This window comes from Panthera pardus, unplaced genomic scaffold (genome assembly GCF_024362965.1).
Source record: "Panthera pardus isolate Hobbes unplaced genomic scaffold, ASM2436296v1 HiC_scaffold_16, whole genome shotgun sequence".
In the NCBI taxonomy this organism is placed as follows: domain Eukaryota; kingdom Metazoa; phylum Chordata; class Mammalia; order Carnivora; family Felidae; genus Panthera; species Panthera pardus.
In genome coordinates this window covers 58199205-58315303 of record NW_026526721.1, presented here as the reverse complement: position 1 = coordinate 58315303, position 116099 = coordinate 58199205, and the positions used below count along the sequence as shown (strand labels likewise).

Genomic DNA, 116099 nt, shown 5'->3' with positions numbered 1-116099 from the left:
GGCAAGACTGGTGAGAGTTTAGGGGCTTAGGTGGTTCAGTTGGTTGAGCGTCTTGACTTCAGCTTGGGTCATGATGTCACAGTTTGGTTCGTAAATTCAAGCCCAGCATCGGGCTCATTTCTGTCAGTGCAGAGCCCACTTCAGATCCTCTGTGCCCCCATCCATCCCTCTCCTGCTCAGTCTCTCTCTCTCTCACTCTTTAAATACATAAATAAATACATAAATAAACATTTAAAAAAAAAGAGTGGTGAGAGTTTAAATTGGCACCATCATCTTGGCAGTTATCTGCCACAGTTGTATCTTGCATGCCCTTTGACTTGGGTGTATATATCTAGGAGTTAATATATATTAGATATATACACCCAAGGTGTATATACCTAGGTATATACACCCAAGAGAAATAAATTATTATGCCCACCAAAAGACATAAGCAAAAATGTGATAGAAGCCTTATTTGTGCTAGCCAAAACTCAAAACAATTTAAATGGTATCAATTCTAAAAAAGATAAGTAAATTATAGTACTCTTCATAAGATTAGATACCATGCAGCACTAAAACAGAAAGAAGAAAACTATGTCATGGATGAATCTCACAAAATAATAATGAATGGAGGCAATCAGGGGCAAAAGAATACATATTATGTTTATAGAAAATGTAAGAATAGGCAAAATATTAAAGGGTAATACAAATCCAATAAAGGTAATTCTGGGAAAGGGATACTGACTGGGAAGAAGTACAGGAAATATTCTAGGTTGTTGAAAATACTCTGCATCTTTCTATGGGCTGTAGTTTCACGGGTTGATATATACGTGAAAATTAAAAGTTGTGAAACTAATATACGTTCATGTGTGTGTATGTGTACCTGCTAAAACTTAAACAAAAAAAATATTTTAAAGATTTTCTTCCATTTCACTTTTTAATACATTCTAATGGCCATCCATTGTACATCCGTGGAATCCAGAATCATTGATCTCTTGAGATTTTTTTTTTAACTACATTCCTCAGCTTCCTGGTCTATCCTTATCCCCATTGTATTTACTATTTAGCTTCCTCAAGAAAAAGACAATCTTCTACCTGTCTATCAAGACCAATATTATTCCACTGCCCACTACAGTAAACTATGGAGAGTGTCCCAAACACATCATAGTATTTCACAAAAGTCCAAGTATATGTAACCTTAGTTTATCTATCAAAATCTGCTAAGACATTACCTTGTTTGTGCCAACCTCTAATTCTAAACAACAAAACAAAACAAAAAAAGTTCATTATTTCCTTGCATGAATAATTGCTGGTCTGCAAACTGGGGAGCATCCAGAGTGAACTCTGAAACGGGCCCCTGTATTTGGAGAGCAAGGAGAGACTGAAAATAGAGGCAGCCAGTCCAGATTCGTAGGCAGCAGGTTTAATAAGCAGACAACTTACTTACAAGGCTTTCTTAGGCAGTTGCAAGATACATAGATCTCTGTACCCACCTGCCAGAGTCCTAAAAGTTTACACAGAGGGCTCACCTGGGTTCTGTCACACATACTGTTCAGGTAGTCTTAACACACATTACTCTCTTCAAGCTGCATCCTTACAAATGCCTCCTACTGTGGGAACAGCGGGCAGAATGTATATTCCAAGGACAGGGGAGGGAGTGAGGAACCTGGGTCCAGCTTAAGGGTCAACCAGTGGCCATATCCTCTCAAAGACCTCCTTCAACAATGATTAACATAACTGCTTTTATGTTATACATACTGACAGGAGAAAAAGAACAAACGTTGGGCTTTGCTGCAGCTCCAGGTCTCCAGGCAGGAGTCCTGAGCCTGAGGCATACAGATTACAATACTCCTACAGGTCCCTCAAGGACTTCTTTAAAGCTACAGCTTTGCTCTTGTTAGTGTTACTTCCCTCTAAGAACCATAAACACTGCCCCCCCCCAAGATATATATTAGCAATCAACTTTCAAACATATGACCCACTAATACACATTTGATAAGTCTCATGACTAATGTTTTACTAGACAACAATAAAAGCAACCTTATCTTAACTACAGCTAGCCCTCCAAGCTCCCAGAGACCTTGCTTTTAACGTGCACAAATTCCTTAGAGACTTGTGCCATCTCTAACCCCCACTAACTAGAAAAGTACATAATCAGTCACTCCTCCAACCTCAGTGCAGCTCTTTCTGCCCACGGGTCCTGTCCCCAGGCTATAATAAAAGCAGCTTTTGCACCAAAAAGTGTCAAGAATTCTTTCTTGACCACTCATTAGTGGCCCCACATCACATTCTACACTATTGATAACTGTCTAGATCACTTATCTCTGTATTCTTGAAGGCTCCCATGTATATACAAATAATGCAGATAAGGTGATTTTTATTTTGCCAGAGACCCACATTTCTTCACTAAACTCATCCATTCAACCAGTTCCTGCCTGTCTTAATAAGGCTCAAATTCTGTCTCCTTTGGAGAACCTTCACTGACTATCTCAGTCAAAAGTGATCATGACTTTGCTTCTACTGAATGATTATAGTACACAGGCTAGGCCACTCTTGTGGCATTTACTAATGCACCAAAATAACTCTGAAGGGACATGTGTTAAACAAACACAATTCATCAAGAATTAGAAGTAAACAGGTTTTAATACTGTCAAGGAAGAAGAATTCTCTCTGCCCTCCAAGGCCCTTCTAGCTGGAAAAAAATCAAATTGACATGAGACAGATTAAGGAGAAAATCAAACCTAATTTCATATGTATAAGGAATCCACGCAGACGTAGACATTCAAAGACAGGCAAAATGAGATATCCTGTCATCTTGAACTAAGGAGAGGGGGGTAGTGGGACTTCACAGTGTAGGAATGCCGGCACCTGGGTAGTTCAGTCGGTTAAGTAGCCTGGCTTTGGCCTAGGTCATGATCTCAGGGCTTGTGAGTTCGAGCCCCTTCCCGCCCCCTCATCGGTCTCTATGCTGACAGCTCAGAGCCTGGATCCTGCTTCAGATTATGTATCTCCCTCTCTAATCCAGCAATCTGCCTCCTCTTACTTCAAAATCTCTACCACCCTGTTTTATCCAAGAAACCCACTTCTTCCAGAATTCTAGGAAAGCAGTGTCCATCGGCTCTTTGCCAGAAATCCATTGTTCCAAAACATTACATTAATATAGCAATAAAATCCTTGGGGTTCCTTTTCACCTTTATTTATCTATTTATTATCATTTTAAAATAATCTTGACCTTAAAACTTCAAAGTTTGCCTTGGTAGTGCAGGGGAAATGGTGCCGAGGAGCATCAGCTAGTGCGGGTCATCAGCCAATCAGGTCAGGAGCTATGACCTTGAAGCCAATGGGTGCAGACCAGGGGCGGGGCTTGGAACAAGTTAACTGCCAGCAAGGTTGCGGTTGATTGTGGCTGTTCTGGAGTGAACGGATTATAGCTTGTCTCCACTTCTCATTTATCCCTCCGGAATACTCTTCCTGAGGCTCGGCACGGTGAGCTTCCCCTAATTTCCCTTTCAGGAAGCTGCCCTTTCCCTCTAGCGTTTCCGCCTCAGCCTTACCTTAGGGGAGGAGCCAATGCTCCCGCGGTATTCCAGCTACCGGTTTCGGCCAGCCATTCCCTCCTCAAGTTTCCACCTTTCCCGTTTTCCCGCGGCAGCGAAATCAAGGCCAACAAGCCTCTCAGTTGGAATGTTTGCCCCTTGGCCCCTGCCCATATCATCCTCCATTGCCCATCACTCCTCCCGTATCATCCCTCCAGACTATTTACCTGGCTTGTGCTCGTTCCCTTTGCCTTGCTGCGGCACTGAGCAGAAAGCACCCTGATGCCATCCGCGGTCGCTCTCCTCAGGTGCGTGGAGCTGAGCTGAGAGGGAGGAAGGACTCCCTGGGAGTGGAGAGGCATTAGGAGGGCGACAGAACGCGCCCCCCCCCCGCCCCCCCAGAGTCCGTGAGTAAGAGGGCTGCCGTGTGGTGTGGCAGGACAGTTTACTGGAGCCAACCCCAGCGGTGCATCGCCTCTGTCGTGAACCATGGGGCCGGAGCTTGGCAGGTGTGAAGATAACTGGGTGAACCATGGGGCCGGAGCTTGGCAGGTGTGAAGATAACTGGGTAACTGGGATGCCACAGTGCCCTCTTCAGGATGCTCTTGTCAGCCGAGTCCTGGAAAGGGCGACTGAGAAGGAAGAAAGACTTGCCATTTTCAGGGGGGGGGGGGGGGGGGCGGGTTGTGTCTGACTAGTCTGACTTACACTTTTCCATGACAAAGGGAATCTCTTAAGGCTGACTGTTGAGGACAAAGCTACAGGCCAGTTTTGAGAGAGCCATCCTTAAGGACCTCCACACACAAAGGTTTTTGTCGAATCCGTTGAAAAATTAATGTAGGAGACCTAGCTGGTAATTTCAAGACAAACCAGTATTTCTTCCGTGATGAGACCCGGACTTATAAACTTCTCCAAAGCTGTCAAAAGTCGGTTTCATTAAGCTGAAGAAGAGTTTTAATTACATGCAAAATCTGTCTAGTCTCACTGCTACTTCTTTACCGGTGTCTTTTAAAATATTAAAAACTACAGGCATATTAACATTTACATGTTAACATAAAATGAGATCTCCCCTTCGGTGAGAGGTTTGTTAGGAAAATTTGGAGTGTAGGTTGAAAAAGCCCAACTGAGTATTCGCCACATATTTACAGGCAGATAGTGAAATTATGTTGAGCTCGATCCCTGAATTTCAAGGATAATTAAGATTTGGAGTAATTTTATTCTTTCCTGAAAGGAATTGATTAAGGTTAAATGTGTAAGCGCTTACTAAAGTTTTCAAATAAACAATTTTAAAAATGAGAAAAATGCTTATGGGAACATGTATCCCTACTTTTAGTTTGAAAAATAGACTTCTTAACTGTTTTAAATTCTGCAAGCATGTAAGAATGTTTATGTTGCGAAAAATACTTTTCCTTTTTTGGTGAAGTTTGTTTGCTCCAAGATGTTTGGTTCTGGAGTACCAGTGGGCAAGTTAGTGGGTGACATTGATAACATTTCCTAAATAGTTTGATGTTAACTAAGAGCAACTATGATCCATCTATCACAGTGTTGTTCCCTAATGGCACAGACTTCTAGGACAGTGCTTCTGAATAATGGCCACTCATCAGAACCACTGGAAAGATTTTAAAGTTGCTAATACCTAGGCAAGACCTCATACCGATTAGATTAACCTCTGGGGGTGCCACCCATGCATCTGTATTTTTTTTTTTTTTTAGAGAATTTATTCTTAAGTAATCTCTACACCCAATGTGGGACTCAAATTTATAACCCTGAGATCGAAAGTCTCATGCCTTACCAACTGAGCCAGCCGGGGACCCCTGCATCTGTATTTATAAAACTGTCTAAGTGATTCCAATGTGGAGCCAAGGTTAAGAATCTTTGTCTTAGAGGAACGGCTAACCTTGCTCTGCTCTAGCACTTATATGGTTATCAATATCCCCTGGTCTAAACTTCAGCTCTTGGCATGTTAACGTAATGTTAGGGAATTTAGAAATTCTTTGAAGAAAAACAAAAAATAGACAAATAAACAAAAAAGAAGTCCCTGACATCAGGGAACTAGTCTGATTTCAAAGCTAAGTGTCACTCAGTGTCACTACAAGCTGGCCTGTTGCTTTTACCCAGTCCATATTATTTGCCTGTTGGAGGCAAACAATCTCACAGAACATTAACATGATATGAGGTCATTCGAAACCATAATAAAGTGAAGCAAAAAGTCACTGGGCAACCCATAGAATACCAAACATCCCCTCTCTTGGCTAAAATGAGTGCTGCTTCTTTACTTGTGACCGCTTTATCCTCATTCTATTCTGCCCTCCCCATAGAGAAGATTACTTAAGATACCCAGTCACGGAATTATCCTTGCTTTCTGACCCAATCAACACCAAATCTATATAACACCCAATCCATAGTAAACTCTCACTTGCCTCCAGAATTACTCAACCACAGCCTAGATCCACAGTAATTTTAACATCCTTTTATTGAAACACCCCACATTTCCCCAGGCTGAATGTTATCCCAATTTGTCAATAATGAACCCAATTTGTCAATCCCACATGTGTTTCTGGTGGTCTTTGCCTGAAGGGCATTGATATTCTTTCTCACAAAACCCGACTCAAGAATATTAAAAAGAGAAGGGAGAGGAGGGGTCTAGATGGTGGAATAGCATGGAAATTCTCTGCTTTTTTCATCCCTGAAATCCAGCTAGATCAGCACCACGCCATTTTTCACACCTAGAAAATTGATCTGAGGACTAACACAACAATCTGCATAACTTGAGTCATAGAACTTGGCTGGTACGTGGTGCAGAGAGGTGAACTGTAGGAGAGAGAAGCCATGGAGGGTATGGAGTTGTTTTTTTTTTTTTTTTTGCAGAGAGAAGACAGATACAGCGGGGAGAATACAGGAAAAGCACTATCCCAAAAGCATCTGCAGAGAAAGACAAAGGGTGGAAACACCCACAAGAAACTGAACAAGAAAGGGAGAAAGGAGAAGGGAGAGGGTTTCAATACCATTAGGACTCTAGAAACAGGGGAGCACAGAGTCAGAAACTCTGTAGTTTAATATGTAGTGGTGCTGTGATGGGAAAGGTGAATCCCCAAAAGCAGACAGCAAGGTCCAAGGGGTCCAAGAGCCACACAGGGAGAGAGAGTTCCCCTGCCAGGAGGACATTTGGTAGAAGCCGTGCAGCCTCCCCACAGGCAAAGAAGATCCCAGCAGAACCTGGATTACAGCCACATTTGCAGTGTTGGAACAAGGACGCTAGGGTGCAGTGAAGCCTGGCACCAGATGTGTGTTATGATTTACCATAGTCCTAGAACTGTTACTGCTACACAATTGCGAAAATTTTTTCTAGGGCAGGCTGGAACCCGGCCACAGTCTCTGAGTCTCTGCAGCAGTAAAGTCGCATGAGCATTTGGGGGGCAGGCCAGCATCCAGCCATTGCTCGGTGAGACCCTCCCCTGGAGGTCAGAGTGGGTTCAAGCCACCGGGCTGTCATATGTGAGATATAACATAAAGTGAGATAAAATTTGGGAGGGAGGTGCCACTTGGCAGGCTGATGTCTTGGTCATGAACAGTGTAGAAGCAGGGAGTGGACAGAAACTGGGGACAAAGGAGGGATGCTTGATTGCTGGTTGGCAAAAGCACAGAGTTCTGATGCTGCAGACTGGGAAGCTGGGTGATGCCATTTTCACCTGTCCTGCACATACACATATACATGTACACATGCCATACTGATCCACCCCAATAAGCTAAGCAGCACCACCTAGTGAAGAAGGGAGCTGTTACACCAAGCCCCATCCAACTGAGCCAACCCAGCCCCAGAGGATGACCACAAGTCTCTCCCCCTGGTTAGTGTATGGATTATAAAGTGCTTCATAGTTTGACTTCTAGGGGAAACTGGATGTAATTTCATCTGGAACTCATTCTGTTCGCTGGTCCAACTATTCATTTTTTTTCTTATTTTTGGATACAGAAACATAATGGCAATAAGTTCATATCTGTCAGTACTCTGTCTAAATATCAATGGACTAAATTCTCCAATCAAAAGACACAGAGTAACAGAATGGATAAGAAAACAAGGTCCATCTATATGCTATTTACAGGAGACCCATTTTAGACTGAAAGACACCTTCAGATTGAAAGTTAGGGGATGGAGAACCATCTGTCATGTTAATGGTTGCCAAAAGAAAGCCTGAGTTGCCATACTATGTCAGACAATCTATATTTTAAAATAAGGACTATGACAAGAGATGATGAAGGACATTATAGCATAATTAAGGAGCCTATCCACAAAGATCTAACAATTTTAAACACTTATGCCCCCAACATGGGGAACCCAAGTATATAAATCAATAATCACAAACATAAACTCATTAATAATAATATCATAATAGTAGGTGATTTCAACACCCCACTTATATCAATGGACAGACGATCTAAACAGAAAATCAACAAGGAAACAATGGCTTTGAATGACTCACTGGACCAGATGGAATTAACAGATATATTCAGAACATTTCATCCTAAAGCAGCGGAATATACATTCTTCTCCAGTGCACATGGAATTTTCTCTAGAATAGCTCACATACTGGGTCACAAATCAGCCCTCAACAAGTACAAAAAAATCAAGATCATACCATGCATATTTTCATACCACAACACTATGAAATTCTAAATCAATCATAAGGAAAAAAGTTGGAAAGACAACAAATACGTGGAAACTAAAGAACATCCTACTAAAGAATCAATGGGTTAACCAAGAAGTTAAAGAGGAAATTAAGAAGTACATGGAAGCCAATGAAAATGATAACACCACAGCCCAAAAACTCTGGGATCCAGAAAAGGGGGTCATAAGAGGGAAATATATAGCAATCCAAGCCTTCCTACAGAAGGAAGAGAGGTCTCAGATACACAACCTAATCTTAAACTTTACAGGCTGAAAAAGAAAGGAAAATAAAATGCAAAACCAACAGAAGACAGGAAATAATAAAGATTAGAGCAGAAATCAATGCTATTGAAATGAAAAAAACAGTAAAACAGATCAATGAAACTAAGAGCTGGTTCTTTGAAAGAATTAATAAAATTGATAATCCCCTAGCCAGTTTGATCAAAAAGAAAAAGGAAAAGGACCCAAATAATTAGAATCAAGAATGAAAAAGCAGAGATCACAATCAACCCTGAAGAAATACAAACAATAATAAGAGAATATTATGAGCAATTATATGCCAATAAAAAGGGCAATCTGGAGGAAATGGACAAATTCCTAGAAACATATAAACTACCAAAACTGAAACAGAAAATTTGAACAGGCCCATAACCAGTAAAGAAATTGGATCAGTAATCAAAAGTCTCCCAAGAAACAAAAGTCTAGGGCCAGATGACTTTCCAGGGGAATTCTATGAAACATTTAAAGAAGACTTAACACCTATTCTTTTGAAGCTGTTCCAAAAATAGAAGTGGAAGGAAAACATCTAAACTCATTCTACAAGGTTAGCATTACCTTGATTCCAAAACCAGACAAAGACCCCACTAAAAAGGAGAACTACAGACCAGTTTTCCTGATAAACGTGGATGCAAAAATTCTCAAAAAGAATGGAAGCAGAAAAGACCTCGAATAGCCAAAGCAATCCTGAAACAGAAAACCAAAGCTAGAGGCATCACAATCCCGGACTTCAAGCTATATTACAAAGCTGTAATCATGAAGACAGTATGGTACTGGCACAAAAACAGACACTCAGACCAATGGAACAGAATAGAGAACCCAGAAATGGACCCACAAACATATGGCCAACCAATCTTTGACAAAGCAGGAAAGAATATCCAATGGAATAAAGACAGTCTCTTCAGCAAGTGGTGCTGGGAAAACTGGACATGCAGAAGAATGAACTTGGACTACTTTCTTACGCCATACACAAAAATAAATTGAAAATGGATGAAAGACCTACATGTGAGTCAGGAAGCCATCAAAATCCTAGAGGAGAAAGCAGGGAAAAACCTCTTCGACCTTGGCCACAGCAACTTCTTACTCAACACGTCTCCAAAGGCAAGGGCAATAAAAGCAAAAATGAACTATTGGGACCTCATCAAGATAAAAAGCTTCTGCACAGTGAAGGAAACAGTCAGCCAAACTAAAGGCAACCATCAGAATGGGAGAAGATATTTGCAAATGACGTATCAGATAAAGGGTTAGTATCCAAAATCTATAAAGACCTTATCAAACTCAACACTCAAAAAACAAATAATCCAAAGAAGCAATGGGCAAAAGACATGAATAGACACTTTTCCAAAGAAGATATCCAGATGGATAACAGACTCGTGAAAAAATGCTCAACATCACTCATCATCAGGGAAATACAAATCAAAACCATGAGAAACCACCTCACCCAAGTCAGAATGGCTAACATTAACAACTCAGGCAAAAACAGATGTTGGTGAGGATGCAGAGAAAGGGGAAGAGTCTTGCACTGCTGGTGAGAATGCAAACTAGTGCAGCTACTCTGGAAAACAGTATGGAGATTCCTCAAAAGGTTAAAAGTAGAACTACCCTATGACCCAGCAATTATACTACTAGGTATTTATCCAAAGGATACCAAAATGCTGATTCAAAGAGACACATACACCAATGTTTATAGCAGCACTATCAACAATAGCCAAATTACAGAAAGAGCCCAAATGTCCATCGACAGATGAATAGATAAAGAAGATGTGGTATATATACAATGGAGTGCCACTTGGCAATCAAAAAGAATAAATCTTGCCATTTGCAACAACATGGATGGAACTGGAGGATGTTATTCTAAGCAAAATTAGAGAAAGACAAATATCATAGACTTCACTCATATGTAAAATTTAAGATACAAAACAGATGGACATAAAAGAAGAGAAGCAAAAATAATATAAAAAAAGGAAGGGGACAAAACATAAGAGACTTTTAAATATAGAGAACAAACTTAGGGTTGCTGGAGAGGTTCTGGGTGGGGGGATGGCTAAATGGGCAAGGGGCATGAAGGAAGATACTTGTTGGGATGAACACTGGGTGTTATACGTAGGGGATGAATCACTGGATTCTACACCTGAAATCATTATTGCACTATATGCTAACTAACTTGGTGTAAATTTATATATATATATATAATATGCACACACTTTGATAATAAAAAATGAAAAGGAAAAAGAACTTTAAATGAAAGAAAAGAATATTAAAAAGAAACTGGCTTTGAGAAAAAAAGTTGAGAAATGTTGCCTTTGAATTGGGTGAATCACAGTTGTTGCTAACCTTCACCACACATTAAAATGGAAGAACCCAGGCTGCAATTTAGACTGACTTAAATAGAAGTCTCTGAGGAGAGTATCCAAGCCCCGGTATCATTATAACTCTGCAGGTGATGTCAAATAAAAATAATAAATACGGAGAGTAGTTACACAGACTAGGGACCTATATGGATTGGAAAACTGAGGCCAACAGCGTTGAAGTAAGCTGCCAAGTCTTTCACCCTGCCACCTGCAGCCCATCAGGCCTTTGCTTGCGGGCGGTCTGACTACAGCCAGCACTTTTACATTGGTGCTAATATGATATAACCTTTGAAAATGATGTTTACAAGGCTCTTTGATGCTAGTGATACAATACCAAGTGGAAAACAGCATAATAAATAAGAATGAACCCAACTGTGTAAATAAAACATACAAGAATCACTAGATCGCATGACTGTGGTTGATTTTTTCCTGATTTCTGAAATGTTTGTTTCCATATTTATTTCAAAAGCATTCATGATAAGCATGTATTCATTTATTTAGTTCCCCCCCAATATTGTTTTTAGAATCACAAAAGGGGATATAATAAAAATCAGAAAAGGGCATATAATAAACATAACATAAAAATAAGAAAAGGGCAATTCTATTACAAGATAGAATTGGAAGAATTCCCTGCATGAACTTTAAGATGCCCACCTAAAACTTTCCTTAGCATGGGAAGCAGATGAGATTAGCAGACCTGTAGCTATTATCTATTTCTTCAAAACAACACACATTTCAAGACACATCATGGCCCTTATGGGTCCTCTTCCATGAAGTAACAATGAGATAGAACATGTAACAACTTACCTGTTTTAAATCCTTTTGGTTTCAACATTTTTCTTATGTACTTGTTGCTATATAAATATATGAAAGCAAGAGAAACCTGGCTTATCACTCCCAAATGAGATAAAAGAAGGCTATAATGGAATATTATATGGTCTATTAATTTCTGTCTTGCTAGAACAACAAAAGAGATCAGTATTATCTTTTTAAAAGTTATTTTTTTAATGTTTATTTATTTTTGAGACTGAGGGAGACAGATTGTGAGTGGGGGAGGGGCAGAGAGAGAGGGAGACAGAATCTGAAGCAAGCTCCAGGCTCTGAGCTGTCAGCACAGAGCCCGATGCGAGGCTCTAGCCCGGGAACCGTGAGATAATGACCTGAGCCGAAGTTGTACTCTTAACCGACTGAGCTACACAGGCGCCCCTAAAAGTTATTTATTTAAACTCAAGTTAGTTAACATACAGTGTAGTGGAGACTCTGGATCTAGAGTTCTTTCTTGTTTAGCAAGAAAGCGGGACACAGGAATAAAATGCGAGAGATTGCTAATGTCCTTAAGAAGACAAGAGCCCTGGTTAAAGGTCCTTGCTCCGTTTTTATTAGGATCAGAAGGCTTACAAACATGGTGATGGACATATGATATACTCCGATTCAAAAGACCCCCCGAAAACAAACCACCAGAGTCCAGAGTCAAAGCCAAGCGTCAAGGGTCGTTTATTGCAGGTTCGAACCTGGTCCTCCGCGCACTCGTTGCCGGTGACGCTAAGAGGCCCCGAGCGAGGATCTTACAGCTTCTTTTATAGACAGGCACAAACAAGTTAGGGATTTTTTGCAGTTACAGGGCTGTTATTGGTTGACATTTAAATTTGAACACTCAGCAGAACTTGATTGGTTCCCGCCTTTAGGTCAGACCACAACTGGGCACACCCTGGCTGGTTCTGGGAACGGTCGGCGGGGGGGGGGGGGGGGGGGGGGGGGGGGGGTCTTTGCAGTTGTGAGTACACCTGGTAATTTTTCTCTTAGTCTCTCACATACACAAAGAGACAACGAATCTGTGAACATTAACTCATGGATGTGAGGAAAAGGGGGGGTTGAAGATATTCGGTGTTAGGGGTTTGGGTCAATATAAAACAAAATCCTGGCGCAGGGCAGATGGTTGTTAACAGATGTGAGGTGCCATATCTGTTTATCTTAGCCAGACTAGGGGATAAGACAGATAGAGCATGTAACCTCAAGGTCAACAAGGCACCATTCTTTTGTTAATTAGCTCCTCTCTGGGCAACTTCACCCTGCAGCGGCCTATAGCCCTATTTACCTGTTTATGTAATCTGGTCCTTCCTTCCGGTGAAAGCAGCTTTCTGCTATAATACTAAATTGGGGGGCGATTTCCACCCTGAATACCTAATCTTGTTTACCTCATATACCTTTGTTCTATATTGGATATATTGGGGCCTTTGCCCCACCCTTTCTATACCTATTTACCTAATCTTGTTTACCCAAACTTGGGTGTGAGCATCCTGTGGCTTTGTAATTCTTTATGCCTTGTTAACCCATCAGTGTAGGCCCAGGGAATTCCTAAACTTATTCCCCACAGTGTAGTATTGGGTTCAAGAGTAGAATCCAGTGATACATCCTTTATATATAACACACAGTGCTCATCCCAACACGTGCCCTCAATGCCCATCTCCCAGTTAGCTCATCCCCCTGCCAACCTCCCATCTAGCAAACCTCAGCTTCTCGGTATTTAAGAATCTCTTATGGTTTGCCTCCCTCTCTGTTTTTATCTTAGTTTTCCTTCCCTTCCCCCATATTCATCTCATTTGTTTCTTAAATTCCACATATGAGTGAAGTCATATGATATTTGTCTTTCTCTGACTGACTTATTTCACTTAGCATAACACCCTCTGGTTCCATCCACATAGTTGCAAATGGCAAGATTTCATTCCCTTTGATTGCCAAGTAATATTCCATTGCACATATATACCACATCTTCTTTATCCATTCATCCATCGATGGACATTTGGGCTCTTTCCATACTTTGGCTATGGTTGATAGTGCTGCTATAAACATGGGGGTGCATGTGTCTTTTCGAAATAGCATACCTGTATCCCTTGGATAAATACCTAGTAGTGCAATTGCTGGGTTGTAGGGTAGATCTATTTTTAACTTTTTGAGGAAACTTCATACTGTTTTCCATAGTGGCTGCACCAGTTTGCATTCCCACCAACAGTGCAAAAGGATTCCTCTTTCTCCACATCCTTGCCAACATCTTTGTTTCCTGTGTTGTTAATTTTATCGATTCAGACTGGTGTGAGGTGGTATCTTGTGGTTTTGATTTGTATTTCCCTGATGATGAGTGATGTTGAACATGTTTTCATCTGTACGTTAGCCATTTGGATGTCTTCTTTTGAAAAATGTCTATTCATGTCTTCTACACATTTCACTTGATTTTTATTTTTGGGTGTTGAGCTTGATAAGTTCTTTATAGATTTTGGGTACTAACCCTTTATCTGATATGTCATTTGCAAATATCTTCTCCCATTCTGATGGTTGCCTTTTAGTTTTGCTGACTGTTTCCTTCACTGTGCAGAAGCTTTTTATCTTGATGAGGTCCCAATAGTTTATTTTTGCTTTTATTTCCTTTGCCTCCAGAGTCATGTCTAGTAAAAAGTTGCTGCAGCTAAGGTCAAAGAGGTTGCTGCCTGTTTTCTTCTGTAGAATTTTGATTGTGTTTTGTCTCACATTTAGATCTTTCATCTATTTTGAATTTATTTTTGTGTATGGTGTATGAAAGTGGTCCCAGTTCATTTTTCTGCATGTCACTGTCCAGTTTTCCCAACGCAATTTGCTAAAGAGACTATCTTTTTTCCATTGGATACTGTATCCTGCTTTGTCAAAGAGTAGTTGGCTATATAATTGTGGGTCTATCTCTGCACTCTCGGTTCTGTTGCATTGATCTGAGTGTCTGTTTTTGTGCCAGTATCATACTGTCTTGATGATTACAGCTTTGTAAAAGAGCTTGAAGTCTGGAATTGTGATGCCTCTAGCTTTGGTTTTCTTTTTCAAGATTGCTTTGCCTATTTGGGGTCTTTCCTGCTTCCATACAAATTTTAGAATTGTTTGCTCTAGCTCTGTAAAGAATGCTGGTGTTATTTTGATAGGAATTGTATTGAATATGTAGATTGCTTTGGATAGTATCGATATTTTAACAATATTTGTTCTTCCAATCCATGAGCATGGAATGTTTTTCCATCTGTGTGTGTGTCCTCTTCAATTTCTTTCATGCATGTTCTATAGTTTTCAGTGTACAGATATTTTACCTCTTTGGTTAGGTTTATTCCTTGATATCTTACAGTTTTTGGTGTAATTGTAAATGAGATTGATTCCTTGATTTCTCTTTCTGATTCTTCATTGTTGGTGTATAGAAATGCAATTGGTTTCTGTACATTGATTTTATATCCTGTGATTTTTCCAAATTCACGTATCAGTTGTAGCCATTTTTTGATGGAGTCTTTTGGGTTTTCCAAGTATAGTATCATGTCATCTGTGAAGAGTGAAAGTTTGACTTCTCCATTGCTAATTTGGATGTTTTATTTCTTTTTGTCTGATCACTGAGGCTAGGACTTCTAGTACTATGTTGAACAACAGTGGTGAGAGTGAACATCCCTGTCGTGCTCCTGACCTTAGTAGGAAAGCTCTCAGGTTTTCCTCATTGAGGATGAGATTAGCTGTGGGTATTTCATACATGGCCTTTATGATGTTGAGGTATGTTCCTTCTATCCCTACTTTCTTTAAGGTTTTTATAAAGAAAGGATGCTGTATTTTGTCAAATGCTCCTTTCTTTTATTAATGTGGTGTATCATGTTCATTGGTTTGTATATACTGAACAAGCCCTGCAGCCCAGGAATAAATCCCACTTGATCATGGTGAATAATTATTTTAGTGTACTATTGAATTCGATTTGCTAGTATCTTGTTGAGAATTTTTGCATCCAGGTTCATCAGGGATATTGACCTGTAATTCTTCTTTTTAGTGGGGTCTCTGTCTGGTTTTGAAATCTAGGTATTGCTGGCTTCATAAAACGTGTTTGGAAGCTTTCCTTACATTTCTACCTTTTGGAACAGTTTGAGAAGAATAGGTATTAATTCTTCTTTAAGTGTCTGGTAGAATTCCCCCATGGAAACCATCTGGCCCAGGACTCTTATTTGTTGGGAGATTTTTTGATAACTGATTCAATTTCTTTGTTGGTTATGGGTCTGTTCAAATTTTGTATTTTTTCCTGTTTCAGTTTTGGTAGTGTGTGAGTTGCTAGGAATTTGTCCATTTCTTGCAGATTATCCAGTTTGTTGGCATATAATTTTTCATAGTACAGTAAAACCTTGAATTGCAAGTAACTTGTTCTGTGAGTGTTCCACAAGATGAGCACATATTTCTAATAAATTTGAACTTGTTAAAAAAGCAATGTCTTGCAATATGAATAGTATGTGATGCTGAACATCACATGATCACAGCTGAACCAATGTTTCTTTTCTCTCTTTCTCTGCGGGATTGTGGATCGTCTCCTATGCTCAGAGGCTTGGTATCAGGCCGTGGTGTTTGGCAGCAGTCAGTGTTTTTTCAGAATATTGGAAGGTGCCACAACTGGCACTGGTGTATTTTTTGTTACTTCAAAGCCCCTATGGACAGTCCTTTGCTTTTCCGTACAAGTTAAGCTTAGGAATGCTTTGCCTCATTTTAGGTCAGGTTGCCCGCAGATATATACCTTTTTGTCTGCTGCCTTATTGCCAACTACATTAAATACAGTATATGACAAGAATTTGTTAATACTGTACTGTAGTCAACATTTGTGCAAGCATATACAATGGCCCCCATGTAGAAAAATGTTGACAAGAAAGGCAGTAAGAAGAAGGAGATGATTACAGTGGAAGTTAAGGAGGGAATTGTTGAGAAGTATGAATGAGGTATGCAAGTGGCCATGATTGCAAGATTTTATAAGAAGTCTACGTCTGCATCTTGCCTACAGAGGAGAAGGAGAAAAAGGCAGAGGAATCCCCTCACTTCAAATGAGATTAGGAAGATGTATAAAATATGGGAAACAGTGCAAAATTTTGGAGAAAAGCATCACCCAAATAAGGCTGTAGCAGTGTGAGCAATGAATCTGTTTAACAACAATGCAGTATCACATTTCCACGAAATTGTTAAAAGAAGGCAAAAGCAAGTGTTATTGGATAGGTTTCTTGTTAAAGTTGCACAAAAAGAAAAAGATTCCGTTGAGCCAATAGATAGCAGTGATTCCTTTAGTGATAGTGAAAGTCGTCCTACACACCATCCCTCCTCTCTCTTGTCTCTCACACCAGCCACGAAGGTTTTCAAAGGTAAGTGCAGGTTAATTTATTTGTCTTTCTATTTTTATTTTTTTATTATTTTGTATTACAGTATTTTAACCATTTTTATATGAATGTTTTTGGATTGTGGAATGAAATCTGAGTTTCCATAATTTATTATGGGGAAATTCGCTTTGATATACAAGTGCTTTGGATTACAAACATGTTTCCAGAATGAATTCTGCTCACAAACCAAGGTTTTAAAATATTCTGTTATAATTGTATTTCTGTGGTGTTGGTTGTGATTTCTCCTCTTTCATTCGTGATTTTATCTATTTGAGTCCTATCTCTTTTTTTTTTTTTTTTTTTTGAGAAGTCTGGCTAGGGGGTTATCAATTTTGTTTATTCTTTCAAGAAACAGTTCTTAGTTTCATTGATCTGTTCTACTGGTTTTTTTAATTATTATTCTATATCGTTTATTTCTGCTCTAATCTTTATTATTTCCCTTCTGCTGGTTTTGGGCTTTATTTGCTGTTCATTTTCTAGCTCCTTTAGGTATAAGATTAGGTTGTGTATTTGGGACCTTTCTATCTTTCTTGCTCTTGAGATAGGCCTGAATTGCAATGTATTTTCCTCTCAGGACTGCTTTTTCTGCCTCCCAAAGGGTTCAGACTGTCGTGTTTTCATTTTCATTTGCTTCCATGTATTTTTTAATTTCTTCTACAGTTTCCTGGTTAACCTATTCATTCTTTAGTAGGATGTTCTTTAATCTCCATGTATTGGACGGTTTTCCACATTTTTTCTCCTGGTTCATTTCAAGTTTCATAGCATTGTGATCTGAAAACATACATGGTATGATCGTGATTTTTTTGTACTTGTTTGGGGATGATTTGTGAACCGGTATGTGATCTATTCCGGAGAATGTTCCACGTGTACTCGAGAAGAATGTGTATTCCACTGCTTTAGGATGAAATGTTCTGAATAGATATGTTAAGTCCATCTGGTCCAGTGTGTCATTCAAAGCCATTGTTTCCTTGTTGACTTTCTGCTTACATGATCTTTCCATTGCTGTAAGTGGAGCATTTAAATCTCCTACCAGAGGCACCTGGTGGCTCAGTCAGTTGTGTCCAATTCGTGGTTTCAGCTCAGGTCATGATCTCACAGTTTATGACTTTGAGCCCAGTGTTGGGCTCCGAGCTGACAGTGCAGAGCCTGCTTGAGATTCTCTCTGTCTCCCTCTCTCCCTGCCCCTGCTTGTGCTCTCTCTCTCTCTCTCAAAATAAATCAATAAACTTTTTTAAAAAGTAAAATAAAGTCTCTTACTATTATGGTATTATTATCACTGAGTTTCTTTATGTTTGTTATTAATTAATTGATTCATATATTTGGGTTCTTCAAGTTAGGGCCATAAATATTTACAATTGTTAGATCTTTTTAATGGATAGGCTCTCTAATTATGACATAATGCCCTTCCTCATCTCTTATTAAAGTCTTTCTTTTAAAATCTAGTTTGTCTGATATGCATATGGCTACTCCAGCTTTCTTTTGACCTCCATGAGCATGATAGTTTGCCCTCCATCCCCTCATTTTCAACCTACAGTTGTCTTTAGGTCTAAAATGAGTCTCTTGTAGACAGAACATAAATAGATCTTGTTTTTTTATCCACTCTGATACCCTATGTCTTTTGATTGGAGCATTTAATTCATTTACATTCAGAGTGGTTATTGAACAATATGAATTTATTGCCATTGTGTTACCTGTAGAGTTGATGTTTCTGGTGATGTTATCTGATCCTTTGTAGTTTTTGTTGCCTTGGTCTTTGTTTTTTGGGTTTTTTTTTTTTCTTTACACTCAGAGTCTCCCAGAAAATTTCTTATTTTAGTGGTTTAGCGGTCATGAACTCCTCCAGTTTTTGTTTGTCTGGGAAACTCTGTATTTCTCCTTCTATTCTGAATGACTGCATTGCTAGATAAAGAATTTTTGGCTGCATATTTTTCCCATTCAACACATTGAAAATTTCCTGCCACTCCTCTCTGGTCTGCCAAGTTTCAGTGGGCAGGTTTGCTGCTAACCTTATGTGTCTACCCTTGTAAGGTTAAGAACCTTTTGTCCCTAGCAGCTTTCAGAATTCTCTTTATCTTTGTATTTTGCAAGTTTCACTATGATATGTTATGGTATTGAGCTGTTTTTGTTGGTTTTGGGGAGAGTTCTCTGTGCTTCTTGGACTTGTATGTCTGTTTCCTTCCCCAGATTAGGGAAGTTCTCAGCTATAATTGGTTCAAATAAACCTTCTGCTCCTTTTTCTTGTTCTTCTTCTTCTGGGACTCCTATGATACAGATACTGTTTTATTTCATGGAATCACTTAGTTCTCTGATATAATAATTTCCTTTCCCTCTTTTTTTTCAGCTTAATATTTTCCATAATTTTACCTTCTTTTTTACCTATTCTCTCCTCTGCTTTTTCAATCCTTGTTGCCCCATATCCAGTTTGTTTTGCATCTCAGTAATAGTATTTTTTATTTCATCTTGATGAGTTTGTAAGTCTTTGATCTCTGCAATAAGTGTTTCTCTGGTGTCTTCTATGCTTTTTTCAAGTCCAGCTAGTAGTCTTATGACTGTTGTTCTAAATTATTTTCAGATAAATTGCTTATATCTGTTTTGGTCAAGTCCCTGTCTGTGATTTCTTCTTGACCTTTCTTTCTTTTTTATTTTTACTTTTTGCAGAGAGAGAGAGAGACAGAGAGAGAGAGTGAACACTAGTGGGGGAGGAGCAGAGAGAGAGGGAGACAGATAATCCCAAGCAGGCTCTATGCTGTCATCAGGGTAGATCCCAATGCAGGGCTCCAAGTCATAAACCATGAGATCATGACCTGAACCAAAATCAAGAGTCAGACACCCACTTGCTGAGTCACACAGGCACCCCACTTCTTGACCTTTCTTTTGGGGAGAATTCTTCTGTCTTATCATTTTGGCTAAGTTTCTGTCTTTTCCATGTTTTAAAAGCTCATTGTGTCCTACACCTGAGAATACTGCTATATTAAAAAGGGCTGATACGCTGTCCAAGGCCTGACACTTCAGGAAGTGTTTCTGGTGTATGCTGTGTGCATTGTGCTATTGTGTTTTGGCTGTTTTTTCCCTCTTGTCAGTCCTCTGCAGAACTCCTCCTTGCTTGAAATAGTTCTGTGTTTGGACCTTTAATTAGGTGTGCTTTGATTTGTTTGTTGAAGTAACCCTGGAAAAAGGGGGGGGGGAGGGGAACCTGATCCAAAAAAAAAGAGTAAAGAAAAGGAAACAAAAACCAAACAGAGAATAAAAAGACTATAAGGCTGTTTCCAAAGAAAAAGAAAGGAGGGAAAAAATAAGAAAATAAAAAAATAAGGAAAAAGAAAAGAAAAAAAAAAGCCTGATCCAAAAAAGAGAAAAGGAAATGAAACAAAACAAAACCAAACAAACAGAAAGGAACTATGAGCCTGATTCCAAAAGAAAAAAGAAGAAGAAAGAAACAAAGAAAAAAAGCCTGTAGGTGTCATTTTGATGCCCTGGATTTCCAGTGCACTTAGTGCATTGGGGATGTTGGCTGTGCTGGTCTTCTGGAGGAGAGGTCCACTGCTTTGGCTTAGAGTCGGTCTTGCCCCAGTAAATAAGCAGTTGCCAGGAACGTAGGGTAGGGTTTGGTGTGAGCGGTCCTGCCTCCACTGGACACTGCTGTTGCTCTCTGAAGTCCCATTGTGTTGGTGTTGGGGGAGGAATGCTGCCACCCCAATCTCTCAGCCCCAGACCAGGAAGCTCACACACCCACCGTTCAGGCAGCTTCACAGAATAATGAGGACAGTCAACTCGCCCTGCACCACAGCTCTCCTGAGTTTTATCTTTGGTGCGTGGCTGGGATTCAAAACCCAAGGTCCTAAAGGACCTTGTACCACGTGGATCTGCTCCTCTCCTCCAGAGTAGAGCCTCTCCACACTAAGTGAAGTCCTCTGTCCCTGAGAAACAGTCCCACGCCTGCAGTGTATGGCATCTATGGTGTAGCACCACTAAAAGCAGCAAAGGCTATATTTCCTCTGGGTGCACCTCTGTCCCCCAGCGATGAAAGGCCTTTTGCTGGCACCTGCAGGGCCTTTTGTCCTTAGGGGGCAATAAATCCTCTTCCAAAAGTATTCCCAGTGTGCCCCATAGATCACTGCACCACAGTATGCGCCCCGGGGCCAGCTCCCTCCTCCCCAGGAGTGAGAGCCACAGCTCCAGTCCGGAGAAAGTTGCACAACTCCAAAATCTTAAAGTTTGAGCTCCAAACATTGTTTGCAAAAAAAACCAAAAAACAAAAAACAAACAAAAACAAAAACTGGGTCAGTACTTCTCACTCCCCCAGTCCATGGTCCAGAGAGGTTTTCATTCTGTATGAACTCAGTGCAGCACTTTCTTAACACCTCTCTCTTTCTCTCCCTTTTGTCTTTCCATAGAAAGGGTTTCATCCCCTCCAAGGCACCATCGTTTTTCTCTCCCCCAATTCACTTTCATGCACCTCACACCTGCCAAGCTGTCTCCCTCTCAACTGTGGACATCCTTCTGTCACTCTGCAGTTCTATTTCCTTGGTTTTCAAAGTGATCTGATCTTAATACAGCTGTGTTTGAGAAAAAAGGAAAGCCTGGGGTCCCCCCTACTTCTCTGCCATCTTAAGTTCTCCAGAGATCAGAATATTCTGACCCCATCCCACTTCCCACTTTGGAATAGCTGCCAGGACATGCTTCCAGAGGCTCAGATAAGTTGAAGATAAACCCCTCAGTTGTCCATCCCCAGAACTAAGTAACCTGCACCATTTGGTAGTCCCATTGACTGATTAGATGAAAACCGCTTTTAGTCAGTTGGGTAGATTGAGGGTGAATAACAGCTGAATAATGCTTTGCATTTGGAGTGAACACAGGATGACACTGGCTAGTCTCTATCACTTGGAGTTGTACCTTTTCTATCATCTTTAAAATGAAAGCATCATAGAAAGGGAAAGCTTTCTTAAATTTGGTGGACCCTAAGATATCACTAGAAATAATTAAGGAGAAATCTGAGCTTCTTTCTTCTTCTTCTTCCTCTTTTTTTTTTCCTAAGAAAAACCAAGAAGGCCAATTGTACAATCCTATGATCCTGTGAAGACTTTGCCAAGTCATAAGAGCTGAAATCAGATGGTTTGTGAGAAACAACAAAATGGATTTGAATTCCAGTGTGTCTAATATCACTTTTCTTCCCAAAACGGTTTCCAGCACATGGGTGGGTTTTCTCAGAATTACATTTATGACTAGTTCTGAAGATCTCCCTGAAATCATTCTAATACTGTCTTTGATCTGCACAGTTGGAGGTAGGTGTAACTATTTCTTTGAGTTTGTTCTATGGATATATCTTGTAAATGTCGCCATATAGAATTGAGGACAGTAGCAGTAATAGAATATTAGAATTTTGTTCCTAAATTTATACTTTTAACCCAAGATTACCAACCAAATGAATCCAATGATAATCTGTCCCTAAGAAGAGACATGCAGAGTCTGATTCATTGTCTTCATCCTCTTTGGGTTCAAAGTATTCATGTCTTTTTACTTGGTAGGTCATGGTTAGATTTAAATGATTGAAAGAATTGAAGCAGATAATCAAAAACTCAAGGGTTGGTGTATTTTTCTTATCTGCTTTATCATAAACTATTCACATATTAAAGCTAGTCGTGTACTGCTTTGTTCACTTGAACAAAGAATTTTTGGGTCTTCTGAATGTGTCAGTTACTTTTTAAGCACTTGGTAGGGTGTCCCATAGGTTTTGTTCAAATGATAAATTATGTCTAGCCCTTATGAGAAGAAAAGAACACTATAGAAATCAAAAGATTTCTTTTTTTTTTTTGCATTCTTTGATTAGAAATTATATTACAAAAAAGTGGAAAAAAGAAAACATTAAACTGAAGGAAATGCGATGATATTGCTTATTGTACTTTGATAGAAATTCATTATAGGCTGCCTAATGCATAGTAGATAACCAGTAATAGGAAGCTAGTTTTTCTCATTGGGCAAATTATTATACCTGGTTCCTCATTGTTATTTTGAAAATCATCTAGGAGATTTCATTAAACTTTAATTATTTATTAACCTCTTGCTGCAGGATTGCTGAAGAAACTAATATCTGATTTATAACATGTAAAAAAATTGCTATAAGTATTTAGTAATAACCCAAGAGCCAGTGATTGCTAGCAATATTTACTAAAGATTCTAAGGAAATGAGATATTTCATACAAGAGGTAAATACAGAATCCAGCAGATTAGCAATTACACTGATTCAGTGTGCTTAAGTATAAGAGAGGGTTTTAATTACTGGAATTAAATAAGTAAAAAGTGGAACAGTATTTCATTGTCCTCAGCATTAAGAAAGTATATCAAATTAAAGTTCTGTAAGTGTCATATTTCATTGCCTTTCAGTAAAAATGTATTTTTCTGCAGCATTTTTGAACCTGCACTTAAAAGACTTTCCAATTCCTCTCCCTGTGATACTATTTTTAATTGGATGCAGTTTTGAAATATTAAGTTTTACATCTGACAAGGTGTGTATAATAAATATTTTGTGTTATGCCTCAGATTCATACAAACTCAAAGATGGAATTTTAAGGAAATTTGTAAAAAATACTTGCCAATTCACTGTTCTGCCAGTTGATAGATGCTTGTGATATAGATACTATCAGATCAGATATGTGAAAAAAGGAACCAGGCATGGAAGAGCTGAGATCCAGCTAAACACGGTCAAAACAGAGCCACTGTCTGGAAGGGGGTGGGCAGCTCAGAGAATGAGTACACATACAGCTACTGAGCGTGTGAGCAGCTAATGAGAGTTTAAGCAGAATTCAAAAGTTTAGACAAGAATTGGTACATAAGATAGAAGCACAGAGAGGGGGTGCCTGGGTGGCTCAGTTGGTTAAATGTCCAACTTTGACTCAGGTCATAAATCTTGTGGCTTGTGGGTTCAAGCTCTGTGTTGGGCTCTGTGCTGACAGCTCAGAGCCTGGAGCCTGCTTTGGATTCTGTCTCCCTCTCTCTCTGCCCCTCCCCTGCTCATGCCCTGTCTCTGTCTCTGTCTCTCTCTCTCTCAAAAATAAATAAAAACATTAAAATTTTTTTTTAAAAAGAAGAAGAAGAGGAAGAAGGAGAAAAAGAAGAAGTCCAGAGAGATTAAGCTGCTAGTACAGGTCTCTTGTAGCAAGATAATTCTGACATTGAACCAATCTATTGCTTCAGTTAGGAATATTTTACAAGATTTCTATTACAATAGAGGCTAGTCTTTAAGTGTGTATGGCTTACAAGATTTCAAGAAACAGATGTTGGACCACTTACCTGAAGTTGGAAGTAAGGAGGAAGGCAAACTGTAGATATAGTCATGGCAGCTGCAGTGTTACAAAAAGTTGAGAACAACTGGAATCAGGTAGAGGAGAGAGACTATCTTACAATAAGGGACGTAGAATGCATTATTGACACATTAAATAGTTCTCTAGCCTCGGGGTTGGCAGCAAACTTTTTCTATAGAAGACCATCTAGTAAATATTTTAGATTATACAGGCCATATGAGCTCTGTCACAATTACTCAACTCTGCCATTATAATTCAAAAGCAACCGTAGACAATATGTAAGAAGTGGCATGGCTGTGTTCCAGTAAGACTTGACAAAAACAGGCATTGAGTCGGATTTGGCCCAGGGCCATAATTTTCCATCATCTGCTCTAGTCAATCAGAACATGAATGAGAACAAACAAACAGGAGATGTGATATTAACAAACATTATGGAAAACATGTATTCGTATAAGAGCCAGAAGTATTCTTACTTCATTTGTTATGAGCACATTATTGCTATGAACATGTTCTGTAACCGTATGATTTTGACTTATATGCAATATTAAGTGCTTCTATAAACTTTTATATTTGTCAGTAACCTTTTAGAAGAAGAGAACATAAGTCAAGAACTGTGAAGGGCCTAAGATTTTACTCTGCCTGCAAGTAATAAGTTAGCCTGTCACAGTTTCATGGTCCTGGCAAAAGACAAGGGACTTCTGGGCCTGAGACAAAGGACTTTAGTACTGATAGTAATAGCAGAAACCAGACTATTAGCATCTTCTTGTGCCTGTTCCATGAGCCCCGGGAGCCGCAGGGAGAAGCCAAGAGGGTCCAGTGAAACCCACATACACAATGGATTGCATTATAAGAGAAGAAACCTTAGTTTAAAGAACTTGAATATTTTGTGATGGGCAGTAAGCTCATCCTACCTCTTGCCCTAGAGAGAGACACTATCTTTATTGCTCTGTACAGTACAGTAAACCAATTCTTTTCTCTAGAAGGAGACACTTGGCTCTCTCTTCCAAAGCTGTTAGCCATACATATATTTTTGAAAGATAGTCTGGAAGAAAAGCAATCAATGCCTCCACTCATAAGATATGGGGAAACACGAGAGACCCAGGCAGAATCATCTCCCAAAGGCAAAGATACCACCTCACACAGCAAGTAATCAGTGTTTCCTTAGTAAACAAATGTTGAGTGGATGCCCATAAGAGGATTTATCAACTAAATATTTTATGACAAACACCATTAATTAATCATTTCATTAACAGCATAACTTCTGAGTTTTTATTCCTACTATTCTTCCATGCACATTTTCCATATAAGCCATGGTTAATTATTTGTAGTTTCTGAAATGCGATATGATTGTTTATTCATTTGTACACATCGTGCATGATAATCCATCTACCTGAAACCTGTCTTCCTCTTGTATGCCTGAAAATCTCCTACACATTCTTTTGTACCCATATCAATGTACTTTCTATAGCTGCTATTTAAAAAATAAAATGGGCATGGAGATGTGCATTAACGTTCCTCTGTTACTGGTAATAATCTGATGGAAAATTATGAAAATGCAGTAGAGTTAAAACTTTAGCACCTATTACATTGTGATATATCTTTTTCTCTTTTGCTAGAGAGAGGGGTGTCTGGCATGTGTTGTATGCTAATAGGAGGATGGATAAGTGAGAAATGATGTATTTTTATATTATTAGGTGCAAAGATACACAGATGCCATACAATGGATGAGTCCAAAATTATTTTTTAATATATTTACACCAATAATTATCTTTAACGTTGCATTCGACATGGATGTTTACATGCTCCAAAAGTTATTTTGGCAGGTAAGAAGTAATCTTTTCTAATAATATCATTCACTCATGAACTACTATATGTTATCTATGCTCCGAATTTTTAAAATTTTGCTCTAAACTATAAAACAAAGAAGACAAAGAAAAAGTACGAAGTGTGGGAGAAGTAAATTTAGCTTTATATTTTAGTGAATAAACCATATCTTAGCGACTGACCAGCATATTGAGGGCTCAGGAAAAAAAAAATTACAGAGGAAAAAAAAGTAATTCTGAGAATCTGATTTGCAGGGCTTAATGCCAGTTATAATTTTAACTCTGAGATGCTATTAGAGAGCTATTATGAAAACATTTGGTCCAGTTTTTTAATTATTTTTGATAAAAGTCTTTTTTAAATTACCCACCTTCTAAAACTTCCCTTACTCACATGAACAAAAACAGAGAATACTCATAGAAACAGCTATAACTTTAAATCACAAACCATTATGTTATCCTAATCATGTGATATTTGAACCCCATCAAGGAAAGAGCTTGAAGAAAAAATACTCCAAATCTTAAGCAGGGTATACATTTCTTCCAAAGTAATTAAAACAGCTTTGTAAATATAAGGCCATTACCTAAATTACATTAGAAGCAAAACTATTAAAATTAGCTATACTTTCTATACATATACATATATATTCCTTTTTTTTCTTTAATATTGGTAGTAAGAGCATTTTTCCACATCGTTACAAAATTTTTATAATTTTTAAAAATTTTTTAGTTGAGATACAATTGACATAAAACATTATATTAGTTTCAGGTATACAACATAATGATTTGATACTTGTTGTATTTTGAAATGATCACCGGGGTGCCTGGGTGGCTCAGTCAGTTAAGCGTCTGACTTCGGCTTAGGTCATGATCTCACGGTTCTTGAGTTCAAGCCCCACATCGGGCTCTGTGCTGACAGCTCAGAGCCTGGAGCCTGCTTCAGATTCTGTGTCTCCCTCTCTCTCTGGCCCTTCCCCTCTTGAGCTCTGTCTCTCTCTCTGTCTCTCAAAAATAAATAAACATTAAAAAAAAATTTGAAATGATCACCAAAATAAATCTAGTTAACATCCATCACCACAGTATTATAAAAATTTTTTATCATAATTTTAAGGTCTACTCTCTTAACAACTTTTAAATATACAGTACAGTATTATTCACTACAGTCACCATGCTGTACATTGAATCCCATGACTTATTTATTTTACAATTGGAAGATTGTACCTTTTGACCCCCTTCATCCCTTTTCCCAACCTCCTGAGTCCTCACTTCTGGCTATTGACAATCTGTTCTTTGTATCAATGAGCTCAGGGTTTTTTGTTGTTGTTGTTGTTGTTTTAAGATTCCACATATAAGTTAGGTCATATGACATTTGTCTTTTTCTATCTGACTTATCTCATGTAGCATAATGCCTTCAAGTTTCATCTATGCTGTCCCAAATAGCAAGATTTCCTTCTATTTTATGGTTAAGTAATATTCCATTGCATATATAATACATTTTCTTTATCCACTCATCTATAGATAGACACTTAGGTTGCTTCCATGTCTTATTATTGTAAATAAGTATTGTAAATAGTGTAAATTCACATTATTGTAAATGTTACAATGAACACAGAGGTGCAGTTCTGAATTCTTATAGGTAGCTTCAGGCACAGTCACATTTTTCCAAGACCATCTGGCAATGAAATCTTACTACATAGCTGCCACTGATAGAATAAAAGAAAGTAGAAGGCAATGGTGGGAAGGCAGAAGGCCAGGTTCCAGTTCTAGAATAATAGAATTTTTCTTCCCATCTTTTCTATAGTCCTCTGCCAATTCTCTACATTCTTTCTATTTTATTTTCTCCTCCTTTTCCTCTTTTGTAACTTCTTTGTAAACTTGTTCTTTTTCTCTCTGTTAATAGGCTAGGTTTCAGTTTTATGCATAGTTAAATGTGTATATATAAGTGTGAGTATATATGGTGTGTATGCATATACCTTTACACATACATATTTATATTCAATGACCTTATCAAGAAATTTAAAAGTTCCCTTTTAATTATATGCTATTTCTTACAAGTGCTGTGTCATAGGTCCTAAGAATCTCATTGCAATATTTGCCTCTTATTTCCAGACTTGCAAGCACATATTTATTAAAGAAGATAATTTAAAATTTCCCTTTGATGGATTCAGTGTGATTCTGTATCTCTAATAATCCTGATAATCTGCTTTTCAAAATAGGATAAAAAGGAAATCTGATTTTTCTATACATAAAATTTCTTTGCAGATACTTTTAATTACAATTCCTGGCTTTTTAATGAATTATACATTAATTCTTTGGTATCTGGCATCTGTGAATAAATTACTTTTGAAAACCACTCCATGGTTATTATTTGCAACTATCCTCATGAGTTCAGATCCCATGCTGACTGCAGCTGCTATAAGAGACCTTGGTAGGTATATGTTTTCCTCTTTTTCTACATTTAAAATATCATATTCTGCATTTAATGTGTCTAGTGTTAAGATCTTTTGCTCACTGTAGCTTCTCACTATATGAAATGAGGTTCTGGGCATTGGGAATTAAGCATAGAGATTCAGGTTGCTGATGCTTAGAACAAAATGAAATGTTAGTGATGGGCTTACCTAGTATATATATTTTTAAAATCTTTCATCTTTCATCCCCTTGTGGAATAAGACAAGGGATTATTTGGAATCCTTGACTTTATACATGCTTCTACCTTAAACCAAAAGTTCTGAGGGTGAACAATTTGCATATACATTGTGATGACATTTCTATTGTCAAATACTGCTTTTCCTTTGAAAATACTGTAATTAGGATAATGCCATCTGTAAAAAAACAAAAAACAAAAAAATTTGGAGTCATCACCATTAAGACCAAAAAATGCAGAAAGTCAAAAACAGTAAAGTCACTAATCTTACAGTGTTTTCAGAGTGTACTATTTTAGGAGAAATAAATCTATATTTAAAATTAAGTACCAAGTCAGGGTGCCTGGGTGGCTCAGCCGGTTAATCCGCCGACTGAGGCCTCAGTCATGATCTCACTGTTCCCAAGTTCCAGCCCCATGTCAGGCTCTGTGCTGATAGCTCAGAGCCTGGAACCCTGTATCTCAGACTCTATCTACCTTTTTGCCTGTCCCCCACTCACGCTCTGTCTCTCTCTCTCAAAAATAAATAAACATTAAAATTTTTTTAAATAAATAAAGTACCAAGTTGATGTAACACACACACACACATACACACTTCTCATTTTATGACCATTATAGGGGGAGAAGCTACTGGAGGGAAGTAGAAATAGAATAGAGGAGACACATCAATCTACCTAAATGAATAAAGGAAAGCCAATTCTTAAATCAAAGAGATTAAGATTGTGAGGTAAGAGTTTTGGTGCTTGGGTGGCTTAGTCGGTTAAGCGTCAGACTTCAGCTCAGGTCATAATCTCAAAGTTGGCCAGGCTCTGTGCTGACAGTTCAGAGCCTGGAGCCTGCCTCGGATTCTGTGTCTCCCTCTTTTTCTCCCCCTCCCCCACTCATGCTCTGTTTCTGTCTCTCTCTCAAGAATAAATAACATTAAACAAAATGGTTTAATTAAAAAAGAAAAACAGAAAGGAGAGGAGGCCCCAGCGTCTATCCCCCAGCCCTGCCTCTATGGGACTCTGTCAGTGCCCGCCCCTTTTCCACTCACAGGACTTAGTGAAGTTTTGTGCTACCTGACAGCATTACATACTTCTTTCAACTTTATAATCTTATAATCTGGTTAGTAATCCAGTGATTGCCTGGCCTGTCATTGTTGAATGTAAATTATTGGGTTATCTTCCAAAGTTATGCTCATACGTTTTGGCCATCTTGCCGTGACTTTTGGAATATTGTTTTTCTCCTCACTTTGTAGTTTTTAAAAAAATAAAAATAAAGTACTTTTCTCTTGGCAACATTTTTGCCTGAGTTGACAAAGCAAGATTTTTATATTTGTTTTCTTTTACTCCCACACACCTACAAAATCTGCCTATGCTTATGAGTGCATGAGTACCTTCACACCGTCTTGAGCTTTCGATGGTCTGTTGACTCTTATGCCCCCATGTCAGTTGTGTATTTTCACATATTTACAATTTGTTATAGTTCTATTTTCCAAGTTGGAATAATTACATAACAGTACCAGTTAGTTTTTTCTCAGTAAAGAACAACTCTGAGTTTCAACAACTGAGTAAGAAAAAACACAGTGGCTTCAAACAACAGTTATTTATTATTTTTTGTGAGTCTGGCAGTTGTGATGATACGGCCTGGGCTCACTAATGAATCTACAGTCAGATGGAAGATCATCCAGGGGCTAAGTGATCAAGGATGGACCCTTGGAGAAATCCACCTTTCTTCCACATATTTTCACAATCTTCCAGTAGCACAGCCAGGGGACATTATAGTGGTGGTGGCAGAGGTACCCGAGATAGGAAGCAAAAATCCTTCCCAAGCCTCTGCTTGCATCAAGTCTCATAACAGAACAGACTGGATCTCTTAGAGGAGAGAAACTGTAGTTTTACAGAAAAGGGCATGGATGCATAACGAGGTGAAGAATTAGACCATCAGTGCACTTCCCCTCCACAAGAACACACTGCCTTGACTTGACTTGTCTTGCAACAACATACTTAGTGTGTTAGGTTGTGATCATAGAATGGTTGGGTCATGAAATAACATTTCCTTCCTACAGACATCTAGAAAGTCATTAAAGATGCTCAAAGTTACAGTTTTGCCGCTACAGGCATATTTAATAGAGAAAAATGATCATTGATCGCTAAACTTAGAGTATCACCACAAGTGGAGGGAAATTAGGATGGGAGTACATAATATGAGGGTGCTTTCCATTTCATAGAGCTTAATCTCTAAAACCTTTGACAGGAATGTATGGAAAAATCAGAGAATTTCTAATCATAGTGAGATTATCTTGACAATTGCATGAATACTTTGCTTAGGCACCATATTATAAAGCTTGGCTTATGAATTTCCTTTATCCCTCTGTCATTGTTCCCTATCTTGCCTTAAATATATAATGTGTATTTATATTGACTAAATCACCAAATTAAAAAAATAATGAACTTCATGTTTTCATCTGGGCTTTAAAACAAGCAATAACAGCTCTAGCTTATTATCTTAGTTAAATAAACCATACTCAACCACAATAAATTTGATTCCTAATTATGGAAGTCTAGACTTAACTTAAAGTTGATATATAATTAAATTTCCTTGAAGGGAGTTTTCAAATATGACTAAAGTCTATTTAAGTATATGGGAAAAGTATGTGATATAAATCGATAGATAAGAATATACTTCTACTTGCTAATAAAAGTTTAATCTTTAATATTGATGATTTTCTTTAGTGAAACAAAATATTTTCTTTTCCATAGGTCTTTCTAGAAGCCTCACCAATTTAATTAATGGAGAAAGTCTGATGACCTCTATAATGTCTTTGATTATGTTTAATAGTATTGATGATATTAATGGCAACCTACAAAAGGGGAACAATTCATTAGGTAAGGACCTATTTTTTTCCCTAAATTTCTTAAAATTAGAATCTTGTATTTTCTAAAAGCTGACATGGATATTGTAATCTTTTACCATAATTTATGCTTGTACAAATATAATCGTGAGCATTAGTATAATGATTTACCCTTTACAAGCACTACCACATATTTCTTATTTAATATTTGTTGTGGTTTTATTGTGAGACTCGGTTGAGACTTTTCATGAGGACGCTTATAGGGGAAGCTTTCTACAGACCTAGGCTGAGTCCAAATGCTCAACAACAAGAACATGAGAGATGTTGTTTTCTATGAGTTGAAGATGAACTTGGAAGACAAGCTAGGCAGTGCACCTGCTGGTGGTGAGAGGGATGCAGCCGTTGCCCTTGGCTTCACTGGGCAACATGGAAAGCTGTCAGCTTAAAGAGCAAGTGTGAGTGACATGGCCATCTTCAGGGCCTGAGAACAGGGCTTTAAGCAGAGAGATTGCAAGGCCTTCATGAGTTCATTTACCACATTCAGAAAACCCTGAACCTAAGTATCGTTGATTACTCTATCATATGTCTGTGTATTTTATATATATAATGAATGATACATGCACACTATGATGAATGATTATAAAATATATAGATGTGTAATTATCACTCAGGACAAGAAATATAGTGTCACCAGCAATCCCAGAACCATCTTATATGCCCCTCCCTGATCAAAACCCCATACCCTCTTCCTGCAACAGTGGTTCTCAGAGGATAGTCACTACCTTGGGCAGGGCGGCAGGAGAGGGTGTCCACAGGACACTTTAAGGATGTCTATGAAGTCAAATATTTTCAAAGTAATATTAAGAAGTTATTTACTTTTTTTAGTGTGCTGCTATTTGCACCGATTTTGGAAAAGTGATGATTAGAGTCTCCTGGAGAAAATTCTTGACGTATACTATTCCACTCACTGGATGTCTTTTGTGCCCTAAGGCCTTCTGTGGCATTATCTCATTTCACCCTTCTATCGTCCTGAAAAAAGATCATTTAAGGGGTGCTTCCAGACTACATTCTAGTGCATCAAAGGGGTCTTTAAGATGACAAATAATACGTTATATTGGAGCCAGATCCTTCTACTACCCCCTTTCCCCAGCAATTAAGTATATCTCAAATTACTTTTCTAATCACTCAGGAAGAGGAAGTTTTAGCTATATGTAGTGGCTTTCATGGTCCCTGGAAACTACCTCACTGTTGGGCAGCCAATGTTCCTGTTTACCTCTCTTCTGACCCATCTTTGCCTTACATCTTCATAATCAATGCCTAAAACTAAGAATTAAAGATTATTTTTTTCTGAATAACACACATTCTAGGGATCATCACCCCTCTCATGTCTTCCTCAAGGGAGCTCGTCCACATGGTGGACAGTTACCCTACTTGGGCATCAGGAGAACCCACCTTTAGCCTTGCTCTATATCCAGTTAGCTTACCCAGGCCATGGCAACTTGGAACATCTGTGGTGAACCTGGAAACCCAATTTAGCACAGGAAGGTACATCTTCTTTAAGTGCTTCATATGTTCCATCTGTGGTATGTGAGAAAGTCTAACTACCATAGACATTCAACCTCTTCCAAAATCCAGACCACACAAGCAAGTGATATAATATGTCACTCAGAGAGTTTTTACCATAAGACCTCCTGCAGATAGGGCTTTCCTGAAGAAGACCAGGGTGAGCAACACAGAGAGGTCTATGTTCAGAAACATCTTAAAAACTCAAGGACCACTCTTGGGGGAAACTGAAAAATGCAGAGAGGTATCATCATACATGCTGGTTGGAAGGATCCATGCCCAGGCCCAAACTTGGTCCAATATTCTACTAAGCTCCATTTAAGATAGTAAATATTGACCACAGAATGTCAGAGAACCTTATCAGAGTTGACATCTACAGTGTAATCGAGAGAATATTTTTTATATTCACTGGCAAGTCAAAAGAATATAGGGGGGTACTGATATGGAAATTCATTCATTAACCCATTCATTCATTCATTAATACAACAATTATTTATTGATATGTACTATGTGACAGTTCCTATTCTAGGCCTTAGTGCTTCAACCATGAACATAATAGTCCCTGCTTTCACAGAGTTTGCTTCATAATTTTGATAATAATTAATGGAATAGAATTTTGTGTTTAGGTTTCAGAGGAGTAAAAACTATAAGTAGTCACTCTACAATAATAAAAACTCTGCTGAAGGAGGAACAGAACAGTGAACTTATTCCCTCAGCCCTTAGGAGTTTCTCTGAATTTTTAACAGCGTTGAAAGAAAAATTTCCTTTAAGAAAAAAGATGTATGACAAGATTTGCTGATATTTCATTTATACCAATTGACAAAATAGTGAATCAATAATTTTTGGATAACTCAGATAATAATTATTATCTTTAAAAACTCATGCAATTATTTAAACACTGTTGCTCTGTCTTTTGAAGTTAGCGCATATTTCATAAAGAGAAAAATTAAGAAGAGTTACTGTACTTAGAGGTCTGTCTTTTCCAATTTGCATAGGAGTTTAAAAAATTTGTAAGAAATATTGGATTTGCTTTGAGGTTTTTCCCAGTCTAATAATTACATTCAGTAAACATTTTCCTGATTAGAAACTATTTTCCTTTCTTAAAAAAGAAACTGGGGTGGAGGGGCGCCTGGGTGGCTCAGTCAGTTAAGCGTCCAACTTCGGCTCAGGTCACAATCTCCCGGTCCGTGAGTTCGAGCCCCGCGTCGGGCTCTGTGCTGACCGCTCAGAGCCTGGAGCCTGTTTCAGATTCTGTGTTTCCCTCTCTCTCTGACCCTCCCCTGTTCATGCTCTGTCTCTCTCTGTCTCAAAAATAAATAAACGTTAAAAAAATTTAAAAAAATAAAAAGAAAGAAACTGGGGTGCTTGGGTGGCTCAGTCAGTTAGTCATCTGACTTCGGCTCAGGTCATGATCCCACAGGTAGGTTCCTGAGTTCAAGCCATGCTTCAGGCTCTGTGCTGACAGCTCAGAGCCTAGAGCCTGCTTCAGATTCTGTGTCTCCATCTCTCTCTTCCCCTCCCCCACTCACACTCTGTCTGTCTCTCTTTCTCTCTCTCAGAAATAAACATTAAAAAGAGAAGAAGAAAGCAACTTTCTTCTTTTTTGTTTATTTATTTTATTTTGAGAGAGAGTGCAAGCATGTACCTGCATGCCTGTGGGTACAAGTGGGGGAGGGGCAGAGAGAGAGGGAAACAAATAATCCCAAGCAGGATCCAAGCTGTCAGCACAGAACCTGACATGGGGCTCGAACTCTTGAACAATGAGATCATGGCCTGAGCCCAAATCAAAAGTCGGACACTTAACTGACCGAATCACCCAGGCACCTCAAAAAAGAAAGCAACCTTCAAATTGGGTCTTCTAACTCCCATTCCCTGCATCCTTCTGAAACCAGAGTCGACCTCCATTCTTTGTTTCAGTTGTAGGAGGTACTAGACTCCCCAGATTGCCATTACGGGTAACCCCATGCCTTGAACAGGTATGACCTAGAAGGCCATTCCTGAAACTCCCCTTCCATGTTCATACTATCCCTACAGATGCTACATCTTTCCACTTAGCAGACCTAGAAACATGGGCACAGGACTAGGTAAGAAGGAATCTAAATTGTCTCAGCACTCTGAGCAGTGTGCTCTCCCATAGTGGACGTTTATAAATGGGACTCATAAAAGATTTTTTTCTCTTTCATTTTGCCACCTCAGAACACAGTTCAAGATTTACTTATTCTCAAATTTAGTCTCGCTTTTTGTTGTGGTTGCTCTATTTTCTGTTGGCCATTCTTTGTTTTCATTTCGTTCTTGCTCTCCACCTATTCTGTTGCAGTTGACCCTTCTGCTTTCCTGACCCCAGGACCTGCTTTTATCTGTGATTCAAATTCTATTCCTCTGTTCCTCACCCTGTAAAAGTGGGGGGATTTTCTCACCCACTGGCATGCCTGATTCCAGCAACCAAGGCCATCAAGGGCTTAGGCTTCCTGTTTTCCTGGGAAGGACGTCATAATGATTGTGGAAAGAAATTTGGCAAAATATGACAATATCAGTAAAGGAGCAACTATTCTTTAGTGCAAATTCCACTTCTGGAGCCTAAGGAAGTAATCAGAGAAGTACAAAAAACCATGTGCAGAAATATACACAATATACAATGCAGCATTTTATCAGGGAAAAAACTGGAAGCAAATGAAATACTCAACAATAAGGAACCAATCAGTTGCTTTGACAAGCCACAACAATACAGGAGATTCACTAAGCTGGGACCCAGAGGCATTCCTTTTCTGTATTTCCTGTGTGTATCATGTTAGATATAGAATATAAGTTCCAAGAGTTTGGGGACTTTCTACTTCTTATTCATTACTGTATCTCCAAAATTTATTACACTGTTTGGCACTGAATAAATGTATATTTCTTACTGGGGATCAAAAGAAGCTCTTTAATGAAACTGACTGAATTTTGCCAACTTGTATGGCTCTCAGCATTTGAATAGAAACTCTTTCAATGTAGGAATAAGAAAATGCCATACATCTACCCCAATGGCTAGTTTTAAAGATAGGAACAAAAAGAAAAGTTGACCCAGATTATCACTTAAAGTTAAGATCAAGTAAGCTCTATTAACTATTTTCTGTTTGTTCCCCTTTCTTTCAGTTTTTGACATCCTATTTGAAATTTGGTCTTATTTTCTAGCAAGTTTCTTGTTTGGAATTCTGAGTTCAAAACTGATCCAATTGTGGATGGCTACTGTTTTTGGTGATGATGTCAATCACATAAGTCTCAGCTTGTCAATTCTGTACCTCGTCTTTTTTATTTGTAAGTCTGGGGCCTATGCCTAAAATTAAATGACACAAAAAAACTCAATACAAAGATACGGGAAGATACATACCAGGCAAAGTTGGTAAAATAAACCATTCAACTTATCTGGAGGAATGTTTTTTTTAAAATAACCTATCAGAATTGATAAAAATATTAGTATCTATACAACAGAAATCAATGTGTCAAGATATATAAAGTAAATGCCATTATAAAAGACAAAGGAATTTGACAAAATCACAATTTCAATGAGATACTTTATCATGCCTTTCCCAGATAATTTCATAACCAATTGAACAAAAAATAATTATGGCTATAAAAAGATATAAATAAACACTTAAGTGTTTGGTTTATAAGATATACAGTCTTATCTTCCCAAACCAAATACATATCCTTTACATATATACCTGTAGACCATTTACGGAAATGAACTAGACTCGAAGAGCATTTTAATAAAATCCCAAATATTGTTCAATCACAATGCAATTATAATTTACTAATTACAAAAGGAGGGTCTTTAAAAATAGTCATTCTAACAGCCTGAAATTAAATATACTTTTCTGGACAGCTTTTAGATCAAAAAGGAAATCAAAATAGAAGTTTCATATCAAGTAAGTCTAAATATTAGAAAATCTATCAATATTATTAATCCCTTTGCCACCATTTCTTCCTCACAGGAGTATGGTAGTTATTAATCATTCATCATATTACTGTTTTCTGATGCAGCCTCAGAATCTCATTCAACCCTGCTCTTCCAGACAGCCCTGCAAAGGACTTGGAGTTAGCATGTGCAGTAAATATAGTAAAACCTTGGTTTGTGAACATAATTCTTTCCAGAAACGTGCTTGTAATCCACAGCACTTTGTTTATCAAAGTGAATTTCAAGAACCATTCGCCCAGTTGTGATCACATGGTGTTTGGTGTCGCATACTACTTGTATGGCAAGACATCACTTGTTTATCAAGTTAAAATTTATTAGAAATGTTTGCTCATTTTGTGGAACACTCACAGAACAAGTTATTCACAATCCAAGGTTTTACTCTAATACCTAGTTATCTAGTTACCAACTTACACTGTGCACTTTCATTTACATTTAGGAGTAAAACAGTTGCCTATTCTCATATTGATGATTTAAAGTAGTTCTGGAAGCTTTAGCTAATGCAATAAGAAAAAAAAAAAAAAGAAAGACATTTATCCATAATTTTAAAAGAGAAAATGATGTCATTAGTGACAACATTTTAAATTACATAGAAAACTCAAAAGAATTAATTAGTAAACTAAGCCCAAAAGGCTTTTTAATAGCTTGATATAAAATAAATATACAAAAAAAAATCGTGTTCTTATAAGCCAGCAGTAGTTAGTTAGAAAATATAATGAAAATTTGATACTCGTTACATTGGCAAAAACTTATAAAATATAAAGGAATAAACTTAAGAAGTTTGAGTCTAAACATGGAAAATTATAAGAGTTTACTGAGAAATATAAAATTGGAATAAACTGAAACAGAGAAAATCTTTTTAGAATTGCTAGACTAACAAGAGTCATTATTTTCATGTCTGAGGAAGGAAAGGTAGAATATAGTATCTTGAGGCTTCCTAACTAATCAGGAGATTAAAGCCAATTATAACCAAGTGAGTTTATAGAATCATATTAATGAATTAATAGACATCTAGGGAACAGCCAGTACAGATACATTCATCACGTACTACTTTAATTGTGGATACCTAAATTTCTACAAAAATATATTCCAGAAAATATAATTTTTCTCTAACATTAATTAGTAAGTGAGCATAGCCTCAAGGTTAAGGGTTATACCCCCCCAAATAATTATAAACTTTTAGAGCTAAAATGTCTCTATAAATATTTTAGAAAGAAAACTTCTAGGACAGAATTTCCTGAAAACAAGGTACAGAGGAAATATAAATCTAATGTAAAAGGACTTTCACTCCAACCTGGCTTAATGTTCATATTATTAGTATCTTCAAGATATTCCCTATAAATATTTTCCAGGTGTCACTGTTACCTAATAAATTACAGTAACTAGTCCAGGACTTGATCTCCTCAAAGTGCCCATGTCCACATTTTCCTCTTCTTTTATAATTCAAAACTGACTAACCAAAGTGTTAGTTCCTGGCTTAAGGTACCATTTCTAGCCAGGACTAAACTAAAGAATATAAAACTTGTAATTTTCCATCTCTGGAAGGGAAAGACTCGGTAGTGTGATAATGATACCAATTTCATAAAATTAAAATGTATTACAGTCCGAATTAAATAATAGAAATTTGAGGGGGGGGTTGAAATTTTACAAAACAATTTGAAATATCATCTGGAAATACTAAATGTGAGAATAGACAAGATAGCTTAAAAAAAAAGTGGAGAACTTTCTCTATTAGGTAGGTATTAAATATTTAACAAGCCACCAGTAATTAAAATACAACTGTTGTAACAAAGTAATGTAAAGTAAGCCAAAGAGATGGAAGGGAAAATAACTGATCCAAATACACCTGGCAATTGACAAGTAATGGCAATATGATAAAGGTGGAATATCCACAATACTCTTTACTATTAAAACAAATTTTAATTTTTATTTTTATTTTTATTTATTAACTAGAACAGAGTCTGCTAAACAGTAAGTGGAAAAAAGAAACTAGTTACAGAACTCTATTACTGTACAATCTCATTATAGCTTTTTTTACTGTGTGACTTTGTGTGCATGTATGCTTGATGTATGCCATGGTGAGTGTTCACTGGGAACTCACTCCACTGCTCTCAAAGATCTTGATCCAATTATCTTAAATTCCCAGTTCTTTAGCCTCTGAGCACCCAAAGATCTATCTCCTCATGATTTCTGAAAAATTTTGTAGGTTAGCTCCTCATGATCTCTGCTACCTCCTTTTAAATATATAGATGTTTTTGGTTCTTAGTAAATTTTACTGAAGATGGGGACAAGGAAGCTCATAAGGGAAGTTACATTATGTAATTCATGATTTTATAAAACCTGATAGCTACCTTTAATCTCACTTTTCCACGTTTCCTGCTTAATTTTTACCACTTGTGTCCAGTATTGTAATTCAGCAAGTATCCTTTAATACTTGAAGCTCCTTTTTGGGTCTCATTCTCTATTCTCAACTAGCTTATCAAATTATTTCTTCTGAGAAAATGTAGTCCTCTCCATTATAGAAATTCCAATAATTTTTTTGTTAAAATTATACCTATCCTGCTTGACTTAGAGTGGGCCTATGTGTTAATAAACCCATCGTAAGTTGAAAATTTCGTAAGTCAAAAATGCATTTAGTATATCTAACCTACTGAACATCATAGCTTAGCCCAGTCTACCTTAAACCTGCTCAGAACATTTACATTAGTCTACAGTTGGGCAAATCATCTCACACAAAGTCTATTCTATGATAAAGTAGATCTCATGTAATTTATTGAGTGCTGACTCAAAGAGAAAACCAGAATGGTTGTAAGTGTATTGGTTGTTCGCCCTCATGATCGCCTGGCTGATTGGGAGCTGCAGCTCACTGCCACTGCCCAGCATCACAAGAGGTTATGCTAGACTGAGAAAAAAAAATCAATATTCAAAATTTGAAGTACCATTTCTACTGGATGCATACTGCTTCCACACCATTGTAAAGTCAAAAAATTGTAAGTCAAACTTGCATAAGTTGGGGATGATCTGGACCTGAAGCCTGGGTCATTGAAATATGGGTCCTCTTTAAAAAAAATTAAAATTAAAAAAAAATACACACACACACACACACACACACACATATATATATAATCTCTATACTGTACCATATTATTTGGATTTTTTACATTGATAATATGCTACTTTCATATTGCAAGGGGGAATATAACTCTACTACAGCTACTTTTAAGAATATTCCAGTTTTTCATGCTTTTCATTCTCACACAGTAAATGCACCCAAACAAAATTAAACTGGGGAAGTATATCCTTATTGGGTTTCTACCAGTTTGACTCCCTTAGTCCTGCCACAAAGTCAAACCATTTCTATCTCCTACTGTCTCCCAAGAAAGACAGCATATGAAGTGGGCTAGTCCAAAAAACCCATTTGCTCACTTCCATTTTATCCCTCCAGAGCCCCTCTAAAAACATGACTCCTGTAGAGGGTGCTTTGGCTGCACGAGAACACAGTAAAAGAGTTTTATGAGCTTCAAATTGTTGGCAATGATCTGAAGCCAAAACTGTGCAAGAATGTTAGACGCCACAATACAGCTGGGTGTGAATCTGAGGAGGAAGAAGGACAATAGGTGGTGGTAATAACCTGCAATATAATCCAGTTGAAACCAAGTAGGGTAGCCTCTCTATAAAGTTACTATACTATCAAGATATCTGATATTTTCATCTTGAGCAAAATTTGTACCACTGTTGATCTTAAATTAATACTTTATATTTATTTCTTTTTAAAATAGGTGAACTAGTTGGAATGTCTGGAATATTTACCCTGGCCATTATGGGACTTTTTTTAAATTCTACCAGTTTTAAACCAGGAGTTGAAGCACTTCTTCTAGAGTGAGTAGCTAGCATATTTTCATATTTTTTCATGCATTGGCCGCTATAATATTGTAATAATAGCTATATCTATATCTACATATCTATCAAAGTAAGATATTGACTTGAAAACTACTCAATAAAAACCTTTCCTAGAAACTCTATTGCTTGTGTCTTCTAATCCTCTAATTTTAGGCAAAATTTGTAACCTTACCTGAGTTCATGTTGGCTCTATTGTCCCCCTAATTCTCTCAAGTCTCTGACCATCTACTCGGTAATTCCCAGTATAATCCCACTAGACAAGGCGAGGACTAAGGTAAGGCAAGCGAGACACTCATCACAGGCACAAAATTTAAGAAGGTGCCAAAAGACTCAGTAATCAAGATAAATAATCTTTTAATGCAATACTTTTTGGGGGCGCCTGCGTGGCTCAGTCAGTTAAGCGTCTTTCTTCGGCTCAAGTCATGATCTCAAAGTTCATGGGTCCAAGCCCTGTGTCTGATCTGTGCTGACAGCTCAGAGCCTGGAGCCTGCTTCAGATTCTGTGTCCCCCTCTCTCTCTGCCCCTCCCCTGCTCACAATCTGTCTCTCTTTCTCAAAAATAAATAAACATTTTTTAAAAATTTTAATTAAATTTTAATGCATTATTTTTGAAAAAAAAGAAATTAATGCAAAAAAACCCTGGTGAAAATGTAAACATTTTAAAGAAATATTAGAACAAGACTACTGATAGTTCCTTTTGCTTCAAGCTCCAATATGGCTCAGCCTGGCGCTGCTGCTAGAAGACCAATATTTTAAGGACAATGAAGAGATGGCATGCAAAGCAAATTAAAAGATAAAGCTAGGGCATTTGAAGAGGATTGTCAGTGTTATAAAAGAAAATATGGCCATATGTACAAATTTACAAATTGTGCCCTGCTCAAGGGCATCCAGCTTAGGGGAGAGTGGAATTTGTGCCAGCCTGCTAGAAGGGTGCTTTCTGTAATGATACAACACACAGGCTGAGAACTTGACTTAACTCGCACAATGACAACATAGAGTAAAAGAGGCCCTGAACATAATCAATGATTTTTGGAGTTTTGCAGGATGTTATAGAAGATAGAATAAACTCAGAAGTCAGAAGTTTGAAAGTATAGAATCTTAATAGAATTTTGGAACTCTTTACTGAAATTTCATGTCAATTACAAAGGAAGCCAATTGTACCAACACCTAGGCAGAATTACTTGGGCCACAATTAATTATTGTAGGAAGAAATAAAAATGTTACATGTTTTAAATCTGATTTTGTGAAGTGATTCTGAAGTCTCCCTTCACCTTTTTGCTCTAACTAAATGCTGGATCTCCCCTGAAGGCATTTACTCCCTTGCTTCCTTTAGAAGTTGTTTTTCTCACCCACATCCTGGGTACTACTGAGCCTAGAGTTGAGGCTGGTGATCTTTCTATACCTTAAAGTCATTTCTAGATCATACTTTCTCATTCTTCCCGAGAAGAACCCAGTTTTGAAGCTCATGCCATCAGATTTTACTCTCTGCCACTCTCTTGACTGTAGTTATGTCTAGATCCCTGAATCACACTCTCCATTTCGTGAAGATATTGACCGTCCTCTCACTGTGACTCTCCAGCACCATTACCCCATCACCATTCTCAGTGATTTCAGTTAATACCCACACAGTTGATCCTTCTATTCCACCTTTCAGTTCCTGGACCTCCTCTCTTCCTATGAGCCTGTTCAGCCCCCCTGCTTCAGCCACCCACGTACATGGTCATATAAATGAGCACATCATAATCTCAATGTTAAGAATCTTACTGTCAAAAATATGACATGTGTCAGATCCTACTCTCCAAGACAGTAAAAACCTAAGATGACAATAGCAAATCCTCCTATATTCTACAACAATCTGCTGCAGGGCCTTGCGACTCTCCAAGACAAGGGGATCATCATCTCCCATGTTTTCAGCTTACAGCCTCTAGGACCCAGATTTGAACAGTTCTGCAAATAGGCTGACACTACACTGTGTCAATCTTATGACCTTTTACTGATCTTCATCCACCTCACTTCCTTCTTACCCAAATCATTTCTTTTGTTTAAAACCACCTAATAACTTCTCATCTCTTTTGGTAATAGGTAAAGTCTTTTTAAAATTTTTTTTATTTGTTTTTTTTTTTACCTTTTTAAAATTAATTTTCAAAATTTAAATCCCAGTTAGTTAACATGTAGTGTAATAATGGTTTCAGGAGTAGAATTTAGTGATTCATCACTTACATATAACACCCAGTGCTCATCCCAGCAAGTGCCCTTCTTAATATCCATCATCCATTTAGCCCATTCCCCTACCCAACACTTGAGAGCAACCCTCAGTTTGTTCTCTGTACTTAAGAGTCTTTAATGGTTTGTCTCTCTCTCTGTTTTAATCTTATTTTTGCTTTTCTTCCCCTATGTTCATCTATTTTGTTTCTTAAATTCCCCATATGAATAAAATAATATTTTTATTTGTCTTTCTCTGACTGACTTCTTTCACTTAACATTATACACTCTAGTTCCATCCACATTGTTGCAAATGGCAAGATTTCATTATTTTTGATTGCTGAGTAATAATCCATTGTACATATATATCACTATTTCTTTGTCCATTCATCAGTAGATGGACATTTGGGCTCTTTCTACAATTTGACTATTGTTGATAATACTGCTGTAAACATTGGGGTGCATGTGCCCCTTTGAATAAGCATTTTTATATCCTTTGGATAAATACCTAGTAGTACAATTGTTGGTTTGTTGGATAGTTCTACTTTTAATTTTTGAGGAATCTCCATACTGTTTTCCAGGGTGGCTACACCAGTTTGCATTCCATGAACAGTGGTAGAATAGGTGGATAAAGGTGTCCTCTTTATCCTCATCCTTGCCAACATCTGTTGCTGCCTGAGTTACTTGTAGCCATTCTGACAGGTGTGAGGTAGTATCTCATCGTGGTTTTGATTTCTATTTGCTGATGAAGGATGAGCATTTTTTCATGTGTCTGTTAGCCATCTGGATGTCTTCTTTGGAAAAGTGTCTATTCATATCTTATGCCCATTTCTTCACTGGGTTATTTGGCTTTTTGGGTGTTGAGTTTGATAAGTTCTTTATAGATTTTGGATACTAACCCTTTATCTGATATGTCATTTGAAAATATCTTCTCTCATTCTCTTGGTTGCCTCTTAGTTTTGCTGATTGTTTCCTTCACTGTGCAAAAGCTTTTTATCTTGATGAGGTTCCAATAGTTCATTTTTGCTTTTGTTTCCCTTGCCTCCAGAGACATGTCAAGTAAGAAGTTGCTGCAGCTAAGGTCAAAAAGGTTCTTATCTGCTTTCTCCTCTAAGATTTTGATGGCTTCTTGTCCTATGTTTAGGTCTTTCATCCATTTTGAGTTTATTTTTGTGTCTGGTGTAAGAGAGTACTCCAGGTTCATTCTTCTGTATGGAGCTGTCCAGTTTTCACAACACTTTTTGCTGAAGAGATTGTCTTTTATCCATTGGATATTATTTCCAGCTTTGTCAAAGATTAGTTGGCAACACATCTGTAGGTCTATTTCTGGGTCCTCTATTCTGTTCCATTGATCTGAGTGTCTGTTTTTTAGCCAGTGCCATACTGTCTTGATGATTACAGTTTTGTAATACAGCTTGAGTCCAGAATTGTGATGCCTCCAGCTTTGGCTTTCTTTTTCAACATTACTTTGGCTATCTGGGGTCTTTTCTGGTTCCATACAAATTTTAGAATTGTTTGTTCTAGCTCTGTGAAGAATGCTGGTGTTATTCTGATAGGGATTGCTTTGAATACATAAGTTGCTTTGCATAGTATCGATATTTTAACAATATTTGTTCTTCCAATCCATGAGCATTGAATATTTTTCCATTTCTTTGTGTCTTCTTCAATTTCTTTCATAAGCTTTCTATAGTTTCAGTGTATAGATTTTTTTACCTCTTTGGTTGGATTTATTCCTAGGTATTTTATGGCTTTTGGTGCAATTGTAAATGGGATTGATCCCTGATTTCTCTTTCTGTTGTTTCATTAATTGGTGTATAGAAATGCAACCGATTTCTGTATGTTAATTTTATATCCTGTGACTTTGCTGAATTTAGGTATCAGTTCTAGCAGTTTCTTGATGGAGTCTTTTGGGTTTTCCACCTAAAGTATCATGTCATCTGCAAAGAGTGAAAGTTTGACTTCCTCCTTGGTGATTTGAATGCTGGTCACAGCCTAGAGTAATTAGCCTAAATTCAGTCATAAAGAAAGTATTTTGAATGTTTTGACTTAACATTTCCTAATATAGGATGTTTTATATTGAATTTTTCTCTAATAATGCCTAGGTATTTGTGGTTCTTAAATATAGTTCAAAACTGAAAATTCTTATTTTTTTAAGTTTATTTATTTATTTTGAGAGAGAAAGAGAGAGTAGAAGGGGCAGAGAGAGAGGGGGAGAGAGAGAGAAAATCCCAAGCAGGCTTTGCACCATCAGTGCACAGCCCAGTGTGGGGCTTGAATTCACAAACCGTGAGATCATGATCTGAGCTGAAGTCAGACGCTTAACTGATTGAGCCACCCAGGCACCCCTGAAAATTCTTATTAATGTAACAGGGAAAGATTTAATTTTTATACTGAATTTGTTTTTTGGCCAATCAGGAGTCCTGGAGAAAAAATAATCATTATCTTTAAAGGGTAGCATATGGTTAAACCAAGCTACCTTCATCTCATAAAATGGTATTCATGTACCCTTCTAATCTTTTCAATTTATTTTTTTATGAATATAATATCGTGACATTGAATACATAAAATTCATAGGATGTACACATGCTCACAAATCCCAGTGGAAAATCTACAAAGGGCACTCATTAGAATAAAGGATTAATTTACATCTTCCAAGGACTAGCTAGATTTTAGGACAAGCCTTCATCCTATCATTGTGTAAAGCAGACTGGCAGTTTAGTATTTTTTTTAAAGATAAATGATTTTAGCTCTTTCCAATGATACAAGGAGTTCACAATCAGTATTCTCAAGCTACATGAACCATAATGCCCGAATAAATTCTGTCAAATAGTACAACTACAACCAAAACATGTTTTCAAAATCAATCCAAAAGAAAGACACTAATTTACCTGTAGTGTAAACTGATTAAAGTTGCTTTAGAATTATTTATTTACTTGTCTGAGTGCTCCTCTCTTCCCAGTTAAATTATAAGCCCCTTGAGTGTGTAGGTAAATGCATTAATTACCTTTATTTTCTTCTTCTTTTTCTTCTTCTTCTTCTTCTTCTTCTTCTTATTATTATTTTAATGTTTCATTTATTTTTGAGGGGGCGCAGACAGAGGGGAGGGAGGATCTGAATCGGGCTCTGCACTGACAGCAGTGAGCCCAATAGAGGGCTCAAGCTCACAAGCCATGAGATCATGACTTGAACCAAAATTGGACGTTCAACTGACTGAGCCACCCAGGTGCCCTGTCTTTATGTTTTTGACTAGGCCTAGCACAATGCCTCACATAGATAAGCCTTGTGATAAATGTGTTAGATTAGTTAACTATAATTAACTACATTTTTTTCTGAAAATGCAGATTCTGGAATTGTCTATCATTTGTTGCTTTTCTTATGGTGTTTACCTTCACTGGACTTCTAATTCCTGCACATACATATTTATATATATCATTTTCTGATATATATTATTCATTAAATATCTATTTCACACTTATTGTTTTAAGGTAAGAATTTCATTTGAATTTTTCTATTTATAAGGCATTGACTAAACCCAAAGAGATTTTTTAAATAGAAATGTTTCATGCCTTAGCATGAATATGAAGAATTGCCTTTTAAACTTGCCAAGGAATCACTAGCAAATTAGTGTTTTAGTGTTTTTTGTAACTGTATTAATTCCGGTTTTAACTGAATTTCAAAGCAATCTAAGCACTTTATAAAATTTTTGATAATTAGAAGGAAAAAAACCTTTCATAATTTTACTACCTAGAGACAACTGTTATTAACATTTGGTATATTTCATCCAATGTTATTTTTCCGATGAGGTTTCATAAAGTTCAACACTGATCTTAAATAAAAATTCTATGTTGCTTTAGTTTGCCTAATATTATATAACAAATAATTTCCTGTTGTGATTAAATTATAGTTAGAAATAGCTTTTTAACAATCATAAGAATATCTTCTTTGTAAATGTCCTTTTTGCCTAAATAATTTTTGTAGCTCTCTTTCAATGATAAGAGGTGGGAAAGAGTCTGCCCTTGCCCTTGTAAGGGAAGAGGAGGTGACACAGAGGAGGAACAACCACCATCACTGCAGTCTCAGGATTCTTCAATCTCCATCACTAGTGTTGTTAACATGCTGCTTCCATCTAGGAAAATTAATAGGGAGTTGACATCAGTTGGCTAGTGCCAAATAAATAGAAATGAGTCCGAAATCATGAGATACAACTAGTGTAAAATGTAGGAGATGTGCGATTAAAAGAAAAAAATAAAAATGAATTGGCCAATATTAGATAGATTCAGCAAGATTAAAATCTACAAAGGAAAAAAAAAAAAGGAGGGCACTTTTTCCCTTCACTTCTCACTCATTAGATTTGCTTTTATTTCTTTTTGGGATCCAGAATAAAATATATCAACAAAGCATCTCTAACTTTTTCTTTTCTACCTCAAGAAACGCCACTCAAGGGTGATGTGGAATTAACCTTCTAGAAACCTAACAGAAATAAATGAAGAGAATAATGCCATACTCTTGTATCTCTCCATGAAATGCCCTTCTGCCTTTTTTTTTTTTTCTGGTGCCATGCTAACAGTGTGTGAAATATGGCTCATTTGTTTGAGAGTTGGTATTCCACAGGGAATATATTGGAGTAGAATAGAATGAAATGGGGGTAGTGGTGAAAATATCTATGGCAACAATAACTTTTAAAAATCTCTTTTGTCTTCTAGACTTCTGGTTTTTCTATTAATGAGCCCTCTTTTGTCTCGACTTGGTCATGGGTTCAGCTGGCGTTGGGCGTTCATAATGATCTGGAGTGAAATGAAAGGAACACCTAATATAAACATGGCTCTTCTCCTTGCCTACTCTGACCTTCCTCTTGGAACTGAGAGGGAAAAATCTCAAGTAAAGATAAATGATTTTTTTTTCACATATTATGAATACTGTTGCTGTGTACTTAAAATATATTTTAGTAGTGAGGTAGCTCATGCCACTTGGACTGTGGGAGTGATCTAGCCATGATGCCAAGATTGGATAGAGGAAGAACACCTGGCAACATTCCTCTTCCTGGGGAACATTCTGGCTTAGGAATTCCTAAATCCTTTCATTACACTCTTAAAATAGGTTTATTACAAAGGTTAAAGGAATTAAAACTTATAAATAATTTAAGGAACGCCTGGGGGCTCAGTTGATAAAGCATCTAACACTTAATTTTGGTTCAGGTCATGATCTCATGGTCATGGGATCGAGCCCTGTGTACGGCTCTGTACTCACAGCATGGAGCTTGCTTGGGGTTCTCTCTTCCTCTCTCTCTGCCCCTTCCCCATGTGCACAAGCACACACGCTCTCTCTCGGTGTCTCTCCAATAAATAAATGAACCTAAAAAATACTTATAAATAATTTAAAATAGTACCTGAAACAGAGTATGTACCTAATAAGTGTTTTTATTTTTACTTACTCCTAATAACCATTCGAGAAAAGCAGAAACCTGCTTATTATTAGCTCTATTGCTTTCTGTAACTTTGTGAAGCCACATTTAGTAATGCTAGGAATCAGAACATTTTAATTGTCAAGTGAAGTTACCTTTTCACTTACAGTTGCCCCAAACTCTACCTAACAGAACATAATGGGCTTGACTCTCCCTCTACCTTATTTTAAGGTAAGATCATTACAAGGAGCTCTGTAAGAAATTTCCTGTGCGGATATCACAAGCATCTAATACTTCCATTGTGGTGTTTTTTGTTTTTGTTTTTGTTTTCTTTTACACATAAATTCCAAATATAAAGGAAAGAGCATCCAGGGAATATTTGTATGTCTAATTAGATAATAGTCCAAACATTAAAAAATTAAGCATTCAAACACTTCTTTTAAAACCAAAACTATCTACTATCCCATGACCTTCTCCTCCTTTTTAACCTATATACACATGCCTAAAGAATCAAGGTCAGTTCCTTACCATACATATTGACCAGTTCAATGGTAGACATCGTGCACAGATCTGGGTTCTGAAATTTCTAGTTGACTGCTATTTGCTGTATCACCATCACCAAGTTATTTAATTCCTACCTCATTGCACATGTCCGTTTCATCATTCTAAAAGGGACTTAATACCAATGGTTGAGGCACGTGGGTGGCTCAGTCAGTTGGGTGTCCAACTTCGGCTCAGGTCACGGATCTCACAGCTTTGTGAGTTCAAGCCCGGTGTCGGGCTCTGTGCTGACAGCTCAGAGCCTGGAGCCTGCTTCGGATTCAATGTCCCTCTGTCACACTGCCCCCACCCCCCTCAAGAATAAATAAACATTAAAAAAATTAAAAGATAATAATACCAATGGTTGTTTTAGCAAATGTTTACAAATAACTTTTTTAGGGGTCAGAGGGAGTCCTAATTTGTAGTATTTGCCAATTTCCATTGTGTAATCACTCTCACTAAGAGAACATCAATCAGCTCAATAACTTCCTGAAAATTTAATGATCAGCTCTCATGAACTGGGAAAAACCAGCTCTAGCACACCACTATCTCAAAGGGTTAGTATGAGAAATAGAAAATGTACATAAAATACTTAATACATTGTTTAGCATATAGTAAATGTACAATAAATATGAGCTATGTTGATGATTATAATGCTTTGAGATAAAACCTTAGTAAATAAAATCATTTAGTGAGATGCCCTCACTAGAGTAGTAACTAGTTGAAAAGAAAGTAACACTTCATTTAATTTGGCTGAACCCTATAGCTAACCTTTTAATACGTTTTAATACTCACAAAGCAGCACTAGAGTAAAGGTTAAAAATAACTTAATCTTGTGTCTACTACTCACAAGTTTATTGACCTTGGCTAAGTGACAGTGCCTAAATTTCCCATCTGTGCAATTGGACAATATTGGTATTCACTTCACAGAACTGTTGTGAGGATTAAATAAGCCTGATATATCGTGCTCTATGCTTACTATATAGAAATTAACTTTTATTACTATTAAATTAACGAACTTAGTGATCCTCAATTTTGGACGCACTTTAGAATGCTTCAGGAACTTTTAGAAAATTATCAGTGCATGTGGAATTCTGGCCATGGCCATGATGAATAGTGGATATCAGACTTATTTCCTATAGTAAACAACTATAAAACTGGTTAAAATATATGAAGTGATCGAATACAGTTTTCAAATTTTCTACAATTTTATAATAAATGAAAAACAGCCTAATTTTTTTAAAACAGGCATAAGAGATAAACAGATACTTCACAAAGAAAGCTATATCTACCATTAAGCACATTAAAAATGCTCAACATCACTTCTTTAGGGAAGTGCAAATTAAAACTACAATGAGAAACATAATGTTCAATTTACATGAAGGTTTTAGAATTGGTAGTTCTTATCTATAGAAATAGAAATCAGACCTCCTGTGGAGTAGGGGATTGATTGGCAAGGAGAACTAGAGATATTTGGGGGGGGGGGGGGCGGGATATAAGAATATTTTACATCTTGATAGGATTGAAGGTTATGTGGGTGTATACAATGTCAAAATTTATCAAATGGTAAACAAGTACATTTCAATGTATGTACATTATACCTCAGTTTTTCTAATTACTAATGTGTGGGCTCCACCCTCGTATAAATCAGAATATTCAGTGGGAGCATCTTGGGCACCAGTATTTTAAAGTTTCCCCATGATTCTAATATGCCACCTGGAGAGTCTCTGGTGTGGTTTCACGCTCTGTCTCTAACCTCCATCTGTAGCCACAAAAAAATGAAAGGCTGGGGGAATGACATAAGTTCTGGAAATTAGAGTTATGTAAGTCAACAGAAGTGTGTGGTCTTAGATTGAAAAGTATTGTTCCAACTGGGAGTATAAGCAGAGAAAAAAAATCTAGTGGCACCAGAGATATTAATTGTCCCTCCCTCCTGACAATGACGGGATGGCAGAGAGGCAAAACATGAGGTAAGCAAACATAGCAAGACCCCCGAGCTCTTCTCTTACCCCAGATGAGGAGAATTATTTGATACAGAGGTGCCTGGTAGTGTTGAACACAGAACTTCATGGTTATGCACATGGTGGCATGTGTAGTGAATAAGAACTGATAAAGTACAAGCATATTCCCAAGGCCCAAGAAGTGCAGCAGTGAAATTTAAGGACAAGCTTTTTATGTTCCCAATGTCTCCATAAGTATTTGTTTACTTGTCAGATCATGTGTCCTGAGTATTGATTTGGTTCCAAAAGCATGAATAAAATCTATGCAGGGAGATAGAGAATACCCAGAGTACTTTCATCATGCCTGACATTCATATTCTTCTCTACTATGAGCATTTATTGACTTAATACAGCCTGGTTTAACTTACATTAGCAAATATAGAATATAGTGCATGAAATTGTCATGATTACTTACTTTGTATTTTTCTTTCTACTCTAGGTATTATTTCATGGAGTGTCAGTTTGCTTAGTTACCTTGATTGTCAATAGATTTATTTTGCCAATGGCAGTTACTAAACTAGGTAAGCCCTACTAATTACTATTCTGAGTGAAGAGAAACATTTTCTAATAACATTTTTTAAAATGTTTATTTGTTTTGAAAGAGAGCTCAAGTAGGGGAAGGGAAGTCAGAGAGAGAGAGAGAGAGAGGGAGAGAGAAAGGAGGGGAGGGAGAGGGAGGGAGAGAGAATCCCAAGCAGGCTCCACACTGTCAGCAAAAGGAATTTCTTGGCTGGTTTTAAGCAAGTAAGTGTAATTATATGGTTAACTCTACTTCTGTGGATAACTGGTTGTGGGCTGAAGAGCATTAAAGCAGAAATAGCAATTTTAGGAAGCAACTGCATTATGCAATATGTCCGTTTTCATCCCCTACTTTTTAACAATTGAAAAGTCGAGATCTAGAGAGTTAAAAATTCATGTGGCAGTTGAAAACCTAGAAAAAAGAAATGGCTCTGATGTTTTAATCCATTATATTCTCAACTGCTCTATCACCCTTCCCATTGCACACAGCGTTTTCACTCTAATGGCAATTCGTTTTTTAATTTAAGAGAGAGAGAGGAAGGAAGAGAGGGAGAGGGAGAGGGAGAGACAGAGAGACAGAGAGAGACAGAGAGAATGAGTGAGGGATGGGCAGACAAAGAGGGAGAGAGAGAATCCCAAGAAGGTTCTGTGCTATCAGCACAGAGCCGGACACAGGACTCCAACTCATGAAACTGTGAGATCATGACCTAAGCCAAGGCTTAACCAACTGAGCCACCCAGGTGCCCCTCTAATGGCATTTTTAATCAATCTGAGAGTCCATCGTTATGAATGGTATTTCATTACCCAATCTGCATTCCTTCCTTGTATTTGTAACAAAACCTTTTCTCTTTACTTTTTTAAATTCTCTGAGCCTTAACATAGTAAATTGGAAAGAAAAGATTAAAGAGGGAAAGTTTTGCAAAGAGCATCATATGTTCTACTTAGTAGCTAAATAAACTTAAAATTCTTATTGTGGAGTATGTTTACTTGCACTAAGAGCAGTGAACATTTGCTTACAGAACATCATTGCTTTCCAAGGAAACGTCTATGGCTCATAAAAAGGAATTTGTGCTTAATATTGAGAGTCCTTCAAACCTTAATGAGGTCTGGAGACAAATACATATCAAACACTTATCATATAAATATATACAATATTATATTTAGTAGGGTAGATTGTATATGTATATATACTCTGTATATATATGTATATATCTATATCAATACCTCCTACATGTGTATCTCTTGCATATATGTATATTTACATATAGTCTGTATATTTGTATATATGTACATATATATGAGATGTATATGTCAGGATGTATATGTCAAAAGTACAGATATATGAATGTGTAGATATATATCTCCTATATCTCACATATATATGTATATGTCATCTATTCTGTATATGATATTATATGTATATATCATATATTTATAAAGAGATTTACAATAAGAAGTTGGCTCACATGATTATGGAAACTGAGAAGCCCCAAGATCTACAGTCCAAAGGTCTGAGAACCAGGAAAACCAATAGTGTAAGTTCCTGTCCAAATTGTGAAGGCAGGAAAGGACTGAGTCCCAACTCAAAGACTATGAGGCAGAGAGAATGAATTTTCTTTTGTTCTGTTCAGGCCTCCAATGGTTTTGATGAGGCCTGCCTGCATTGAAGAGGTCAATCGGCTTTGCTCAAGTCTACCAAGTTAAATATTATTCTTACCCAGAAACACCTTCACAGACACACCAAATATCTGGTTATCTTGTAACCCAGTCAAGTTGACACATAAAATTAATCATCACACCTCTTCTCTTCTGTCTCCTCATCTATCAAACTGGGAAAAGGGACTTACCTTAAAAGGTGGGTAAGGTAATCAGAGACAATACATTCAAGGTGCTGAGATGTGTTTTTCAGCATATGTTAAGCACTCAATAATTATTAACTATTACTGTTACCATTATGTACCTCAGTGTTTTTGAGGAGTATGAAAGTAGAAAAGCTTAAAATTGTCAGGGTTCCCATTATTAAACAATATATGCTGAGTCTTTAACTTAAATCAAAAATACAAAGGGAAACTTATAATCCATGTTCAAAATGGTGGCATCTTTATTATTGATAAAACATGTTCTTTGTATCAAAGGTCTTCATGACGTCACATCAACAAAATATAAATCTCTTTATTGTACATTTCAACACTTTCAAGAGCTAACCAAATCTGCAGCTTCTGCACTCAAATTTGACAAAGATCTTGCTAATGCAGATTGGAATATGGTTGAGAAAGCAATTGTCCTTCAAAACCCATATGCAGTAAGCAAATAGTATCTTTTGTTGATTCTTTCAAAGCAGATATAACTAATTATGTTAAGTAAGTATAAATGTTGTAAATATTAATTCACAATTTTTAATACTTGCAATACAGAAGTTGTACTGGGGGCTCACTGTCATAATAGTAAGAAGGGGATCTTAGGGAATTTTGTGATCATTGTGGGGCAGCATAGAAGTGACAACCTCTTTGAGTAGGTAGAAAATAAGTGGTGTAAAATTCAAAAGAAGGAGTGATGAATTGGAGCTCCCTTTAAAAGTTACCATAAAAAGAGGAGAGTGAGTCTTAGAAAATGGCTAGTTTTTTGCTAGATTGATGGTGGACAGGTGCCTTTGTTCAGCATTTATTTACACTACTGTATTTGCCAAGCACTTGCTAGCCCCTAACTTGTGATTAATATTATTTTTTGATATAAAACAGAATTCAAAGCCAGTGTCATAAGTTTAGGTGTGAGTGAGATGTCACCTCCTGCTTCTGAGATATGCTTTAGAATATCTGTGGTTGAAGCATATGTAACTCACCAATCAGTAATGGTTGCCATAAGAAGAAATAATAAAAGTTGTTCTGGAATCTTCTCAATGTTACTGCTGTTTTGCTATCTCCTATGTCATGTCCAGTTTTCAATGCAGTGTTTTAATGCATATTGTATGATGCAGTTTTTGCAGTGTTTTTCTGCATCATACAATATGAGGAGCCAAATTCTACAAGTATAGCCATAAGATAATTGGTTGCTATAAAGTAGGATTCCTCAAAATCCATTTCATATCCACTAACCAGTACGCTCTAGATGGGGATCCAGAACCAAGCCCCCCATCTATAGGAATACTGCCAGGAATTTCCGGATAAGACAAGCACCAAATCAAATTCAATTATTTTCTATAATAGCTCCCAATTTCTGATTGTGGCCTTTTGCTAACCTGGCTGCATCAGAATCTTCTAGAAAGTTTATTAAAATATGGCTTTATTTCCCAACCCCTCCCCCGGAAATTCTGATGCAAGTGGCCTGAAGAGGGTCCTAAGAATATGTATTTTTATTCCATTTACCCAGCTGATTCTACTTCAGAGTCAACGTTGAGGCCCCCACTCTGATACCTTATCTGTTTCAGATAGCAGGTGACCAAACAACTGCTATCTCCTCTTTACAGTGCAGACAAGGGGGACTATAACAGTATAACAGATAGAGCACTGGCCTTGGACTCAGAAAATCTGGGTTCGTATCCTAGCTTTGTCACTTTAATAAATAGCTTTGTGATCTTGAGCAAATGTTTTATTTTCTCTAAGCTTCAGCTTTTCTCATATGTAAAATGAAGTTATCCATAACTCCCATCTCTCAAGGCCAAGTTCATTTTCTATTCTACCTTAATCGATAAGGTTAAAGCAGTGATTGTCAAACTGTAACTGCAGCAAGAATCATGGGATGGGTTTGTAAAATCACAGATTTCTGCCCTGTTCCCCCAGACGTGAATTTGCATTTCTAACAATTTTCAGGTGATTCTGAGGCTGCTGGGGGACCACACTTTCAGAAGCATTGGCTTAAAGTGGGATTATACACATGGTAGCTTTATAAACTCTCAATAATGCCATGTAAAGGTAAAAATATGATATAACTCCTTTTCCCAAAAACTGGCAATTATTTTACCTTCTAGATAACTGTGAAATGATGACAAAACTCATCTGAACATTTTTTCTGTATCTAGCAGATTTTCTATAATTTTCAAACCAAATTGTTATGTGAATTGCTTGAGGGCTATGCTAAACAATATATTAATATTCATGTATTACTTTTTTGTTATTTCTTTCTACTTAGTTGAGCCAAGGAGAAACAACAGAACATCAAAAGGTGAAATGTCTAGCCTGTAACAAGGAAATAGATGAGACCCTTAACATTGAAGCAATGGAGTTGGCCAACAGGCGTCTCTTGTCAGCACAAATAGTTAGTACTTGATTATACACTTTTAAAATGATATTTGTGGGGGCTTCTGGGTGGCTGAGTTGGCTGAGCGTCCAACTCTTGATTTTGACTCTGGTCTTGATCCTAGGGTCCTGAGATTGAGCCCTGCATCAGGCTCTGCACTGACAGCATGGGGCGTGCTTGGGATTCTCTCTCTCTCCTCTCTCTCTCTCTCTCTCTCTCTCTCTCTCTCTCTCTCTCTCTCTGCCTCTCTCCCCCTCTGCCTCTCTCTCCCACTTGAGCTCTATCTCTCTCTAAAATAAAAAAATAAAATTATATTTTGGCCTAAAATTATACTGAAAGCTTTCTCCCTTGCTAAAGACATCTAGATTTTGCTTACCTGCTGAACTGAATAGATTGTTATAAAGGCAAAGGGAAGTTTGGCATTGTCTTAGGAATCTGCTTGATTGCCAAAAGAGAGAAAAGAAAAATGGATCCATCCAAATTGGCCTAAGTAAAAGGTGTTTTATTAAGAGGATTTGGGAATCTCACAGATCCCAATGGCAGGAATTACAGTTGAATTCAACCTTCACACGTGTTATGCGGTCATTTCAATGACACCATCCACCTCCAGTTCCACGCCAAGTTTTTGTGAAAGATACCACCAAGTCTGCTAATAACTGCAAATAGATAGTAGTAGCTTCCAGATCAAATCTTGAATAAAAATTAAAGAAATCCTGTGACACAGCCACAAAGCAGACTCTGTGGGAATTTGCTAATAGCTTATTTACTATTGTTCATGTTGGGCCTTCCTCATTGCATATGGAACTGTCGTGCATGTCTCATCTATTCTAACCATACAGGATTCCAAGCATTCTATATGTTCAATCTAACTTGGGAAATGGAAGGTTTGTAGGGTATAATTGTCCTCTCTTCAGCAGTAGTCCTGGCAGACAGGTTGAATCTCAAAGGCAGCTTTTCCAAGGACCTGAATGAATTTCATTAAGCAATTGAGGCAGTGCCATTAAGGATGAACTTATGCCCATATGGTGCTTTGCTCCACCAGCAGATTTTATGACATCATGTCTTTGAGTCACTTCCAGATTTTTAATTTATTTCAGGAAAATATGTATTCGAGATCTCTCAAAATCAATACAGGACATTCCATTTTGGATCTTGCTTTTCATTAATGATATGATGTATGTCTTAGGATTTATTCTTTTTCAGTCTTTATTCTCTCCATTCATAAAATAGGAAAATGCTAACTACAGGAACTCTTGGATTCATTCCATATATGATATTCTACATTTTCTGCAACATATCCACCATGAATCTTTTTGGTTTCTTTCCCTAAATGTTTGTTTTCTACCATTATATCTTTGTTGATTTTTGTGCTACGTGTTGGGTCTGAATCAGGAAATACTTTTGTTTGTTTTTGTTGTTGTTTATTTTTGAGAAAGAGCATGGGAGCACAAGTGAGGGGGGCAGAGACTGTGAGAGAGAGGAAGAGAGAGGCTCTATGCTAGCAGTGCAGAGCTCAATGCAGGTCTCAATTCTAAGAACCATGGGATCACAACCTGAAACAAAATCAAGAGTCAGACGCTCAGCCTACTGAGCCACCCAGGTGCCCCAGGAAATCCTTATTTTTTAAAGTAAGTTGGATCTTTCTGCTCTGTTCTCCAGCTCTTTATCTTGCCTCACATCTTTTTAGCCCTTCTTTGTTCTAGACATATTTTCACGCTTACCTTGGTTAGTTGATTTGGTTTCTACAATGTCAATTCTAATGCTCACTGCTCCAACCATAATATTAATTGGTCTATTACAGTTTTTAAAGCTTTGATAGTTTTTATTTAAATCTCAGTCACTGTGCTGACAGCACAATGCCTGCTTGGGATTCTCTCTCTCTCCTGCTCCCACTTGCACTCTCTCTCTCTATTATAAATAAATAAACATTAAAAAAAATAAATCTCAGCCATTTACTGTTTGTTTTGTTTTGTTTTAAGATTTTATTTATTTATTTTGAGGGGGGGGGGGGCAGAGAGAGACCGGGGCAGGGGAGGGGGAGAGGAGAGAATCCCAAGCAGGCTATTGGCTCGACATTGGTCTCGATCCCACGAACTGTGATATCATGACCTGAACCAAAATCAAGAGCTGGACACTTAACTGACTGGGCCACCCAGGTGCTCCTCAGTCAGTTATTGTTCACTGGGACAATATCTTCTCTACTATTGTACATTAGAAGAGGAAGCACAGCATGGTGAGACAGTGGTATAGAAGAGGCAACATCCCCCAACCATAATTGGGGGAAGAGGAGACAGGTTTTAAATTCAGAGAGAACTGGGTTTCTAATGTGATCTTGGGAAAATGACTTAATTCTCTGAGCCTCAGCTTTCTCATCTATGAAATACAGATTAAAATATCGTCCCCATAAGTTTCCTGCAAGAATTAAATAATTCTGCATAAAACATGTCAGTTAATGTAATAGTATGGTAGGGAGATCAATAAATGGTGGTTATTTTAAGGAATCAACCATTCTCTAAATTCTTACATTTTGGTGTGAATGATCACTTAAGAATTAACATATTTCTAGTATCTTAACTGCGTTGTCATTTGTGTTGCTAAGCTTTCATGAGTTCCATATTACTTTCAGTTTCCTTAGTTTTCTACATACTATGGTGTTTACTTTTGAGGATATTGAAAATATGTTTATCTCACATTATTTTATAAATATTTTAATGAAGCTTAAGTAGACTGTTGAATTCCTGTATCATGGACAAACAACCTTTTGTTCCCACATTCTTTAAATTAGTTCTATCCCTTTCTGGCATCCCCCAAGAACAAAAATGCATTTTAATATCCATATCCTGTACAGACAGGATATGTTCTATGAAAGCAGAAGTCTTTAGTTACATCATGAATTCCAATTTAGAAAGTTGGTTCATACAGAGATTTTTAACAGTGTCAGCACTCTGAGGCCAGGGCAGTGTCGGACAATGGTTTCTTCAGCATCAAAAGTAGTGCCTGAAGCAAAGTGGTCTCTCAGTATACAGACTGAATAAACAAATGAATATTTTCTGTACACAGTGGCAATTCACTTAATACTTATGATAGATTGGAGAAAACAAGAGTTTTGTTGTCAAAACATTTGGAAAAATTAAACATATAAACCAGGATCCTCTACTACAGGATTTCTCAGAGCTTTAAATTTCTAAGATGCATTATAAGCTTTTAAGATAGGGATATACTCGCAGCAGGAACTTCCCACATTTATTGGGCCCCAGAACTCCACTTATTCTTGAAAGTCTAGTTCACATCTAGCAGGAACCTAGTTTCCCATAGAACCAGTTTGATTCCATCCAAAGCACAGACAGACCTTCTACACTGATCTCAAGATCTGGACTTTACAGAAACATTCTTTTTATAACGATACTAGATTATTTAGGGATTCTGAATTTTTTTCTCACAGACTGTTTTTCCATAAAGGGAATACTAATGTGTTATCATTAACCATGCTACATAACAATTGGACCGCACGTTTCTTTTAGGCAAGCTACCAGAGACAATACACGAATGAGACTCTGTCCCAGAGTGCGGCCCAGGTGCTGGTGGGTGCAGTGGGAAGCTTCGGTGAAAAGAAGGGAGAGTAAGTATATTGGCAAGAGAACACCGCCATCCTCAGCCACTGCATTTAGGGAATCGGGCAAATGAGTTTTCTTGCTCTTTCTGAGACTTTGGGATCATCCCATATTATGTGTGAAAGCCACTGACTGCTCTACACCCCCAAATCAGGCCAAATGACCCACTTTTAATTTCCCAACTTGCTCTACTTTTTCACACTTCTGTAAATTTGAACAAGGCACTTCTTCTGACTGAGATTCTCTTCCCTTTCTCCTTTTGCCTCCACAGCTGAGCTGTGGTAAAAGACTTGTAGACTACTTGAATGCCTCAGTAAGGTCAAAGACTTCCTTAATTCCTCCAGGCACATCTTTTAATGAGTATTATCTCTTTTTTTAATTTTAATTTTTGTTTTTAAAGTAGGCTCCATGCCTTCCTGTGGAGCCCAATTCAGGGCTTGAACTCATGACCCTGAGATCAAGACCTGAGCTGAAACCAAGAGTCAGATGCTCAACTGACTGAGCCATCCAGGTGTCCCTATATGTTCTCTCTTAATCCTCAGCATGTTCTTGTAATAGTTACTTTTGCTGTAAGCCTCTGTAGTACATAGCAAGTTCCTTAAAGTCAGCACATTAAGAATAGCCTCAGATCTCCTTGGAAGGACGCAAGATATTTGAGTGGGCAAAGGGACGAGTTAAACTGTCATGCAGGTACATGATGGCCACCCAAAGCTCGGACATACCTTCTTATTCTAGACCACACCCCTGGTGCTAAGGACCCCAATAATCTGCTCAGATGGTCCTCAGCTCATTTGTAAGGCCCTCTTGGGCCTTTTCCCCTGGGCCATTATCTTACAAGCAAACTGGGCCTTTGGTGTGCACACCCTGAGAGCCAAGAGAAGTGCCAGCATGGTGTCCACTCACATGTACTGGCCTGTGGCACAGAGAGGGATAAAGCCGTGTGTTGGAAGAGAAGCAGCCGGACTGGAGTCTCATTGCAGCAGTCTCATTGCAGTTCAAGTACAGATGTTGAAGAGTATAAGAGATTCCATTTCAAGCCTAGCCATACAAATAATTATAACATTATATTGTCAAGGTAGGAAAATAAAATATATCTTACTTAAAATTTTGTTTTCTTGATTAATGAGTATAAGTACAAGGGCCTCCATTCCCTGCCCCGCCAGCTTGAGGCCGTTCAAATGCTTATGGGACCTCAGTGGTGTTAGGGGACTGGGGAAGAGGGCTGGGCAAATGTGATCACTTTAAAACAATATGATGAACACTTTTTTTTTTAGTTTTTTGAAAACAGCTTTATTGGTGTATAATTGATATACAAAGAACTGCACATATTTAGTGAATACAATTTGATGAGTTTCCCCATATGCAAACACCCATGATGCCATTACCACAGTCAAGGTAATAGGCATATCCAACACATCCCAAATTTCCTTATGTCCTCCCCTGACCCTCCTTTTTCATGATAAGAACCCTTAACATGAGATCTACCCTCTTTATTTTTATTTTTTTATTTGTAAAAGTGATATTCTTTATTCAGCTTTTTTTTTTATCAGACTGACACGCTGCCTGCTAAGCTAAGACGGCACCTATTCAGTTTTTTTTTTATTTAATTTACTTTTTTTAATTTACATCCAAGTTAGTTAGCATATAGTGCAACAATGATTTCAGGAATAGATTCTTTAATGCCCCTTACCCATTTAGCCCATCCCCCCTCCCACAGCCCCTCCAGTAACCCTCAGTTTGTTCTCCATATTTAAGAGTCTCTTCTGTTTTGTGCCCCTCCCTGTTTTTATATTCTTTTTGCTTCCCTTCCCTTATGTTCATCTGTTTTGTATCTTAAAGTCCTCATATGAGTGAAGTCATATGATATTTGTCTTTCTCTGACTGACTGATTTCACTAGAGGTAGTATAATACCCTCTAGTTCCATCCACATAGTTGGATGGCAAGATTTCATTCTTTCTGATTGCCCATTAATACTCCATTGTATATATATACCACATCTTCTTTATCCATTCATAGTGCTGCTATAAACATGGGGGTGCATGTGCCCCTTTGAAACAGAACACCTGTATCCTTTGGATAAATACCTAGTGGTGCAATTGCTGGGTCGTAGGGTAGTTCTATTTTTAATTTTTTGAGGAACCTCCATACTGTTTTCCAGAGTGGCTGCACCAGTTTGCATTCCCACCAGCATTGCAAAAGAGATCCTCTTTCTCCACATCCTTGCCAACATCTGTTGTTGCCTGAGTTGTTAATGTTAGCCGTTCTGACAGATATCAGGTGGTATCTCATTGTGGTTTTGATTTGTATTTCCTTGATGATGAGTGATGTTGAGCATTTTTTCATGTGTCGGTTGGCCATCTGGATGTCTTCTTTGGAGAAGCATCTATTCATGTCTTTTGCCCATTTCTTCACTGGATTATTTGTTTTTTGGGTGTTGAGTTTGATAAATTCGTTATAGATTTTGGATACTAACCCTTTATCTGATATGTCATTTGCCAATATCTTCTCCCATTCCATCGGTTGCCTTTAGTGTTGCTGATTGTTTCCTTCGCTGTGCAGAAGTTTTTTATTTTGATGAGGTCCCAGTAGTTCATTTTTGCTTTTTTTTTTTTCCCTTGCCTCCAGAGACGTGTTGAGTAAGAAGTTGCTGCGGCCAAGGTTAAAGAGGTTTTTGTCTGCTTTCTCCTTGAGGATTTTGATGGCTTTCTGTCTTACCTTGATGTCTTTCATCCATTTTGAGTTTATTTTTGTGTATGGTGTAAGAAAGTGGTTGAGGTTCATTTTTCTGCATGTCGCTGTCCAGTTTTCCCAGCACCACTTGCTGAAGAGACTGTCTTTATTCCATTGGATATTCTTCCCTGCTTTGTCAAAGATTAGTTGGCCATACATTTGTGGGTCCATTTCTGGGTTCTCTATTCTGTTCCATTGATCTGAGTATCTGTCTTTGTGCCAGTACCATACTGTCTTGATGATTACACCTTTGTAATACAACTCAAAGTCCGGGATTGTGATACCTCCTACTTTAGTTTTCTTTTTCAATATTGCTTTGGCCATTTGGGGTCTTTTCTGGTTCCATACAAATTTTAGGATTGTTTGTTCTCACTCTGTGAAGAATGCTGATGTTATTTTGATAGGTATTGCATTGAATATGTAGATCGCTTTGGGTAATATTGACATTTTAACAATATTTGTTCTTCCTATCCAGGAGCATGGAATATTTTTCCATTTTGTGTGTGTGTGTGTCTTCTTCAATTTCTTTCATAAGCTTTCTATAGTTTTCAGTGTACAGATGTTTCACTTCTTTGGTTACATTTATTCCTAGCTGTTTTATGGGTTTTGGTGCAATTGGAAATGGGATCAGTTCCTTGATATCTCTTTCTGTTGCTTAATTATTGGTGTATAGGAATGCAACTGATTTCAGTGCATTGATTTTATATCCTATAACTTTGCTGAAATCATGGATCAGTTCTAGCAGGTTTTTGGTGGAACCTTTTGGATTTTCCATATAGAGTATCCAATATGATGAACACTTAAAGAAGACAGATGTACAGTGGAAGTTTATAAAAGAATGAATATAACATGCTGAAAAGCATTATTGCTGCATTGTTCAGGCAAGGTTAATATAAAAAAAAGCAACATTGAGCAATTCAACCCAATGCCTGGATTTTTCCTCTTTAAATCCTCCAGGAATGCAGAAGCAATATATGCTTATGATGACCCAAAACCAGGAGGCCAACAGTGGGAGAAGGGGGTCAAAGTGTTGAACGGACTCATAGTGGATAACAAAGGCAAATTTTAGAATATATAATTTTTTAGTCACACATGAAGGAGATAAATATGAAATACTAAAATGTGCAAAGGTGTATGCCAAGTACTGTGGGGAATAGCAAGATAAGTGGAATGGTGTTCCAATCCCCAGAGAACTTCCTGTTAATTACACTTATATTCAGTACTTGCTTTGCTGGGCTGCCTTGGCATTTACTTTGCCATTTGCTGGTCGTTCCTACCAGTAGCCTGTGTGTTGGTGTGTCCTGTGGCAATAAAACAAGTCTAAGGAGATAAAGAGTTGGGGATTTAAACAGGTCCTGTGCTAACTGCCTGTGTCATTGCCTAAGAAAGAATTCTTTGAATAGAGAGCTTCTATTTATTAAGTGCTGTGCCAAGCATAGTTTTAAACATGTTACATGTACTACCAATTTAATGTTCTAAGAGTCCTGTGAGGTAAGTGCTATTATCTTCATTTTGCAGATGAGAAATGAAGAGGCACTAAGAGATTATAAACAATTTACCCCATGTCACTTGAATAATAGATTACAGAGCTCCCATTCAAAGTTTAACCTCCCTCACTATCCAACCAAAGAGATATAACTGTTTTCCTAAATCAGGTCTAAGCAATGAATGTGTTGGTAAAAAATAAGAATTCAGGAGCTTGAATTACTTAGTTGTTTGGGCTGTAAAATACCACAGAATTACTGGTATCACAGAATTCTAGGATTGGTAGGAACTAATCAAATGACCAGATCTTAGTTGAGTCATTAATTCCTTCAGGAAGGTTTCCTGATTCCCCAAGACTATATTAAATGCCCCCCATTTGATGGATCCAAAGTGCCCTACTGTTTATCATCTCCCCAGCAACACTTACTGCCCTTCACTACAATTGTTATTTTCATGTTTTACTCTACTTATCTGCTGGATCCTTAAGGGCAGAGATCCGTATTCGTTTATGGTTTCTCCCCAGCTTTTAGCAAACATAATACGTTCAATAAATATTTTTAAGATTAGGAACAAATCAAGTCCTATGTATGTTGGTGATTTTCCATGTAATTGCTACATTATTTTATTGAATCACAAAGAATGCAGTGACTTTCTTCTTTTCAATTATGCCTGTATCCTTGCAGCAGAGAAATTGCTCAAATTTCAGAGTAAGAACAGTATAATCAAGAGGAAGGACAAGGTACACCTTTGAATGCAAGTCACCAATGCCCTTCTATTTAAGGCATATTTTAAAGTGGGGCTTCAGACCCAAAGACAAAACCCTATCCTCCTTCTGATGAAGATAATGAAAACCAAGGGACTTGCCTAAGCAAGACCAAATCACAGCATATAGATCTGAGCTGCCTCAATAAAAAGCCAGAAGAAACCTAGAGACAATGGGATACATGCTACCAAATTGTCTTTTGGGGTTTTATGACCACTGATTTTCCTAAGTACCCATAACTCTTTACCCACCATGTGTATATTCCCCCTAAGTTTCCCAACTACCTGCCCAGAAGGTAAAATCAAAGGAATAAGAGGATGTGTGAGACAGGCTGGATGTTTCATATCTAGTTTCTCATTTAATTATCCCTGACTGGCATGAATATTTTTACATCTATTTTATAGAGCAAACAGGTTAGTGAGGTAATTTGTTTATTGCTTCACTAGGTAATGGGGGATCCAACATGAAAGCCTGGAAGTATTTGAATTCCAAATATTTAAATCGTGTTATTCTTTCCTTCCCCGAACCTTGACCTCTCCATTATAAACCATGTTTCTCTGGGTTTTTTATACTCTAATGAGTGAGCCCCACAATCTAAATTCATAATTATATATCTACTTGTATCTACAACTTTGTGACTTGGACCTATGCTCATGAGAGTGCCCTAATTCCAGTTATCGATGGACAAAATTGTCTCACTACTTTCTGATAATACTACATTATATCTATCCCCCAAATTTTAAAGCATATTTAATGATTCTTTCCCCCCCCCAGATATATGAGTCCTGAGACAATAAAGACTTATTCTGAAAGCAAAAAACTTCTTGCCTTTATTAGAAAAGTATTGCTCAATTGGGTGTACAATACTAAAAAGGAAAAAGGGATCCCATCAAGGTAAGTGATTTTAAACCTTACTAGAAGTGCTATTATATTGATTTTAAATTCCCTTTTAATTTTTTAAATTTATATCCTGGGAGCGCCTGGCTGACTCAGTCCATAGAGCATGTGACTCTTGATCTCAGGGTTGTAAGTTCAAGACCCACAGTGGGTGTGGAGATTACTTAAAAATAAAATATTTTACAAACTTTTTAAAATTATATCCTGAATAAATTGGAAAATATTTGGGGATAGTTTATAAATAAATTACTTATATACATGCAAAAAATTACTTGAAGAAAAAAAGAAACAGTATAACAACTTTTTTTTATTATGGAAGTAAACTTCACATAACAAGATTAACCATTTTTAAGTGTATCATTCAGTGTTACTTAGTACATTCACAATGTTTGGCAACCATCATCTCTATCAAATTCCATGCCATTTTTATTGCATCCAGTGTAAATTCAGCACTCATTAGTTACTCCCCAATCTCCCTGCTCCCCAGCTCCTGCATAGCACAAGTCTGCTTTGTCTCTATGAATTTACCTGTTCTGAATGTTTCATATAATTATAATCATACAATACATAGATTTTTGTTTCTGGCTTCTTTCTCTCAGCACAATGTTTTCATCCACATGGTAGAATGTATCAGTAACATGAGTTTCATCCCCTTTGTAGCATGTATCAAGACTTTATTCCTTCCTATGGCTTAATTGTACAGATATATCATTTTCTTTATCTGCTCATCATTGATGAACATTTGGGTTGTTTTCACCTTTTGGTTATTGTGAACAGTGCTGCTATGAACATTTATGTACAAGTATTTGAATACCTGCTTTCCGTCTTTTGGGTGTGCACCTAGGAATGAAATTGCTGGAGCATATCATAATTTTATGTTTAATTTATTGAGGAACCACCAAATTGCTCCATAGCTGTTATACAATTTCAAGATCAGGAAATATAAATCTATCAAATTTACTCTCTTTTTCAAGATTGGCGTAATGATGTAGGTAGTTCCATATAAACTTTACGATGTGCTTAGTTCTGCAAAAAACAAAACCAAATGGCATTGAGACTTTCATAGGGATTTTGCACTGAATCTGCAGTATTGCCATCTTAACAATATAAAGGTTTCCAAATCATGAACTTGAGGTGACTTTTCATTTATTTAGATCTTTAATTTCTTTCAGGAATATCCTGTAGTTTTCGGCAAAGAAATCTTTGGTTAAAATTAATCCTACATATTTTTTTTTTCTTTTTGATGCTACTATAAATGAAACTTTTCTCTTTTTTTTTTTAATTTTAAGTTATTTATTTTCTTTCTTTATTTATTTAGAGAGAGATAAAGAGGGCATGAGCAGGGGAGGAGCAGAGAGAGGGAGAGAGAGAGAATACCAAGCACATTCCACACTGTCAGCGCAGAGCCCTATGTGGGGCTCAGACTCACAAACTGCAATATTATGACCTGAGCCAAAGCCAGGAGCTGGATGCTTAACTGACTAAGCCACCCAGGTGCCCTGAAACTGTTAATTTCATTTTTGGATTGCCCATTCCTAGTATATGATTTTTGTATATTAACTTTGCATCCTGAGGCTTTGCTGAATTCATTGATTAGCTCTTCTGCTTTTTTGTGAATTTGCTAGGATTTTCTATATACGAGACTATGTCATCTATGAATAGAGATCATTTTGCTTCCTCTTTTCCAATTTGGATGCCTTTTATTTCTTTTCTTAGATGTAACTGGAAGAAATATAGACCCCTCTTCTCAATAAGAGTATCAAAGGTTATATGGCTCTCTTTAATCTACCATACTCAATAAATACTAGAAAGATATTTCCATATTATAGTTTTTTAAGCCTTCAATACTGACCAAAGCTACAACTTTCTGAGTAATTATTTTTGATGATGAAACTTAAAGAAAGAGAGATTTTAAAAACTATAATTGATAGTGTACCCTGTAGGCTGTCTCTAAATATCATTCATCTCAAGTGCAGATTCTGGAGTCCCAATGGCTTGGTTTAGAATCTCAGTCTCTGCCATTTATTATCTGAATGAGCTTTTCAGTTCTCAACATCTGTGTCATATTCTAGAGGCTGATATGTAAGGCCTCTGACAAGGTAACTGACCCATAATGGGTACCAAAGTATGCCAGTTGGGTTCTCCTCTGTTCCTCCTGGGACTGTGGGAAAGAATGTATAGTGTGTTTATAAGCACCTAGTCCAGGGACTAGCACTGGGTAAGTACTTACCAGATAGGAGCATTTATTACTAAGGGCTGAATAACATTCCAATAATGTAAATGTGTAAAAAAGATGTGATGGAATCACAAATGTGAACAAGTCCAATCACCGAAAGAAACTGGATACAAAAACACACATAATTCTTAAAATTAAAAATTCAACTTAAATGATTCCGAATCGAACAAAAAGTAGGTATAGTGTATCTGTTTTAAGGGGACGCAACTAGAGCTGCACGAAGAATAAGAAATGCCTAGAGCAATGACAAGGCTTCTGTGTCAGTATGAGGGCTCTGAGAGAAAAGGGTCAGGACACTGAGATCTAAAGTGGTAACACTTGGATGGATAGAGCTAAGGATCTTGAACCCCCACATGCTTGTGTATACGCTAACCTGGCAGAGGAGCCATCTTTTTTCCTGCTAGAGAATAGTAGCCTTCTGTCACATTCAGTGCCCACAAATATATCACAAGGTAAAGCTTTTCTTTGTTTCCAGGTTATTCTCTACTACCTTTCATTGCTTCTAAGGTAATTTCCCGGGTCAGATCTCAACACGGTCAGAGGGGAAAATATAGTGCCTTCTTTAGGAGACTACAACTCATCTACTAAAGGAATTACAGGGCCTGACTAATACTACCAAATACTAGTAGAACATATAAGAGAATGGGTCTTGAGGGTATTGGACCACAAGGTTACAACATAAGGCCAGATTGGGGAGAATTTATTGGCATAGTGGTCTTATCCGTGATGATTCAGGGTTCAACATTCTGCCAAGGACACTTGGAGCTGGTACTATTATACTCTTGGGATGGTTCTTTGAAGCTTGACCAGGCCAATAAATTACAGTAAATGAAGTGCAGATGATAAAAATTGGAATATTTAACTAGATCATTATATGAGAATGAATGACCCACCACATGACTTTGCTCCCTGGAAAGGACCAGAGGACATTTAGTTTCATGAGGCAACACTGAGAAACTCAATGATAGATGTCTTCTGCAAGGCACAGTTGACAGTAGTGGGGGCTGCCATGGAATTCATCTTACCAGTATCGAAAGGATTTGGGAATAGCAGAAGACAGATGGCAGCACTTAAGTGTCAGAAGCAAGGTGAGCATACTTTCTTTTGTGGACAGCAAACCTGGAGTAGCGGTCAGAGTACCTTGACCTGGGAATGGTTAACAAATAATGTGTGTCAAAGGGCAATATAGACAAATAGTTAATTACATTTTACTTGACTTTTCTAAAGATAGAGAACTGGTGAGCAAAGGGATCAGATCAACTACTACAAAGGAAGATCATGATTCCCCACCCTTTCCTTCTGAGTCAGTTCTCAGAACCAGAGCCCTTGAGAAAGATCTACAGCAATACCACAAATACATGGGATAAATATTGCCTCAATCTTTTCTCAGATCGACCTTTAAGTCACTTTACCAGAGTTACTTTGCATTGAGAAAAAGAAAATACCCTGGGGAGCCTGGGTGGCTCAGTCAGTTAAGTGTCCAACTTCGGCTCAGGTCATGATCTCTCAGTCCACGAGTTCGAGCCCTGCATCGGGCTCTGTGCTGACAGCTCAGAGCCTGGAGCCTGTTTCGGATTCTGTGTCTCCCTCTCTCTCTCTGACTCTCCCCCGTTCATGCTCTGTCTCTCTCTGTCTCGAAAATAAATAAACGTTAAAAAAAATTAAAAAAAAAAAGAATACCCAGACTTTTTTAAAGACCATGGGATATGGCATTAGAAATGGTACTGATACCAAAGGCTTGAAATGTTGTTATAGCTCTCAAGTTAGACAGGAAGCTTTTAGGCCAGATAATATATGGGAGTCTCTGACCCAGTCTGTTTCATAATAATCCAGCAAGTCCACTGTGTGGTTATTTCCCTGAATCCCCGAGTGTATAGATGGGATGAGTATATCAATGATATACAATGAGGAAATTACAGTCTTTTCAGTAAATGACATTGGGAAAACTGGACAGCTACATGCAAAATAATGGAACTAGACCACTATCTGACACCATACACAAAAATAATCTTGAAATGGACTAAAGTCTTGAATGTAAGACATGAAACCATAAAACTCCCAGAGGAAAACATGGGAGATACACTCCATGATAGCAGTCTTGGCAATGACTTTTTGGATTTGACATCAAAAACAAAGTCAACAAAACCAAAAGTAAACAAGTGGTACTACATCAAACTAAAAATTTTCTGCACATGGTCTCCTGGGTGGCTCAGTTGGGTAAGCATCTGACTCTTGATTTTGGCTCAGGCCACAATGATCTCACAGTCAGGGGATAGGCATAGAGTCTGCTTAAGATTCTCCCTCTCTCTCCCTCTCTCTCTACCCCTCTCCCACTTATGTGTGTGCATGTGCTCTCTCTCTCTCTCTCTCTCTCTCTCTCTCAAAAATAAATAGGGACACCTGGGTAGCTCAGTCAGTTGAGCATCCAACTTCGGCTTAGGTCATGATCTCATGGCTCGTGGATTTGAGCCCCATGTCAGGCTCTGTGCTGACAGCTTAGAGCCTGGAATCCACTTTGGATTCTGTGTCTCCCTCTCTCTCTACTCCCTTGCCCCCGCTCATACTCTGTCTCTTCTTCAAAAATAAATAAACATTAAAAAATATTTTTTAATTAAAAAATAAAACAAGTGATCTTAAAATTTATTTTAATTTTAAAATTTTAATCTTAAAAATTTATTTTAAAATAAAAACCTTCTGCACAGAAAAAAACAAAATTAAAAGCTATGGAGTGGGAGAAAATATTTGCAAATCATGTATCTGATAAGGGGTTAGTAACTGATAGGTGTAAAGAACTCATACAATTCAATAACAACAACAACAAAAAAGCAAAACAACACCCTATTAAATAATGCTCAGAGGAAATAAATAGATACTTCTCCAAAGAAGACATACAAATGGTAAAAAAAATACCTGAAAATGTGCTTAATATCACTACTCCTCGGGGGAATGCAAATCAAAATGCAATGAAATATCACCTCACACCTGTTAGAATGCCTATCGTCAAAAAGACAAGAGATAGTACATGTTGGCAAAGATGTGGAAAAAAAGGAACCCTTGTACACTGTTGATAAGTATGTAAATTGATGCAGCCACTATGGAAAGCAGCTTGGAGATTCCTCAAAATAATCAAAATAGAACTACCATATGATCTAGCAATCCAGTGAAAACTCCTTTCATATCCAAGGGAAATAAAAACAAGATATCAAAGAGATCTGCACTCCCATGTTCAATGCAACATTGTTCACAGTAGCTAAGATATGAAAATAACCTAATTGTCCATCAGTGTATGATTGATTGAAGAAAATAAGGTATATGAGAATATTATTTGCCATGAGAAAGAAGGAAATCCTTCCTTTTGCAACAATACAGATGGACGTCAAGGGCATTATGATAAGTGAAAATAAGCCCGAAAAAGACAAATACTGCATGATATCACTAATGTGTTGAGTATACAAAAGAAAAAAATGAAAAAATCAACTCATAGAAATAGAGAATAGCAAAGTGGTTACCTGGTTACCAGCTGAGGGGTTGAAGAAATAAAGAAAGGATGGTAAAAGGTTACAAACTTTCAGCTAGAAGATGAATCAGGTCTGAGAATCTGATATAAGACACAGTGACTCTAGCTGAAAACCCTCAATAGTATAGTTGAAATTTGTTAAAGGACTAGAACCTGAAAGGTCTCATCCCCCACAGAAGGTAATCATAGGACATGATGGATATGTTAATTCATTAGTGTGGGGACTCTTTTCATAATGTATACATTAAATCACCATGATGTACTCTTTAAATATCTACAATTTTATATCTAATTATACCTCAATACAGCTGAAAGTTTAAAAAAGGTAAAAATAGCATTCTGGAGATAGAACTGAGATGGGCAGAATTTGACAAGGCTTCGCTTATACTCTGGTTTCTCTTCAAATTATATAAATAGTGCGCCTTTTAACAAGGCTTCTCTCTATGGCTCCTCCCTCACACAGTCACTGCCGAAGGCTTTAGAGGTCCCTGGGAATGTGAAGACAGGATCATAATTTATTCCTAATGTCATCTTCAGGGTCCCAAATTGTAAAAGTTTCAGGTCCTGAGTAATACAGATCCACCTCTGAGAGTAGGGAGATCGATCCACTACTTACCTAATCTGAATTCAGCAGCTGATTAATCACGTCACTTGAGTTTTAACAATATAATGCATTATTATATTACTTGAAAAATGAAAAAATAAAAATACATAAGTAAATCCTTGTATCCACAGTTCCACTCCCTGGCATACTTGGTACAGAAACTATTTTTCAAAACATATGCATGAATTTACATTTTTTGGTGAAGTGTGGATGTATACTATTCCACTACCACACCTCCTGGCATTTTTTTCCCTCAGATTTTATGCCTTGACAAAGAAAGATGCTCATGACACATTGTTAAGAGAAAAGAAAAAAAATTACAGAACAAAACGTATAATATAATTTCTTTTGTGTTTATAGATAATGATTACATTTAAAACAGTATTCAAACTATTAATCATAGTCATCTCCGGAAGGTGGAAGGGATTGACTTTGTTTTATGATTTTTTTAATGTTTGTTTATTTATTTGTCTGTTTATTTTTAATGTTTATTTCTTTTTAAGAGAAAGAGACAGAGCACGAGTGGGGGAGGGGCAGAGACAGAAGGAGACAATCCAAGCAGGCTCCAGATTCCAAGCTGTCAGCACAGAGCCCTATGCAGGGCTGGAACCCACACACCATGAGATCATGACCTGAGCCGAAGTGGGGCGCTTAACTGACTGAGCCCTCCAGGCGCCCCAATGTTTATTTATTTTTGACAGAGAGACAGGGTCGCGGGGGTGGGGAGGGCACTGAGAGAGGGAGACACAGAATCTGGAGCAGGGTCCAGGCTCTGAGCTGTCAGCACAGAGCCCAATGCAGGACTGGAATTCACAAACTATGAGATCATGACCCAAGCTGAAGTCGGAGGCTTGACTGACTGAGCCACCCAGGTGCCCCTGTTTTATGATTTTTTTAAATACTTTCAGTTTGCATTATTCCCATCTGTGACCAAAAGTATTTCTATTAAAAGTAAAAGTGAATGAGGGGCGCCTGGGTGGCTTGGTCGGTTAAGCCTCTGACTTCGGCTCAGGTCATGATCTCACGGTCCGTGAGTTCGAGCCCCGCGTCGGGCTCTGTGCTGACGGCTCAGAGCCTGGAGCCTGTTTCAGATTCTGTGTCTCCCTCTCTCTCTGCCCCTCCCCTGTTCATGCTCTGTCTCTCTCTGTCTCAAAAATAAATAAACGTTAAAAAAAAATTTTAAAAAAAAGTAAAAGTGAATGAAAGTTGACAAAGGTGGGGGAAAAAGAAAGGAAATCAGCCTGAAGACATTTAGCAGAGGGGGAAATTAAAAGGACAGCATCTGAAGTGGGATGTCAGAAAGTGTTAGGGAGTGACTGTTCCTACCCAGAACTAAGCTGGCTTCTGTGCTATAGATGATTAGAACATAGCTGAGCATATAATGAAAATAATTCCATATAATTATTTTATCAGATAAAACTTATTTTTTTTTTTTTGCAGACATTGCTTTCTTCAGTCATGCCATAAAATCGTATTTACTAATGAATTTGAGTATGTTGGATATCTTGTGATAATGATGAATATGTTTCCGATTACAATTTCTTGGATACCTGAATTAAATGATATCTATGAGCATGAATTAAAATATTCTAACTACTTTTTTCTTACATTTTATATCATGGAGGCCCTACTTAAGGTAATCCAAAATTGTGTGTGTATGTGTGTGTGTGTATGTGCATGAACATGCTATATGTCTCACAGAGAGATTCCCTAACTTCATTTTTCAGCATTAGCTACACACAATTTTCTAAAGGAGTATGTGAAATTCTCTTTCACTTCTCAAACAAATAAACTTTAATTTTTAAAGGTAAATTTTTTGGGCGCCTGGGTGGTTCAGTTGGTTTAGCATCCGACTTCAGCTCAGGTCACGATCTCACCGTCCATGGGTGTGAGTTCCGCATCAGGCTCTGTGCTGACAGCTCAGAGCCTGGAGCTTGCTTCAGATTCTGTGTCTCCCTCTCTCTCTGCCCCTCCCCTGCTTGCGCTATATCTCTCAAAAATAAATAAAACGTTAAAGGTAAGTAAATTTTTAAGGCAACTCAATAGCCAACATCCATACTTTAAGAACTGACTTTGTATTTGCACAAATAAAGTTCAAAATGGTGTGTGTTGAAGGGAGTTTCAAAGGTGTTGGCAGTGTTCTTAAACTTAGCAGGGTAGTAGTGTTCATTTTATTTTTTTAATACTAGATAGATAAACAGATAGATAGGTAGAGTGATACATATCCCTGTAAACTTGAAAAACATTTCATGATTTGATTTTTAAATCAAATATAAAGGTAGTTATAAAATGAGGAAATAACCCCCCACAAATTGATTATAGTATTGTGTCATATGGATCGAAAAGTGGAGGTTGAGTATGTGAGTACATAGCTTGATGAACAAAAAAATAAGGGAAAAGTCAGAAGCAACACTAGGACGCCCACAAGAAAGAAAGTCACTCCCAGTGACTGGAGCTTAGGGATGGGTTGGTCAGCATGGAGATTGGAAAGGTGTTAGATTTGCATGAAGGATATGGTATATGAGATAGGAGATGTGGACGTAAAGAATAAAGAGCTTCACACACCATGCCTATCTCATTCACTTCCCTGGCATCAACTACCATTTATAGTCTAATGACTTCCCAATTCAGTTCCCTGCTCAGATTTTATCAAGAACCTCAGATCATATAGACAACTGATGACTGGATCTCCCCAACAAAATACTGTGCAAACATCTCAAACAGCATATTCTTAACAAATTTATCTTCTGTAAGCCTACTCTCCCTTCAAAATTCCACTGGAAATCCAATTTCCCAGGCTTGAATCCAGTCATTTTTAATACTTCCCATTCTTTTAGCTATAGTAGGTTTTCTGAAACAAAGAAGGAATGAAAGAATGAACTGTCATAAAATAGTAGGGAATTTTGAATAGTTTCTCCCTTGGAATGGACGCTTCAATATTCCAACCATTTTAATTTCAAGTTAATATGATTATTTACTAGTATTTCAGACAAGTAGTCTTAAGGTAGATCAGAGAAAAAAACCTAATGAGTGATATTTCAGTTATTGTAGAAAATGTTGCAGTAAAAGCAAAAACAAACAAGATAATGTGTTGTTGTTTTTTTAAAATCAACAGATGGCTGCAATGAGGAAGGAATATTTTTCACATACCTGGAATCTATTTGAGTTGACAATTACATTAGTCGGCATCATAGATGTAATTCTTACTGAGACAAATTACATTACTTATACTTTTGAATTTATTCAAACTGTAATCTTTTTTAAAATTGTTCGATTTCTTCGCATACTACGTATTTTAAAGGTAAAGAACTATAAAATCATTCATTTTCAAATTCTAATGACTGCTTCATGAAATATGGACTAAAGTTTACTAGTTTTATGGCTTCCACTTTCTATTGGAATGATGTTTATATTTCAAATGTTATATCCCTTTCACAAATTAGATTTTGTAACAGTGTTTTATGAGTATCCAAATTATATTTGTAGTTTACTTAGCATATGAAAGTATAGAAATGTTCATCACAGCTTTTCCTTGAATAGAGAGTACATGACAAATTCCGTATTAATGTAAATATAAACTAACCCCAAAATTATGTATATTTTTATAGATACCTGGTATAGATACCTGGTATAAAATCAACAAAACAACCATCCAAACCATTCACAGTGACAAAACAAATAGTATAAATTCATACACGTCACGAAACCGAAAAATGCACATTTCATGTTATATAAATTCATAGTAATATAAAATCACAGCATCAAAATGACCTTTGATTGTCTAATACACCTTTCTATGACAAGTATGATATTTTTTCTATACAATTATTTCAATGACATGAAACTCACTCATCACAAAGCATATGAAGTATGTATATGGATACAGATATACTCTCCCTCTCTCTCACCACCTCTCTCTCTCTTCATACACAAATAAGGTACATACACATACAAGCACTGTGAGAGATACAAGGCTAAGTAAAACATAGTTCATCTAGAAATAAAACTAATAGGTTAGAATCTTTACATTTAAAGTTTTTTTACATATGCTTAAAAAATAATTGTGCTACCAAGAGAAATAACTAGGTCTAAAAGTATGCAACTGGTAGCTTTTCCAGTTTTACTACTAAATGAGACCGTAAGTAATGCTAGTGTGCAATTTGACCTAAGGAAGGCAAGTAAAGTGTATTCAGTGACTACTTAATTCTTTCTGATGGGAAGATATGCAGAGTCTACCAAATATTTTAAATGAAAAAAACTGGTAAACAACTTAAGAAAAGTTTGTATATATATTCAGGAAACTCTGAACTCTTATCTTATGTCAGATGATAGTCCTTGGAACATGAAGACAAATTATCTGTACTCTCTACCCCCAGAGAACTCATTGTAGAAGGGAAATGATATGTCATCTAGATGTTCCAATGTTATATTGTAGAATATACAAGTGCAAAACAGAGTCTGTACACAACGCTAATGAGATTTAAAAAAAAAAAAGACTTCCTTTATTAGGTGATACTTGTGATACTTGAACTGAATCTTGAAAGATGAACATAAACTAGCTCTTCTAGGATTAATGGCAGGTGGTTGGAAGGCAGACTATGGAGGTTATGGAGCATAGACAGGACACCAGAAATAGCCAACTGTACTGAAGTGAGGGGATTGCTCAGTGGTAAGAAATAATCCGGAAATGTAAACCTCAGCAAAGAAACAACGAGAAGTTAATGGTGGGGTCACACAAGAAGCATAATTGTGGTGGGTTCTAACCTCCAAATAAACCTTCTAGCAAGAAGATTAGTAGGAGATTTTGCAGGTAAAATAGCAATACTTTATAGACATTTTTTGACTTAAACCCAAAAGATTAATTGCTTTGTTTTCCAAGAAGTTAAGTCAGTTGAAAATAACATCCAGTTCTCTATAAGGGACATAAGTAAAGAGTAAAGTCATCACTTCACGTAGGTGCCCAACGTTATTAGTTACTAGGAAATAGCTGTAGTCATGAAGTTATAAAGTTATCATGAATAAAATAACTAAGAACCTCGTTGAAAGAATGTTATCGTTGAAAGAATGTTATTTCTTAGCATTATCTACTTTAGGTAAATTAATAGACATATAATTAACTAAATGTATACAATTTATATTAAATAGTAGTTCTGCTTTTTTCAGCTCATAACCCCCAAGTTGCTGCAAATAATAGATAAAAAGATGAGTCATCAGCTATCCTTTAAATATGCTATACTAAAAGGTTATATCCAAGGTGAAGCAGACATAATGACTATAATTGATCAAATTTCAAGTTCTAAGCAAGTTAAACAGGTGAGAAAAACTTTAAATACTAAGGAGAGGGTTTACTCCTCCAGTCCCTCCACTGCCCCACCCATTATGTTCTCTGTCCCTATGTGTAGGTGTGGTCCCTGACTCCTGATTCCCTGAGTGATTTCTGTAAAAACTTAAACTAGTCTACACCTGTATTACTCAAATGCCTCCTTACTGAAATGTCTGTGCCACAGTAGCAAGTCATGAGGCTTTTGCAACCCACCTTTTCATTCTTGTGGAAGCTCTTGTGAAGCCTGTGTGCAGTGGGTAGTTCCCTCCTGATCCAAGTTGCAGGATCTTTCACCTATAGCTGTGCTCAACAGGAAACACTGGAGGATGAGACGTGATGGCAGTGTTGATCAACCAGAACTTCCTCATAGTTCCCAAAGGCTCCCCTCCTGTCTATATGCCTCATTTCCCCACGGTAAATAGTAATAGAAGCAAAGGATGGGGATCTGGAAACTGGGAAGAGTAATAATAACTCATCTAGAAGGAAACCTTGTCTAATTCTTTCATTACACAGTTAAGGTGGGGGGGAGCCAAGAGAGGTTGAATGATTATGCTCAAAGTCACATAGGTAGTAAACAGCAAAGAGAATTCTAGGGCCTAAGTTCTAGATTTTAGTTTTCTTTTTTCTTTCTTTTCTTTTTCCTTTCCTTTTTTTTTTTTTTTTTTTTTTTTAGTGAGCTCTACACCCAATGTGTGGCTCCAACAGTTGCATGCTCTACTGACTGAGCCAGCCAGACACCCCCTAGATTTTGTTTTTTACTGTTTTGACTGAGGCAGACTAACACTATGTTCTCACAAGTTTGTCAACTATGTGAAACATTTACCTTTCAAGGCAATTTAGAACATCTAAATTCTGTGTAAAATGTACCCAAATCTCGATAGTCAGGAAAATTGAACTGATGATATGTAGTAGAACACAAAATTATCTTTCCTTTCTTTATCACCTGGAACTTTAAAACTGTTTTCTTGGTGGTGCCTGGGTGGTTCAGTCGGTTGAACGACCGACTCTTGGTTTCTACTCAGGTCATGATCTCATGGTTCATGGGTTCGAGACCCACATCAGGCTCTGAGCTGACAATGAGGAGCTTGCTTGGGATTCTCTCTCTCCCTCTCTCTCTGACCCTCCCCTGCTCATGCTGTCTCTGTCTCTCTCAAAATAAATAAACATAAAAAAAATAAATAAATCAAACTGTTTTCCTGAATTTTGTTACCTTTTCTAACCTGGAAAAAGGATATTTAGCCCTGGAATTTGAGAATACACAGTAGGAAATATAAAAGGACCTGAATCTCTAAGATGTTGTCTGGTTTTAGTCCCTACTGCTCTCACACAGCTTGGCCAAACATTTTACCTCACTTAAGATTGAAAGCTTCCCCTGTATCCCCAATTTAGAGGCTTTAATAACATTGAAGAGGAAAATATCTACCATGCGTGTGTTTTTCAGAATCAATAGTAACCTAAAGCAAGTTACTTTTAGAGAAAAAAAATATGACGTGCCTTCAGGCTTCTCAAAATCAACCTGTTATGCCACTTTTTACTCTCTCTACCACTCTTCCTGGAGCAAATTAAGGTTATTGCACAAAACTCAGTTCTAATCCCTAAAAAGCTCCCCATCATATTTTTCTTTAAAATTATTAGTTAGGTTAAAAATCCATCAGCTGCAAATGTAAAGACATTTTATAACAGCTTGTTTTCCAATGGGGATAATGCTTCTTTTATTTCGTAGGTATTATTAAGGAGAATAATGAAGAATACAGGACATGCTCTGAAAGAGCTAGGTAGGTAACCCTCATTCTAAAGATTAAGCACAACCATCTCTTATTATCATTACTTCTGAAAGGCAGTTGTTTTGACAACTAAACCGATTGTTAAGGCAACCTATTTATTACTAATAATAAAGTGAGTAACTTCAACAATCAACATGATCATATCTTTGGCTGCATGGGTTTAGTGTAATATTACCTCTCCACGTTTGTTCTTTCTGCCCTATACCTCAATGAAGCCCTTTTAATTCCTCTTTAAAGGAAACACATTAGCACTGCATGTTTATACACACTATTATCACCTTATAAATTCTATTTTCTTCCAAACCAAAAGTACACATACCTTCCTGAGCAATACAGGGGAAAAAGTTACTTTTTCTCTCCACTTGCCATAGAGTTGCCATGTGAAGATTTAGCTTCATAAGTTGAAATCACAACCGAGCTTCACAGATCTCTGATATGTCTCCTGGAAGGCTCTATGCCTAAACATGGCACCAGCTTATTCCCTGAGTCATGCCACATCATGCTCCTAGTAGAGGATTAATACTGGAAGTGGGACAGACACACTCCTATAGTATAGTGTTCATGTGTGAGGAGAAGGAGGGGGTTTGATACAGATGGTGGGCAGTAAAAGGGTACAGCAAGCATGAGAATGGAACTGGACTTGAGAGATCTTGCACGGCAGGTAGTCATCAAGCCAGACAAGAAGTCATCACCAAGGAAAAGCCCAAATGTAGAATCTAAGTGAATGAAGCTCTGTGGGCATTTAGGAATCCAGATAAGACAGGCAGAAGAGCATGAAAGCCCAAATGTAGAATCTAAGTGAATGAAGCTCTGTGGGCATTTAGGAATCCAGATAAGACAGGCAGAAGAGCATAGATGGATGAGTCATCTAGACACACAGGCATGCTGGGTGGGCAATAACCCAGGATGAATGAGAGGACTTAATCAAAAGCCATATCTAAGTGCACAGTTTGTAGTCAAAAATCCTAATTCAAACAGAATGGAAAAGCGGGACATAAACCCCAGACCTAGAAACCAGAAGAGCCTCTCAGTGTTCCAGGCAAGTGGATCAGTGTAACTGCTAATCCTACGACTGGGGCTGTCTGTCCTTCCTCATGGGCATAGGTGTAAGTACAAGCTGACAAGAAAATGGTAAACAGAACTATGCTGCTGCTGGTGAATTATGATTGATTGCAGAGGACTCATCAGGGAAAGATATATTTCTCTGTGTTGAGGGTTGTACTCCATGGATTTAGAGCAAAAATATTGAGCTTATTGTCCACATGAAATATTTAAATAATGTTCTTATTTTTTCTGAAAATATTGTGTTATTTTTCAGGCTACTTAGAGTATGATCACCCGGAAATTGCTATTACTATGAAAACAAAGGAGGAGATTAATGTCATGCTCAATTTGGCTAGAGAAATTGTTAAGGTTTTTAGGTCAAAAGGGATTATTCATAAAATCGAAGGTTCTGAAATTAATAAGGTAAGGTAGCATATTTTAAAAACAAATATACTTTCTTGATATATAGTCATCCATGATCTTCAAACCTACTTTTGATTTTCCATTACAGACCATCTCTGGTATATGAATATCCACATTAAAATAACTGTCTAAAGAAAAGCACATACCATAAAGCATTTCCTTCTTGAATTCCAGTGGTCAGCTTTTCTTTCCATTTCTTGCCAAAGTGAGGGACCATCTCTTTCTATGCTTTGCTCCCAAATCAGGGGTATGATAAAACTACTCCTTACTAAGCTAGAGTGGGTATCAATATTTTCCTGGGAATTACCTGTGCCACCGAAACAGCTTTTCCCATAGAATTCCATGATTTATAAGAACACCCAACTATAGGGTGAAAAATAACTACATTTCCTTTCTCTAAGGTAATTATTAGTACCATGACATATAAAAATATAGAGGGTCCCACTAATTCCATAAGTAGAAAATTTATTCCCCAAATTGGGAACCGTATAAAAAAAATCCAAAAGCTATTATGCTTGTGAATACATATACAAAACTTTTAAACATAATAGTAGCTAATTGAATCTTGTAACATATTAAAAGTTTAGTAAGTATATATTATTAGTAAGTAATATATTAGTAAGTAATATATATTATAAAATATATATTAGTAAGTAATATACTATGACTAAGAAGGTTTTAGCTCATAAAATAGCTATAGAACTTATTCAAAGATTTAAAAAGAAGAAAAAAAATTTGACAAAATTAATTGTTCAAAATATTTTTAAAAATTCTTACAAGACTAATAAATAGCATCTTTAATCCAATAAAGAGTTTCTATTAAAAATTTAAAACAAACATAGTATTAGATGTCAAAACACTTATAAGTATACCATTTAAAGTCAGGAAAAAGAAGTCTTAGCCAGGTCAAGAAAAAAAAAAAAAGGAAATTGAGAGGTAAAATTTTGGGGAAAAGGAAAAGACAGTTATTATATGTTGATGGTTTAATTTAAAATCCTACAGAATTAATAGACTTAATAAGATATATTAAGCCTAATAATATAGGCTTAATAAGATAAATTATAGAATATTCAGAAATACTATCAACATTCAAAATTCTTCCCCAACTAAAGAAAATATAGAAAAATATTCTATTCACAGTATTAATTAAAAACTAAATCCTTAAGTGTGAACCTAACATTAAATATATAACACTTATGTGGCAAGAACTGAAAGGCATATTTGAACATGTAGAAAAAAAAATCAGTCACATTGAAGACACAACAATGGGAATTATCATATTTGAGGAACAGAAAGAAAAAGATTGAAGAAAAGTGAACAAAATCTAAGGGACTCGTGCGATCCAACATATGCACTGTGGGAATCTCACAAGGAGAGAGAGAGATAGGGACAGAGGGAATATCTGAAGAAATAATGGCTGAAAACTTCCCAAATTAGATGAAAGACATAAATATTAACATTCAAGAAGGTCAATACATTCCAAGTTGGATGAACTCAAAAAAACCCACACCAAGACACATTGTAATCAAGCTGTCAAAAGACAAAGTGAAAATTTTTAAATCAGTCACAGAGAAGCAACTCATCACACATGAGCAAGCCTCAATACAATTATTATCAGATTTCTCATCAGAAACTTCAGAGATCAGAAAGAAGCAGGCTGATATATTCAAAGTGCTAAAAGAAAAAAAAAAAACTATCAACCAAAAATCCTATATCCAGCAAAACTGTCCTGCAGAAATGAGGGAGAAATTAAGACATTCCCAGATGAACAAAAGTGGAGGGAGTTTATTATGACTAGATCTTCCCTGAAAGAAATGTTAAAAGGAGCCCTACATATTGAAAGGGCAGAAGACAATAACTGGAACCCATATGAAGAAATAAAGATCTTAGTAAAGATAACTACATGGGCAATGATAAAAGATAATATTATTGTAATAATTTTTTTGCAACTCCACTTTTTTTTTGTTTTCTACATGATTAAGAGACTAGAACATTTGAAACAATTATTAGTCTAAAAGCTAACATTATGATAATGTTGGCTTGTAAGTCTATATGTTGTTTCCTACATCATATAAGAGACTACGCATTTAAAAACATATATATTTTGGACACACAACGTATAAAGATATAAATTTGTAACAACAGAAAGGAGTGTGGATGGAACTATTAAAGGAGCAGAGTTTTATATGTCATGAAAGTTAAGCTGATATACATTTAAATTAGAGTACTACACTCTAGGGAGTTAAATGTAATCATCATGGAAATTAAAAGGTAAATAACAAAGAATATACCCAAAAAATAAATGAGAAAGGAATTTAAGTGTTTCACTCAAAAAAAAAAAAAAAAACAAAAACAAAACAAAAACAAAACAAAACAAAACAAAAAACCCTACATGCAAAAGAAGCCAGTATGTAGGAAATAAAGGACAAAAAGCTATATGTAGGAAAAATAGTAAAATAATGGAAGTAACTGTTCCCTTATAAGTAATTACTTTAAATATAAATGGATTTCACTCTCCAAACAAAACACAAAGATTGGCAAAATAGACAAAAACATGATCCAACTATATGACGTTCCTGGGAAACCTGGATATCCTCATGCAAAAGAATGAAGTTGCACCCCTACCTGACACCATTTACAAAAACTAACTCAAAATGAACCCATGACCTAATGTAAGACCTAACACTGTAAAACTCTTAGAAGAAAATAGAGGGCAAAATTTCATGATACTGTATTTGACAATAAGTTATTAAAATGACACCAAAGGCACGGGCAACAAAAGAAAAAAATAGAAAAAGTGGACTTCATGAAAATTAGGAAATTTAAAAAAATGTACATTATGACCTTCATGTGCATCAAAAGGCACTATCACCAAAATAAAAATGCAACAAACAGAATAGGAGAAAATATTTGCAAATCATGTATTGGATAAGGAATTAATATACAGAATATATAGAGAACTCTTGAAAGTCAACAACAAAAACCAAGCAGCTCAATTCAAAAATAGGCAAAGGACTTGGATAGATATTTTCTTCAAAAAAGATACACAAATAACCAATAAAACACATGAAAAGATGCTTAACACCATTAATTATTAAGGAAATGCAAATCAAAACTACAATGAAATCTTCATACCAATTAGGATGAGTATCATCAAAGAAACCAAAACCAAAAACCCTGTACATCATTGGTGGGGATGTAAAATGGTACAGCCACTGTGAAAAACAGTATGGCACTTAAGAATTTCCCTAAGTTTTAGCAATTCCACTTCTGAGAATATACTTTAAAAAACTGAGAGTAGGATCTCAAAGAGATCCCAGCGGCATTCCTTTGTTTTTGTTTTTGTTTTTATTCTCAAGTTAGTTAACATACAGTGTAGTCTTGGCTTCAAGAGTAGAACCCAATGATTCATCTCTTACATATGACACCCAGTGCTCATCCCAAAAAGTGCTCCTTAATGCCTGTCACCCACTTAACCCACCCCCTACCCACATCCTCCCCATCAACCCTCTGTTTGTTCTCTGTATTTAAGAGTCTCTTATGGCTTGTCTCCCTCTTTGTTTTTATCTTATTTTTCTTTCCCTTGCCCTATGTTCATCTGTTAAGTTTCTCAAATTCCACATATGAGTTAAATCATATATCTCTCTGACTGATTTATTTCACTTAGCATAATACCCTCTAGTTCCATCCACGTTGTTGCAAATGGCAAGATTTCATTCTTTTTCATACCAAGTAGTATTCCATTGTATATGTATATACCACATCTTCTCAACCAATTCATCAATTTATGGACATTTGGGCTCTCTCCATAATTTGCCTATTGTTGACAGCACTCCAGTAGCATTGTTTACACTAGCTAAGAAAAAGAAGCAATTGAAGTGTCCACTGATGGATGAATAGGTAAGCAAAATGTGGTATATACTCAGAATGGAATACTATTCAGCCTTTTAAAAAAAGAAGAAAATTCTGGGGCACCTGGGTGGCTCAGTCGGTTAAGCGTCCGACTTCAGCTCAGGTCACGATCTCGCGGTCTGTGAGTTCGAGCCCCGCGTCGGGCTCGGCTGATGGCTCAGAGCCTGGAGCCTGCCTTGGATTCTGTGTCTCCCTTTCTCTCTGCTCCTCCCCCATTCATGCTCTGTCTCTCTCTGTCTCAAAAATAAATAAATGTTAAAAAAAATTTAAAAAGAAAAAAAAAAGAAGAAAATTTTGACATGTGCCACAACATGGATGAACCTCAAGGACAGTCTAAATGATATAAGATAGTCACAAAAACACAAATACAATATGATTCCACTTCTGTATAGAGTCAAAATCTTAACAGACAGAAAGTAGAATGGTGGTGGCACTGGGCTGGCTCAGTCAGAAAAGCATGTGATTCTTGATCTTGGGGTCATGAGTTCAAGCCCACATTGGGTGTAGAGATTACTTAAATGAATGAATAAATAAAAAGTTAAAAGAAGGAAAGAAAGAAAGAAAGAAAGAAAGAAAGAAAGAAAGAAAGAAAGAAAGAAAGAAAGAAAGAAGAATGGTTGTTTCCAGGAGCTGAGGAGAGAGAAGAATAAGGAATTATTGTTTGATGGGCATAGAACTTCAGTTTTGCTAGATGAAAAGAGTTCTGAAGATGAATAGTGCTATGATTCCACAGTATGAATGTACACATAAAATAGAACTGTACACTTAAAAATACTCAAGACAGGGGTGCCTGGGTGGCACAGTTGGTTAAGCAACTGACTTCAGCTCAGGTCATGATCTTGCAGTCTGTGGGTTCAAGCCCCATGCTGGGCTCTGTGCTGATGGCTCAGAGCCTAGAGCCTGCTTCGGATTCTGTGTCTCCCTCTGTCTCTGCCCCTCCCCAGATGGCACTCTGTCTCTGTCTCTCTCAAAAATAAATAAACATTAAAAAAAATTTTTTTTAATTACACACAAAGTAGTGATAGCAATAATGCCTAAAAAGTTCCCACAAATCAATGACAAAGAATCCTATAGAAAGTGAGAGAAGAATATGAAACAGGCATTTCACAGGCAAAAAGAAAAGTTGTTAATGAATGTTTGAAAAGATATTTGACATCTCTAGTAACTAAGGAAATAGAAACTGAATTATTAACACATACCACATTTTGCCCATTAAATCAGCAATAATGGGGTGGAGGGGAGTCAGTGTTCAATGCTAATGAGGTTATGAGAAAATGGATTTAAATAGAGCAGAATGATGAGGCACCTGGGTGTCTCAGTCAGTTAAGCATTTGACTTTAGCTCAGGTAATGATTTCATGGTTTGTGAGTTCAAGCTCTGAATTGGGTGAGCTCAAACTCCACTTCTGGTGAGCATGAGCCCCACTTTGAGTGAGCCCTGTCTCTCTCTCTCTCTTTCTCTCTCTCTCTCTCTCTCTCTATCTCTCTCTGCCCCTCATGGGATTCTCTCCCCATCTCTCTCTGCTTCTCACTCACACCCTTTGTCTCTCTAAAAAAAAACAACAACTAAGACTGGGGCCACCTGGGTAGCTCAGTCAGTTAAGTGTCAGACTCTTGATTTCGGCTCAGGGAATGATCTCATCATCCTTAGTCCAAGACCCGCATCAGGCTCTCTCTCTCTCTCCCTCTCTCTCTCAAAATAAATAAATAAACAAGAAAAAAGAAAAAAACCACTAAGACCAATATACCTGATTATGGGAAAAGTTTACTCTGTAGAAAATAGAAATAATAACCCAAACCAATGTTATTGATTGATTGATTGATTGAGCAAAAAATCATACCAGTTGATTAGGGGATTTTAACATTAAGGGTTTTCTCTCTCTCTCTTCCAAATTTTTTTAAAAATTTTTTTAACATGTATTTATTTTCGAGAGAGAGAGAGAGAGAGAGAGCGCGAGCGAGAGCATGAGTGGGGGAGGAGCAAAGAGATGGAAACAGAATCTGCAGCAGGCTCCAGCCTCTGAACTGTCAGCACAGAGCCTGATGCAGGACTTGAACCCACGAACTGTAAGATCATGACCTGAGCCAAAGTTGGATGCTTAACCCACTGAGCCACCCAGACACCCCTCAAATTATTATTTAAATTCTAGTTCGTTAACCTATCACGTAACATTGGTTTCAGGAGTAGAATTTAGTGATTCATCACTTACATATAACATCCAGTGCTCAACACAAGTGCCCTCCTTAATACCTATCACCCATTTAGCCCATCACCCCACCCACATCCCTCCATCAACCCTCAGTTTGTTCTCTACTGTTAAGGGTCTCTAGAATGCCTTACATAACAATGCTAGGTTAAAATTAACATTTTTTTTCCAGGGCACCTGGGTGGCTCAGTTGGTTGAGCATCCAACTTCAGCTCAGGTCATGATCTCACGGTTCGTGAGTTCAAGCCCCATGTCAGGCTCTGTGCTGACAGCTCAGAGCCTGGAGCCTGCTTCTGATTCTGTGTCTCCCTCTCTCTCTAGCCCTCCCCCACTCACACTCCTCTCTTTCTCTTAAAAAAATAATTAACATTTTGTTCCTATATGGGTAATCAATTGACTCAACCTCATTTATAGAAATGATTATCATACCCTATTAAACTTCAGTGGAGTATTTCATGAATTAAATGACTGTGTATGTGTTGATGAGTGTCTGGATTCTTGTTTCATCATTTTATTTATCTGTCATTGAATCTTTCTCAATGTATATCACACCATCTTATACTGGAACTTAATAATAAATCTTCATATCTGATTTTATGTATTTTCCAGCTTTTGCTCTTTTCTTCAAGATTATTTTGACTAGTTTTGGCATTTTGTATTTTCAAATAAACATTAGAATCCACTTGTCAATTTCCATTAAATAATCTAATGAACTTTCCATTGGGATTCCAAGAAGCCTGTATGTCAATTTAGAGACAACTGACATCTTAGTAATATTGACAATCTATTAACGTATCTCTCCACTTTAGTTTTAACTTTGGCTCAGTAGTTCTTGTGTTTTTCTGTTCTTCAACCTATTTCATTCATGAACCTGAATTCTTATCTCACACCACACACGAAAAAACCAATTTTAGATGGATTGTACATAACTGTAAGAGGTAAAACAATAAACTTCTAGAAGATAATATAAGATAATTTTTATGATATTGGCATAGGCAAAGATTTCTTAAACAGGATAGAAAATTGGATTTCAGCAACACAAAAATTGAGAACTTCTCTTTATTAAGAAAACAAGAGAATTAAAAGACAAGCCACAAAAAGGTAGGGGATATTTTCAAAACAAATATATCCAACAAAGGGCTTATGTCCAGAATACCTGATGGTTTTTAACTGACAATACCAACTGTAGGCCATCACGTGGAACAACTGGAACATCAGAGTGAGAGTGTAAAGTAACACAAACACTTTGGAAAATTGGTAGGCAGAAGCTTCTCAATTTGAACACATATATATGACAGAGCAATTGGATTACAGAACCATATAGTCACAGAAATGTGCACATATGTACAGCAAGCAAATATAGCAGCATTACAAAAGCCCAGAACTGGAGCACCCCAAATGTTGATGAATAGTAGATCAATAGTAGACAAACCAGACACAAACAAGTACATACTCATTGATTTCATGCAGATAAAGCTCAAAACCAAACAAAGCTAAACTCTGGTGATAGAAGAGTGGTTGTCTTTTGATACAAGAAATGACTGGAAGAGAATATAAGAGAGGATTTTAGGGTGCAGTAAATGTTTTATTTCTTAATGTGGGTGCTGGTTACCCAGATCTTTTCATATTGTAAATGTTCTTTCTGTGGACATTTATGATTTGTGCACTTTTGAGGTCAACACTAAACCATCCTGCACACCTAGAAAACTGATTTGAGGATTAACACAACAATGTGCACAACCTGAACCACAGAACTCAGCAGGTACACAGTGCAGAGAGGTGAACTGGGGGAGAGAGAAACCACAGAGGGCAGGGAGCTGTTTTTGCTTTCAGAGAGAGGACAGAGACTGGGGTTGGGGGGGGGGGGTGGGGAGTATGGGAAAAGCAGCCCTCCCCAAAAGCAGCTGGAGAGAAAGTGGAAAAGTGGAAACAGCCGCAGGGACTGAACAAAAAAGGGATAAAGGAGAAAGGAGAGGGTTTAAGTCCCATTTAAACTCCATTAGACTCTATAATTTGTGTGTTTTTTATCTGCTATAGTTCAGTAAAAAGGTTTAGTTTTAAGTGTTTAATCTATGATTTCAGAATAATGATACCGGAAAAAGGATATCAGTGGGGAGAGGTTGAAGGGTTCCATAGAAGAACAAAATCTCAGAAGAGCAAGAAAAGGAAATAGTACAAAGTCATATTTTTTAAACATTCTTTGAACACAATTTTATTCATCCTTTTTCTTAAATTTTATGGTTTTAGTTAATAATGGCCAAAAAAAGAGAGATACTTGATTTTCAACCTGTTATCAAACCACTTACTGTTAAAGAAGCACTCTACAATATTCCATGGCTAGATAAAGAAAAAGATCATATAAGCTTCATTCAGGTAATATTTTTATTTCCTGGTAATACCATTTTTAATGTACCAACAAATGATTTTCTAAAAAGAGACTATGATACTCTCCAGCTTAAAAGTCTTTAAATGTCATTGATCGCCTGTAGGATAAAATCCCAAAAATCCCTTTAAATGACATGCAAAGTCTATCCACAGTCTGTCTCTTGCCTCCCTTTCCATTTTAATCTTCTGTTGCCTATTCATCATATACCTCATACTGAACCTTGCATGGTGCCCCAAGCCCTTTAACACTATTTTCTAATTCCATTCTTCTGGGGGTGCTACTTTTCTTTAAATGCCCTTTGTTTTTACTTTTTTTTTTTTTCAAATCTTGCTTCTCTGGAAACATCCTTACAAAATACTCAGAAAAGTAGGCTTTGGAGGCAAATATCCCACCAATAGAAGATCAACCTGTGATCCTTTCTGAGTTTGGAGGACCAAAGGTGTCAGCGTTGTATCCATTATATACTTTCATTATAGCATTAAGTACATTGCATTGCAATCACCTTTACGTCTCTCTTCTGTACTAAACTCTTTTTTTTTTAATGTTTATTTAGAGAGAGAGAGACAGAGTGTGAGTTGGGGGGGAGGGGGGCAAAGAGAGAGGGAGACACAGAATCTGAAGCAGGCTCCAGGCTCTGAGCTGTCAGCACAGAGCCCGACGCGGGGCTCGAACTCATGAACCATGAGATCATGACCTGAGCCAAAGTCGGATGCTTAACCAATTGAGCCACCCAGGTGCCCCTGTACTATACTCTTTAGCTCATCCATATTTTGTATACCCAAACCCTAGTACTCTGCATATTACACAAAGAGTGCTCAAAGAGTGTTTGTTGAATGCGGAAATAAATAGGTCTAACTTGTTCTAATAACATTCTCTTTTTGTATCTACTTGGTGCCAAAGGACCAATTATATTTATCCACCTGCTTAATATATTTTGAATGAATGAATTTTTTATTTACTTTATCTGTTGTTTACAGTATAACTATGTAAGAGACATATATATGACATTAGCCTGCATCTGTTCTCATTATTGTCCATCCAGATTAAATATTTTTTTTATCTTTCCCTTACATTCTTATTCTTACATTAAATTATTTCTGTTCTAATCCATGTATAAATACCCCATTTATGAAGTTATATAGATCTATGAATATCCACTTTCTTTCTTTGATATTCATAATTCCTATCTTCTCTTATAAATTTACTAACACAACATGTGAGATCTTATTAAGTGGTATTTTAAAATGCAAAAAATTTATTAAAATATAAATTTCAACATCACCAACTACTGCTAAAATAGTATTTATATCTTATATATTTGGTGATATTTTTAAGGAAAGAGCCAGAGTGGTAACATTTGATTGCGGAAATGATATATTTGAAGAAGGTGATGAGCCCAAAGGAATTTATATAATAATATCAGGTATGGTGAAGGTAAGTCAGAGTTATTCATAAATGCATTTGTGAACATTAGTTAAAAACTCTATGAAATTGAGAATTCATAGTTTTCCATGTTAAGAACTGCATTATTCCTTTATTTAGGACAATAGCTTCCATTCAATTTTCTTATTCAAACATAATGGTTGGCATTATGTATCACCTTTTAAGTGATACTTTCCCATAGATAGTAAGAAACCATCCAAAGGATCATCTTTATGATGGAATATTATCGTATAAGTTGTTTTCTTCTTATGTTTATCTGAATCAGGTATTTAGCCATCCTAAAGCAGGTATAGGTTAGTTGAGTAGAAGAAATCAGAAAGACTGCAGTATCTAAGAATTCTTTTCTTTCTAAGTTATTGCTAATTTAATAAATTTGAATTAAAAGGTACAAGTAATAAATATCCTCAAAATAATATGTACATATTAAAATTGTTAAAACCAAAAGAAAAAAGTCAAAATTTAGACAGTTTGGGTAATTGACATATGTTTTTTTATCTTTCTTTGTTCTGAACAGCTTCAAAGATCAAAGCCTGGCTTGGGAATTGACCAAATGCTCTGGGAGTCAGAGGAGAATGATGATCAGATAACTTACACAGACTTTGTGATCAGTGGAGAAATAATAGGAGAGTTAAACTGCTTAACGAATAAACCGATGATATGTTCTGCTACCTGCAAAACTGTAGTGGAGGTCAGAAAACATCACATTTTGTCTTACTGTTGTATCTCATTCAATATGTAGTATCAAATTTAAGGCTGTTTCTGTACCTAGCATATGTTTGCTGTCTGATGATAATTTTTAAAAATATAGGAATAGTAAGGGAGCAAAACTTGTTACCAAATTATACTTACCCAGTATAATGCCCTGGCAAAATGGCTTATAAATATTGCTCTGCCATGTTGAAAAAAAGATTTTAACCAGAAAAACTGATTAAATGAGGTCTCTCATGGGGAAATTAGAGGAGATATTTTAACTGTAAACACCATAATTCGGGGGACTAAGTAAGGAAAAAAGTCAGAGAACTAATAGCTATTAATAAAAAAAGTTGAACAAAGTAGATGGAAGTTTCCCTAGACAAAATGAGGACAAAATTCTCAAAACAACAGGGGCTCTCACTGGCCTAATTTGAACTCTAAAAGAACAATGACTTCAAACAATTGAACCCCACAATATATAAAAATCCATAAGCTGATAATGATACCAAAATTCATTTAATTTCCAATAAGGTTTTTGGAATATCAACTTACTACTCTAAACATGGATTGTTCTTTTAAAAAATAGAAAGAATTAAACATTTATCCTGCCTTTCCTCTATGAACTTTTTCAAGGTAACAACAACAAAAAATGAAGTAATATTCTTCTTTACAGAATTTCAGCTAACAAATATAGAAGCAGAGACCTAGCATATTTCATTTTGCCATCTGAAATGAAATAATGTAAATAGGCAACAACTATCAATTGATGCTGAAACTACTAAGTGTAACGTTAATGGGAAACATCATAATGAAAGGACAAGGCTTGCACCACCTAAAAACAATTGTAGCATCACTAAAAGTTGGACAATTGGGCATCACGTACCTCATGATATGATGCAGCAGAAGTACTGGCACTACCATGAAGTCTTCTTGAATGAGAAAAAACTAAAAGCCTATATATATATATGTGTGTGTGTGTGTGTGTGTGTGTGTGTGTGTGTGTGTGTATACATACACACACACACACACACACACACACATATATATATATATATATATATATATATATATATATATATATACATATTTGTGGGTTGCTTTTTTTGAGAGAGAGAGAGAGAGCATGCCTGTGGGAGTCAGGGAGAGTCAGAGAGAGGGAGAGAGATAATCCCAAACAGGCTCCATGATGTCAGCACAGAGTCTGACACAGGGCTCAAACTCATGAACCATGAGATCATCACCTGAACCAAAACCAAGAGATGGATGTTAACCAACTGAGTCACCCAGGTGCCCCTTTCTTTAATTAAAAAAAAAAAATTGAGAGAGTAAAAACATATAGATCTAACCAGTTTATAGAAAATTCAGGAAGGAGAGAAACAAGTTAATTGACATCAGAAGGGAATAACTAGCTAAATCCAAAGATGTGGGAGGTCCACAGAATGAATGATCCATTTTTTTTCTCAACACACCAATGACATATAAAAAGGAATGGGAGAAGGAAGAGGGTAAGGGAAAACTTAATGTGTCTATTATTCAGTGATGGATATTAGAATATTTACAAGTAAAATTATATGATACCTGAGATTTTCATAAACATATTATAGCCTTCTGTTTCTGGTTACAGAATAACAATAATGAATTACTAAACAAACAAACATGATAATGTGGTCTATAGTGTGAAAAAAGTGCCCAATGGATAGAAAACAACATTGAAATTGTCCAAAATATGGATTAGGCACTAAATAATTATTGATAATAGATTTGAAGAACTATGTTCTTTGAAATATGTTCAAAAAATTAAAGGAAAATATATCCTTAATGAGAAACGAGATAGAAAATATCAGGATATTGTGGAAATATAGAAAAGAGTCAAATGGAAATTTTAGAACTAAAAACACCTAATTGGAGATAGCAGTAAAAAAGAGTCAAGGGTGCCTGGGTGACTCAGTTGGTTGAGTGTCAGACAGCTTGGGGCTTGTGAGTTCAAGCTCCAAGTGGGGCTCTGTGCTGACAGCTCAGAGCCTGGAGCCTGCTTCGGATTCTGTGTCCCTCTCTCACTCTGCCCCTCCCTCACTCATGCTCTGTCTTTCTCTCTCTCAAGAATAAATAAAACATTACAGAAAACATTTTAAGAGTCAAAGAACTAGAAGACAAATAGTAGAAATAATAAGGAAAGAATAGGTGAAATAGAAGATAAAATAATTGGGGCACCTGGGTAACTCAGTCAGTTGAGCATCCGACTTCGGCTCAGGTCATGATCTCACAGCTCGTGGGTTTGAGCCCCCGTGTCGGACTCTGTGCTGACAGCTCAGAGCCTGGAGCCTGCTTTGGATTCTGTGCCTCCCTCTCTCTCTGCCCCAACCCACTTGCATTCTGTCTCTGTCTCTCTCAAAAATAAACATAAAAAAAAATTAGAAGATAAAATTATTGAAAATGATGAAACTGAAAAAAGGAGGGAACAGAAATTACTAGATCACCGGGGAGAATTAGAGAACTAAGTGATTCCATAAAACGAAACAATATCTGGGAGCACCTGGGTGGCCCAGTCAGGGAGGCATCCAACTTCTGCCACTTAGGTCATGATCTCACAGTTCATGTGTTCAGGCCTTGCCCTGGGTCTAGCTCCCCTCCCTGCCAGGTGCACACAATGGCCAGCTCTGGTCTGGAGAAAGTTGTGCATTTTTGAAAACTCCAAGTTTCAAACGGCTGTTGCAAAATAGAAACTGGTTCTCTTCATATTTCTCATTTGCTAGTCCATGGTCTGGAGAGGTTTTCCTCTTGTGCTAACTCAATACCGCAATTTCACAGCCCCTCTTTTCTTTTTCTCCTTTTGTCTCTCCACAGAAGGGGTTCCATACCCTCTGTGCCTATGCCATTTTATCTCCCCAATTCACATACATGGACCTCAATCCCACCAAGCTGTCTCCCTCCACCTGTGGAGATCCTTCTGCCACTCCACAGATTGATTTTCTGGGTGTTCCAAGTGATTTGACTTCAATTCAGATGTGTTTGAGGGACAAGGGAAATCCTGGTCCCCTTACTTTTCTGCCGTCTTAACTCCTCTCCCCTCCCCCCAGCCTAATCTGATGAAAGAAATTAAGATGTTCCATGCTCTTGGCTTGGAGCAACAAATATTGTTACAGTGTCTGTACTACCCAAAGTAATCTACAGATTTAATGTAACCCCTATCAAAATACCAACAGCATTTTTTCACAGAACTAGAACAAACAATCCTAAAATATGAATGAAACCACAAAAGAATCCAAACAGTGAAAGCAATCTTGAAAAACAAAGCTGTAGGTATTGCAATTCCAGATTTCACATTATAATACAAAGTTGTAGTAATCAAAACAGTATGGTACTGGCACAAAAAGAAACATATAGATCAATGGAATAGAATAAAAAATCCAGAAATAAACCCACAATTATATGGTCATTTGACAAAGGAGACAAGAATAATAAATGGGGGGGAAACAACAGTATCTTCAAAAAATGGTGTTGGGAACACAGGACAGCTACATGCAAAAAAGTAAAATAGACCACTTTTTTACACCATACACAAAAGTAAACTCAAAATGGATTAAGGACCTAAATGTGAGACCTGAAACTATAGAAATCCTAGAATAGAGGTGCCTGACTGTCTCAGTCAGTAGAGCATGTGACTCTTGATCTCACGGTTATGAGTTTAAACCCCATGTTGGGCATAGAGTTGACTTAAATAAATAAATAAATTAAATAAATAAATAAATAAATAATAAAATTTTAGAACAGAGAACAGGTGGTAATTTCTCTGACATTGGCTGTAACAGTACTTTCTAATTATGTCTCCTGAAGCAAGGAAAATAAAAACAAAAATTAACTAGTTGAGACTACATGACAATAAAAACCTTCTGCACAGTGAAGGAAACAACCAACAAAACTAAAAGATAACCAGGTTTCTGGGTGGCTCAGTCAGTTAAACATCTAAATTTGGCTCAGGTTATGATCTCACAGTTCATGAGTTCAAGTCCCACTTTGGGTGAGCTCAAACCCCACTTTGGGTCCACATGAGCCCCACTTCAGGTGAGCCTCACTTTTCTCTCTTTCCCTCTCTCTCTCTCTCTCTCTCTGCCCCTCATGGAATTCTCTCTCCCTCTCCCTCCTTCTCACTTTCTGCCCTTCACTCACTTGTACCCTTTCTCTCTACCTCTCTCTCAAAACAAAACAAAACAAAACACTAAAAGATAACCTACTGAATGGGAGAAGATATTTGCAAATGACATATTTGATAAAGAGTTAGTATCCAAAATATATAAAAAACTTATACAACCCAACACCAGAAAATAAATAATAATCCAATTTTAAAATGGGCAAAACATATAAATAGACATTTCTTAAGAAGACATACAGATGGCCAACAGACACATCACTCATTATAAGGGAAATGCAAATCAAAACTACAATGAGATATCTCCTCACACCTGTCAGAATGGCTAAAATCAAAAACTCAAGGAAAAAAAAAGTGTTCACAAAGATGTGGAAGAAAAGGACCCCTTGTGCACTATTGGTGGGAATGCAAATTAATGCAGCCATGGTGGAAACAGTATGGAGTTTCCTCAAAGAAATTAAGAATAGAACTACCCTAAGATGCACTAATTGCACTGGGTATTTACCCAAAGAATTTGAAAACACTAATTTGAAGGGATATATAGTCAATACTCAAATTGCAATAGTCAATTTATGGAAGCAGCCCAAGCATCCATCAATAGATGAATGGATAAACTGAATGGGTAAACAAGATCTAGTATATATGTATATACAATGGAATATTATACAATGGAATATTATTCAGCCATTAAAAAAGAATGAAATCTTGCCATTTGCATCAACATGGACGGATCTAGAGAGTATAATGCTAAATGAAATAAGTCAGTCAGAGAAAGACAAATGCCATATGATTTCATTGGAATTTAAAAAACAAAGGGGGGAAAGAGAGAGAGAGAGAGAGAGAGAAACTGAAAAACAGATTCTTAACTTTAGAGAATAAACAAGTGGTCACCAGAGGGGAGGAAGATGGGGGGATGGGTGAAATAGGTGAAGAGAATTTAGAGTACACTTACCTTTTTTTTTAAATGTGTTTATTTATTTTTGAGAGAGAGAGACAGAGACAGAGAGCGAGCAGGGGAGGAGCAAAGGGAAAGGAAGACATAGAATCTGAAGCAGCTCCAGGCTCGAAGCTGTTAGCACAGAGCCCGATGAGGGGCTCAAACTTATGGACCATGAGATCATGACCTGAGCTAAAGTTGGATGCTTAACCAACTGAGCCACCCAGGAGCCCCAGGAGTACACTTATCTTGATGAGCACTGACTAATATATGGAATTGTTGAGTTACTATATTATACACCTGAAATTAATATAACACTGTATATTACATACACGTGAATTAAAACTTATAAAAGAATAATGTTAGACAAACTATACTATCTAACTTAAAGCCTTATTATAAATCCTTATAATCAAAACCATGTGGAATTAGCTTAAGATTAAGACAATATAGATCAGTGGAATAAGGAAGAAAATCCAGAAACAGATTCATATATACACAGTCAATCGATCTTTAACAATAATATCATTTTCAACAAACGATCCTGAAAATTCCAAATATCCACATGGAAGCTATGAGCCTTGGCCCCACACACTATGCACAAAAATTGATTTGGAATGATTGTAGACTTAAACATTAAAATTAGAGCTACAAAAATTCTAAAGGGACACAAAGATCTTGATGTAGGCAAAGATTTCTTCCAGGACACAAAAAACACTAACCATAAAAGGAAATACTGATAAATGGAATGTCACTCGTATTAAAATCTTCTTCTGTTTTAAAGGACACCATAAAGAATATGGAACACAGACGGTCGGGAATTTTTCACAGTATCTATCTGAAAAATTACTTGACAATGGAACTTATAAAGAATTCTTACAACTCAAAAATGAGAAGACAAATCACCAAATTAAAAATTGGGAAAAATGGGGTGCCTATGTGGCTCAGTTGGCTAAGTTCCCTCCAACTCTTGGTTTCAGCTCAGGTCACGATCTTGAGTTTGAGCCCTGCATCAGTCTCGCGCTGGCAGCACAAAACCTGCTTTGGATTCTCTCTCTCCGTCTTTCTCTCTGCCCTTCCCTTACTCAAGCTGTCTCTGTCTCTCTCAAAATAAATAAATAAACTTAAAAAAATTGTTTTTAATTACACAAAGGATTTGAACAAACATTTCACAAAAGAAGAAGCACATAGAGAAGATGCTTGATATCATTAGCTCTCAGAGAAATTCAGATTAAAAGTCGTGATGAGGTATCACTACATACCCACTACTTCGGCTAAAAATAAAGATAATGAGTACCACGTATTGGCAAGGACATAAAGCAACTAAAATTCCCACCCATGGCTGATGAGACTGTAAAATGTCTCAACCCTTTCTTATAAAGTTAAACACACAATTACCATATTACCCAGCAATACCACTCGTACATACTTACCCATGAGAAATAAAAAGCAACATACACAGTGTCTTGTATATTCTTAATAGCTTATTCCTGATAGCCAATATTCTGATCATTGCTAGCATTGGCATTTTACTGTTAGTTAAAAAGTTTACTTCTGGGGCGCCTGGATGGCGCAGTCGGTTAAGCGTCTGACTTCAGCCAGGTCACGATCTCGCGGTCCGTGAGTTCGAGCCCCGCGTTGGGCTCTGGGCTGATGGCTCGGAGCCTGGAGCCTATTTCCGATTCTGTGTCTCCCTCTCTCTCTGCCCCTCCCCCGTTCATGCTCTGTCCCAAAAATAAATAAAAAACGTTGAAAAAAAAATTAAAAAAAAAAAAAAAGTTTACTTCTCTAAAATAATGTATTTTTAGAAATATTCATATCTTTAGTTAAAGTTTAAATAATTTTTTATACTTTATTTTCTTTTTTTTTCAGAATCTATAACAATAATAACGAACATCTCATTGGAGCATGTAGCCTTTTAATATTTAATTTATGACAAAATCACACCAATATTTACTACTGTACACATCTTATCAGATTTCCAGGCAACAACATGAATGTTACATCATTTAAATTCTTAGTTTTAATGTTATATGTAAATGAGGAAACCTTATATCCTTAAACTATAGGTGTACAGAATGAAATATTAAATTTGTATCCTCCTTTTTTCAGACATGTTTTATTCCCAAAAGTCACTTGTATGAAGCTTTTGAGCAATGTTGTCCTCACATTGAATATAAAATGTGGCTAAAACTTGGTCTTTCTATTACTGCCAAAAAAATCAGGGAACGTTTATCTTATAAGGTAAGAAGTGTTTGTATGAACTCACTCTTCTCTCTGAATGGAGTTTTATTAAAGTACTGTTATTAATTAACTATTTAGGAATTTATATTAAACCTTATAAACCATAGGTTATGAAACTGTGTTTTCCTTGTAGGATTGGAACTACAAGATGCAATTAAAACTCTGTAACGTCTGCATAAAAGACATACCAAAGAACACCAAAACTGATATCTATGATGAAACTGTAATCTATGTCATTCTCATACATGGAGCTGTAGAAGATTGTCAGTTACGGAAAGCTTATAAGGCACCTTCTTTAATTCCTATAACATGCTATCAGGTAGGGAAATGTTGATTCATGTCTTCGGGTCAATATGCCATATGTCCAACAATGTGTTAACATTACAAAAATTGCCACTTTGCCACCTTTCCATCCTCTCCCTTTCCCTTACCACTCCAGAAGCACACATACACAGCACACACACCCCAAGTCCGCTGATACCTTTGGCAAAGGGTAGCCCAAACACCAAGATATCCCTGTTCAATGTTAATGAGGCTGGCCAAGTTGTACCTTTTGGCTATAGTTAGATTTTGGTGCTGTTGTAAATAACAAAAGAGGGTCTATTAAGTTCATTTACACAATGCAGAAGGACCACTTTCTCTGGACTGCATCAACAGTACTCTAGAAAGGCTCTGCCAGGCCCATGCTGAACTGAGTATCAGTGGTATTTCCTCAGCTACTTTTCAAGTGAATATAGAAGTGAAAGACTCCTCATATTTTTTTTTTTTTTTTTAATTTTTTTTAACGTTTATTTATTTTTGAGACAGAGAGAGACAGAGCATGAACAGGGGAGGGGCAGAGAGAGAGGGAGACACAGAATCTGAAACAGGCCCCAGGCTCTGAGCTGTCAGCACAGAGCCTTGACGCGGGGCTCGAACTCATGGACCGTGAGATCATGACCTGAGCCGAAGTCGGACGCTTAACCGACCAAGCCACCCAGGCGCCCCAAGACTCCTCATATTTAAGCTCTGTGTGTGTGTGTGTGTGTGTGTGTGTGTGTGTGTGTGTGTGTTGGGTAGCATAAGAGAGGCACATGTCAGGAGGAATCAGGGGACATACAAAACATAGCTACAGAAAGTAAATTGAAAGAGGTACCTAGAGTCAATTAAATTAGGCATATATTTTTAAGCAATTAATATATGACAGAAACAGTGCTAGATGCTAAAGTGATCAAGACAAATGAGATCTGCAGCTTGCCCTCAAAAAATCTGCCAACTAAGTGAAAAGAAAAACATATAAATATATTAAGAAAACGTGTGCAGCTATGATAGAAGTACTTACAGGGTAGATTTGAGACACAAGAAAAACATGAGGTGGGGATAAGAGGAATCCCAAGGTGAGAAGGGGTCAGAAGAAAAAATTTTCTGAGTGGACGCCACCAGCACCAACGTGATAGCCACATGAGAGGAAGTAAGACATTACTCTTAACTGTGGTGCTCCCTACCTCTATGCTTGAATACATAATAACAGAGCTTGGGTGTGGGTGCTGGTTGGGAATTTAGATGGCCAACTAAGAGATTCTCAAGGCAGCCTAAAACCTACCCAAGTCTGTCTACTCTCCTAGACAGAAAGCCCCACTTACTGTAGATTTGAGTACCAATGTGACTCCAAAAATACCAAAACCACCCACAGGTTGAAGGATTTCTTGAAATCCACTATTTAAAAAGAATTAATGTTTATTTAGTTTTGAAGGAAAGAGAGACAAAGCGTGCGCAGGGAGGGGCAGAGAGAGAGGGAGACACAGAATCAGAAGCAGGCTCCAGGCTCTGAGCTGCAGCACAGAGCTGTGAGATCATGACCTGAGCCCAATTAGGACACTTAAGTAGGACACAACTAAGCCACACAGGCACCCTGAAATCCACTATTTTTTAAACTTTCTTTTCGCCACATAGAAAATCTCTCTGGGTGATGTTTTAAAGGACCGTTAATGATTAACTCTTAATCATTTTTCTCATTTGTAAGAGAAATGAGCGAAACTTTAAAAATCAGTGAAAGTATATGGAATATTGAGTTTCAAAAAGCCAACACATCCAGGTATTTTAAGGTAGCTGTCTCATACTTATGTTTACTTTTCAGCCCAGATATTTAGAGAGGTCTTGAGATAGTTAGGAGCTTACCAGAGAAACATTTAGTTGTATGATACATACTCATTTATTACCTTATATTCTGTCAAACTTCAGGTGCAAGGCACTGAAGATTTCACAAAGGTAATGATTGTTCAAAATTTCGTTGATGTGAAAAAATTCAGATGGAACACTAGAAAGTATGTACCTTCACGTAAAGCATCTCTTCCAACAACACCAACATGTGAGTTAGATTTCTTTGAGTAACTGAGAACTTACTTTCCATTTATAAAATACCCATAGATGTATTTGGGAACTATTGTATGGATTCTATCTAGAGCATTGAGAAATAATTTTAATTGCCATATTTGATATCCAATGGGTGAATTCAGACTGAGAATATCCATGTTATGGTAGAAATTATTCTATATTTCAACTATAAAAATAAACATGTATAATCATGTAATCAAAATAATATGGGGAAAAAGTTTAATGAGAGAATTTTAGCTCTTCCCCCAAATTAAAATATTTTATATAGTAGTAATAATGACAGTAGTGTTGTACTGCGTGACTGTTCCAATTACCAGTGGGCCCGGCATTCATTCTCAACACACATTAACATAAATGTGTTTGAGACGATAGAACAATAGGTAATTTTTTCTCTTTCTAAACTTTGTTTGTTACATAATCGTTTTTAAAATGCATTTATTGGGGCGCCTGGGTGGCGCAGTCGGTCAGGCGTCCGACTTCAGCCAGGTCACGATCTCGCGGTCCGCGAGTTCGAGCCCCGCATCGGGCTCTGCGCTGATGGCTCGGAGCCTGGAGCCTGTTTCCGATTCTGTGTCTCCCTCTCTCTCTGCCCCTCCCCCATTCATGCTCTGTCTCTCTCTGTCCCAAAAATAAATAAAAAACGTTGAAAAAAAAAAATGCATTTATTTATCTATTTTCAGAGAAAGAGAGAGAGAGCAAGCAGGGGAGGGGCAGGGAGAGAGAGAGAGAGACAATCTCAAGCAAGCTCTGTGCTGTCAGCACAGAGCCAGATGCAGGGCTTGAACTCATGAACCGTGAGAGCATGACCTGAGCCAAAATCAAGAGTGGGACACTTAACCAACTGACTCACCCAGGTGTCACTACATAATGTTTATTATAAAAGACTTTTAAGCCTTTTTTGAAAAAAGTGACCCTTCTTCCCACCAATTGAGTTTACCACCAATTTCAAATCACAGGCCCTGAGTGTGAATGATTAAACCTGGTCTAATGTGATAGTTGGATTAATTGAAATAGTCCTTTGTTTCAGTGCTTGAACTAACACAGTCTTTTTCGAACCAGCTACAAGCAGACTATATAAAGATCTTCAATGTGAAACAAAGAGTGAGGTAAGTTAAAACAGTACTTTTAAAAGCTTTATTTTGGGGAAAAGAGAGTCTGGAATTTAAACTCTTAATCGGGAGGAGTTTACCTGCTAATCATTTTACAGATTTCGATATGAGCACTGTCTCTTAGACTAGGGTACAGTGGAAATTGTATTTATATTTTTAGCTAAATATTAAATAAATGACAAATAGAAAGGAAGTTCAGAAGATACCAGAATGTTCCTTTTGAATATTAGCAACCACGTACTACTGGGGTGGCAAGGGTTGTCATGTACACGAGCTCCTCCCATGTTTCCACCTGGGGCTGAAATTTTGACTGGTCTGAAGCCTTCATTGCTACCTTGGCTTTGCATCCAGGAGCTCCCAACCTGAAGACAGTTTGCCCGATTATCCACAAGGCCTGTCACAAAGCAGGAGCTCCGTAATAAATGCACTAATTTAATCTACCCCAGGCTAACCTAAGTTCTTCAGAAAATCCCCTAAATATTAATTTTACACTCTGCTATGAACTTGGATAGGTAATTTGGGGATCTTGGGATCTTCAAAATCCTGGGCCAACTTTACAGCAAGATCCCAAGTTATGAAACAGTGTAGGGCCCTGGAAATGAAACTGGGGCAGAGGAATAAAATGGAAGTACCTCACTACATCTACACCAGCCTGCCTGTAGACTGAATCCTTGAGAGTTCCAGATAGGGTAGAGAATTTATTTTTAAATCTAGTTTGTGCCAAGCTGTTTGTATTACTCCAGGAGATGCTGATTATAATACCCAGAACCTGAGAGATGTCTGCTAAAAATATACAAGCCAGAAAATTGTGTATTTGGTTATTAGAAATAGGTTTTACATCAAGTCCATTTTGCCCATTAGCACTGCATATGTAACTCTGAGAACGCATGCTGCTTCTCCCCTGAATCTCTACTCACAAATGTATGTTGAATGAAAGGTGATTACAGGTTCTGTGGGGGAGGTGTTTCTCTTGTGTCTCTCTGATCTTCAAGAGGCCAACACTTCTCTTAAATACTCATTGCCCATCCCCTGCATAAAAGCAGGAAGTTCACTCCCTCCCTTAATATTTTGGGGTCTTTCTGGGGCACCTGGGTGGGTCAGTCAGATAAGCATCTGACTTTGGCTCAGGTCATGATCTCGTGGTTGAGAGTTTGAGCCTCACGTGGGCCTCTGTGCCGACAGCTCAGAGCCTGGAGCCTGCTTCAGAATCTTTGTCTCCCTCTGTCTCTGACCCTACCCCGTTCAATGCTCTGTCTCACTCTGTCTCGAAAATAAATATATCATCTAATCAAAAACCAACAAGGAAACAATGGCTTTGAATGACACATTGGACCAGATGGACTTAACAGATATATTCAGAACATTCCATCCTAAAGCAGCATAATATACACTCTTCTCCAGTGTAAATGGAACATTCTCCAGAATAGACCATATACTGCCACACAAATCAGCCCTAAGTAAGTACAAAAAGATCGAGATCATACCGTGCATATTTTCAGACCACAACGCTATGAAACTCGAAATCAACCACAAGAAAAAATTTGGAAAGGTAACAAATACTTGGAAACTGAAGAATATCCTACTACAGAATGAATGGGCTAACCAAGCACTTAAAAAGGAAATTAAAAAGTATATGGAAGTCAATCAAAATGATAACACCAAAACCGAAAACCTCTGGGATGCAGCAAAGGCAGTCATAAGAGGAAAGTATATAGCAATCCATGCCATCCTAAAGAAGGAAGAAAGATCTCAGACACACAACCTAACTTACACCTTAAGAAGTTGGGGAAAGAACAGCAAATAAAACCCAAAACCAGCAGAAGACAGGAAATAATAAAGACTAGAGCAGAAATTAATGCTATTGAAACCAAAAACAAACAAACAAACAAACAAAAAACAGTAGAACAGATCAATGAAACCAGAAGCTGGTTCTCTAAAAGAATTTAAAAAATTGATAAACCACTAGCCAGTTTGATCAAAAAGAAACAGGAAAGGATCCAAATAAATAAAATCAAGAATGAAAGAGGAGAGATCACAACAAACACAACAGAAATAAAAACAATAATAAGAGAATATTATGAGCAACTATATGCCAATAAAATGGGTAATCTGGAAGAAATGGACAAATTCCTAGAAACATATACACTAGCAAAACTGAAATAGGAAGAAATAGAAAATTTGAACAGACCCATAACCAGTAAGGAAATTGAAGTAGTAATCAAAACTCTCCCAAAAAACAAGAGTCCAGGGCCAGATGACATTCCAGGGGAATTCTACCAAACATTTAAGGAATAGTTAACACCTATTCTCTTGAAACTATTCCAACAAATAGAAATGGAAGGAAGACTTCCAAACTATTTCTATGAAGCTGGCATTACCTTCATTCCAAAACCAGAGACCCCACTAAAAAGGAAAACTGTGGACCAGTTTCCCTGATGAACATGGATGCAAAAATCCTCAACAAGATATTAGCCACCCAATCCAACAAACCATTGAAAAAATTATTCACCACGAGCAAGTGGGATTTGTACCTGGGATGCAGGGCTGGTTCAATATCCACAAAACAATTAACATGATTCATCACATCAATAAAAGAAAGGACAAGAACCATATGATCCTCTCAACAGATGCAGAGAAAGCATTTGACAAAATACAGCATCCTTTCTGGATAAAAACTCTCAAGAAAGTAGGGATAGAAGGAGCATACCTTGAGATCATTAAAACCATATATGAATGACCCAACGCTAATATCATCCTCAGTGGGGAAAAACTGAGAGCTTTCCCCTTAAGGTCAGGAACAAGACAGGGATGTCCACTCTCACCACTGTTATTCAACATAGTACTGGAAGTCTTAGCCTCTGGATTCAGGCAACACAAAGAAATAAAAGGCATCCAAATCAGCCAGGAGGAGGTCAAACTTTCACTCTTCTCAGATGACATGATACTTTATATGGAAAACCCAAAAGGTTCCACCAAAAAACTGCTAGAACTGAATCATCAATTCAGCAAAGTTGCAGGATATAAAATCAATGCACAGAAGTCGGTTGCATTCCTATACACCAACAATGAAGTGACAGAAAGAGAAATCAAGGAATCGATCCCATTTACAGTTGCACCAAAAACCATAAAATACCTAGGAATAAATCTAACCAAAGAGGTGAAAAATCTATACACTGAAAACTATAGAAAGCTTATGAAAGAAATTGAAGAAGACACAAAAAAATAGAAAAAGATTCCATGCTCCTGGATAGGAAGAACAAATATTGTTAAAATGTCAATACTACCCAAAGCAATCTACATATTCAGTGTAATCCCTATCACCGTAACACAAGCATTCTTCACAGAGCTAAAGCAAACAATTCTAAAATTTGTATGGAACCAGAAAAGATCCCAAATAGCCAAAACAATCTTGAAAAAGAAAACCAAAGCAGGAGGCATCATAATCTCAGACTTCAAACTAAACTACAAAGCTGTAATTATCAAGACAGTATGGTCCTGGCACAAGAACAGACATTCAGATCAATGGAACAAAATAGAGAACCCAGAAATGGACCCACAAATGTATGGCCAACTAATCTTTGACAAAGCAGGAAAGAATATCCAATGGAATAAAGACACTCTCTTCAGCAAGTGGTGCTGAAAAAACTGGACAGCAACATGCAGAAGAATGAACCTGGACCACTTTCTTGCACCATACACAAAAATAAACTCAAAATGGATGAAAGACCTAAATGTAGGACAGGAAGCCATCAAAATCCTCGAGGAGAAAGCAGGCAAAAATCTCTTTGATCTTGGCTGCAGCAACTTCTTATTCAACACATCTCCAGAGGCAAGGGAAACAAAAGCAAAAATGAACTACTGGGACCTCATCAAAATAAAAAACTTCTGCACAGAGAAGGAAACAATCAGCAAAACTCAAAGGCGACCAAAAGAATAGGAGAAGATATTTGCAAATGACATATCAGATAAAGGGTTAGTATCCAAAATCTATAAAGAACTTATCAAACTCAACACCCAAAAAACAAAGAATCCAGTGAAGAAATGGGCAAAAGACATGAACAGACACTTCTCCAAAGAAGACATCCAGATGGCCAACCGACACATGAAAAAATGCTCAACATCACTCATCATCAGGGAAATACAAATCAAAACCACCTCACACCTGTCAGAATGGCTAACATTAACAACTCAGGCAACAACAGATGTTGGCCAGGATGCAGAGAAAGAGGATCTCTTTGGCATTGTTGGTGGGGATGAAAGCTGGTACAGCCACTCTGGAAAACAGTATGGAGGTTCCTCAAAAAACTAAAAATAGAACTACCCTACCACTCAGCAATTGCACTACTAGGCATTTATCCAAGGGATACCGGTGTGCTGTTTTGAAGGGACACATGCACCCCCATGTTTATAGCAGCACTATCAACAATAGCCAAAGTATGGAAAGAGCCCAAATGTCCATCGATGGATGAATAGAAAAAAATGGATAAAGTATAACTCGGCAATCAAAAAGAATGAAATCTTGCCATTTGCAACTATGTGGATGGAACTGGAGGGTATTATGCTAAGTGAAATCAATCAGTCAGAGAAAGACAAAAATCGTATGACTTCACTCATATGAGGACTTTAAGAGACAAAACAGATGAACATAAGGGAAGGGAAACAAAAAGAATATAAAAACGGGGAGGGGGACAAAACAGAAGAGACTCATAAATATGGAGAACAAACAGGGTTACTGGAAGGGTTGTGAGAGGGGGGATGGGCTAAATGGGTAAGGGGCACTAAGGAATTTACTCCTGAAATCATTGTAGCACTATATGCTAACTAATTTGGATGTAAATTTTAAAAAATAAAAAGTAAAATTAAAAAAAATTTTAATAAAAAAATAAATACAAACATTAAAAAAAATTTTTTTTAATATTTTGGGGTCTTTCTGGGGAATCTTTTCCTCAAACATTTCCTGGTTGTTGCTCAGTGCCTGGAACTGTAGACCGAATAGCATAGGAGTTGAGAATATAGGCTTTAGCATGAGATTCCTGGTTTACTTCCTGGTTCCATCACTTATTAGCCACATGACCTTGGACAGTTTTCTTAACCTGTTTAAGCATCACTTCCTGCATCTAGACAACAGGAATGATAACCATACGTATCTCGTGTAGTGCTGCCATGCAGATTAAAGAAATGGAAAGTACACTGCATAGCGTTTGGCACATAACAAGCAATCTGTACCCATTAATTTCTGTTACTCTCTGCTAACCCCTTCTTAACATGGTAGACTACTCCAAACTTCTTGTGCCCTCCAGGCACTAAATTTCTAAAACAATAGGGATACAGGCATCTCCTCTAATTCTCTCAAACATGGCTGCTGCTGAAGACTAGGAAATAACAAAGGGAAATTACAATTTCAAAAATGAAGAAGATGAGGAGAACACTTAAGACAAAATGTTAGATTGCCGGAGTCCAACTCCAGCAGGTCCAGGGGCTCCCGAAGGATGAATGACATCGGCGAAAAAGTGAAAAAAATAAAATAAAAATAAAAATGGACTGGCTGCTTTATTGTGTTGAACTGGCTGTTTTATTGTGGCAAACGTGGCATTATATATTTGTTAGCAATTTCCTTGTAGCATGCATCATCTATGTTTTCTAGCATTACCTAATTCTAAAAATGTTCCTATGGGTAATCACCCTTTAAGGAATAACATGGTTATTTTCTCATAACGTTCCTTCCTGCCCTTTGCTTATTGATTAATTTCTTACGTTATTTTCATTATGTATCTACATTTATCTATAATCTATAGAGCATTTGCTTTGCTGTTTTCATGAAAGGTCATCTATCTCTCAACACCTCAAGTGGAACAGTTACAGGGACATGACCTCTTAGTTGTTTCCTTGAACCATTTGTGGCTTGAGGAACAAAAATGTTCCCCTCGGTGTGAGATGCCAGGAGGGGGCCAGGAGGGCCTTAGGAACCACACCTTATACATTCTCAGAGACACAATGCACCTAGGAACTAATGGACCATTCTGTACTTTAACCGACTAGGTTCAGTCATCATCTGGAATGCCTCCTGGGGGCCAAGTGGGCCTACGAGTTGGAGTAACTTGTGCCCATAGATACACTCCTCTGTTGCCGGTGTGGGGCTTTCAAATCCATTTGCCCCTCCTTGGCTGGGAAATATATGGGGCTATCCTTCCTTCAGGTAGAGGAGTCTTTATAGGGGGTGGCAAGGGCTAAACGTAGGGCCGCACAATTTCCTTGTGGAACCTTATTTCTTTCCCCAATAGTTCTTTTCCCAGGGGGCCTGTCTAGGGCAATTCCCCAACAGACAATTCCCCAGGTACTTTTATTAAGGCCAAATTACATAAAAGTGGAAGTACAAGAAGTTTCACTGTCTATGGGCCGCCCTGCAGTCCCGATCCGTCCACTGCCTGGGGCCCTGCCATCAGGCTGGTTGGATTGGATAGCTCGGCTTCCAGCATTAGATGGTACCTGGAGGCCACTGGTTAGCCTTTCTTTCTCCTTAGCCTGGGCAGCCTGCCTCACTCATAGGAGTCAGCTTAATAGTAGATATTGAAGAACTGAGTGAGAAGCCAGGGAAGCTAATGATCTCCCTGTACAGATTCCCCCAAAGTGCTCCGTTTTCATAATTAAAAAAAAAAAAACTGATTGCGTGAGGCGGTTAATATAGAGAAAATAGTGTGGAAATGAGAGACAGTTTATTAAATGGTAAAAACACCACCGAGTGAGTCTTATGGAGACAATTGTCAACTTGTGTTATTTAGTAAATGCTTTTTCTCCCTGATGTTAGATCCTGGTTATGGGTGTTTCTGGGCCAGTTCCCTTCCTCCTCCCCCAACCCCTCCTCCCACCACACTCTAGAACTGTGGCTATACCTTTACATAATAAAAAGTCCCATGCCCCAAATCCAGCAGCTCCTTACAAAGTGTTCTGGCGTCCAGGATGAAGCACACAGCGCTGCCAATGCCAGAAGTTCTAATTCTCAGTCCCCTGCTCTGTAGACCAGATTTGACATCTGTCCTGCTTTATAAATCGGACTCTTATTAATAGTCTCAGAATTTGACTCCTATCTCCTATCTCCATTTCTAGATTCAAGAATCTACAGGGCTATTGGATAGTATCAAGGAAGAAATGGACGTCTATGAGGTCATCTAGAATAAAACTAAATGAAAATCTGGTAAGCTGCCTCAGTTTCCTCAATGTGATCCGGATCATGCCTGTCTTTGGAGATACAGGCTAAAGCCATGTTTATGTGGCTCTTTTGTGACAGTGTGAATTATATCACTTTCCACTAGCCATTATTTGCAATATGGTCACTTTCCAATAGCCAGTTCATTCTTCTAATGACACTATTTCCAAATTCTAACTTGGAAAATTAACTTTAAAATAAGAATCCTTGATCTAGATTTCTGAAAACTTTATAGACTCATGGTCTCCTCTCTACATTCTACTACTGAATTGTACATGCAAAACTGGCTGCCCCCCAACCCAGGAAGTCATTTTTCAGGCTGCCATGTATGATGGAAGATATAAACAGGTAGTTCGTGATGACTTTAATTTTCAAGTTTCTGTTCTAGTTAAGGAAGCAAAACTGATTAGAAGGCAGTTATATAACAATACAAGATACACTGTGGAGAGTGGCAGCTTAAACTCAAAGGAATCCAAAGAGAAACAACTCTTGTTTTACATAAACACGGCCTTTGTTGAGAAGGGAAGAGGATGTTTAGAAAAGGGACACAAGACAGCAAGACGTTTAGGGAGTAGACCAGTCTGCTGGCTGTTGGTTGTTCAAAATGCAGCACCAATGGGGAAATATATATATATATATATATATATATATATATATATATATATATATATATATATATTATATATATATATAGAGAGAGAGAGAGAGAGAGAGAGAGAGCGTGTGCATGCTTTATATGATTCTAATCTACATAAAGCATATCTCTGGGTTAAAAAATGACCTTCAGATAAATCTTTGTATCTCCATTTAAAAACTTCTAATTCTTAGATGCTACTTCCTGTGACAAAGACCGTTTTAAAAATAGATTAAGGGCACCTGGGTGATTCAGTTGGTTGAGTGTCTGACTCTTGATTTTGACTCAGGTCATGATCCCACAGTTGTGGGATCAAACTCCATGTCTGGCTCTGAGCTGAGCCTAGAGCCTATTTGGGATTCTCTCTCTCTTGCACTCTCTACCCCTCCCCCAGTAGCGGTTTGCTCCCTCCCTCACTCTCTCTCAAAAATAAACATGTGGTTTATATATACAATAAAATACTACTTGGCAATGAGAAAGAATGAAATCATGCCATTCACAGCAATGTGGACCTGGAAGGTATTATGCTGAGTGAAATAAGGCAGCCAGAGAAAGACACATACCATGTTTTCACTCATATGTGGATCTTGAGAAACTTAACAGAAGACCATGGGGGAAGGGAAGGGGAAAAAAATAGTTACAAATAGAGAGGGAGGGAGGCAAACCACAAGAGAGTCTTAAATATGGAGAACAATCTGAGGGTGGATGTGGGAGGTGGGGGACAGGGGAAAATGGGTGATGGGCATTGAGGACGGCACTTGTTGGGATGAGCACTGCATGTTGTATGTCAACCAATCTGACAATAAATTGTATTCATGAAAAACTATTTGCAAGAATTATTTGTATTATGATCAACATCTTTACCTGGGAAAAGTATATGCAAAATTATCAGGAAAACACCATGACTCCAATAGACAAATTTAAGGAAATTTGCCTTCAGGAAATTTTTCTTCAGGAAAAAGACAATACCCAGACTATAGAGAAAATAAGAAGCATGAAATAAAATAACGAAGTATCAACATTTGCTTTTTCAAATTAACAAATTTTATTCCATGGTAACATCTGTTTCCTTTGAAATAGAGTTGATGAAACAGAAATGAAAATACTTTTCTTATATTTTGCTGGTAGATGAGCAAAAGGAATTTGAAACAAAAGTCATAAAAATGTTCATACACTTTGACTCCATGAATTTGCTTTTGGGAACCAATCCAAAGAGAATAATCCAAAGTAGTGAAGTGGACATATGTACAAACTGTCCAGTGCACCAGTATTTCTAATGCCAAAAAATTAAAAAGAGTCCCAAGTGTCCAATAGTAAGAAAGTATTTAATTTCGCTACAGAACATCCATTAGAGGAAATATCATCCAACCATTAAAAAGGTTAGTTGTATACAGTACAATGTAAAATATGAAAAGGAAGACAAACCCATACATACAGCTTTTTTAACATGAAAATAATCCAGAAGAGATAAACCCAAATGTTTCAATTAGGTGTTAGAAAGGTAAGAGTAGGGATGGGTGTGCTCACTTCTCTTATTTTACATAGTTTTATTGACCTTGTAATGAACAACATGATTGTAAAACTACTAAGCATTATTCCAATATACATGATCTGAAAGTTGTCACCCTTTACACTTGGCACTGGGGGCGATCCCAGTGCTGTGAGAAGGAGTGGTAACAGCCAGAGCTAAGACTCAGTGTTTCCCACAATGACACATCATGCTCCTGACAGTCCATAAACTGTCCCTGTCCAGTTCAGCAAGCCCCAGTGGCTTCCTGGACTCTGACTCCCAGTTTATACCACACTACCACCACTTTGTGAATCAGGAGTAACTCACATTTCACCCAACGTCCTTCCTCACGTTTAGCAATAATGACCAGGAGGTATTTCCTGCGGGAATGAAACTGACCCTCTAGTATATCCTGTTTGGGGTTGTAAGTCAATGTTGAAAGACTGAAAGTTCTTTTACATCTGTTTTTTTTTTCCCTTCCTACCTCTGTTAGGAATGGTTGACAATACTATTTTGAAAACTGACGCATGTAACGGCGCTGTTGTCACAAGATGCCTCCTGTTTTGAATGTGCTTTGAAACACATTTCCCTGCATCAGAAGGGAGTAAGTTCAAGCTGGATCCTGTGTGGATGATCCTGGTGCCACATGGAAATATGTATGCACCTTGCAACCATTCCATCTAAAACATATTTCTTGGAAAATTTTCTTCATTTAAAATATCTATTAATTTAAGTATCTAGAACATCTCAGAAAATCATAGAACAAATTTTAGTTTTAGAGCCAGAAAATAAGCTTAGGCCACCTAGATAGTTTGCATAATGCTCTTAGAGTAAAAATGGTTTGATTCATTTTGTGAAAAACAGAACACTAATAAAACGCAGTTTAAATGTTGATCTTAAACCAAGTATTGATTTCTGTCATTCATTGTACTTCACTTATTTGGGGAGCACTCAGTGAATTAAAATAGTAAAGAATGGAAACTGATTTAGACTTACACAATGTAACTCAGTCCTAAATGAAACTTCCAGTGTCCATTTTGTTCATCGATTCACTACAACAACGAGCCCGATGCCTGGCATCCTTTTAAAAAATAATCCCAACCAGTTAAGAGCTGTTGCATGCTTTCTATATGCTAGGTGTTTAACAAATGCGTATGTAATCCTCACAACAAGCATGAGAGGTAGGTACTATTATTTCCAATTTACAAATGTGTAAACTGAAAGGGTGAGTGTAATTTGCCAAAAATCTCACAGATTTGAAAATGAGCCCGTGATTAGCTCTTATACCACATGTGCCTCCAGTACAGTACATCCTAAAATAAATATCTGAAGAATTAATAAGCATTTAAATCTATATCTTCAGGACCATGCTTCCACCCGGGGTTGGAAACCTGAATGCTAAATGCTGTCTTCTACAGCTGGTGGTAGACACATTTTCAGAGGCCAAGAGTAAAGACTCCATTCATAAAACGTCCTTGCAGAGAAGACAGTTTGGTTTGTTTCTGTTGGGAAAGTCAAATCAAACTACTATCACTTCTCTATAAAACTGAACTCAACAGCTTTTTTCCCCCCAGTGATAGTTAACTAGCAGCTCTGATAGTGTTTGAAGGAACCCTGTTAATGAGTGCCCTTCTTCTGCTAAGTGTTGAACCAAATGAAACTTAAAAGAAAAGATTAAGGCCGTTAGAGACTAAACCACACATACACACACACACACACACACACATACATACACCTTCATTAGTGATGGAACTGACATGAAGAACATGGTTGCCTTCTGACCCCCAAAACTGGTGGATTGACCATTGTAGGTATATATCATTAAGCTTACTGCCTAGCTGAGAACAATAGAAAATGTAAGATTCGTAAGGTCAAATTCATTCTCAAATCAGAAAGAAGGGGCTGGACAAAGAACGTCGAGATCCTGCTTCCAGATTCATCAACCTGATAAGCCACTCCACCTCAGCAGAATGAATGAGATGGTGACAGACCATGAGTGTCAGGGCAACAGAGAGTAGAGCCCTCCACCCTGAACAAGACGCCAGGTGGGGAAGGAGCTCTCCACCAGTAGTAGCTTGTCACTTACAGCAAGCTCAGTAAGCCCCGGACTCTCAGGCAATCCTCACAGAAACTGTAGGAAGTGGGTTCTATCATTGCCTCATTTTACAGAGAAAATAATGGAACTTAGGGAATTCAGGCAAATTACTCAGTCACACAGATGTAATGACACTGGGCCTTAAATCCTGCAAGGACATTCAGTATAATTTGTGACGCTTTTTAAATTCCCTAGACTTTATCTTGGATATCTGAGCCATTGGAGAAGAGGATACACTCCATAAATATCAGTCGTGGTCAGTGTCTGATCATGTTTGTGTCCTGGGGTATAAACATTTTCACGTGGGGAAAAAACCCTGAACAAGGCACTGAGATATGAAATAATCCCAGCACCATGTATGACAGATACCCACCCCCTATCAACAGGATATTGGTGTCTGTGTGCCCAGGACTGTCCCCTCATCTGAAAGAACGCAATACACAGACTTTGACCTGAGAAGGGTGCTTAGAGTTCACTTCCATTTGACTCTTCAGAGGAAACCCACTTATTTGCTTACAAAGCCCAGAACGTCTGCTTTTAACTTTCTTAGATAAAAGCCTTTCCTTGGTCCTTTGGTTCTTGGATTTTTTAATTTAGTTTTTAACGTTCACAGTGCTGAAACCTAGTTTGTCATTTTTTCCCCCAGACACTTCATTTTAATCTTCTGTGTTCTATATTAGTGTTACTAATGAGAAACAGGAAACTTTGCAAATGAACTTTCTTCCCAAGTGTCGTTTGTGGCTCAAACAGTGACAGGGAAGTGCTATACCATCCACCTGTCATTAGATTTATAAGAGCCCTTTCAGTAAGCTGGACAAATTCCCATTTTGTCGCCAAATGGTCCTCTTACCATCAAAAATTACCCTCTGTGTTACGGTTCCTGGCAAGTCAGTGGAGCTATATGAGAACATCCCAGCCCCAAAGTTCACTTAGGGAGGTACTGAAACTCCTGTTTCAAACCAAATGCACATTAATGGGGAATACCAGCAACAAATAGCCACAGTTTCAAATACATAACTAACTCTCTGACATTAGCCAGGACTCCTAATCAGCTCACTCTGCACCACAAAGTAAGCAGTTGGAAAATTATCCTCAGGAATACCTCTCAATACTATCACACCATGCAGTCTTGACCCTCCCTTTAAGACCTTTGGGAAGGAAGCAGACCAGGGAAATCTTAGCTAAGGTGTTAGATTCCTAACTCTACAAGAATTCCTAAATTAACCAGGTCTTTTCCTAGCATACAATGATCCATAAGGGTTTTCCTTACAGATAAATATCTCTCCCAGCTCCCTTCTCTAACCACAAGAGTCTACAAAGGAGTAGGCTAGAGCTAGATCTATCGCATCCAATTCTTTGAGATTGAAGAAGCTTAAAGAATCACTCTTCACTGAAAGGTCTCTAACCTGCCTTGGCAGTTGAACCAGCCAGGCGTTTGAAAGCTACCCAGGAACTGGGAAGCACAACACACTCCAAATATCTGGCATGTTTCAGTCTTTCCAGACACATCGGAATGACACAGACCAGAATTCAAAGCCAAGTTCCTCTTTTCACAAGTACGAATTGAATAGGACAGTGAATAGATAAGGTCCACACTCTTTTTTTGGACTTCTTTCCAGCTCTCTTGTTTATTATGGGGTGTCCTTGAGCAAGCCACTTTAATGTGGGAAACAAAGGCAGAAGGAAATGGCAGATATAATTAAATTTCCTTAGAACCTACAGCCCATTGACAAATACTTGAGGCAGGCAGAGTATCACATTTCTCCAGGAACTCCCTACTGTCTTAATGTTAATGCTTTGCTAGAGGAGAAAACAACCTTAGCTTGACAATAGCTAGGCCTCCAGGATCCTGTGAGTCTTCTTTAGCATATGAAAATCCCTTTGGAAAGCTTTCTTTTGACATTATCTCCCCCAACTCCCAAGTATATCAGTCTATCCATCCTGTACTGGGGCAGCTCTTTCTGCCTATGAGTCCTTTTCCCGTGCTTTACTAAAATCACCTTTTTGCACCAAAGACATCTCAGGAATTCTTTCTTGGCCATCGGCTCTAGACCCCACTGATGAGGGAACATAAGGCAAGCTGAGGGCAAAACACAAGCTAGCACATCCTGCCCACTCCCCCCCCCCCCCCCCCCCCCCCCCCCCGGGGAGATACATGTAATATTCCTCAGCACTTCTGGCCACCCAAGAACAAAGGAAATGTCAGAAAACAAATGGTTAAACTGATGAGTGTCCATCAGTTTGCAAATACCTTAGTACAATTAAAAAAAAAAAAAAAAGGTAATCTTATCAATAGCCTAAAGTCCAGGAACTCCCTACTGTCTTAATGTTAGTGCTTTGCTATAAAGAAAAACAACCTTAGCTTGACAATGGCTAGGCCTCCAGTAATCTCTGAGTCTTCTTTAGCATATGGAAATCCCTTTAAGAAATTTCTTCTTGACTTTACCTCCCCCAACTCCACTGTATATAACCAGTCACTCTTCACAGCCCCAGTACAGCTTTTTCTGCCCACAGGTCCTGTCCCCTTGTTTTTAATAAAATCACCTTTTTGCACCAATGATGTCTTCAAGAATTCTTTCTTGGCCGTCGGCTCCAAACCCCTATCACCCCAGAACCTTATCACCACAACCACTCCAAAAACCCCATTAATTTGTCTTCTATGAGCCTGGGTGTCCTCATCTATAAAATAGAGGAAATAGTATTTACTCATAGAGTGCTCGCATGAGCAAATGAGAAGTTATATCTAAAAACATTTAAGTTTTATTTATTTTGAGAGAAAGAGAGGAGGAGGAGGGGCAGAGAGAGAGGAATCCTAAATAGGCTCCAACACCATCAGTGCAGAGCTCCATGTGGAGCTCGATCTCACCAACCATAAGATCATGACCTGAGCCAAAATCAAGAGTCAGGC

At 37.4% G+C, this 116099-nt stretch overlaps 1 protein-coding gene across 2 annotated transcripts; it reads left to right on the top strand.

Moving 5' to 3' along the window:
• The first annotated feature begins 22026 nt into the window (after window positions 1-22026).
• SLC9C1 (solute carrier family 9 member C1) lies at window positions 22027-111997 on the top strand. Of its 2 annotated transcripts, XM_019448346.2 has the most exons (28): window positions 22027-22257; window positions 23378-23478; window positions 25968-26096; window positions 28356-28521; window positions 31479-31604; window positions 36266-36427; window positions 40865-40964; window positions 46529-46672; window positions 47891-48065; window positions 51568-51649; window positions 53783-53949; window positions 55773-55898; window positions 59402-59499; window positions 65245-65364; window positions 73165-73360; window positions 74840-75025; window positions 76888-77037; window positions 78771-78822; window positions 80150-80298; window positions 88664-88789; window positions 90138-90236; window positions 90760-90933; window positions 98135-98266; window positions 98400-98585; window positions 100487-100613; window positions 101699-101745; window positions 108853-108940; window positions 111590-111997. In XM_019448346.2, the coding sequence occupies exons 1-27, from the start codon at window positions 22107-22109 to the stop codon at window positions 108916-108918; spliced, it is 3537 nt and encodes a 1178-aa protein (XP_019303891.1). In that variant the 5' UTR covers window positions 22027-22106; the 3' UTR covers window positions 108919-108940; window positions 111590-111997. The 2 variants fall into 2 exon arrangements, with proteins under 2 accessions (XP_019303891.1, XP_019303892.1); XM_019448347.2 differs by lacking the exon at window positions 23378-23478 and having other exon boundaries at window positions 22147-22257.
• The last annotated feature ends 4102 nt before the right edge of the window (window positions 111998-116099 follow it).

What these genes read in the sequence shown, in the direction of transcription:
- SLC9C1 (XM_019448346.2), top strand. Translation starts at nt 22,107, where the DNA reads ATGGATTTGAATTCCAGTGTGTCTAATATCACTTTTCTTCCCAAAACG. An exon ending in CTGAGAGGGAAAAATCTCAA is followed by an intron (nt 48,066 to 51,567) that starts GTAAAGATAAAT and finishes TTTCTACTCTAG; the next exon opens with GTATTATTTCATGGAGTGTC. An exon ending in TCTTCCAACAACACCAACAT is followed by an intron (nt 100,614 to 101,698) that starts GTGAGTTAGATT and finishes TTTTCGAACCAG; the next exon opens with CTACAAGCAGACTATATAAA.